The sequence below is a fragment of the Rhinatrema bivittatum genome, chromosome 2 (assembly GCF_901001135.1).
Source record: "Rhinatrema bivittatum chromosome 2, aRhiBiv1.1, whole genome shotgun sequence".
Taxonomy (NCBI): Eukaryota; Metazoa; Chordata; class Amphibia; order Gymnophiona; family Rhinatrematidae; genus Rhinatrema; species Rhinatrema bivittatum.
Window position 1 is genome coordinate 36,384,852 of NC_042616.1, and position 144,179 is coordinate 36,529,030.

The 144,179-nt window shown below is 46.3% G+C and overlaps 2 protein-coding genes and 1 long non-coding RNA gene across 5 annotated transcripts; 1 reads left to right on the top strand and 2 right to left on the bottom strand.

Annotated features, from left to right (window-relative positions):
• Positions 1-9,522: 9,522 nt before the first annotated feature.
• On the bottom strand, positions 9,523-113,153 carry LOC115083822 (zinc finger protein 271-like). 3 transcript variants are annotated; one of them, XM_029587846.1, is made up of 4 exons: positions 112,637-113,153; positions 37,763-37,889; positions 23,621-23,740; positions 9,523-14,794 (listed from the first exon to the last, which is right to left on the bottom strand). In XM_029587846.1, the coding sequence occupies exons 1-4, from the start codon at positions 112,658-112,660 to the stop codon at positions 12,270-12,272; spliced, it is 2,796 nt and encodes a 931-aa protein (XP_029443706.1). In that variant the 5' UTR covers positions 112,661-113,153; the 3' UTR covers positions 9,523-12,269. The 3 variants fall into 3 exon arrangements, with proteins under 3 accessions (XP_029443706.1, XP_029443707.1, XP_029443705.1); XM_029587847.1 differs by lacking the exon at positions 112,637-113,153 and adding an exon at positions 39,654-39,708; XM_029587845.1 differs by lacking the exon at positions 112,637-113,153 and adding an exon at positions 38,256-38,513.
• LOC115083830 (zinc finger protein OZF-like) lies at positions 59,472-67,994 on the bottom strand. Its single transcript, XM_029587855.1, has 3 exons — positions 67,743-67,994; positions 67,236-67,362; positions 59,472-62,189 (listed from the first exon to the last, which is right to left on the bottom strand). The coding sequence occupies exons 1-3, from the start codon at positions 67,764-67,766 to the stop codon at positions 60,745-60,747; spliced, it is 1,596 nt and encodes a 531-aa protein (XP_029443715.1). The 5' UTR covers positions 67,767-67,994; the 3' UTR covers positions 59,472-60,744.
• LOC115083837 lies at positions 68,158-73,717 on the top strand. Its single transcript, XR_003854412.1, has 3 exons — positions 68,158-68,433; positions 72,034-72,151; positions 73,107-73,717. It is a non-coding gene; the product is annotated as an uncharacterized LOC115083837 (long non-coding RNA).
• Positions 113,154-144,179: the final 31,026 nt, after the last annotated feature.

Here is a 144,179-nt window from a genome sequence, read left to right on the forward strand (position 1 = left end):
GCCGGCCTTTACAAATATAGGCTAAAACAATTGCCTCCTTCAACCAACAAGAAATCATACTCTTAGTTGCCTTACCACCCTTCCTTGGACAACTAAATAACACAAAAAGGTGTTCCGAGGTCTGAAATTCATTAGTCACCTTGAGATACCTTAGAAGAACCTGACGCACATCCAAAAGATGAAGCTTCCTCGCATGGGGAGAATCGGGCATCAAATGCGAAAACCCCAGCAACTCCATGGTCTGGCTAAGATGAAAGGCCGACACCACCTTGGGCAAAATGTAAGGAGCCGCCTGCAATGAGATTCCATCATCGGAAATCCGCAAAAAGGGCTCCCTGCACGATAAGGCTTGGAGCTCAGAAATCTGTCTCGTCAATCAAATTGCATAAAAGCTTGAAAGGAGGTCCACACAAGACTCGCAGAACCAAATTGAGATTCCAGGATGGACAAAGTCTTCGAACTGGAGGGCGCAAATGCTTTGCTCCTTTCAAAAAATGCATTACATCCGGATGCAAAGCTAAAAGTCTTCCCTGCAGCCTTCCGCTAAACCAACCTAAGGCTGGTCCATTACCTGCTATTAAGTTCACTTAGAGAATAGCCACTGCCATTAGCAATGGTTACATGGAATAGACTTAGTTTTTGGGTACTTGCCAGGTTCTTATGGCCTGGATTGGCCACTGTTGGAAACAGGATGCTGGGCTTGATGGACCCTTGGTCTGACCCAGTATGGCATTTTCTTATGTTCTTGCCAGGTTCTTATGGCCTGGATTGGCCACTGTTGGAAACAGGATGCTGGGCTTGATGGACCCTTGGTCTGACCCAGTATGGCATTTTCTTATGTTCTTGCCAGGTTCTTATGGCCTGGATTGGCCACTGTTGGAAACAGGATGCTGGGCTTGATGGACCCTTGGTCTGACCCAGTATGGCATTTTCTTATGTTCTTATGTTCTTATGCCACCTGGACTCTGAGAGAATTATAGGCCAAACCTTTCGACAGCCCCTCCTGCAAAAAGGCCGAAACCTGGGCCACATTGTCTGCAAAGGATCAGTATCGTGGGCCACACACCAGGCCTCAAACACTCTCCAAACTCAGAAATACGCCAAAGAAGTGGAGGATGTTCTAACCTGAAGCAGAGTAGTAATCACTGGCTTGGAATACCCCTTCAGATAGAAATGTTGCCTTTCAAATGCCAAGCCACTATTTATTTTTACTTATTTAACAGCTTTTTTATATTGACATTAGAGGGCACAACATATTGGTTTACATCTGAACAAAAAGGTGGAAAATACAAAACACAGGGAGGGGGGAAAGGGGAGCAACAAGAGTAACAATTTGCAACAGAGGTGCTGCAGCTAGGAGGCTCTATATGTGAGCCTGAAAAGTTGAAACTAAAGGGTTAAAGATATTTACATATTAACATAGTGCTTAGGGTGGTGAGGGTTAATTGCAAGGTGAGGAGGTGAGGGTGGCAGTGGTAAAGGGAACTAGTCAGGAAATGCCTGGTGGAAAAGCCAAGTTTTCAGCATTTTCCTGAATTTGTATGGGCAGGGCTCGAGGCGGAGGATTGTCGGTAGAGCATTCCAGTGAGTGGGGCCAGCCCTTGTTGATGTGAGGCAGGTTTTTTTGAGGGGTGGGATGTGTAGTGTACCTTTACGGTTTGTTCTGGTTGGGCGGGAGGAGTGTGTGAATCTGAAGGGTTCGCTGAGCTAGGAGGAGTTGCTTTTGTGTATGATTTGTGTATGATTTGTATATGGATTTGTGTACTAGACAGATTCAATCTGCCTGTTCTGAGAAGATGGGTCCCTGATGCAGCAGAGCCTTCAAATGGTTTAAGTGAACAGGCCCGTCCACTGCCAACTGCAACAGTTCCGCAAACCATGGACATCGCGGCCACTCCAGCGCTACCAGGATCACTCGTCCCTGATGCTGCTTGATGCGACGTAGCACCCAACCTACAAGCAGCCACGGAGGAAATACATACAGCAGTAGCCTCTCTGGCCACAGCTGAACCAAAGCGTCTATCCCTGCGGAGCCGAATTCTTTCCAGCTGCTGAAAAATGTGGTTGCCTTGGCATTCTTCCTTGTTGTTGTTCCTTGTTCTTCCTTGTTGTTCACCCCACCTGCGCCGAAGGAGCACAAAGGCCTCCACCAACAACTCCCATTCTCCTGGGTCTAGTTGTTGCCTGCTGAGATAGTCCGCCTGCACATTGTCTACGCCTGCTACGTAAGACGCTGCTAGAACCGCTAGATGAATCTCCACCCAGGCAGAGAGCTCGTGAACCTCCTGAGCCACCAATGACTCTTCGTTCCGCCCTGATGACTGATGTAGACCACCACTTGTATTGTCCGAGAACACATGTATTCCCTGGCCCTCATTCCGAGGGAGAAAGAACATCAGCACCCTCTGCACCGCCCTTGTTTCCAGATGGTTGATGGACCAGGAAGCTTCTACCAGGGACCACTGCCATTGGGCCACTGATCCTTGATACACCGCATACAAGGTCACTACCACCCACCCTAGATCCACTCCCTTCTCCAAATTGGACTGTGATAGCCACAAGAGACTGGACCTGGCCTCTTCCTGGAGCAGCAACGGCACTTGAAACTCCTCCAACATCAGATTTAAACGGGATAGGAGAGCTTTCTGTAAGGAACACATGTGCGCAAAAGGCCATGACACCAGATCTAGTGTAGAAGCCATGGACCCTAGTACTTTCAAATAATCCCAGACCTTGGGAACCAGCAGGTCCCTCAGATGAACCACTTGTGACTCCAACTTCAGAATCCTTTCCGGGGTGAAGAACACCCTGCCCACCAGGGTGTTGAATCTCACATCCAGATAGTCCAAGGTCTGAGACGAGACCAGCTGACTCTTTGCCCGGTTTATCACCCAGCCTAGGCACTCCAGGCACTCCATCACTCGTCGAATAGAGGCGAAGCACTCTGCTTCCAACTTCGCAAAATGAGCCAATCATTGAGATAAGGATGAACCAGAATCCCCTCTCTTCTGAGGGCCACTGCCACTACTACCATCATCTTTATGAACATTCTCGGCGCTATAGCCAATCCAAAGGGCAGGGCTCAAAACTGAAAATGCTCTTCTAGCTCAGTGAATCGCAGAAATCTCTGATGATCTGTCCTGATGGGACTATGGAGATATGCCTCTGTCAGATCGAGAGAGGTTAGGAACTCCCCTTTGCACACTGCCAAAATCACTGCTTGCAACATTTCTTTCTGAAAATGTGAGACCTGCAATGTCACATTGACCCTTTGCAGATCCAGAATTGGCCAACCATGTACTTCTTGGGAACCATGAAGTACATGGAATACCTTCCCTGACTGTGCTCCTTGAGCGGCATCAGGAGGATGGCTTCCAATCGCTGCAGGCGTAGCAGAGTGTCCCGCACCATTGCTCGCTAGGCAGGCAAAGCACAATGGGACACTATGAAGGCCTCCTTGAGGGGTCGAGAAAATTCTAACGCATAGCCATCTCTTATTACTTCCAGCACCCACTGATCCGAGGTAATTCTGGTCCATTCCTTGTAAAATCGGGACAACCTTCCTCTGACAACCACAAGGGAGCAGTGGACCAGCCTGCCTTCATTGGGCGGGCTTGGTACCTCTGGACCCATGTCTGGAACCCTCTCTGCCCGACTACTCCCGTCCTGAGCCCTGCTTCTGTGAAGAACTGGGCAAACTTCTGCTGGTACGAAATCTCATCTCACAGAAGCGAGAGTGAGACAGAAAGGTCTTTTTCATGCCCTTCTTAACCTCGGGTAACCTATTCCCCTTAAGAGTCTGCCAGATGCTTCATCAGCTTCTCCAGGTCCTCATCGAACAATAACTGTCTGTTAAAAGGGAGATTAGCAAGTTGTGCCTTTGACCAGACATCCACTGACCAATTGCGTAGCCACAGAAGCCTTCGCACGGCCACCACGGGCACCATGTTCCTAGCCGAAGTGCAAAGCAAATCATATATGGCACCTGCTTCCAGGCGAGCATCCTGGCCAGCAGCCCCAGGAGCCTTCTGCACCCAGCACAAACAAGCCCTCTATATAAGGCTGGCACAGATTGTAGCCATCAGGCTCAGAGCCGAGACCTCAAACAACCTCTTCAACAGGATCTCCAGCTTCCTATCCTGGATATCCTTCAAAGTCGCTGACCCTGCCACTGGAATGGTCATCTTCATTATCGCCAATACTGCCGCATCCAATCTTTGTCAGCTTCCATATCTCCAAGATTCTCTTGGGCAGGGGGGCACTACCTGGCTGTAGCCCTGGCCACCTTCAATCTGGCTTCTGGGGAATCCCACTCCCGGTCAATCAACTTCTTCACCTGCTTCAGCAAGGGGGATGTCCTCGATGGTCCATGCAGACCCTCCAACATCGGGTTTACCCCCTCTGTGTCTGAGTCCTCCTGTGTCACCTTAATCCCCAGTTCCTCCAGAACCTGAGGGATGAGTGGTCACGATACATCCTTGTGAAATAACCTAACATCCCTAGGATCATTCCCTTCTGTCAAAGGAACACATCCATATCTGGGTCTCCCAGTGACCCAGCCCCCGAATCCGTGCCCTGAACCTCTTGTGGCTCCTGCAGATAATCGCCCATTGGATCAACGCCCTTGGAATCCTCGGAGGAAGTATCATCACCAAGCGAATGTTCGAGATCCAACAGGTGCAAAATTCCCCCCTTCTGCAGAGGCGCCTCAGCCCGAGGCCTCTTAAGGCCAACCCAGATCGACTGAGAAGCTGCAAGATAGGCCTCCTGCATCAGCAAAACGAAATCTGCAGAAAAGCCACCGCAGGTTACCTGCTCTATGGACACTGATTTCTTTCCTGCATTTGCTGGCATCTTTCCACTCAAAACCGATCCCTGAACCACAGGAGAAAGCGGGGGAGGGGAATCCCTGCTCTCGTCATCCAAGGCAGAGCTCCTGCCACATGGAGCTAAAATGGATGCCATCTCTGTGCCCCCTCCCCCCCGGGCCTCCTGCACAGGGCCTGCAGTGCGTGTGCAGCATCTGCCCCTGGGAGTCTATGGGGGCTCCCTTGCCTCCAGAGACACAATTCGGGCAGAGAAGGGTTGCGTTGAGGCGAGAACGCCTTCTTCCCGCAGGCTTGACAAGATTTCCCGTGCTCAGCGGGAGTCAGCATGGCACGCGTTGCGTGGCTTGCAGCTAACAATAAACCGAGCAGGAGAGAAAATAAAGCTGCTGCAGCTGTGCCACTATCCAGGCTCTGGGTGCTGAATGGACAGCACCGATGTCCCTGAAAGGCTCCAGCCTCCCCAGCCCCTCAAGGAAAGAAAGAAAGGGGACATAAAAAGATACTCTCCTGTTTCTGGGGCTCTAGGATGCTTCCACAGAACCAGGATCCCTGGCTTTCTCTCCCCCTGGAACCAAGGGTTGAGCCTGGCCAGGGATATCCAACCCCTCCGCTCAACCTGCTCAACCAGAGGGATGGCCCACAAAGGTACCTAACACCTCTGGGAGCTCCGGATCTTCTTTTCCCTACTCTAAACTAACATTTTTTTTTCTTTTAACTAATAGACTGCATGTTTGCACCTCTACCATCTGCTGGAGACAAAGAACTACTGAGGGACTGCAGGTGGCATTCTCGGTTATGTAGCAGTGCCTCACAGTTTTCATTCTCTGCCTTCATCTGCTTGTAGGGATCCACAAACCCCACTCGTCTGGACTGATCTGGGTATGAACAGGACAGTCCGGTTAAAGCAGGTGGTTGTCTCATTAAAAGTAGCACATACCGGGAAAAAGGATGGAATTTTACAATTAAAATCTGCCCTATCAGCAAGGACAGCATAGCTCCCATCATGGAGAGGATATATTTCTAGAAAGGGAGAGTTAACAAGTTCTGATGTAATGGTGCACTTAGTATTCTTAATTTGATTTCCACACGCTGCAATTTCAGCTATGGTGTCTCACAGAATTAGATATTCTTGTAAAACACAATTTCCCACATTCAATAATGTGATTCATAGTCCTTCTGGCTAATGAACTGAAAAGGATTTTCTATGATTATTTTCAATAAAGTGTGCCAGATTGCTGCAAATGTCCTATATTATGAACTTTTCAATTATGATAATAAATTCGGACTGGAATTAAAAGTTCAAGTAGAATGCCAATCTCCCATATGCTTCTGCTACCTGGATAAAGGGTTTTTCTGACCCTATGCAGATTAGCATGTCAGTCTTCTCATCAATTTAAATTGTGCATCTGTAAAATTTAAATCAGTCTGTACGATAGACATTATCAAAATACATCCAATCCATCCTCTCATTAAGTAAATGGTGCTTCATGAAACTTAAGTTTATTTCTGACAACTGTAAAATAGAAAATTCATAAATACGCTCTACATCATGTAGGGTGGCTTCAAATACCTGAATGAGATGATCCTGAAGGATATACATGCCATGTGTTAATGAATTATCATTTAGATCAGAAGTTTTTGCAGTTCTCTGTAGAACTTCAACTGTTTTCTCAGTTATTTTTTTCTGAATGTTCCAATTATTTATATGTCCACTAACCTTTAATGTCCTTCCTTCCTGTGGTATCTGTAGGTCTTCTTTGTCAGAAGTAATTTCAGATCTCCTTTTTCTTGTTTTACTGATTGTGGCTGTTTTACCTTTAAAAGAGCAAATACTTTTTCCTGTTCCTAAGCTACATAGTTCGGTTTTAAATCTGAAATATTTAATTCTCATTTCTTGTAGATGGGTCTCAAAGGATTCAGTCAGGTTGGCATCCTTGCATTACTCATATTAAATTGCTTGATGCATACTGGACCAAGAAAATAATTGTGAAACCTTAAATAACCAAAGTCCGGATTTTCCTTACCCTTCATCCATTTAGCATTATTGTCTATGGACACATTTTCCTTCCAAAAGCGAGATACATATGGATGTAAAGGGAGAGATTTAATTGAGGTCTCACATCCTGACACCTTATTGTGAATCTGGTTGATAGACCGCAATCACCTTCATATAATGACCACGATAATCCTGCATTATTTGTCATCATTGTCCACTCAGGATAGGTGCAAAAAGTATCTGCAAATGTTTGCCTGAAGAGGCCTTGCCAATCTTTTATTTCTCCTTCATTATTATTCTTGTCACTTTTCAGTTTTTTTCAATTTCAATAAAAGTAAAGCTTTATTCTGAATGCTTCATCACGGTTCCACCAATCTCCATAAAGGAATGGTCACAAAATATTTACGCTAGGGACATTTCGTGTGCATTTGGGAATCTGATATTCACCTGGTCTATGTGTACCATTATGATTTTAAAAAAATTAGGAGGATTATATCTATAGTCCTGATTAGGAAATCATCTGTAGTTCAAAGGACTATTTTCCCCTAAGTAAGGATTTGAGATGGACAATAGGCTGCTATAATAGTGTTAGCTGGCCAATTTCTGGGATGATCAAATATCATAATGTAACAATGTGCAAACTCCTGATAACATGCCAATTCACGATATGTCACCTGATTATAAAAAGGGTCTAAGGGTATATCAAATTCCAGTAGTATTTGTTGTAAATCCCTTAACTCTTCATTCACTACTTGCTGTACGTGTCTGCATCCCTAAAGTATGTCCTGATGTTTCAGCATCTATTAGAATTATTGCTGATATGGCCAGAACCCTTTCTTTAACCACTATGTGATATGGATAAGGCTGAAAGATCAGTCCTTGTGAGATAGGTGAAAACTAAATATCTACAGCCACCTGATTCATATGTAATTCTCTTTTTCATCTGTGTGTGGGAATTAATGTATTGGTCTGATTTTTCAAAGACCAATGAAGTAACTGTCCCAGATGATCAATCACAACTTTCCATTGCAAACAAAAAATAACCCCTAGGACTATGCTGAAGATCATAATTAGGGCTAAACCTAAAGCAGTATTAATAATGTAATTCTTGGGATTGTTGCAGACAAGAAATAAAGTTTTAGATTTTACCCATTGAATTACAGTAAATTTGCTATTGAGGTTTCTGGAGGCATAAGAATCTCAACAGATATGGAACCAGGTTCTGTCAATGAAACTTCAGGAGTCACTAGCTCCATTTTCTCGTGTTCCTGCCTCTTTTGTCTGTTCTGCCACCACATCCAGTCTTGGATTGTCATTGCCATCCTGAACACCCTGCTGTTGAAATGGAGTAATTTTCCAACTGTCAGCTAATATAATCCATTCCTGTCCTTCCTTGTCCAAAATCTCTACCGTTCTGGGGTTTATAACTTTAAAAATAGGAACGGGTTTAAGCCAACGTGGGCGTGGAGGTCTAAGAGTAGATACCCTCTCGTGGACAAGAAGGCCAGGAACAATGTCACCATCAGTCAGGGAAGTCCACAACTCCTGCAAGAGAAACAGACGATCCTGAGGGTGGGATTGGGCAGGCAATAAATCCAACGAGATATCGGCATCAACACCAAACATTTTCTTATATGGTGTAACCCCCTCCAAGTCAGGTAAATTATTCAGATCAAATTGTATATAGGAATCAGTGGAAACCACTGCAAGTCGCGTCCATATAACGATTTAGTGAGCTCGTTTACATCAGAAATTTTCCTCTCCACCTTGCCACTGCTTTGGGGATGGTAGGGGGCACTGCATTCCACAGTGATGCCTAACACTTCGGCCCAGACCGAAATGTTTGTGAAGTAAAGCAGGTCCTTGGTCAGACTGCAGGATTTTTGGAACAGCGAGTGCAACCAATGAATTGAGAGCCTCACAGATTTGTTTAGCAGAGGTGGACTTAACAGGGTATAACCAACAGAACCCTGTACAATGGTCAACACATACCAATACGTGATGCTTACCATGAGATAGTGGCAATGGTCCTATATGATCAATATATATTCGATCTTAAGGATTATTAGCACACGGTGGGGAAAGGTAAGGCACTTTTGGTCATGTATTCGAATTTACCATTAAAGTTCACATTTAAGACTGAATTTTGGATGGCGTGTACGCGTAAAATCCAGGTGATGCACTTGTGGCCGGGCCATGTGTGTGCTGAGCGCATTTTTAGAAATGGCCTGGCCACGCGCGTATCTCCCGGTATGCGCAAAGGTGCCGGGCCAGCGAAAAGGGGCAGCTGGGGGGGAGGGGAGGGGTGGGGGCAGACCAGGACAATGGCCATTAGGCCCTGTCTCGGGGAAGTGCGTGCTGGTGGCTGGCTGGCGTGCAGAAGTAACTTCTGTTCTGAAAGAGTTAAAACAAAAAAAAAAAAGGAGAATAGCTAGGTATGGGTTAGGGGGAGAGGAGGAGAGGAGAGAGGAAAAGGTAGGAAGGGTAGTTAGGGGGATAGGGAAGTTCCCTCCCAGTCCACTCCTTAACTGGAACTCGCCACCCAGCAAGTTAAGGGTAGTAACCACCCCTCAGCAAGTTACCCCCATGTACTCATTTCTTCAATTCCATCCTCTAGACTTTATGGATCCACAGTGTTTGTCCCACGCCCCTTTGAAATCTTTCAGTTTTTGTTTTCACCACCTCCTCCGGAAGGGCATTCCAGGCATCCGTCACCCTCTCCATGAAGAAATACTTTCTTACATTGGTTCTGAGCCGTCCTCCCTGGAGTTTCATTACGTGACCCCTAGTTCTATTGATTTCTTTCCAACAAAGAAACATCTGGAACAAGTCTAATCAAATGTAAGACTTTGGAGAAACTCACTAAGATACGGCGCTCCATGTTTCCTGATTGAGACCTTGAAGTGGGCTATAGTTTCACTACTATTTCTTTGCTCTTTTTTCTTCAGCAATGATTGCTATATAATGCCCTAGTATTAATATTAATGTGATTAGCAATGGAAGGAGGGAGAGAAATGTGGGAAGAGGGTGCATTTAGTAACTAGTCTAATTATACTTTCTACATTGAATTTTGATATAGTATGTTGGTATTGTTTATGGTTGCCTGATGTACTATCATTGGTATGATTTTGTCCATAATAAAATCTTAAATGGAAAAAAAATTACAAATTGTTACGCTCCGTGGCCGCAGACGGCTGCATCCGCTATTGCTCACCTCCGTTTTTGCTGCTTTGGCTCCGCTGGATGAACTTGCAGCCTCCGCCAGCTACCACTGGCCCCTCCGGCCTTTGTTTCCGGGCCCACCTGCGCAGAATGGACGCTGCCAACCACCATCTTACCCATGGGGTTCCCTAGGCGCGCGTGCGCACTCCCCGACCAGCTTTAACCACGTCATGGCGGGAACCGAGGGGGCGTCCACACCTCATGACGTCACCCTGCTCCGCTATTTAAGCTCACCGGCCCAGACAGCTGACGACTTGGCAACGAGTTCATCCTGCTGATACTACCTATTCTCACTCAGCGTTTGTTTCGGTTCAGCTTCCGTGGTGTGAGACTATTGGGGACCCGCTCCTCGGGGGCCCCTCTTGTCTCTTGGCTATCCGCTTCTCAGAAGGTAGTCACCCAGACTCCTGCCTACCTCGTTCCCGAGGTTTCTTGGAACTTCTTCCTCTCTTCTGTTGCTGTGAGTACCACGCTGTGGACCTAGACTGGGAGATTCACGTTCAGGACCCCTCCGGTGTACCCCACTCTGCGGACCATTGCCATGAGGAGCCCTTCCGGATCCGCTCTACCCGATGGACCTGTGCTGTGATATTTTCAGAGGAACCCTCGCCGGTGCACCCCGCTCTGCGGACCACTGCCGTGACCTATCACCGAGGAACCCTCTCAAGTAACATCTCTTCAGACCCGGTGTGGTCTTCAGTGACTGTAACTTTCTCTCGGCACCTTCCGCTCCTCGGGAGTGCCATATTCCTTGTGTGTCTTCTGCCTTGAAGTTGTGCCATCACCAGCTTCTGAGCTAATCTTCCGTGACCCGCCTCCAGGGGTCACTCTCTCCTACAATCTCCATCTCTGCTGTAATCCATTCTGCAGCCGAGACTCCGCCTCCCAACGGCGAGGCTCATTGGGGCTCCTCCCCTGGGTAGTACCACCTCTCGCCTCAGCCTAAGGGTCCACATACTTACAAATCCTAACACAAGTTCTGCATGTCTTTCACCCCCCCAAAAAAAACCAGGGCAACAGGGGTACGCAAAGACCAGGAAATCAGCTCATTAATATACTAATCAATTGCCACAGCTTGCGGGCAAGCCATATTTAATCAAAAGTTAGCCACACCTCAAGGATAATACCTAACTTTCAACAAGAGTATTGGGATCCTGATGCATGTCCCAATGCTCCCGGTCTGCTTCCTTAAGTGGCTTTCCCACCTGACTCCCCCTCCTTTGATAGTATCCAAAGTTATAAAATAAAACATGTTTTAAGTTGCCAGCCCTAGGCCCAGCCCCATGCCAAACCTCACCTCCTTGGAATATAAAATATTACTCCAACCCCTGGACCACCTTCCTCCACTTCCACTGAACCAGTACCTTAAAGTCTAATGGAGCCAGAGTGCCCTCTAGGGCTCTGGGTCAGGCTGTTCCATGTCCAAAATGGAGAAGGGCAACCTCAAGAACACTTTTGTCCCTAACGTGATCATTTTTATATGGTATGATTAGAACCAGTACTCTAGGGGGTGCTCTGAATCCAACAGACACGAGGAACTTTAACATACTGGTTGGGGTCAGTGGGTAGGGGAAGGTCTGAGGGGTTGGGCCAGCCATCTCAGGGGCTGTAAGATGGGTTCTCATTAGATCCACAGGGGTTTGGACACTACAGTGAGGTAGGACAATCTGGGGGCCACATGGCCCCTTTAAATGATGTCAGCACTAGGATGTGGGGTTGCTATTGTGTGGGGCCACAGTGCTGCAGTATGTTTTCCCATGAGATTTATTAAGCTGTGGTACCAAGCATTAGAATTCAGGGAACTCTCTACAGGGAAAACACCACAGATTAGGAAATCCCCCTTAGATTGTAAACCCTGTGAGGAAGGGGCCTGCCTATTGCACCTGTGTTCTTCTCCTTCACCACAATATCTGGTTTTCGCCCCCTGTGTGGCTTCTCTTGTGTATCAGAAGATCTCTCCTCCTGTTAAAGCTTTTCTCACAGTCTGTGCATGGAAAAGGCCTCTCTCCTGTATGAGTTCTCTGATGTATCAGAAGACTCACTTTTTGACCAAAGCTTTTCCCACAGTCTCTCTCCAGTGTGAATTCTCAGGTTTCAAATAAGTGTTCCCTTCTTCCTGAAGCTTTTTCCACATTGAGTGTATGGACATGATCTCTCTCCAGTGTGAATTCCCAAGTGATTTGTAAGTCTTCCCTTCTGACTGAAACTTTTCTCACAGTGTATTAAGTTCTCTCTCCAGTGTGAAATCTCAGGTGTCGAGTAAGCCCTGCCTTGTCTCTGAAACTTTTCCCACATTCACTGCATGGAAAGGGTTTCTCTCCAGTGTGAATTTTCAGGTGGTATGTAAGTGCATCCTTCCTCTTAAAGCTTTTTCCACATTCAGTGCATGTAAATGATTTCTCTCCAGTGTGAATTCTCAGATGTTGTGTAAGCCCTGCCTTCTGATTGAAGCTTTTTCCACATTCATTGCATGGAAAGGGTCTCTCTCCAGTATGAATATTCAGGTGGTCTGTAAGTGCTCCCTTCTTCTTAAAGCTTTTCCCACATTCATTGCATGGAAAGGGTCTCTCTCCAGTGTGAATTTTCAGGTGGACTGTAAGTGCTCCCTTCATTTTAAAGCTTTTGCCACATTCAGTGCATGTAAAGGGTCTCTCTCCAGTGTGAATTTTCAGGTGTTGAATAAACCCTTCCTTCTGCGTGAAGCTTTTCCCACATTCAGTGCATGTAAAGGGTCTCTCTCTAGTGTGAATTCTCATGTGTTGTGTAAGTGCTGCCTTCTGCATGAAGGATTTCCCACATTCAGTGCACGTAAAAGGTCTCTCTTCAGCATAAATTCTCAGGTGTTGTAGAAACCCTTCCTTCTCCATGAAGCTTTTTCCACGTTCAGTGCATGTAAATGGTTTCTCTCCAGTGTGAATTCTCAGGTGTTGTGTAAGTGCTCCCTTCTGCATGAAGGTTTTCCCACATTCAGTGCATGTAAAGGGTCTCTCTCCAGTGTGAATTCCCAAGTGATTTGTAAGGCTTCCCTTCTGACTGAAACTTTTCCCACATTCAGTGCATGAAAATGGTCTCTCTCCAGTGTGAATTCTCAAGTGTTTTGTAAGCATTCCCTTCACTCTAAAGCTTTTCCCACATTCAGTACATCGAAAGGGACTCTCTCCAGTGTGAATTCTCAGGTGTAGTGTAAGCGCTCCCTTCTCCGTGAAGCTTTTCCCACATTCAGTACATGTAAAAGGTCTCTCTCCAGTGTGAATTCTCAAGTGTTTTCTAACACTTCCCTTCTGACTGAAACATTTCCCACATTCACTGCATGGAAAGGGTCTTTCCCCAGTATGTATTCGTAGGTGCTGAATAAGATCTCTTTCCTGACTGAAGGTTTTCCCACATTCAGTGCAAGGAAAGGGTCTTTCCCCAGTATGTATTCGTAGGTGCTGAATAAGAACACTTTTCTGACTGAATCTTTTCCTACATTCCTTGCATGAGAAGGGTTTCTCTCCTGTATGGATTCTCTGGTGCATCTGAAGATCTTCTTTTTTAATAAATCTTTTTCCACAGTCAGTGCAAGGAAATGGTCTCTCCCCTGTGTGGGTTCTTTGATGAATTATTAGGCTTTTCTTATGTATGAAGTTCTTCTCACACTGAGTACATGCAAAGGGTCTCTTGCCTTTATGGGTTCTCTGGTGTATTAGAAGATTTCCCTTCAAAGTAAAGCTTTTCCCACATTCAGTGCATGTAAATGGTCTCTCTCCAGTGTGAATTCCCAAGTGATTTGTAAGGCTTCCCTTCTGACTGAAACTTTTCCCACATTCAGTGCATGAAAATGGTCTCTCTCCAGTGTGAATTCCCAAGTGATTTGTAAGGCTTCCCTTCTGACTGAAACTTTTCCCACATTCAGTGCATGAAAATGGTCTCTCTCCAGTGTGAATTCTCAAGTGTTTTGTAAGACATCTCTTCCCCCTGAAGCTTTTCCCACATTCAGTACATGGAAATGGTCTCTCGCTAGTGTGAGTTCTCAGGTGTTCTGCAAGTGCTCCCTTTTTCCTGAAGCTTTTCCCACATTCAGTGCATGGAAATGGTCTCTCTCCTGTGTGGGTTCTCTGATGAATTATTAGGCTTTTCTTATGAATGAAGTTCTTCTCACACTGAGTACATGCAAATGGTTTCTCTCCCGAATGGATTCTCTGATGCATCAGAAGTCTCCCTTTCTGAATAAAGCTTTTCCCATATTCACGGCTTGGCAATTGCCTCTCTTCTGTGTGGCTTCCCTTAGACATTACTAGGTCTATATTGAGAAGGATGCATTGTCTATCTTCATTACAGAGAAATGGTCTATTGTAGTTAGTGTGGATTTTCTCATTTACTGGGATAGGGTCTTTCTGACTGAAGTTCTTGCCACAGTCTGTACATGTATGTGGTCTCTCTCCTCCATGAAATCCATCTTGTGAGTTTAGAGTTCCCTGATCCTTGTACAAGTTTCCACATTCATTACATATAGACTGTTGTTCTATTATCAGGTTTCTCTGATGCTCCATACTGTGGGTATCATTAGTACTTTGCTCACAGGGAGTCACACGCACAGCGGATTCTCCTGCGGGGTTTCTTAATCCTTCCTCTGGTTTATACAGAGTCCATTGGTTTTTCTCCCAGTCACAACATGGGCAAGTATCCCCTCCATCTGTCTCAGATACGGTTTTAATCACTTCCACAGGATGTACCTCCTCGTGTCTTCTCTTGGACTCCTTGATCTCTGGATACAAAAATAAAGGACAGATGTGAGGGAGATTCTCAATGGCAATGGTCAAGGGTTTCTCAGCATGCACATATCTCAAGGGCCAAAAGTACATCTGGTGCTCAGGAGCTCCGCAATATTCAGAAATATTTGCAAATATATGGCCTAAGAAGAAGCCTAATTTACATAGTTTGCTTACCATGAACATCACACCTATTTGCAGTTCTTAAGCAACCCCAGACTTAAAAGAACTTGGGGGTAATAACATTTGCATCCCCTCTTGTCTGCAGCATTTTGGTAATGACCCAATGTTTAGCACAGTGTTAAAGAGCACTTCCCCCTTTCATTCAGCACCTAGCATGGTGTTAGGGGCACTCTTCTCTCTGAGCCAATATTGACCTAATGTCCCAGCATGGTGTTAGGGGCACTATCTCCTACAAGCCAGTACTAACCCTCTGCTCCTTAAGGGAACTGCTCCCTCTGTGCCAGTACTGACCCACAGTGACTCAGCATAGTGTTAGTGGCACTCTTCCCCCTGACCCGGTACTGACCCAGTCCTAGTATGATGTTAGGGGCATCTGCACGTATCTGCATCTTAATTTTGCTGTATTAGTTAATTTAGGTTGCTAAGGCAGTAAGGATGCATAAACTAAAGTCCATTAGACATATGTGGTATGTTTCATATTAAGTTGGCAATTTTCTGAAAGGGAACAATAATTAATCTATTGATAAGGCCTGGATTACTTACGTGATTACTTTTGTCAGATAAATCCCTGATTGATTTCTGGTGTGAAAATCTCTCTTGTCCTCTTACATGGGATAAGAGTCTATATAAATCAAAGAATGTGCTTAGGGGTAGGTGGGAGCTGGGGTGGGAGGGCGGAAAAGAAGACACTAAAAATTTACCTTCCTTTGGTTGCTTTTTATCAGGCATGCACACACCAGATGTTACCTAACTTTCCTTTTTAATTAAGCATACAAATTGAAGATTAATTCACCCAGGGCTTAATTTGTAGGGGAACAGCCTGGAATGGAGTTCCACCACTTCCTTTCGGATTTAGGGGCCGATGCAAAAAAAAAAAAAAAAAAAAAGCACGGAAAGCAGGCGCTGAAAAGTCAGCGCCCAATTTCTTAACTTGTGCATGGCGCCTGCAAGGGGGGCGCCATGCTATAATATAATTAGGGTGTCGCGTTAGCAAGGAGGCGCTAGGGTCGCACAAGCACAGTTACTGAGCATATCGGCGTCGGTCTTCTTAATGCAGCTGGCTGTTTTGTTTTTTTTTTTAAACTTTGAAAAGAAAGAGAGAAAAGCAGTTTTTTCTTCTTTTCTGTACTTCTTTTCAATGCGCTCAGCTATTAACGCCTGCTCCAGGCAGGCATTAATAGCTGAGTGATAAATGTGCGTCTGAGACGCACACTTACCTTTTGGCACTTGGAGCGAATGAGTAACAGCCTTATTCACGTTCATTTGCATGTGATGAGCACTATCCCATTCACTCCGTGTCAGACGCGGGTTAAATAGGCGCTAAGCCCCTAATTGCATTAGGAGTGGATTAGCGCCTATTTAACCCGTGTCCAACTGCGGGTTATACAGTGCGCTCGGCTGAGTGCACCGTATTGCATCGGGCCCTTAAGAGGCAGAGCGGCAGGGGCGTCCTACTCCAGCCCCTCCCCTGCAGGTAGTCTGCAAAGAAGAGGGAGGTGAGCCTGGAGCAGACTGAACAAAGAACATCCACTCTCTCCATAATCCTGCCCTTCTCCTCCTGTTCTGCAGGATGTGGTCCTGAAGCAGACACTGCAGCATAAAGAACAGACACATGTTTAGAATGTAAGAAGTTTCCATACTGGGTCGGACCAAAGGTCCATCAAGCCCAGCATCCTGTTTCCAACAGTGGCCAATCCAGGATACAAGTACCTGGCAAGTACCCAAATATTAATAGATCCCATGCTACTGATGCCAGTAATAAGCAGTGGTTATTGCCTAAGTCAACTTTATTAATAGCAGTTTATGGACTTCTCCTTCAGGAACTTGTCCAAACTCCAAGACGAACAGCCCAAACCTCTTTACGCTTTCTTCATCTGGGAGCCGTCCTATCTCTTTATGTTAATTGCCCTTTTCTGTACCTTCTCCAGTGCAACAATTTTTTTATTTGAGATGCAGCGACCAGAATTGCATACAGTACTCGAGGTGCAATCTTACCATGGAGCATTATGATATTCTCCGTTTTATTCACCCTTCCCTTGCTAATAATTCCTAACATTCTGTTTGAATCCTATGAGCAGTAGTGCTGCTAATTGCCAAGGCTTTTAACCCTAGCTATTATGCTACTGCTCATAAGTTTCAAACTTGTGCTAATTCAATGTTTATTTGTTTATTTATTTATTTAAAATTCTTCTGTTCCACCAATATCACAATGTTAGACTAAGCGGATTACAAATTAAAATATCAAACAATATTAAACTCACAACACGAACGATACATAAAAATCACACTGAAACATAAGCTTCACAAAAAAGAGCTGCTTTTACATGTTTCCAGAACAATTTAAAATCTGCCAGTGCCACGAAGAACATCGGGTAAACCATTTCAGAGGGAAACGCCCCTAATTGAAAAAGCCCGAAGTCTACAGTCCTTATAATGTCCATCCTTTACAGGTTGTAGCGCTATAAGCTTCTTATTAACAGAGCACAACAATCGACGTGGAACATATTCTATAAAAAAAAAAGAAAGATATTTTTGTGCCTATTGATGGCCCACCTTAAACATTAGGGTCAACATAATGAAGTTGATTTGAAAATTAACTGGCAACCAATGGCGCAAAGCATTCAGGATTCTATTACCTAAGGCTAAATTTCTTAAGGAATAATCTAGAACAGTGTTCTGCTCCCGTTTTTTTCAGGACTTTCCTTGGCTTGTCTCCGCTAGTCTGCTGCCTGTCCCGACTTCAGGTCTGCCTCCTCGTCTTGCACCACTGCTGCCTGCCACGACCTTTGGATTGTCTCCGTCTCCTCTGCTCTTCTGCCTGCCTCGACTCGGACCACCCACCAGATTCCTCTTCGCCAGGAGACCTCCGCCTAAGTCCTGCTGGCCCCGGCACCCAGGGGCTCAACCTGCGGGGAACATGGGTTGGTATAGGTGAAGGTCCTGTCAGGTCTCCTGGTCCTGTTCCGCCTCCCGGCTACGAGTCCCGCTGCGGGCCTTCCTTCAGCGGATCCACTACACACTCTAGCTGGCTCAAGGGTCCATGTTAACAACACTGAGGACAGCAGGATTTTAGGCCTCATACAAGGGTGACATCATCGGATGAAGCCAGGCAAGGAACTTTGATCTCAAAGAATCTGGAACTTTCAAAATGCCCTACTGAGCATGTGCAGCTTTAGTCATCAGCCCCCTAGGCAGAGTCCCTCAGTCCATAATATGGCTAATACATGGAGAAACCAACTCCCAGGAGAAGCAGGTGGGTTTTTTGAGGACTAACTTCCTGCTGTCCTCGGAGAACACCTGTTACAGGTAAGCAAATCTGCTTTCTCTGAGGAGAAGCAAGATGGTAGTCTTTACACATTGGTGAATCCCAAGCTATAGGCTGTCCAAGCAGGACAACGTGGGAAACCACACCGTCCTGAAAGCACCACCTCTCTCCCTTTTGCCTGTGAGACAGCCAACCCACAAAGGGGTCTAGGCGGGAAAAGTGTTGTGTTGTACAAAGAGTAAACCATAGAAAAGACAGATACAAAACCCTGATGCGTAGCAGAGGCGCCTAAGGCAGGGGAGTGATGCAAGTGCCAACACAAAAACATACTACGCATCGCAGAAAACATTACAAGCAGGGTTTCGGTTCACTGACCACAACAGATCGTGAACCTCTTGGATAGAGGAAGAAGCCTAGAGATGCACACAAGAGAAGGACTCTTGGATGAAGATCGTACTGTTTTCTTCGGTGTTACAAGACAACCGAAAACCCAGCTAGGGCTTGAGAACTCCCCAGAAAGAAACTGCAGTCCACTGACATCTGAAGGACAGAAAGTCTCTGTAGAAGTGTGCCCATGTTTGGCTAATAGGCATAATGGGCAGTAAACCCAAGCAATGCTTGGAAGAATAATCAGCAACAACGGCAGGGTCTGTGACTGAACCTACGTGTCAATGCACCAGACATAGCTGACCAGCAGGACAGCATCAAGAGTTTCAGGGGATGAATGGCAATCCCTGAATGGGATCGCTAGCCCAATCCCCTGAGCAGGGAGATATGTTAGGCCTGAAGCTCACCAAAACTGCACCCTGTCAACGGCAGGGCTATCCATCCTGACTACAGGATAGTTCAGGTGAGCAGGAAGAAACTTTGGGCAACCTAGTGAAGTGAGAAGTATTGGCCAAAGCTTGGCAAAAATATAGGGAAAAAGTAACGTAACATTCCCTGCAGGTGTACACTAATATATACCACGAATTCCTTATCTTTTGCCCCTCTCCCCCCAAAATTCCAACTGGAAGTCGGAAAGAGCCAAAAACCCAAGGAGGCAGACCACTAGACTGCTGGGGTAAGCACAAGTCACTATGTTGTATAACTCAATCCCAAGCAAATAACTCACTGCCGATTCCAGTAGGGCATTACCCACCAAAATAGAGCCTCAGCCTGCTTGGAACAGCTGAAACTGAAAGCGAATTCCACAGGGAAGAAATCAAGACAGGAAGCCAGGGTGCTGCAAGTGCAAACCCCTGTCGAACAGGATTTCTTCACCAGCCTGAAAACTCTAAGGGTACCAGGGCAGGGCAAGGACAATCTCGGAACAGATTGCCCTGAACCTGGCTTAGAAATTAACACCTCAACCATGATAGCATATACTTCCCCGAAGGAAGCACGCGGTCCAGTAAATGGCACAATTGTTGCATGAACCAGGACTCCTGTCCGCAGACAGAGTTATCCCTAAAATGGGGAAGTATAGCTTGCAAGCCACTGCAACCAAAGAGCAGCACCTCTGTTGCAGGGTCCCTTGTCTCCCAGCTCCCTCAGCCATGGATATGGCGATAGGCTGAAAGACATACTTGTCAATTAGATAGATTAGAACCCTCCTCATTGAGGTAGGGTCCCACAGGTGAAAATGACTGGCAATAGTGGTACTTATCAAAAAATGCCCATTGAGCTCAGCAGGTATCAAAGGTGACTCCTTGACAGGAGAAACCCCTAATCTTCACTGGGGAACTACTCTGGAAAGCTCCCTTGTGAAATAGACTTACTGTGCCTTGGGATGATCTAAGGAGAGCGCTACTGCACAACTGGTTCTTGGATCCCATGAGGAACCGAGAGCGACTGCCAGTCAGAAGCAGTGACATGCCTTCTCTGGGAAATAGAGAATGAAGGACACCCCTTGCAGGGGTGGACAATCAGACTTTTAGAAGGAACCCATAAAAGTTGCCCTGGAACTCAGTCGAATCCCCCCCTTCCTGAAGGGACAGGAAAGCAATGGAAATCAGGGCCTCCCAATCCCAAAAAACCTGTCAACTCTCCAGTTGAGAACTGAGACACAATCACTAATCACTGAGGTTTAGAAGCGACAAATCTGCCACTGGCAGCCACCTTCAGATGGGGAAGACCACTACAGTAATTAACAAAGGGGCCCCAGCAAAATCGGTCAGATGACCGCTGCTGCTGTCACCCGGCCTACAAGGAGATGCATCGATTCAAAGAATCGAGGCTCTGGTTCAGCGATAAACCTGCCAGGGACAGAGCCCCTGGGGCTTCCTCACAAAGGGGATTTGTGACACAAAAGGGGTTGAAAGACCTATTCCTCTTCTGAGCAAGGAGAAGATGCCTGATACTACCCTCCCTAGTGTCTACTCCCCTTAGGGTTCAACCAGGAATTCAGTCCTAGGTCAGTCCTGTGGCTAAAGCGCACAACCCACTGTACTCACCACGAGGAAAACACACACACCCATACAGTAGAGGACAACTGGAGAATAGAGCCCTCTGCTGTGAAAACATGCTGACCAGTACTCATACATTGGTATCCCATCCTATAGATGGTGGCACACATATGACCGCATTCACCATGCTTGTGAGTTGAATCCCACAGCACAGCAAGGACAGAGAACCACTTGCTAGAGTCGGCTGCACACTGCCAAACGGCAAATCAGAGAGTGGGTGATGACGCCTTCTTCGCCAGTGCTCCTCAGTACTTTGTAATGCAGGACTGATGAGAAGACTGAGACCTTGACGTGACGATGTCAGAACCTTGGCATGGCTGAGAACTGCACAGACAGGGAGAATGCTGCCTGCCATCACCCAAGGCACTTGGAGTAGGTGTTTTGCCATACCCTACTGCCCATTCTGCGCTCCACTGTCACAGCAACTCCCAGTAGAGTGCATCAGAACGATGTGACAACGCTGTCCCCAGTACCACTGAGGCTCTGGGTATGGCATGGTAATGGGTGGCATTCTATGGCGTCATCCCATCCAGTACCTGATAACACTTCAAGAGGCTGGACACAACCCTTGAAACAGCGTCAGGAGTAGCTCACTGCTGTTTCTCTCATGGAACGAGAGTAGCAAAGTCTATGACAACAGATGGTGCTCCTGATGCTCTGCTATTGTGTCCTGTGGCATCTGACAGTGTCCACTGGTGCCCACAGTGGTGATGGCGCCCATAGGGCCCATAGTGCTTTCACACTCACCAACAATGGAACACATCAAGGGCACCAAACGATGCTGCACTCAGGACTTTGACAGCATTGGACCGAATCTTGATTGGTTTGACAGTATATAGCACCATCCCTGGTGCCACAAGTGCCTGCAGATCTCAACAGCCTGAAGATATCAATGGACCAGCGGTACCAAGGATGCCAGGGGGACCCGCAGGCAGAGGCTCTACAGTCTTGACCCAGCCCCGACATGCCTCATCAGTGCCCAGAAGAACCAATGACTGCCAGAGCTATCAACTGATCCCCTCAGCTCACCTATCTGTTGCAGGACATCAATGCCGTGAGCTCAATGGTGCCCCTCGCCAGCAGCTATAGCTGACAATAGCCTTGCTAGCGCTCATTAACACTGATGGTGCACGAATCCAGGCGGGGCCTCAATGCCCCGCCGATCCCAGCGGCTCCGGGCCCCCGAGATCATCGGCATCCATGGTGCCCTATAGTCATAGACCAGTGATGGGACAGCATAATGCCCCTCAGTGCTATGTTGGGACACCACAAAGGAGCCTCAAGGGCACCAGACTACTGCGCCTGGATGTCTCGGCATACCAAGATATCTTGAGTAAATGGCAACCCCGCGCTCGATCTGTTCAAGGCTGAAATCCTTGTTGCTTGAGGGCTTCAGTGGCACTCGAGGGCTCTCAAGAGCTCTGGCGGTCGATGGCCTCAGGGATGACCAAGGTGCTCAATGGCGATCCCAATGTCTCGTTGGTGGTGCTTGACCTTGTTGAGAGTGGCAATGAAAGGTATCAGTGGCCAACACACCCAATGACCTCCATGGTGACCCTGCACCTCGATGGCATCAAGGGCATCAATGGTATTGGGGCAGCTCCGCACTGCAATGGCATTGAGTCAACGCACTGCGATAGTCGAAAGTGTGGCCACAGCATCGAGACACACACCTCAACAGCATCGAGGGCGGCTGCAGCATCGAGGCCCTGTACCTCAATGGCATCGAGGGTGGCGACTTACGCATCTTGATGGAAACAAGGGCATTGATGGCAGCAAGGCATCAATGGCACCGATGGCATCGAGAGCTTCGACTTTGAGGGCAGCTCCAATGGCATTAAGGGGAACCATGGTGCTTGATAACAGACCTGGCTGGTCCCCAACACTAGAGGTCAGTGCCACAACTCCACCACAGAGGGCCAAGGCGCTTGATGACTCCGGTGCATTGAGACTACTCATCCACAGATGCCTACGGACCAGAAGGCACTTACGACATTGAGGGAGGACACGCACCCCGGTGGCACTGAGCGCCCTGGTACGTTGACAGAGTCAAAGGTGACCATGACGCTCAATGGCAGTCCTGTTACCCAATGCGGTCCTGACATCGATGCATCAGATCAATGGTCACTGGTCACAGATGAGCACAGGCAATTGTTAATGGGCATGGCATCGAAGATGCGGCAGCAAGGTCCTTGCCCAGGTTCCTGCTCACCCTCTCTCACAAGGAGACTGCACTGCCATCACTGTCAGGCAGGAAGGGAGGATATGTCATTCAGGGCTCTTGTCTGTGGAGACTAGGTCCTTTGAATGTGGAGAGGATGAGCTCTTCCCCTCACATCCTTCCTCCTCGATCTCTGCACGGTCTGAACCTCCATCGATGCCGATCGATCGATGAAATGACATGGAACTCCTGCCCGGTAGAACTCAGGTGAGTTCCTAGGCTCAGCAGCCTACATGATCACTCATGGACTGCATTCAGTCAGTTTTGCCAGCACCTGACAAAGGTGCAAAAACAGACAGAGCAAGGAGAGGACACAGATACTAAACTGCCAGTGAAGTTTTTTTGGGGTTTTTTTTTTTAAATAAGGGATAGAAATAGACTCTGCCAGACTGCACAGATACTAAGGCCCAACATGCAGTTGGCAGACAAAGGAAAGAAGAACAAAAAGGAAAGAAATAAAACTAACAAAAGGTAAAGGAAAGAAAACAGCTGCAAGTCTAGAAAAAAATTGCTTACAACATTTGTGAGGAGAAAGCAAAGCTGAATACCGTGAGAGACAAGAAAATCATCCTCCTATCAGATCCGTATCGACTTTGGTTAAGCCAAGACCTTGGACTTTGAGATGTGCAACTTGAATTCTGAAAATAGATTAAAATGATCAAAAACATCTCTTAAGCACAGCAATGAAGATTATTCCTGGACTCACCTGAGCAGCTGCTTTTCCCAGTTCCTCCTTCCTCTGATCCCGGCTCATCCTTGATGTACGGCTCTTCTCCTCGTTCAATGTAGGATATAATCTCAGGGGTGGTGATCGGGGAGCCTGTTCCTGGGGTAAGAAAGCTGCATTAGGTTTCCCAGCGTCACCAGTGCTTAGCACACAATGTTACTGGTTACTTTCTGGAGGAGACATAGATTGGGGAGGTGCTATGTTTTGTAAAAGGAAAGCAGAAAACACAAAAGTATCCTCTCTGGAGCTCTTCAATAACAATAAAAGCAGCTTCACAAGAATGACTCTTTCCATACTTTGTAACTTTATTGTATATTAACATACTTTTGGAAAGTAATCATAAGAAATTAAGATTTGCCATACTAGGTCAAAACAAAAGTTTCATCAAGCACTGTAACTGGTTTCCAACAGTGGCCAATGCAGATCACAAACACCTGGCAGAATCCCAAAGGGGAGATAGATTCCACGCTGCTGAGGAGGAAGTGACATCATGAGGATGAATGGTTGCTTGAAGACTGTGCTGCCAACCCTGATAAATTGAATCCCTCCCTCAGCGTTGCAATGGGGACATTTTGGAAAGTTGGAGCTTACTTATCTGACTTCAGAATCACGGAGGGTGTGGGTGTGGAAAAAAATCAGTTAATTTAAAGCAATTCTCTTTTGATGCGACCACAGCGAAAAAATCTGTGGGCCTAGTGGAGGAGGAAGAAGGAAAAACTGGCGGCGGTGTGTCATGTCATCAATTGGGTGCGGGGTGCCCAGCACTGCCTTACAACAGCCTGAACCTCCTCTATCCCAGGAAGATTTTCAACACTGGTTCACTGAACTGAGTGAAGATATGGGCTCGCTAAAAGAGGAGATTAAATCCATTGTTGGTGACCTGAGACGTGAGTGTGCGGAACTAGGCGATCAGGTGGATGCTGCTGAGCACAGATTGGATGAGCAGGACAGTGCATGTGACAGTACTCAGCAAGAAGTGGAACAACTACAGGATGATAATGTTATGCTTAAAGACTGAGTTGAAGACCTGGAAAATAGATCCAGAAGAGGGAATCTGTGGTTCAGATGTGTTCCTGAGGAAGCTGCTTGTTCTGTCTGTGCACAGGTGGTCTCTGACATATGTGCTCTAATTTTGAATAAAGTTGAGGGAGTAGAGACACTTAAAATAAAGTTGGACAGAGCACATAGGTCGCTGGTTCACCCAAGGGGAAATGTACCCAGAGATATCATGGTATGTTTTCATGAATATGCTGTAAAAGAGAAGATGATCCAGGTGAGGAAATTAAAAGATGTTCAGTGACAAGGTCATAAAGAGGAAGTTTTCCCAAGATCTTTCGCCGATCACAATCAAGAAAAGATGTGACTTCAGAGAAGGGCTTCAAGTGCTAAGGAACGGTAACCATCGTTATAAATGGCTATTCCCTTTTGGATTACAATTTACCATGAATGGGGTGACATCTCAGGTCAAATCGGTGGAGGAGTCTATGAAGATGCTTCAAGCCGCTGGATTAGTGAAGAACATGGTCCCCCATCGTGAGATCTTCCTCCGCTATATCAAGCGGAGAGAATAATTCCAGATGGCAGAGAGTGCAATCTGGTGGGAAGTGCCTGAGGAGGCATTTGGCAGGATCTTCATCTTCCAGGGATGCTATGACCTGAGTGATGATCTGGAACAGTGTGGTTTTTGCAGGTTCTGTGAGAATTAGTGTTTCGAGCCATTTTGATCTTTATGGACTTTCTAGGTCTGATCATCTTCAGAGGATTCATACTTGGCAATTGTATCAGGTTGTTATTGGAAGGTTTTTTCCTAAGTGGAGGGTAACTGTTTAGAAGAGGGTCAGTGGGGGTAGGGGGGTTCAAGAGCAGCCAGGATGTGAAAAGTGTTGTCATTCCTCAAGGAGGTGGTAGGAGTGATTTGGGAGGGGACGGGGGGAGGGGAGGAGGATTGGGAAGAGTGACTGGGGGGTGGGGGTGGGAGGTAAGGGAGCATGAGGTTCTGGGATGAATGCCAATGGGGTAGGGCAGTTGGGCTAGTGAAAAGAATGCTGTATTTGTGGGGAAGGGGTAGAGGTTATAATTTTTCTGAAGTTTGGTAGATGGTAAGGAGAGTTATGTATGATCCTGAGCAATGGGGACGTTAAAGATTATGTCCTGGAATGTTACAGGGCTAAATATATACATTAAGAGGAAACGGTTGTTACAAGATGCTATCAACATGAGGGTGGACATTCTGTTATGCCAGGAAAACCATTTGAGAAAGAAATATGAACGGTTGATGGGTATCTAATTATTATCTGCAACAATCCTTTGCATCAGTGATGGCAACCAACAAATATAGTGGGGTGGGCATTCTTTTTTCAAAGAATGCGGTGATGGATGTGCTCTCTATTATGAAGGGTTTGGAGGGAAGGTACATCACAGTAAGACTTAAGATGGGTAATGTTGGCGGGTCACGTGATGCGATGTAGCTAGGCGGACGTTTCTGCTTTAGCTCCGTGCCTTCCCCCCTCTACAATCCAGAATCATCTCCTCAAAACCTCCGGCAAACCCGAGTTTTTTTGCATCGGACACCAACACTTCATGTCTATTGATAGATTTATGCTGAAAAGTGCGAGTAGCATGCCCTTAAAGGGAAGCAGGAAGGAGAAAGAAAAATCAGGCCCAGCAACGCTCAAGATGGCGGACGCCCCGAGCAAATCGACACCTCCTACTTCCCCGGCTTCTACGTCCACTCAGCCGGACCTTACCCTCATGGTCACAAATGCCGTAGTAGAGGCTTTAGACGGGCGGTTCACTAACCTTTCTACTCAAATAAAAGAATTGAAGGACTCCTTCGCGGAACTGCCACCGCGGTTGGCAGAAATCGAAACCAGGGTCTCAGACCTTGAGGACACCTCCCTGACTACGCAAAGCCGGATACAAGTATTGGAATCGACGGTGGCAGCTCAGACCGAGAAGATTGATGATTTAGAGAACCGGGCAAGGAGAAACAACATTCGCATTTCAGGTCTCCCAGAATCGGAGGGGGACAACGACTTAGAGTCACTTTTGGCAAGATGGCTGCCCGAAGCTCTGGATCTTCCTGAGCTGGGCCGAAATTTCCATATCGAGCGAGCACACAGGCTTGGACGACGGAGAGATGGTGACCCTCGCCCTCGAATGGTGATAGCCAAGTTATTAAATTGGTCCCAGAAACAGAAAATATTTCATGCGTACAGAGCAAAAAGGGTCTTGAAATATAAAGAGGCAGAAGTACGGCTGTACCAAGATTTCTCTGTTTCCGTGTCTCAAAAACGTAAGTTATTCAGCCCCATATGTACGGATCTTTTTAATAAGAACATCCGTTTTCAACTTGCGTTTCCTGCCACTCTGAAATTTAAACACGGAGGTAAAGAACATGTTTTTACAAATGTAGAACAAGCCAAAGAATACATGATATCTTTGTAAGCCAAACAGGTGTTTTGTTTTTCTGTGCGGTTTGCATGTTTTCATAGTGGATTGATCGAGTTTAAAGAGCCTGAGAGACGTTACCCGAGGCTTATACGCACCATGCCTGCTAGATAATTTCAAGGTCCTAGGTTATTGTATTTCTATACCGGTGGGGACTAGAGTGCGAGATTGAGCAAGGCCGCACCTCGTGGTCAGTCTGTGTTTCTGCCTATCATGGACTTATCATCCGGCAAGGCGCCGGTATTGAGTGGACGCACCACAAAGAGGGATCTGCCAGATGGCTGACTGTTTTTTTTTAGAAGTACTATTACTGGCTTTTTGGCGGTTTTTTTCTTCTTCCTTTTTTTTTCTTCTTTGTTTGGACTTTAGTCGTGGAAAGGTGAAGCCTATGTTTTCACTACAGTTAAAGGACAGAGCATGTATCTCCGGCCAACTGCAGACTCAGCAGGATTCATGTTCTGCGCCCAGATAGAGACCTGCATGCCTTTATGGGAAAGATGTGAGAGGGGCCTCTCCGGAGTTGATACACCGTCATAGTCCACGCTGCACTAACCTGAGCAACTAACTGCAACGCCAGCAGCGCAAAAACAATTTTGAGTTTCTTCATTTCTCCCTCGCTCATTCTCTTGGGACAAGGCCAACATGGCGATTTCACCACGCTTCACGCCCGGTATGGGATGCGGTAAACAGAGACTACAGGACCTTGAGATCACTGGTTGCCCTTAAGGGTACATGGCACGTTTACCTTCTGGCACTTATAGCTCTGGGTGACATGTTCAGCTTGTTTCTTTTGTTTCTTATGGTTTGCATGGAATTGGTTCTACTGTTCTGCGGAATGTAGGGAATTGTGGAGGGGGGAGGGTCACGACACATCTGTAGTACACCCCCAGAAGTTCCTCTATTGAGGGGCTGTACTGTGATTCTGATGTACCTCGGAAGTGAGGAGGGGAAGATAGGGTGGGAAGGGGGGGATGGAGGGATTGGGGAGGGGGGAAGGAAGGGTTCATGCAGCTCTGGGTACTGGTACTTTTTCTTTTTAAATAAAAGTCTTCAGAGGTTACAGAGAGGGTTACGATCTGACACACTGGCACTTTTCTCCATACTGAGGCTATCTAGGTGGATGAGGGGCTTTGGCTGGGGAGCTCCTCCCACATATCTTAGGTTCTTTGCACTGTGGACTCCCCTATTCCAAAGTTCTGGGTAAGAACTATATAAAACTTGCTAGCCTCAATGTAAATGGCCTAGGCCACCCGATTAAGAGAACAAAAGTTTTACAATTTTTAAAACGGTCTAAGGTCCAAATAGCATGTCTACAAGAAACGCATTTGACTGCGCTAGAATCAAAAAAGCTTAGGCGAGACTGGGTAGGCCAGTGTTATTTCTCTGCTGCTGTGGGAAAGAAGGCAGGGGTAGCAATTTTGCTACACAAAAATCTCTCTTTCCAAGTATCACAAGAGTTGACTGACCCTGAGGGAAGGTTTATTTTGATAGCTGGAAAGTTGAACGGTAAGGATATTACTATTGGGAACATTTATGGCCCCAATTCCCCTTCGCCAGTTTTTTTCAGTAAAATCACGAATCTGTTTCATTCTCATGGTACTGGACGCAGATTTCTGGTCGGGGATTTTAACAGTATTCTAGACCCTCTTTTGGATAGACTCCCTAGTGCACGACTTTCAAAAAACCCCACTTTAATTTCCCAAATCTGCAAGGACTTAAATTTTATGGATTACTGGCGGGTGCTCCATATTGAAGAAAAGGATTATACCCATGTGTCTAAAGCACATGGATCACTCTCTAGGATTGATTATATTTTGGGAGATGTCTCTCTTTTCCCAATCATTGCAGCTACTGGGATAGGTACCCAGGCGGTGTCTGATCACGCTTTAATATGGGCTGATTTGAACTGGGAGGACATATTACCTAAAAGCCACAGCTGGAAATTCCCCACATATATTAAAGATGATAAACGTTTTAGAGATTTCTTACTAGAAAAATGGGCACAATTTCTGGAACATAACAAACAGCACGAAGATAATCCGGAATTACTGTGGCAAACGGGTAAGGCAGTGATGAGGGGGGAGATTATTTCTTTCTTGAGACATAGAAATAAGGTACTTACTGCCAACATAATGGATCTGACGCAGCGCTTGCAAACTGATAAGCGGGCAATGATTCATGACCCCTCTCCAAGTAATTGGGCACAATACCATACAACATTGGGTGTGCTGCAGGCCCACCTACAACAGAGGGCGATGAAGGCTTTTCAATTTAAGGAACACAATTTTTTTCATTTTGGTAATAAAACGGGGAGGGTATTAGCAAATCTGGTGCGCTCTCGGTTTAGTAAATCATATATTGAAAGGCTTAAGTCCAATAATGAAAAATGGGCAACCAAAGGAGAGGAGATTTGTGAGGTCTTGCGATCATTTTATGAGCAGCTTTATACTGAGGATCGGTTAGGGGATTCTGGGGAAGAAGGAAAATTTTTTGAAAATTTGAAACTGCCATCCCTGACAGAGACCCAACAGACCAGATTAAACGCTCCCCTAACACCGGCAGAAATTCTGGCAGCTATTAAAAAGAGCAAATCTGGGAAGGCACCAGGACCTGATAGGTTCACGTACGATTATTATAAAATCCTGGGGGAAGGGGTTGCTGATATTTTGCAGTCTTTCTATAGTCAGGCACTGATCTCACGCCGATTTCCACCAGATTTCAATAAAGCATATATCACAGTTCTTCCTAAACCTGGCAAAGATCCGAGCCTACCGGCTTCTTATAGACCTATATCTTTGCTGAACTGTGATTTAAAGCTGCTAGCTAATGTTCTGGCAGCTAGACTGAGCTTGGTTTTACCACATTTGATATCTCATTCCCAAGTGGGCTTTGTTAAGGGGCGTTCTTCCAGCTCTCACATAGTAAAACTGTTGACAGCTATGTTTTATTGTCAGTCCAATGCTATACCATCCATGGCTGTCAGCTTTGATTCTGAGAAAGCTTTCGATCGGGTTTCTTGGAATTACTTATTCTCAGTTTTATCGCGTTTTGGGCTGACAGGGGATATTTTAACTTATATATCTCTCCTATATACCGAACCGACCTCACACATTTTTGCAAATGGTATGCTCTCGCAAGCTTTTATACCACGGAGGGGGATAAGACAGGGATGCCCCCTCTCACCTTTATTATATATTTTAGCTATTGATCCTCTACTCCGATCATTGAATGAAGACCTGATGATCACAGGCTTACATATCCATGGCGAAACGTTCAAAACAGCTGCATTTGCTGATGACATTTTAGTGTTTCTGACCAACCCACAATCTGCCTTGCCTAGAGTGCTGTCCTTGCAGCTAAGGTATGGCAGATTTTCTGGCCTCAAAATAAATACTGATAAATCAGAGGCGCTTGATGTCATGGGTAACCTTAAGAGCACCTGGGGTTCTGCCTTTCCATTAAAGTGGGCACATGACTCCATAAAATATCTTGGTATCCAGATTCCTATAGCCTTCAGTTCCATCTATAAGGCAAATGTGGGACCTGTGCTAGCCAAAATGAAAGGTCGTCTTCTTCAGTGGCAATCTCTTCCATTTTCACTGACGGGGAGAATCCATTTATTAAAAATGGTGGAAATTCCCAAATGGTTGTACCTGTTACAGATGCTTCCAATTTGGCTAACCAATGGGGACATAACCTTGACCAACAAAGCGATCCGCAATTTTATATGCAGAGGCCGCAGAGCCAGACTGGCCTATAGGTACCTCTCTTGTACAACAGAGGAGGGAGGTTTAGCAGGTACAATCTCATTTGTATGATGCGTCATACCCGGGATTGGATATTGGGTACTGAGTATTTTTCACCCACGACCTTTTTACAAGCTAGTTTCCATGGGACCTCTCCAGCGGTCTTATTGCAGCTAGCTACTGTACAGCTCCCAGGAGACTCTAAACATTTTCTCTTGGTGCGCTCGGGACGTCAAGCATGGGTACACCTATGTAAACGGCTAGGACTTTCTTCTACACATACAGCTTACGTTCCCATATGTCATAACCTCACTTCCTACCAGGGAGAGGACACACAGTTTTTCAGCAATGGGCATCTAGGGGCCTAACCCACATTGTACAATTGTTGCAACCTCATTCTGAGTCTGTACATAGTTTTCAGGAGCTCCAAACGCTTTTTGGCCTCCCACAGCATGATTTTTTCGCTTTTTTGCAACTTCGACACTATATCTTAACAGCTGGTTTGCATAGGCAGGCTCACAATCTGCGGTCCCAATTGGGTTGTTTATTGGGTTTCCACTTAACAATGAAAATGTCGTGTACACTGTTTTCAAAAGTGATGAAACAAATGTTCGATGCTAATACTTTACATGAGATCTGTGACCGCTGGCAAGGCGTCGAAGAGATTCAGCTTTCGCCAGAAATTGTCAAAGGGTATCTGAGGAATATACGTATAGTTACGGAGAACGTAATCCTCAGGGAATTACAATTTAAATTTATCTGGCAATTATATGTCACGAATGAGCAAGCTTATAAGTTTGGACTAAGTGACTCCCCCAATTGTATGAAGTGTGGGATGAGCAAGGGAGACTATATACATAACTTTTGGACCTGTACTAAGATCAATGCTTTTTGGGCTTCCATTACAGATTTTTGCAACTTAGTTTGGGGTGGTAACATCCAACTTGTTCCACAGATATGGCTGATTGGTGATGATCTACCCGCTATCACTGAACCCACATCCCCACTAACACTAATTGTGCATAAGGCAGGAATAGTAGCGAAACAGGTGATTTTGGCCAACTGGATATCCTGTGATGTTCCCCAATTTCAACATTGGTTGAACAAAATGGTAAAGTTGGCAACCTTTGAACAAATGACATCCAGCTTGCAATCTCCAAAAAAGAAAACGGAATATGTTCGGATCAGGGGACCCTTCAATAAACATATGCATCCCGGAAAGACTGGGTGAGATAGATTTCGAGGGGATCACACTTGTCTTGCTTCAAGTCCGGTATCGCTTCGGTTGCCTACCTAGTAACTAGTAACTTCTGTATTAGTAATGTCTGGTAATTTCTACACTACATTTTTCTTTTTTTCATTCTTTAGGTATCTTACCCATGGGCTGCGGGGGGAGGGAGGGTGGTAGAGGGGGGGGAAAAAAAGGAAACATGGGTTTGCTAATTATGGATTTGTTATATTTGGTATAACTGTATAAGAGGTCTAATGTTTCTAATCATCTCTGTCATGGTATATTGTGATCGTTGACCACTGTGCAAAGTTCTGTCATACCTGTTACATGCCCATTTGGGCTTACTGTTTCTTTACAAATTTACAAATTTCCTCGGTTGATTGGTTGTATATTTGAATGTGAATCCAATAAAAAAGATTTAAAATAAAAAAGATGGGTAATGTTATTTATATGATAGTGAATCTTTACAGCCCTAACACTGGACAAGGGAAGTTTTTGGAACATAAGAACATGCCATACTGGGTCAGACCAAGGGTCCATCAAGTCCAGCATCCTGTTTCCAACAGTGGCCAATCCAGGCCATAAGAACCTGGCAAGTACCCAAAAACTAAGTCTATTCCATGTTACTGTTGTTAGTAATAGCGGTGGTTATTATCTAAGTCAACTTAATTAATAGCAGGTAATGGACTTCTCCTCCAAGAACTTATCCAATCCTTTTTTAAACACAGCTATACTAACTGCACTAACCATATCTTCTGGCAACAAATTCCAGAGTTTAATTATGAGTTGAGTGAAAAAGAACTTTCTCCGATTAGTTTTAAATGTGCCACATGCTAACTTCATGGAGTGCCCCCAAGTTTTTCTATTATCCCCGTGGGCCACGCAGGGAGACCTGCCGCAGAGCTGGGACATCCACGGAGGAGTTGGGAGCACTGGGAGCAGCACAAGCACGGAGGCGGCTGCCCACAGCCACAAGAGAGGCGGAACCAGGTGCTGGAGGAGGCAAACGGGGGTAAGTGGGCCAGATTGCAGGCCTGCCATGGCCGGCACACGCAACAGTTAAATTAGCCACCCTCCAGTCTTCAGGTACGATGGATGATTTTAATGATAGGTTACAAATTTTTACTAATAGATCTGAAATTTCATTTTTTAGTTCCTTCAGAATCCTGGGATGTATACCATCTGGTCCAGGTGATTTACTACTCTTCAGTTTGTCAATCAGGCCTACCACATCTTCTAGGTTTACCGTGATTTGGTTCAGTCCATCTGAATCATTACCCACGAAAACCTTGTCCGGTACGAGTATCTCCCCAACATCCTCTTCAGTAAACACCGAAGCAAAGAAATAATTTAATCTTTCCGCGATGACCTTATCTTCTCTAAGTGCCCCTTTAACTCCTCGATCATCTAACGGTCCAACTGACTCCCTCACAGGCTTTCTGCTTCGGATATATTTTAAAAAGTTTTTACTGTGAGTTTTTGCTTCTACAGCCATCTTCTTTTCAAATTCTCTCTTAGCCACACATTAAGGGGTAGATTTTCAAATAGCGCGAATTGGCCTACTTTTGCTGGCGCATCAGGCGCAAGCAAAAGTAAGCTGGATTTTAGTAGATACGCGTGGAGCCGCGCGTATCTGCTAAAAACCTGGATCGGCGCGCGCAAGGCTATTGATTTTGTATAGCTGGCGCGCGCCGAGCCGCGCAGCCTACCCCCGTTCCCTCCAAGGCCGCTCCGAAATCGAAGCGGCCTCGGAGGGAACTTCCTTTTGCCCTCCCCTCACCTTCCCCTCCCTTCCCCTACCTAACCCACCCACCCGGCCCTGTCTAAGCCCCCCCCTTACCTTTGTCGGGGGATTTACGCCTCCCAGAGGGAGGCGTAAATCCCCACGCGCCAGCGGGCCTCTTGCGCGCCAGGACGCGACCTGGGGGCGGGTACGGAGGGCGCGGCCACGCCCCCGGACCGCCCGGGCCGTAGCCACGCCCCCGTACCCGCCCCCAAAACGCTGCCGACATGCCCCCTAAACGCCGCGACGACCGGGCCCGCCCCCAACACGCCCCCCTCGGAGAACCCCGGGACTTACGCGAGTCCCGGGGCTCTGCGCGCACCGGTAGGCCTATGTAAAATAGGCTCACCGGCGCGCAGGGCCCTGCTCGCCTAAATCCGCCCGGATTTGGGCGGATTTAGGCGAGCAGGGCTCTGAAAATCTGCCCCAAAGAAAGGTGGAAAGAAGGCAAAATGATTACCGGCATGGTTAAAAGGGGAGGTGAAAGAAGCTATTTTAGCCAAAAGATCTTCATTCAAAAATTGGAAGAAGGATCCAACAGAAGAAAATAGGATAAAGCATAAGCGTTGGCAAGTTAAATGTAATCCTATTTTCTTCTTTTTGATCCTTCTTCCAATTTTTGAATGAAGATCTTTTGGCTAAAATAGCTTCTTTCACCTCCCCTTTTAACCATGCCGGTAATCGTTTTGCCTTCCTTCCACCTTTCTTAATGCGTGGAATACATCTGGACTGTGCTTCTAGGATGGTATTTTTTAACAATGTCCACACCCCTTGCACACTTTTTACCTTTGTAGCTGCTCCTTTCAGGTTTTTTCTAACAATTTTTCTCATTTTATCAAAGTTTCCCTTTTGAAAGTTTAGCATGGTATTTCCTCAGACACTGTGATGTGGTTGCCAGACAAGGCCTGGTCCCATCTCTCCAACCATAGCTCTTACTTTAAAAGTTTGGGATGGGTGTTAGAATTGTTTGGTGGGAGATAGGAAATATTTGATTAGATCCCCTATCTTTCTAAATAAGGAATTTATTCCAGGACGCTCCATAATGTTAGCGAGAAGGGATGTTGTAGGCTGGAACAAATCTGGAATGGTAAGCGGCCGAAAGATTTCCAGGAGGCAATGCATACCTTTAACCTGGTGCCCTCAGATTATTATTTCAATCTGCAAGTGAGTCATTTTCTCGCAGAGGGAAGTAATAGAGGCTCTCGGTCATGGGAACTCTCTTTTTGAAGGATTTTGTGATAAAGGCACACTGGGTGACAAGGGGGGGATCTATAGTCTATTAAACAGGGATCTTAAATTGCCCCCTTCGCACACTGTGGGCTGGGAGAAGGATTTTGCGATGTGTATTGGGAGAAAAGAGGTGGGGTTTATGTTTTGCTCACACTAAAAAGGAGTTCAGTTTCAGCCTTGATATTTGAAAATGGCTATAAAATGCTATGTCGTTGGTATCTTTCTCCAGCCAGGTTGCATACGCTATATCCAAGCTTGGGAGACTTGCTGGTGGGAATGCGGCACGACAGGCACCTTTATACATACCTGGTGGGACTGCCCAAAGATTGCTCTTTTTATGGGATACAGTAGTCCAGCTGATGTTCGATATTGCTTTGGGAGCGGATCTCCAAGGAGCCGTTGTTTTTTCTTTTAAATATTCCTCTCTCAGAACCTGTCACCGCTGCAGTATTCCTATCTCAACAAATAATATTAGCAGCAAGGAGGGGGAGAGCATACTTTTGGAGGAAGAGATCCACACCGCCCCTACAAAGAGTAATTCAAAGGTTGGCTGGGGTTTATTATTTGAATAAGTTGACTGCGGTTAAGCGGAAACACTTGGGTAAATTTGAGAAACTGCTGGAGGGAGCGGGAGACTATTCGGTGTTCCGAGGAACCAGGTGATTCGCTGCTCTTTAATCTCGCAATTTGCCCTATTACATCTTCCAAGTGCACTAAGATCTGTTTCAGTTCCTTGGATTCACCATCTCTGAATTTCATTTCTGGCAAGGGCATCTCTCTTACATCTTCCTCAGTGAAGACCAAAGCAAAGAATTCATTTAGTCTCGCTGCTATGGCCTTGTCATACCCAAGGGGCCCTTTTACCCTTTATTCATCTAATGGTCCATCTGACTTCCTCACAGGCTTTTTACTTTGAATGTACCCGAAAAAGGTTTTTATTATGAGTTTTTGCTTCCACAGCAAGCTTCTTTTCAAATTCTCTCTTCCTTCCTTATCAATGTTTGCATCTAACTTGACAGTGCTTGTGCAGTTTCCTGTTTTTGTTTTTTTTCACTCAGATCCCTTTTCCATTTCTTGAAGGATGTTCTTTTAGCTATTACAGCCTCTCTCACCTCACCTTTTAACCATGCTGGAAGTCGATTAGCCTTCCTTCCGCCTTTTCTAACGTGTGGAATACATCTGGAATGGGCTTACAAGATGGTATTTTTAAACAAACATATACATAACAAAATGTAGTGATGATGGCAGAAAAAAAGAGCAGATGGTCCATCCAGTCTGCCTAACAAGCTTATTCTAGCTGCCACTCCATGCAGGATACCCCCATGTTTCTCTTAAGCGCAGAAAAGGTCCATGACTGATGTAAACTCTTAACCTTTGCAGCTGCTCCTTTCAATTTATTCCTAACCATTTTCCTCATTTTATCATATTCACCCTTTTGAAAGTTAAATGCTGTCGTAGTAGATTTCTTTAGTGACCTCCCTCCAGTTATTAAGGCAGATTTGATCATGTTGTGATCATTAAAGCCAAGTGGCTTTTGGGAAGTAATCAATAAACTCTTCATCATAGACTCTAACTCCATACGCAATATCCTTTCTAGCGCTCACAGCCACAATATGTTTCTACTCACTCTGAGAATTCATCAGGGTAAAAGGGTTCAAATGTTCAGCATATTGTTAAAAATGTGACTGGAAAGATCCCAAGCACTTGATCATCTGTGCATCTACTTATAAGATCCAGGGCACAGGTCCATAAGCCCCTCTTCCCTTCCCCCAAAGTTTTCATAATTAAATATCTCAATCATGATCAGCAGGTTGCCCCCTCCCTCAGGAACAATCAAACAAGGTGAGAGAAGATGGGGAGAGCAAGGAGTGACAGCAGTGCAGCTGGTGGGCCACACTGAAACCATCTTCAGGCTGGATCATGACTTAAGGACCGTATGTCTGACAAGCCTGCTCTCTTCCTTTCCGTCATCCATTTTATTTTTACTGTTTTTTCTCTCATATCTTTTGCTCCATCTTTATTTTCTTTTCTCCTTTCCCCTATAGTTAAGTCTGTCCTATGTCCCACCCATTCCCCCAACATCCTCTTATATTTCTCCCTTTTCTCTCAGCTTTCTCTTTTCCCATTGTTTTCTCTCCTTCCCCACTAAATTGTTCCTGTTTCTCCTTTTTCTCTCCTCCATCCCTTTACTGTTTCTCATGTCCTCTATCAAACCCCTCCTTTTCCCTTCCATCCTCTCACATTCCCTTCATTCTCTCCTCCCTACCTCTGCATTTCTTCCATCTTTCTCCTATTCATTCACTCTTCTCCTCTACCATAGTCCTGTCCTTCTCACCCATCTTTCTCTCCCTCTTCCTTCAGCCCCGTCACTATCCTCCTCCACATCTCCTCCCTCCACATCTTTCTAGCCCTTTCTACCTTTCTCTTGTGAGTTTATCATTTCCAGTTTAAGCCTCTTCTTTCTGCCCCACCCTCTTAGTCTCTCTCTTTTTGGCCAGGGTGCCATTCATTCCTCTCTCTTTCTCAAGCTTTTGTGTTGGAAAATATCACAGAAAATATCTGGATAACAGTGAACTGCAATAACAGAGGTTTTCACTCAATTGATAATCAAATAATATTCTGTTCCTCCCCCTTCCAAAAATGTTTTTCTGAAAAAAAGAAGAGGAAATGTCCCTTTTTACCTAGTGAGCTGAGCATCTGATAATTCTCCTTCATCACATCCTTGTAAAGCTCCTTTTCCCATTCTTTTAAATCCTCCCACTCCTCCTGGGAGAAATAGACAGCAATTTCCTCAAAGGTTACTGGGTCCTGAAACATAAACCAGAAACTCACTCATATCACATCTATCAAGAGACTTCCCAGTGCACAACAGGGGGGGGGGGGGGAGGGGGGAATTTTCTGGGTGTATATAATTCACAATCACATAACAAGAGACCCGGAGCAAGATTATATAAACTGGAAACCAGTTACATACAGAACCTGGGACACAAAGTCTCAGTTTGTGGGAGTTCTGATATCTCCTTACACTCAGGAGTGTCCCAAAGTGTCTTTTCTGTGTGTCCCAGGTCTGCTCGGGTTCCTATTAATGCCAGGGCTGACTCTGCAGTGTCCCAGGTTAGAAAGCTGCAATAGGGTTTATATAGAGAGGGCAGGAAGTTGGGGGCAATCTCCTACCTGAGCAGAAGCTCCTGCAGGCATTTTCCTCTCTGCTTTTGCTGCTTTCAGTTTTAGAAATAAATTGGGGGCTCTGTCTTAGGCTGGGGAAGAGCTGAATGTTTGTTCTTGCACTACAGCTCCGGAGCAAGGAGAGGGGAAAAGGCTGAGATTTGGGGGCTGAAAATTTCAGGTTTCCAGATGCAAATCTGCAAATGAAAGGTTGAAAGAAGAAAAGACTCTTATCTGTCTGTGTCTCCTGCACAGGACCAGCTACGCTTCCTGCTGGCACAGACTGATGACATCACAAGAGGGAGGATGGATTTTACAAAATCCCTGGACTGTATTCGAAAAACGAGTTTCCCTTTAAGAAGACTTAATAGAGAAGGGCACGGAGCATGCTCAGTTGAATGCTGTTGCTGTCCAGCAGCCATGCTTGAGGGCAAGTCATACGCTCTGTAGCTGAAGCAACTTCTCCTGGAATAGCATCACATAGCCAGCAAGAGGTCAGGGACAGGGAAAGAGTTTTCCTCAGTTCTGCACAGGCCCTGGAGGAGATCAGCAGACCTGTGGACCAGAGGCCAGTAAAAATCTGAGTGGACTATGGGTCTCCTAAATGCAGCAAAGCCAGAAGAATATTTCAGGAACCGGATCCCTGTTATTCCTGTTGCAAAAATTAGAAAGATAGATTACAGAAAAACTTTTAATTTGCTTTCACTCTGGGGTCAATTCTCAAACATATGCACAGGGTTCAAGCACGTAAAATGAGCAGACACATGCATAAGTAGCCAGCACAAAGTACACACTGTTCAAAAAGGCGGGAGTGTGTGCTTTCATGCCGAAAGCTACACCTGAACACCTGAACAAAAAAGGCATATCGAGGGCACTCTGGGGTGTGACCCATAAGTATTTGCACATTTCAGTATTTTGGAAACAGATGATAGCTCCTCATTGAATACTGTATGTACAGCCTCTTGGTAAACACAAAGGAATAGATGCCTCGATCTTTTTCAAATATTTATTAAAGTAGAGATGTATTCATAAAACCGCCCGACTCAGGCCGAGTTTCGCAGCTCAGCAGCTGCTGCGTCAGGGGCTTAGACAATCCAAGATCTTGAATGAAATACAATGGTGTAGTATCATCAAGCAACAAGTAAGTGCATGTCAGCAATGCAAAGCAACTTACGATTCATTCAGAATACAGTCTCTGCTAGTATCTCTTGTGCACCTGCTATTACTGGTGGAGGTGAGAACGGTAGCAGTGACTGCCATACTTACATGGATCAGGTGATATCAGCATCAGTGCAGGGAGAGACCACAGAGGAGACGGTACCCCATAGTACAGTAATATAGTAAATAATGGCAGATAAAAACCCAAATTGTTGCGGTCCCGGGCCATGCCCCGGGACCTTCACTTACCTCTGCCCCGGCCCGGGCCGCTGGCGCCTCGTTCGGGCCTGCTCAGGCCTCCGACGTGGCGCTCTCCCCTCGAGGGAGACGCCGGCGTCCTGCCACGGCTGGCCCCGCCCCCTACGTGCACGCACCGGAGCTCCAAATTTAAAGGGACCAGCGTGGGAAACTCCAGCACCGCCCTCAAGCTGACGTCAGACGTTGCAGGGTATTTAAACCCTGCGGCCACACTCCTACCTCGCCTTGCAACGAGGTTGACGCTTCAGAGTAGCTAGTTGTGCTTCCTGCTTCTTCCTGATGTCTGATTCCTGGCTCCTGACCTTGCTTTGTACTCCGGCTTCTGCTTCCGTCCCTGGTTTTGGCATCCGACATTTGACTTCTGGCTCCTGACCTTGGCTTGTTCCTGGACTTCGGCTTCGTCTCTTCCCACTGCTGCAGGTACTTGTTCATCACCCACCCGGAAGTTTCTCCTAAACCCCAGTGGCTCGGGTCCTCACGGGTTCCTCCTGGGGGGATCGCGGGCTTCCAAAGGTGAAGTCTCTCCTGACCTCCTGGGCCCCATCTCAGCATTGGATTACCTTGGCAGCATAGGATCCACCTAAGACCAAGAGGCCCAGGTCCCTATGGGCTCCTCCTGGGGGGACCTCGGGCTTCCAGTGGTGAAGCCGTCTTCGAAGCCTTTCCTCAGAGCCGCCTGCCGGCTGCAACACCCAGCACAACACCTGCAGTCTCAGCCGGCCCAAGGGTCTACGATCTTAACACAAATGGTCCATTCAGGCTGCTCTGCAAGGTGTTTAGTTTGTAACTACTGCTCTGTGCAGGTTACCACAATGCAGAAATGTTACATCAAAATTTCAACCCGTTATCTCAGTTCTTTATTTCCTTCCTCCAGCCACTAGGAATCCTCTTTGTTTGTCGCCTGCACATTTGAATTCATTTACCATTCTTGTCTTCACCTCCTCTTCCAGGAGGGTATGCCATGCATCCACTATCCTGTGATGAAATATATCCTGATGTTGCTCCTCTGTTTGCCCCCTCAAAGTCTCATGTCATGATCCCTACTTCTACCGGTTTTTAAAATTGGAAATGGCTTGGTTCTTCTGCATTATTAATGTAGCACCCCCTTGACTGCTTTCCTCGCTGGGCATTCCTGGGTCCGGGACTGACCTGGTGGGAGCCCTAGGGCAGATTCAGTCGGTCCTCATGTTCTTGGTGCCTAGTGCATCGACCTGGGGATGAAGGTGTTAGTGAGTGGGATTTCCCTCTCTTCACCCCAGGAAACAAATGGGACTGTGAACAAGGCTGGTAGTATGTACAAATATATACAGGTTTATTAGACTATATAAGCATTTACATTTCTACATGACTATGTTCATTGCTAATAGGATATCAAACAGCACACTAATCTACTCATATTAGTAGGCCACACTAATCTTTTACAAGATAGCAAGAACTTTTAATATTTGGCAATTTGTTGTTAGCCCTCACAGTATACCACCCTATAGAGTAGAAGAGACCTCTTGTGTTCCCACTTACTCAAGCATTATTATTATCCTCCCCCTGTTTTTTCCAAGTCTCACCAATGTGAACAGATGCAACTGGGCTGGTGGGCAGTATTGGCCTGGGAGGAGTCCGCTGCATCTAAACCATCTCCTTCTGCTCCATTGAAATATCCATGCCAACGCTGGGGTCCATGTCCTCCTGGGGGAACTGACTCCACCTCCTGGTCTGCTGCTGGGGTCCACACCCTCCAGGTGGACCCAACTCTGCCTCTGCCACTGGGGTCCACACCCTCCAGGTGGACCCAACTCTGCCTCTCTGCTGCTGGGATCTATACCCTCCTGGGAGACCCGACTCCACCTCCTGGACTGCTGCTGGGGTCCCCTTGCTCAAGGGGGACCACTCTATCTCTGGATCTGCCAGTGGGGTCCACACCCTCCTGGGGGACCTGACTCTGCTTCCTGGTCTGTTGTTGTGGTCCCCTAGCTCAAGGGGAAAGGACCACTCCAACTCCAGGCCTGTTGCTGTCCTTCAGTTCTCCCTCGATAGGAAGGTTTTCCCTTGCTTGGGTTTATAGGTCCACTAGGCTCATGGCTGTTTTAGCATTCAGTGGTTCTGGCCCTCTGCAGTCTCAGCTTTCAGTAATTTTTAGCTCTGCTAAGTTCATGGCCAATCATGTGCTGTTATCCAGCCTGGAAAAGTCACCTTCTCTCAGCCTGGCTTTTGCTTTATCTGTTGTCTGACCCTGTATAGGTGATGCCTCAGCCAGAAGGCTAAGACCCAGGCAGGACCATATGGAGGGACCCTGTGCACGCCCCTCTATCCTACCTGGCCATCCTCCTGTTGTCTGGGAAAGGAAAATTAGTTCTTACCTGCTGATTTTTGGATCAGTCCAAACTCCTGGGATGTACCAAAGCTCCCTACTTAGGGTGGGACATGGAGAGTCCCCCTCGCAAGACACTCTCACCAAAAGACCAAGACTTCGGATCCCCTACATCTAGACAGTAGAGCCTTGCTAAAGTATGCAGCGACTTCCAAGTTGCTACCCTACAAACTTCCTGTGATGAAACCAACTGCTTGGTTCACGAGGCTGCCTAAGATCAAGTAGTATGAGCCCTCAAATCTTCAGGCACCTGACAGCCTTTGAGAATGTATGCAAACCCAATAGCCTCCTTAAGCCACCTCGCAATGGTAGCCTTGGAAGCCTGGGTACCTTTCTTCGAACCACTCCATGAAATGAAAAGGCGATCAGATCTCCTAAAATCATTCATTACCTTGAGATACCTCAGCAAAGCCCTATGGCTGTCCATCAGCCTAAGCTCCCGAACATGAGATGCAGAAGCATCCAATTCTGGAAAAGCCGGAAGCTCCACCATCTGATTAACGTGAAAAGCCGATACCACCTTGGGAAGAAATGAGGGGACCGTCCGCAAGGAGATTCCTGAGTCTGAGATCTGAAGGAATGGATTGCGGCAAGATAAAGCCTGTAACTCAGAGATTCTCCTTGCAGAGCAAATGGCTTCCAGGAAAATTACCTTCAAGATCAAATCCTTAAGTGTTGCTCTGTGGAGAGGTTCAAAAGGTAGTTCACATAAACCTTGGAGAATGAGATTAAGATTCCAGAATGGACAAACTCACCTCATCAGAGGGTGCAAATTCTTAACCCCCCTGAAGAAACCTAACCACATTGGGATAAGAGGACAACATGCAACCCTCAACTGTACCACATAAACAAGCTACCTGTACTCTGAGGGAGTTGAAAGCTAGGCCTTTGATCAAACCTTCTTGAAAGAAAGATAACCTTCCAGACTCGGACATACGACAACGAAGTAGACATCCATCTAGCTTGCAGAAGAGTAGTAATGACCGCCTCTAGGTACCCTTTTCATCTCAAACACCACCTCTCAAAAGCCAGGCCGCTAGACAAAAGCCTGGTCTAAAAATATGGGGCCCTGCCGAAGAAGATGAGGAAGATGACTGAAGCGTAACAGACCGTCCGCTGCCATGTTGACCAGATCTGTGAGCTACAGCCGACGAGGCCACTCCAGGGTTACCAACACCACTTATTCCGAGTGTCTTGCTATCCAGCGCAACACCTTGCCCATCAGGGGCCAAGGGGAAAAATGTACAGTAGAACCCCCGAGGCAGGGTATTACCAGCGCGTCCACTCTTTCGGCCCTGAATTCCTGCCTTCGACTGAAAAAGCGAGATGCCTTTGCATTGAGACGCATTGTCATTAGATCCACATGGGGACAGCCTCACTTCTCTCGATGAGCTGCATCGCTGACTCGCACAACTCCCACTCCCCTGGATCTAGCGTTCTACAACTTAGAAAATCCGCTTGGACATTTTCAACCCCTACGATATGAGATGCCACTATCTTAATCAAATGCTGTTCTGCCCAAAGAATTAACTCCTGAGCCTCCTGGACCACTTCACGACTCTTGGTTTCTCCCTGTTGATTGATATATGCTACAGTCGTCGCAATGTCTGACAAGACCCTTACCGAGCGGCCTTGAACCACTGCTCTGGTCTCTAAGCGACTGATAGACCAAGAAGCTTCTTCTACCGACCAAACGACCTGGGCCGGTTGTCGTTGGCATACTGCCCCCCAACCAGAAATACTGGCATCGATAGTAAGAATTATCCAATCCGGGACCTCCAGATCGACCCCACGAACTAGACTGTATGTTTGTAGCCACCAAGACAGACTGTCCCATGCATGACAATCGAACGAGACAGGTATATGAAATTCTTCCGACAATGGATTCCACTTTGTCAACATAGCTCTCTGTAGTGGTTTCATATGCGCAAAGGCCCACGGTACCAACTCCAGCATTGAGGCCAGCAAGCTGAGAACCTGCAAAAAATCACAAGCTCTGGGAACCTGCAAAGCCAACAGATGCCGGTCTTGCGTCTGTAACTTGCAGACACTCTCCTCTGAGAGGAACACCTTTGCCTTCAGTGTGTTGAACCAAACCCCCAAATAGTCTAGGGTCTGAGACAGGATCAGCTGGCTCTTCGCCAAATTCACCACCCAGCCTAGAGATTCCAGGATGGTGATTACCCTCTGCACAACAAGCAACTTCCGACTTTGCTCTGATGAGCCAATCATCTAGATAAGAGTACACCAGGACTCCCTTGCGCTGCAACACCACTGCCACCACCACCATTACCTTGGTGAATGTGTGGGGCACCGTGGCCAACCCAAAGGGGAGAACCTGAAACTGGAAATGAACCTCAGAAATCGCTGGTGAACCAGGCAAATGGGGATATGTAGGTAGGTCTCAGTCAGATCCAAAGAAGCCAGGAACTTGTCCTTGTGCACCTCTGCGATTACCGACCACAGAGTTTCCATCCGAAACCTCAGGACCTTCAGCACCACATTTACCCATTTTAAATAGGGCAAAAAGAGCCTTCTTTCTTTGGAACTACAAAGTAGATGGAATACCAACCTTTGCTTCGTTCGCTGTACAGAACCGGAACCACCACTCCTAAGGCCCATAAGCTGTCTAACATCCCCCGGACCGCCCAACGCTTTTCCAACGACCTGCAGGGGGAAACTAGAAACAAGTTGTGAAGGGGCCAAGCAAATTCTAATTCTCTTATTACGCTGAGGTCCCACTGATCCTGAGTGATCTTGGTCCACTCCCTATAAAATCTTGCTAGACCACCCCCTATAAAAGGAATGGTGGAGTAGATTGGCCTCGCCTCATAATGAGGATTTGGCTCCAACGGCCCCACTATTGTAGGAAGCTCTGAATGGTCATCAACTGCCTCAAAAGGACTGCCCCCAGGACTGACCTTGAGAAGAGAACTGCTTTTGCGAGGCTGGGGCTCTTGCCTGATGCAACCTCCTAATATCCTGAAAATGCAACTGAGACTGAAAAGGCTGCTAGCCCTTAGGCTTATCCTCCAGGCAACTTATGCACCTTATTCTCACCCAGGTCTTTCATCAAGTGCTCCAGATCCTCACCAAACAAGAGGCGTCCCTTAAAAGGCAGAGATCCCAAACAAGACTTAGATGAAACATTTGTCAACCAGTTTTGTAACCACAATAACCGCTTGGTTGACACTGCGGAACCCATAATACAGGAAGAAGTTCTGACCAAGTCATACAAAGCGTCCGCCACATAAGCAACTGACCTCTCCAAGCGCTCTGCTTTATCTGCTTCGATTCCCGAATTTGCCTGCCCGTTCTGAAGCTGTTGAACCCAGCGCAGCAAGCCCTTTGCATAAAGCTGGAGCAGATAGCCACCTACAGACGTAGGGCTGATACCTCAAAAATCCTTTTGAGTTTAATTTCCATCTTCTGGTCTTGAACATCCTTCAAAGCCACAGAACCCACAACAGGGATAGTTGTCTTCTTTGTGACCACTGAAATTGCAGTGTCCACCTTTGGAAGGAAAAAGAGCTCCAACGTCTGTTCAGGCAAGGGATAAAGCTTAGCCATCGCCATTCCCACTCTCAAGCTAGAGTCAGGCGCTCCCCATTCTCAGTCCACCATCTTTTTCACCGACTTATGATAGGGAAAAGCTCGCAGGGGAGCCCAAAGCCCATCCAGAATCGGATCCGCACCTTCCATATCTAAGTCTTCCTGTGAGACTTTCAGCCCCAGCTCCTTCTTCCGGAACAAGCAGAGCACTTTAAAGTCATCACCCTCCGAGACTGGAAGAAGATCTAGATCATCTCCCTGAGAGAAGCTGACGTCATCTGAATCAATACCCTGATCCCACGACAAGGTCTCCTGCATCCTGGGGTCCCCCTGAGACCAAACGGAGTCATCCGAGTCTGCATCAGCAAACCCAGAATGCCACAAACACTATTCCAGCAGAGAGTACCAACATCAGAACTGCTCAGGCCCCGGAGCACCTCTCTGACCCCCTAAAGGGTAAGATTGTTTACTCAAACTTGCCTGCTGAGCTAAATATGTCTCATGCAGCAGGAGAACATAATCAGCAGAGAAGGCTGAGGAGCCTGCGAGAGCTGTGAGAGCGCAGTCTCTGCAGATGCAGGCGCTGGCAAATCTAAGTGCACTGCCCCTTTCCCCCCCCCCCCCCCCCCCCCCCGAGCCCCTCTACCGTGTTCGGGTGGGCCAGAGAAAGATGTGAAGGCAAATCTCCCCCATCTTCCTTGTGAATGGACTGAACTGCTGGGGCAGCCAAAATGGCCATCGTTCCCGCATAGGAGGAAATGGAGGTTTTCCGCGGTCGGCACATCGGCGCTTCAAAGAAACCCTCGGGGAAGAGCCCAATCGATATTTCCTGCCTCTTGCGGTCACCAGAGCCTCTGAAGGTCCCTCTCCCCCCAAAACGCAGGCTGCACATAAACTAAAATGGCTGAGCCGTGCCGATCCTGCATCACACGTGCAGCAGAGCCATGAGTCATGCTGACACCGGCGGGAAAACTACCCTGCCGAGCCCTATCAAATGCGCGAATGGGAGCAAGAAATGGAGCCTGCACACCCGCAACAAACAGGGACTGCCCGCGAGACAGCCTTACCTTTTTTTTTTTTTTTTTTTTTTTTAAACAATTTTAAAACTCTGGTCAGCCTCTCCTCTGCAGAGAACATGGAGCTGTCCAGCTCAGGTTCAGCAAAAAGAAATAAGGAGAGACTGAAACCAGAAATTTAAAGAAAGAGAGGCAAGCTGATGAAAGAAAAAAGGACACCAGCCACCCGAGCAGCCTCGTGAAGGGGAGGGATCTGGACCACCAGATTTACACCCCATGGACTAACGGAGCGAGCATAAATTCTATCCAAGAAAAGGCAGAAGGATCCATGCCAAAAACCAGAAGGCACCTGTGCTGCACCCACTGAGCTACCTTCCCCCGCTGATGAACCAGTTAAGGGAGTTCCAAGGGCAGGTGTCCCTCCTGACATGTCCTTAACCAAGCCATCATCAGGCTGGGAAGAACCAGGCTTAGTAAAATCAAAGGAAGATGATTCTCCCTGAGCCTCTAAGCAGCACTGGCACAAGTTAGAGGGCACGCCAGGCTGAGATGCCCAATATGTCAGGCAGCACAGAGAGAAAGGCGCTTAGGTTTCTTAGCCACAGGTGCCATCAGTCTGTTAGTATGCTTAACAGGCAACTGAAGGGGTGCGTCCAGCTGAATTCACGCTGTAAAATATATGTGTCCAAAATTTAGGCATCCCAAGGCTAGGTGGAGCAAAACCAGTCGCACTTACACCCCTTCAAACTTAAGTGCACAAACAACGTGCCCCAATGCGCGCAGGCAAGCATGCGCTTCACCTGGACACCCAAGCAGGCATCCGATTAAGCATTCAAAAATTGGGCACACGACTTGGATGCACAACCGGATGCACTTGCATGCACCGATGGTCCCAAAGAGGGCAGCCTAACGTGCAGAAAAATGCATGCAAAATCGCCACTACGGCCTACCACGCGGCACATAGAGGAAAGCCTAACAGCGGGGCCTAGCCCACACAGGCTGCTCAACACGCCAGGCTGCCCATGACCCTTAACCTCCATTGGGAGTGAAACAAATGTAGGAATGGTGCACCAAGCACGGAGACCAGAGGAAGGGGGAAGCCTTACAACCAACCCTTCTACTCTGTCTCTGTCTTTTTTTTTTTTTTTTTTTTAAACCTTACCTGAGCTCAGCCTTACCCAACTGAGTACAGAGACGATCTCTGGCTGCGGGGAGGGAGGGCATATACCGTCACCGCCGCGCTCGGCTTCCTGCACCCGCTGCCTTTCAGCTGTTTTAACAGCTAATTCCACATTGGATGAGAAAACCAGCTGCCAGCCCAAGGCACTCATCTGAGAGACCACGGAAATCACCTCAGGAATTCTCAACTGGGAGCGGAACCCTTTGGCATCACCGAAGGAGAGCGGGGCAAACTAATTCTCCTTTTATTTCTCTTTCTAAAACTTGAAGCAATCCCCAGTAGGGAAATGCATGTCCACCATCTGCTGGAGACTGAGAATATTGGCAGGCTGATGTCCCTGCCAGTAGGCTACTCATGGGCATGTTCCCCTTAACCCTACTCTTCCCATAAGCATTCCCCCTCCCCACCCCCCTCCCCCGCAATCCAAGTAGTTCTACTTTTTAAAAAATGTTCTTTTATAATCTTTCTTATGTGTATTTTATTATGTGTATTATATCCTGTAAACCGTTTTGATGAACTAATTGTTTTAAAAACGGTATATAAACTTTTTAAAATAAATAAATAAACATTCTGTGATGTCAGCTTTGCTCTGTCTCCATCTGCTGGTAGATGTGCATAAACCACTGGTTCTGGATTCATCTGACTAGACGCTAAGAAGGAGGAGAAGTCCATTAACTGCTATTAATCTAAGTTTACTTAGGGAATAGCCACTGCTATTAATTGCATCAATAGCATGGGATCTTCTTGGTATTTGGGAACTTGCCAGGTTCTTGTGGCCTGGTTTGGTCTCTGTTGGAAACAGGATGTTGGGCTTGTTGGACCCTTGGTCTGACCCAGCATGGCAATTTCTTATGTTCTTAAAAAGCCCCAGTCCTTTAATCACACATCAGAAGTGATAGATACATTTTCTGTAATTTGTCTCATACCAGGCCCCCACTACATCTCAGGCCCCATTATTTGCAAAAGTTAGTGAATAATATATTTTACCCTGACATTCTTTATTAAAAGGGATTAGACCATTTTAACCATTTTATTTCTCAAGTTGTTTTTCTGTAATTCACAGTCAGATTAGGCTTATAGGAGGGCAGACACATTACTAATGTTGCAAGTTGCTATTATCCAGGTTTTTGCCCACACAAGTGTATGTACTGGAGCCTTACAATGTGGTCTGAGGTGCATCTGGATCTAAGTGTAAGTCCTGGGGCTTGAAAAAGGGGCGGTCTGGGGGCAGGGCTAGAGGCACTCGCCAGCAGGATGCTGGCGCGCACAACTTGCTCCTGCTCTGAGGCAGGAGCAAAAGGTGAGATATAAAAAATTGGGCTAGTTAGGATAGGGATAGGGGGAGGGCAAGATAGGAAGTGGAAAGGAGGTTAGGCTAGGGGATTGGGAAGTTCCCTCCCAGTCCGCTCCTTAATTGGACTGGGAGGTAACTAGAAAAAGGCCCTATGCGTCGCCATGCGTAATTGCTTAACTCTACCCCCCTTGCGCACGCTGACCCAGCAGTGCGAGTATGTTATAAAATCATGTGTCCATGTGCGCGCATACGTAAGTTCTGAAAATCTACCCCTATATTTATAAATGATCTGGAAAGGAATATGACAGGTGAGGTAATCAAATTTGCAGATAATACAAAATTATTCAGAGTAGTTAAATCACAAGAGATTGTGGAGCACTGAGAGGAGAGGATTACCTTACTGGTGGCTGGAAAGAATCAGTAAGTACTGCTTGGAGACATTTTTAAAACTTAATAGATAATCAGAAAGTCAGGCAACTAACAGAAGTTTGTGTGTTTCATTATAAATAGTGTTTACTCTAAAGAAAGTACAGCTGCAATAGGTAACTTGAGACATAGTCAGAAAGTCAGGCAACTAACAGAAGTTTGTGTGTTTTATTTTAAACAGGTAGTCGGAAAGCCAGGCAACTAACAGAACTTTGTGTGTTTAATTTTAAATAGGTAGTCGGAAAGTTGGGCAACTAACAGAACCTTGTGTGTTTCATTTTAAATAGGTAGTCGGAAAGTCAGGCAACTAACAACTTTGTGTGTTTCATTTTAAATAGATAATCAGAAAGTCAGGCAACTAACAGAACTTTGTGTGTTTCATTTTAAATAGGTAGTCGGAAAGTCAGGCAACTAACAGAACTTTGTGGGGCGGATTTTAAGAGCCCTGCTCGCGTAAATCCGCCCGGATTTACGCGAGCAGGGCCTTGCGCGCCGGTGCGCCTATTTTACATAGGCCTGCCGGCGCGCGCAGAGCCCCGGGACTCGCGTAAGTCCCGGGGTTTGTCGAGGGGGGCGTGTCGGGGGCGGGGCCGATCGGCGCGGCATTTTAGGGGCGTGTCGGTGGTGGGCCCGGGGGCGTGGTTTCGGCCCAGGGCGGTCCGGGGGCGTGGCCGCACCCTCCGGAACCGCCCCCGGGTTTGCGTCTAGGCGCGCCAGCGGCCCACTGGCGCGCAGGGATTTACTTCTCCCTCTGGGAGGCGTAAATCCCCCAACAAAGGTGGGGGGGGGTTTAGACAGGGCCGGGGGTGGGTGGGTTAGGTAGAGGAAGGGAGGGGAAGGTGAGGGGAGGGCGATAGCGAATTCCCTCCGAGGCCGCTCCGATTTCGGAGCGGCCTCGGAGGGAACGGAGGTAGGCTGCGCGGCTCGGCGCGCGCCGGCTACACGAAATCGGTAGCCTTGCGCGCACCGATCCAGGATTTTAGCAGATACGCGCGTATCTGCTAAAATCCAGCGTACTTTTGTTTGCGCCTGATGCGCCTACAAAAGTACGCGAGGGCGCCCTGTTTGAAAATCTACCCCTGTGTGTTTCATTTTAAATAGGTAGTCAGAAAGTCAGGCAACTAACAGAACTTTGTGTGTTTGTATTTTCCAACCCTCTCAACCTAGCTCATCCTTTAATTTATAGACAGATGCCACTTTCACACTTAAAATAAAATTTTTAAAAATCATCCTTTTAACTTAAACTTAGAAATTCCCCATACCTTATCCAAAGTTTGATCATTTCCTTTTAGGTTACTACCAGGTTACTAATACATTTAAAGGGGCCTAACTGTATGCAGTCCTACACCCTTAGCAACCTAAAACTTAACTAGGAACTGAACAAATTTAAGATGAAGGCAGCAGTCCAGCAGCAAGAGGGGGGACTCCCAATCTTTTGCATTGAGTGTCACATGTATGATTTTTTACCTGCCGGTGAGAAGTTGTATGTGCGCATGTGATACAATGAGCTCCTGTCTCTCAGAGAACAAGTCTGATCTCTGAAGGCTAGAGTGGCAGACCTGGAGGAGCTGAGATAGTCAGAGAGATTTATAGATGAGACCTTCATGGATATAGTGGCCAAGTCCCAACTCCAGTCTGGCATCCCTGGTGCTGCCTTGGAGGAGGAAAGTCTCATGATCAAAGAGCATCAACCTGGTGCAGCAGGAAATGATCCTGTAGCAAGGACCTGCTTTCCAGGTGGTACATTGTCCTCTCGCATCGAAGATGTGTTTCCCAGGGCTACTGCCAAGGAGGGAAGGATCAGGTCGACGGTCAGAGTTGGTGATTCGATTATTAGGAATGTAGATAGCTGGGTGGTCGGTGGACATGAGGATCACCTGGTAAAATACGTACCTGGTGCGAAGGTGGCGGACCTCATGCGTCACCTAGATAGGATTTTAGACAGTGCTGGGGAGGAGCTGACTGTCATGATACATGTGGGCACCAATGATATAGGAAAATGTGGGAGGGAGATTCTGGAAGCCAAATTTAGGCTCTTAGGTAGAAAGCTGAAATCCAGAACCTCCAGGGTAGCATTCTCTGAAATGTTCCCTGTTCCATGCGCAGGTCCCCAGACCCAGGCAGAGCTCCGGAGTCTCAATGCGTGGATGAGATGTTGGTGCAAGGAAGAGGGATTCAGTTTTGTAAGGAACTGGGGAAACTTTTGGGGAAAGGGGAGTCTTTTCCAAAGAGATGGGCTCCACCTTAACCAGGGTGGAACCAAGCTGCTAGCGCTAACCTTTAAAAAGGAGAGATAGAGCAGCTTTTAAACTAGAACAAAGGGGAAAGCAGACAGTCGCTCAGCAGTGCATGGTTCGGAGGGAGATATCTTCAAAAGATACTAATGAAGCATTAGAGTTAGGGGATCTCAACAGAGAGGTTCCACTAATAACAAAAGTAGTCCAAGTGCCTGTAGTTAAAAACTCACGTGAGTTAAAAGATTCCAATTTATCCCTGACAACTAAAAAGCAGAATGTTAATACAAACAAAAAACACACTTTGAAATGTTTGTATGCTAATGCCAGAAGTCTAAGAAGTAAGATGAGAGAATTAGAATGTATAGCAGTGAATGATGATATAAGACTTAATTGGCATCTCAGAGACATGGTGGAAAGAGGATAACCAATGGGATAGTGCTATACCAGGGTACAAATCATATCGCAATGATAGAGTGGAGCATTTTGGTGGCGCTTTATGTGAGGATGGCATAGAGTCCAACAGGATAAAGGTCCTGCATGAGACTATATGTACAATCAAATCTTTATGGGTAGAAATCCATTGTTGGGGAAGAGAATAGTGATAGGAGTATACTACCGTCCACCTGGCCAAAATGGTGAGATGGACAGTGAAATGCTAAGAGAAATTAGGAAGCTAACCAAACTGGTAGTGCAGTAATAATGGGAGATTTCAATTACCAAATAGGACAATAGAAGCAGAACCTTGCACTGAGCAAGTATCAAGAGACAATGTGCAAGGAAAAAATTTCAAGTTCCACCAAACCGTCAAGTGTATAATTTCTGAATTTTATTCTCACAGTCAGTAAGATACGGCAACTCCACATATGTTTTGAAATAAACAGGTATCAGTCCCCCGACACGGTCCCGTGTTTCGCTGGTGGCTGCATCGGGAGGGACCACAATATCTATAACATCTGCAATATAAATACATACAATCCTGGTGAAACACAACTAGTTGGGCTACTAAGATGTCACAATCAAAATGTAAACACATACCTTTTAAAGGGGCCATGGAGCGCAAACGCCCTCACCCTGTCAACCAATTTAAAGGGGAAGAAGCCTTGGCGCCAAAACAGATGCCATCGCGAGACCTTCGAAAATCGTCCCGCCCCCTTTTAACCAAATAAGTGCCATTCAATATCTTTGTTAAGACCACAGGGATGAATGGTATTCAATGTAAAAATCCACCTTTGCTCCCTTCTACCTAACTGCTCCGCATAGTCTCCACCTCTCATAGAGGGGGGCACGATCTCTAATACTTGGTAGGTTAGCTCAGAAATAGAATGGCCCAAATGAGTCCAATGAGAAACTAACGGTTCATCAATTCTAAGGAGTCTGATATTGGAACAATGCTCGATGATACGAGTTTTCACCATCCTCGTAGTTTTACCCACATATAACCGGGGGCAGGGGCACTGTACCACGTATATTACCCCCTTAGTTGTACAGTCGGACATCCCTCGTAGTGGAAACATTTGACCAGAGTCAGGATGTGTGAAAGAGGAAGTTACTAGAGTGTGATTGCACATAGTGCACCGACCACAGGGACTGTGGCATCCAGTCCCCCTGGTAGCTACCTCATTCCTACAATACATCATGTGTACCAGCTTATCTCGGAGGTTACTGTCTCTCCGGAATGAAAACCGTAAATTACCCTGAAGCAAAGATGATAAAGCTAAATTGTGCCAGTGTCTGCGGATCATCGAGGCTATGGATTTGCTCACAACTGAGAACGGTAAAATACAATTATGGGACATGTCATCATCCTCCACGGAGGGAAGAAATAACCAATCCCGATTAGTGTATAATGCCCATGTAGCTGCTCTCGTCTCAGAGTAAGCAGCTCTAACACTCTCTGTTCTGCTTTCTCTGGGGATGGGGGGGAACCAGAAATGATCCTGCCACCACTGGCTCTGCTCCATTTCTGCAGGGAACTGAAACAAGTTTATACAGTGGGGGAAGTAAATAATGTACATTCCCTGTACGTACCCAGATCAATCCAGACAGTGGGTTGAGCCTCCTGTCCAGCAGATGGAGACAGAGAAAAACTGAAAGGGTATCCTATATCAGGACAGAGCCCACCCTGCATCCCTTCAGTATTTCTCTGTCTCCAGCAGATGCAGGCAGCTGAACCTGCCGTTCCCTTTCTTTCTCAATTTGTTTCTCCCTGGGAGGTTTTCTTCTCATATTTTTACAGGATCAAGCAAGTATTACCTATAATTCTATAACTTAAAAAAAAAAAATAATTACACAATGTTTCTTTGTCAGAATTCAAAACTTCTGCTCTAAGGGAGACTGCACGGTCTCCTCGCTCTTATGGGATCCTACGGGGGCTTGCCCCTTGATTATTCAGCCTAGGATTCCCTTCCTGGTGACCTGCTTGTCTGTTTGAGGTGATACTGGTGGTCCAGTCACTGCCCCTCTTTGGCTGCTCTGTACCTCAGGTCTAGCTTAATTCCCCTGCAATTGTTAAAAAAAACAAAACAAAAAACAAATCCGAAGAAAAGACAAGCTTAATTTATCCCTGCTCTGAGTACAGGGGAGGCAGCATTGCAGGGTTCATTCGCCTGCTCCCGCTTGCTTTTGCAGCCCAGCTCAGCTGATTCCCTTCTCCACGGCGGCTCGTACCTTTGATCATGCCGCATTCTGCTTGCTGCCTAGCCTGTGGAGAGCCTGCTTTGCGGCTCTCCCGCGATGGGCTGGGCTCCGAGTGCTTGCCGGGCGGGGAGAGTCCCTCTGCGGCGGTGGCGAGGTCGGCGGCCTGGGGTCGGGCTTTTAAGCGCTTGGCTAGGCCATTCCCTTCACGAAAAACCGCGGACATTTTGGGGGCAGCTTTAACATCAGATTCGGGGCTGAGGGACGGAGGAGAGCCTGATTTAACCATTTCACCTCCGGATTTAAGCCCCGTAAACTCCCCAGAGGGGGTCCTTGACCCTAACTCTTTAACCCCCCTTACCCGGGAAATCCAGCCTCGTTTTTCGACTGAATTTCTGCTTTTAATGCACAAATCCTATCTGGCCAGCCTGCAGGAAGATGATCCCTCTCCAGGCCCTCCTCCAGCAAAAATCCCTCGGGTGCCTGCTCCGCAGCCTCCTACTGCTCCGGATGGGCAGGGCTCCATCAGGGTCGTACCGGGGGGGCCGACCCCTCTGGAACCCCCCCCCCCAGCCATCCTCTGTCCCTGATCCGGACTCGGACTTGTTGCTCCCAAGTCCTCCACTCGACGGTGACGATCCGTAGGTGCTCCGATTGTTCCAAAGGGAAGAGCTGGAGCCACTCATTCCCTTTATCTTAGACGATGGGAATTGAAGTTCCACCTGAGGATTCCGCTAGTGCCTCTATGCCAGCCAACGTGGACCCGGTCCTGGCGGGACTTAGGGCTCCTCCATGTATGTTCCCATTCCATCCCATGCTTATGCTACAGGTCCTCCGGGAATGGGAGTCTACTGAAGTGGGTCTCCGAGTGGGTAGGGTGATGGACAAGCTATATCCACTCCCTGATCTATGCCTAGAGATGCTTAAAATTCCCAAGGTGAACGCTTCCGTCTCTGCAGTCACCAAACACATCACCATCCCGGTGGTGGGGGCCACGGCGTTGAAAGATATTCAAGACCACAAACTGGAGCTGTATCTCAAGCGCATCTTTGAAGTGTTGGCCTTAGGAGTCCTGGCGACAGCCTGCAGCAGTCTCATGCAGCAAGCAAGTCTCAGGTGGATTCAACAATTGCTCAGCATCCAGGACCTCCCATCTGCAGAGGCAGAGCAGGCAGAACAGCTGGAGGTGGCTGTGGCGTATGGGACTGATGTCCTCTACAATTTGCTCCAGGTGCAGGCCAGGGCTATGGTTTCAGCGGTGTCGGCCAGATGTCTTCTCTGGTTGCATAATTGGTTGGCAGATCCCTCCTCCAAGTCGCAGTTGGGCATGCTTCCCTTCAAGGGTAACTTGCTTTTTGGTTAGGACCTTGAACAGCTTATTAAATACCTGGGAGAGAACAAGATTCATAAGCTGCCGGAGGACCGCCCGAAGCAGTCTAAGTCCTTTTTTCCTTCACGTTCTCATTTTAGAGGTCAGTGCCTGTATAACAACAGAGCGCAGGGATCCTTCCAAAGAGGTACCTCCTCCAGATCCCAGTCCTGGTCTCATTCTTTTCGTGGCCGACGTCCCTTCTGGGATGGTAACCCGCAACACTCGGCTGCAAAGTCCTCTTCCCAATGAAATACAGCCAGCCCATTCCTCCTTTCCCAACTTAGGTGAACGTCTGTCCCTGTTTCTCGAAGAATGGGTCAAAATCACGTCTGATCAGTGGGTCCTCGAGGTGATAGAGAAAGGTTACACATTAGAATTTACTCGGGACCTTCCAGACCTCTACATAATCTCTCCCTGTGGAAGTCAGAAGCATCCAGCAATCTGCTAGACTCTTGTCAGGTTGCAGGAGCTCGGAGCTATAGTCCCGGTCCCTGTGGAGGAAGAAGGATCCAGCCCGTATTCCATCTACTTCATCATCCCCAAAAAGGACGGCTCCTTCCATCCAATTTTGGATCTCAAGAGAGTCAACTGGGCCCTCAGGGTTCCCCATTTCCGAATGGAGACCCTGAGGGCAGTCGGCGGTTCGCTCAGGTGAATATCTGGCCTTTCTTGACTTAACTGAGGCTTACCTGCACATCCCGATACTTCTGATGGTCATGGTGTATCTCCGGTTCAACATTATGAGGCAACACTTCCAGTTTTGGGCACTCCCATTCAGTCTCGCCACCACATCACGCACTTTTACCAAGGTCATGTGGTGGTGGCAGCTGCTTTCCACTGGGACGGAGTCCTTGTCCATCCTTACCTGGACGATTGGTTCATTCGAGCCAAGTCGGAGACTCTCTGCAGGTCAGCGGTCGACAGTTTTGGCTTTCCTCACCTCCCTCGGGTGGATACTCAACTTCTCCAAGAGCAATCTCCAGCCCTCCCAGGTCCTGGAATTCCTGGGAGTGCGCTTCGACACCCAGGTTGGCAAGGTATTGCTGCCTGACACTCGGGCACTCAAACTCATGGATCAAGTGTGTAATTTTCTCTCCCTCTCGCTACCCACAGCCTGGGACTACCTTCAGGTCCTGGGTTCTACGGCTTCCACTATCGATCTGGTTCCTTGGGCTTTTGCGCATATGTGTCCATTACAGAAAGCTTTTCTGTCCCACTGGAAGCTGGTGTTGGAGCAGTTTCGGACGCCCCTACCACTCTCCGACTCTACTATCGCCAGCATGCAATGGTGGCTCTCGCTTGCTCACCTCCTGAAGGGTATGCCCCTACAGACTCCTCAGTGGATCATAGTTTCGCCTGGAGGTCTGAGCAGTCCAGCTGGCACTCAAGGTTTTTCTACCCCTGATCCATCGCAAGGCAGTGCGGGTTCTCTTGGACAATGCCACCACAGAAGCCTATATCAGTCGGCAGGGGGGCACCAGAAGTCACCTGGTGGATTTAGAAGCCAGCAAGCTGTTCGCCTGGGCGGAGTGTCACCTGGATCGATTGGCAGCTTCCCACATTGCGGGGAAGGAGAATGTTCAAGCCGATTTCCTCAGTTGTCAGCGTCTAGACCCTGGAAAGTGGGAGTTGTCTGATGGAGCAATGGATCTGATCATCCGCAGGTGGGGACCTCCCCACTTAGACCTGATAGCTACTCTGAACAATGCAAAAACTCCCAGATTCCTCAGCCGCAGAAGGGAGCACTGCTCGGAAGGGGTGGATGCCCTGGTTCTTCCCTGGCCTCATGATGTTCTCCTGTATGTGTTCCCCCCCATGGCCTCTGGTGGGAAAAGTACTCAAAAGAATAGAACTTCATCAGGGGTCCGTCATTCTCGTAGCACCAGAGTGGCCCCGAAGACCGTGGTACACGGATCTGGTGAACCTTGCAACGAACAGTCCTCTTCGCCTGGGTCATGTTCCACACCTGCTTCGTCAGGGTCCAGTATATTTCGATCAGGCGGATCACTTTTGTCTAGTGGCCTGGCTTTTGAGCAGCGGCAACTAAGAAAGAAGGGATATAAGGAAGAAGTTATATCCACTCTGTTGCGGGCCCGTAAACCTTTTACCTCTCTTGCTTACGTCCGGGTTTGGAGAGTTTTTGAGAATGTGTGTGCTGAGTCCGGAGTGCCGGTGCGCAAGGCTCTGGTATCCCAGATCCTCTCCTTTCTCCAGAATGGCCTTTCCAAAGGTTTGTCTTTCAACTCCTTGCTAGTACAGGTTTCCGCTCTCGGGTCCCTCTTAGGCAGTATCGCGGTGGCGGCTCATCCGAATGTCGTTAGATTCCTCAAGGGGGCCAAGCATTTGAATCCACCTGTCTGGGCTACTTGCCCCTCATGGAGCCTTAACTTGGTGCTTCGGGTTCTTTGCAAAGCGCCCTTCGAACCCCTCCGGCGGGCTACTCTCAAGGATCTGACTCTTAAGACCGTTTTCCTCGTCTCTATTTGTTTCGCCAGGAGGGTGTCGGAGCTCCAAGCGTTGTCTTGTAGGGAACCCTTCCTCAGTTTTTCTGATTCAGGGGTCTCCCTTAAGATGGTACCTTCCTTCTTGCCGAAGGTTGTGACTTCCTTTCACGAAAATCAGTCGGTGGAACTCCTGGCCTTTTCTTCAGAGGACATTGCAAACACGCCTGGTGGTGACCTGCGTCGTCTGGATGTAAAACAAGTACCACTGCAATATTTACAGGTTACAAACGAGTTTCGAGTCTCTGATCATCTCTTTGTCTTATGGAGTGGCCCAAATAAGGGAAACAAGGCTTCTAAGGCTATGATTGCTCGCTGGCTAAAGGAGGCGATTGCGTCGGTGTATATCTGTCGGGGTCGGACGGTTCCGGAGGGCTTAAAGGCCCACTCTTTGCGTTCACAAGCTACTTCTTGGGCGGAGAATCAGTCAGTCTCTCCACAGGACATCTGCAGAGCAGCTACTTGGAAGTCTCTGCATGCCTTTGCTCGTCATTATCGCCTCGATGTGCAGGCGCCAGTTTTTGGCTCCTTCATACAGCAGGTGCTTCGAATGGGACTGTCTCCCTATTTAGGGAAGCTACCCTATTTAGGGAAGCTTTGGTACATCCCACTGCCTGGACTGATCCGGGTAGCTTTGGTACATCCCACTGTCTGGACTGATCCGGGTACATACAGGGAAAGGAAAATTGGTTCTTACCTGCTAATTTTCGTTCCTGTTTTACCATGGATCAGTCCAGACTCCCACCCGTATACTTTTTGATATGTCCCTCGAAGTTTTCCTTTTGTTTCTTTACAGCATTTTGGATCTATCTGCTTCCTTACAGAACTTTAAGGCACCAGAAGTATCTACTAGATGGATACAAGTCCCATTCCAAATTTATAACTCCTCCAGACCAACTAGAGATGCACTCAGAGGATCTCTTCAAGTACCCCCAGCCAAAACTACCAGACACATTACCTTAAGAGATTGGGCCTTCTCAACAGCTGGCCCCCTTTTGTGGAACTCCATCCCTCCTGACCTTAGACAAGAACCCAGCCTCCCAACCTTCAGGAAAAGACTTAAGACCTGGCTGTTTAAAAAAGCGTTCCCGGTCACCAACTAATTCGATCCAGCCAGTTCTACCACTTCCCCATGTAAAAATGTTATAGCAAATGTATATATCTATATCTAATGTTATCCTCTCCCTTCTTCTCTTCTCCCAGTTCTATTACCTTGTTATTTGTAACTGCTTCCTTCCACACTATTAGGTTATTCAATTGTTCATTGTACACCCCTGTTATATGTAAACCGGCATGATGTGATTGTATCATGAATGCCGGTATATAAAAATTTTAAATAAATAAATAAATATGTAAGAGCAGTTATTTACAGTGTTTTGAATTGTTCAAAGTACCAGTTACTTGTAGCTTGCTTGATCTTATGCTAGTTATCTTTATTTTTCTCTGCTTTGATAGCGTTTATACTGAAGGGATGCAGGGTGGGCTCTGTCCTGATATAGGATACACTTTCAGTTTTTCTTTGACTCCATCTGCTGGACAGGAGGCTCAACCCACTGTCTGGACTGATCCGTGGTACTATAGGAACGAAAATTAGCAGGTAAGAACCAATTTTCCTATATGGTAGTGATAATTAATAAAAATTGCTTACAAACTATTTACATGCAATTTTTATTAATTATCACTACCATATTGTACGTTGTTTACTTTCCCTTTCTTTGATGTTCTTGACCTGTATGTTTGAGGGAAGTTTAATTTTATCCTTCATTTTTTGGATACTTATACAGTGGGGGAGCCACAATTGATTTCCATCACTAGCTCTACTCTGTTTTCTTAGGCTCTGGAAAACAGCTGGCAGAATACCATTCTGGGTTATTCAGCCAGAAATTAAGTCCTGGCTAACAGACACAAAAAAAGGTTGAATTATCACAAGTTTGAAACTTCTGAACTCCGGTGCTTAAGAAGGCCAGGAATGAAGCCTTGATGATTGGCACTATTCCTCATAAGTTTCAAATGGGTGCTAGTTCAACCTCTTTTTGTATCTATGTTTTGCTTTGCAGCATCTGCTTCAGTACTACTCCATATCCTTGTGTTTCCTGTAGAAAGGGAACAACAGAAGGTAAGTGGCTGGACTGGGGAGCAGAGTGGCTGTTTCCCGCTCTGTCTGTTCCAGATTCAGCCTCTTTTTCACCTCTTCATACAGACTGCCTGAATAAGATGGGCTGGAGCAGAACACCTCTGCTGCTCCATCTCTTGTCTAAAATGAAGTGACAGAACTGCCTTCCACACCATTCCCCCACAAAATAAGCCCTGATCAGAAGATCTCACTTATTGATAAAGTATTTCTCACAGTCCATGCATGGAAAGGACTTCTCCCCTTTATGGGTTCTTTGGTGTCTCAGAAGATTCCCCTGATGAATAAAGCTTTTGCCAAATTCAGCAGTATCTCCAATGTGACTTCGCAGGTACTGTGTAAGCCCTGCCTTATCCCAAAAGCTTTTCCTATATTCAGGGCATGAAAAACAGTCTCTCTCCAGTGTGAATTCTCAGGTGTCGTGTAAGCACTACCTTCACTCTGAAACTTTTCCCACATTCAGTGCATGGAAAAGGTCTCTCTCCAGTGTGAATTTTCAGGTGTCGTGTAAGCACTACCTTCTCTCTGAAACTTTTCCCACATTCAGTGCATGGAAAGGGTCTCTCTCCAGTGTGAATTCTCAGGTGTTGTGTAAGCACTACCTTCTGTCTGAAACTTTTCCCACATTCAGTGCATGTAAAGGGTCTCTCTCCAGTGTGAGTTCTCAGGTGTTGTGTAAGTGCTCCCTTTTTCCTGAAGCTTTTCCCACATTCAGCGCATGTAAAGGGTCTCTCTCCAGCATGAAATCTCAGGTGTTGTGTTAGCCCTCCCTTCTGCGTGAAACTTTTCCCACATTCAGTGCATGGAAAAGGTCTCTCTCCAGTGTGAATTCTCAGGTGTTGTGTAAGCACTCCCTTCTTCCTGAAGCTTTTCCCACATTCAGTGCATAGAAAGGGTCTCTCTCCAGTATGAATTCTCAGATGTTGTGTAAGCGCTCCCTTCTGATTGAAGCTTTTCCTACATTCAGTGTATGGAAAGGGTTTTTCCCCAGTTTGTATTCGTAAGTGCTGAATAAGATCGCTTTTCTGAATGAAACGTTTCCTCCATTCCATGCATGAGAAGGGTTTCTCTCCTGTATGGATTCTCTGGTGCATCTGAAGATCTTCTTTTTTAATAAATCTTTTTCCACATTCAGTGCAAGGAAATGGTCTCTCCCCTGTGTGAGTTCTCTGATGAATTATTAAGTTTTTCTTATGAATGAAATTCTTCTCACACTGAGTGCATGCAAAGGGTCTGTCTCCTTTATGAGTTTTCTGGTGTATCAGAAGATTGCCCTTCAACGTAAAGCTTTTCCCACATTCAGTACATGAAAAGGGTCTCTCTCCAGTGTGGCTTTTCTTAGTCATTACCAGGTCTCGTTTGTGAAGGAAGCATTTCCCATCTTCATTACATAGAAATGGTTTCTCATGGTTAGTGTGCATTTTCTTATTTACTGGGACAGGGTCCTTCAGACTGAAGTTCTTGCCACAACCTGTACATGTATGTGGTCTCTCCCGTCCATGAAATCCATCTTGTGACTTCAGAGTTCCCTGATCCATGTAGAAATTTCCACATTCATTGCATACAGACTGTTGTTCTATCGTCTGTTTTCTCTGATGCTCCATACTGTGGGTATCTTTTGTACTTTGCTCACAGGGAGTCAAATTCTCAGTGGAGTGTCCTGGTGGGTTTCTTGGCCTCTCCTCTAGTTTATAGTGAGTCCAGCAGTTTTTAACCCAGTCACAACAAAGACAGGTATCCCCTCCATCTCTCTCTGGTACAGTTTTAATCACTTCCTCAGGATGTGCCTCCTCTTGTCTTCTCTCACACACATTGATCTCTGGATAAGAAAATGAAGAACAGACATTACCTGATGAGAGGGAGTCTAACAGTGAGAATGTTTTTTTTTAGCATGGAAATGTTTCAGAGCAGCTATTCTCAAGGACTGCAAACAGATCCGATTGGGGACATAACCCACTGTCTGGACTGATCCAGGTACATACAGGGAATGACCCAATATTTAGCATGGTATTAAAGAACACTTCTCCCTTTCATTCAGCACTGACCCAGCGTCCCAGCATGGTGTTAGGGGCACTCTTCCCTCTGAGCCAGCACTGACTCAGTGTCCCAGCATGGTGTTAGGGGCACTCTTCCCTCTGATCCAGCACTGACCCAGTGTCCCAGCACGGTGTTAGGGGCACTCTTCCCTCTAAGCCAGTACTGACCCAGTGTCCCAGCATGGTGTTAGGGGCACTCTTCCCTCTAAGCCAGTACTGACCCAGTGTCCCAGCATGGTGTTAGGGGCACTCTTCTCTCTGATCCAGCAGTGATCCAGTGTCCCAGCATGGTGTTAGGGACATCTGCATCTGTATGCATTTTAATATTTTTGTTTAATTAGTTAATTTAGGTTGCTAAGGGAGCAAGGATGCATAAACTAAAGTCCATTAAATTTAGTTGGTATATTGTTAAAATTTGGCAATTTTCTGCAAGGCGACAGGGACAATACTTTATATAGAAACATAGAAATGACGGCAGAAGAAGACCAAACGGCCCATCCAGTTTGCCCAGCAAGCTTTTGCACTTTTTTTTTTCTCTCACATACTTATCTGTTTCTCTTGGCTCTTAGTAACCTTTTTTATTATATTTCCCTTCCACCTCTGCCATTAATGTAGAAAGCAGTGTTGGATCTGCATCTAAAGTGAAATAGCTTAATTAGTTAGGGGTATTAACCACCGCAATAAGCAAGCTACACCCATGCTTATCTGTTTATTCAGACAGTGTAATTCAGTCCTTGTTGATTGTTGCCTGAATATAGATCCACCTTTCTTCATTCTCCCCTGTCGTTGAAGCAGAGAGCCATGCTGGCTATACATTGAAAATGAAGTATCAGTCTTGCTCCCCTGCCGTTGAAGCAAGAGCTATGCTGGCTTTGCATTGAAAGTGAAGTATCAGTCTTGCTCCCCTGCCGTTGAAGCAGAGATCTATGCAGGATATGCATTGAAAGTGAAGTATCAGCTTATTTGGTTTGGGGTAGCAACCGCTGTAACAAGCAAGCTACTCCCCGCTTTTTTGTGAATGCAAATCCTTTTTTCCACATTTCCTCATTGCTGCTGAAGCTTAGAGCAATGTTGGAGTTGCATTAATCGTGTGTATGTTTATTGAATAAGGGTATTATCACCAAGTAATAGCCATCATTCCTGTGAGCCACCCACTCTTCATTCACATCCTCTAGACTTTATGGATCCACAGAGTTTATCCCACGCCCCTTGAAGTCCTTTACAATTTTTTATTAGAACTGGATTACTCCCTTTTTTAGGGAAATCCCTGATTGATTTCTGGTGTGAAAATAACTTTGTCCTGTTACATGGGATAAGAGTCTATAAATGAAAGAATGTGCTTAGGGGTAGGTGGAAGCTGGGATGGGAGGGTGTGAAACAAAGACACAATTTACCTTCCTTTGCTTGCTTTATCAGGCAGGCACACACTAAATATTGCAAAGCTTCCTTTTTAATTTAGCACAGAAACTAAAGATTAATTCACCCAGGGCTTAATTTGTAGTGGAACAGCCTGGAATGGAGCTCCACCACTTCTTTTCAGACTTAAGAGGCAGAGCGGCAGAAGAGTCCTACCCCAGCCCCTCCCTTCCAGGTAACCTGCAAGGAAGAGAGAGGTGAGCCCGGAGCAGACTGAGCAAAGAACATCCACTCAGCCCCATCATCCTGCCCTTCTCCTCTCCATGCTAGTCCTCTCATGATTTTATAAACCTCTATCATATCCCCCCTCAGCCGTCTCTTCTCCAAGCTGAACAGCCCTAACCTCTTCATCCTTTCCTCATAGGGGAGCTGTTCCATCCCCTTTATCATTTTGGTCGCCCTTCTCTGTACCTTCTCTATCGCAATTATATCTTTTTTGAGATGTGGTGACCAGAATTGTACACAGTATTCAAGGTGCGGTCTCACCATGGAGCGATATAGAGGCATTATGACATTTTCCGTTTTATTCACCATTCCCTGAGACATGGGCACATGAACCACAGTCCTTAGTCTGACGAGCCTTTGAAGCATGAACTCCACTGCCTGCTTCTTCTGCAAGGAGTGGCAAGGAGACTCCATGAACAGGTCCCAAGGAATACTGCGAAATTCCTTCCCGTATCACCTCTAGGACCTACTGGTCTGATGTGATCTCGACCCACCTCTAATAAGAGAGAGAGAGAGACACATCCCCCTATCTCTTGTTTCCGAAGGTGGGTCGGCAAGCCTTCATCGGGAAGCTTGGGAAGGTCCGCCACCTGAGCCCGCTCCCCTCTTGGGCTGCCTAGGATGAAAGGACAGAGACCTATCAAACGGCTGAGTCCTCTGAAAGGTCAACCTTCTGTAGGGACAAAACCACTTGGAACCCCGGAGACGACCCCTCATACCAAAGGGGTGCTGAAACGGCTTCATATCCTCCAGCAACAGAAGAATCGGAGATTCGCCCCACTTACTGGCCAGTTGCTCCAACTTGCTCCCAAATAACAGCAAGCCTTTAAGGACATCTTTGAAAGATTAGCTTTGGAGGCTGTGTCTGCTGATCCATTTCGCAACCAGAGTTCACGCCTGGCCACTATCACTGAAGCCACTCCTCTGGCTGAGGTACGGACCAAATCGCAGCCTACCTCTGCTAGAAATGCGGCAGTGGGCCCATAACTGCTCTGGAATTCCCTCCAGAATCATCAACCTCTTGCGAGAGAAGCAGACAAGATTGTGCCACTAGAGTGCAACAGGAAACAATTTGCAAAGGCATTGCCACTGCCTCAATGGCTTGCTTAAGAATAGCCTCAAGCCTCCTATCATGCACATCCTTCAAGGCCACCCTTCCCTTTATAGGGATAGTCGTCCCCTTAAAGACGGCACATACCAGTGCATCCACTTAGGGAAAACGCAAATGCTGTATCACAGCCGGATCCAAGGGGTACAGGCCTTCCAATGTCTGACCCCCGTTAAAATTTGCCTCTGGGGCGTCCCATTCAAGATCAATCATTTCCTGAATGGCGTCCATCACAGGCAAACAACAATAAGCTTTACACAAGGAAACCAAAATGGGATTCTTCTTCGGCTCCAACATGGCATCCACACCACTTTACTGACACAGTTTCGTTGAATGGCACAATTAGATATGGCATATCACACATCACAGTCTCTGCTGTACTCTTTCCAAATGCAGCTCCTTTCTCCTCTATTTGTGCATTAGTCTTTATTAAACCAAGGATCCATCCACACTTCTGGATTAGATTGTGCAGTGGTCCCCCTGGGCATGGCCCTCCCTTGGTTGGACGAGAAATCTCCCTTGATGGCACAAAAATCTATCTTGGCACAGAATTCAGTGTCTCTATCCCTGAGGGCCCTGGTAGATGCCGGATGGGTGTCCTCTCTTGAATGTGGATCTTTTACTCACAGTTAGTAGATTCATCTTCTGGTGGGACCCCAGGGGGGAGGAATCCTTGGTGGACTGCAGGATTTGCCCGTCCCTTTGATGGGCAGGAAGAGGGGCAGAAAACCACTTCCTCCCAGATGTTGAAAGCAAAATCATAAGAAAATGCCCTACTGGGTCAGACCAAGGGTCCATCAAGCCCAGCATCCTGTTTCCAACAGTGGCCAATCCAGGTCATAAGAACCTGGCAAGTACCCAAAAACTAAGTCTATTCCATGTTATCGTTGCTAATAATAGCAGAGGCTATTTTCTAAGTCAACCTAATTAATAGCAGGTAATGGACTTCTCCTCCAAGAACGTATCCAATTCTTTTTTAAACACAGCTACACTAACTGCACTAACCACATCCCCCTGGCAACAAATTCCAGAGTTTAATTGTGCGTTGAGTGAAAAAGAACTTTCTCCAATTAGTTTTAAATGTGCTACATGCTAACTTCTTGGAGTGCCCCCTAGTCTATTATCCAAAAGAGTAAATAACCGATTCACATCTACCCATTCTAGACCTCTCATGATTTTAAACACCTCTATCATATCCCCCCTCAGCCGTCTCTTCTCCAAGCTGAAAAGTCCTAACCTCTTTAGTCTTTCCTCATAGGAAATCCTTTGCAGCGGGTCCACACCCCCTTCCTCACCTAGGCTCAAACGGAGGGCAGATCTTCCCTAAACAATGGCAGGGGAGAAGAAAAACAACCGATAAGGGCTGTATAACATAGTCTGGGTAAAACAAATAAGCATGGGTGTAGCTTGCTTATTGCGGCGGCTACTACCCCTAACTAATCAAGCTAGATATTTCACTTGGATGCAGCTCCATCACTGCTCTCTACATTAAAGGTGGGGGTGGAAGGGAAATAGAACCAAGAGCTAAGAGAAACAGATAAGTATGAGAGAAAAAATGTGTGAAGCTTGCTGGGCAGACTGGATGGGCCATTTGGTCTTCTTCTGCCGTCATTTCTATGTTTCTATGTCTTCAGCTCAGGGTTCCCCAGTCCCTGGCCTCAGAAAGACCCAGGCCTCCCGCAGGGCTCTTCTAAATAAATGTTCAAAATCCCAACATAGTCCCAGAGCAGCCACTCTGCACCTCGTGAGGAGAGTACAGCAGCAGAGCCCTTTGGCCTGTCCTGGAGGGGTCTCAGAGGGTTTCTGAGGCTCCAAGAAGGCCCAAATCCAACTTAGGAAAAATACAACCTCTCTCTCTGACTTCCAAATAATACTGCCCCAGAGCCTATGTCAGAGCTCTGCTATAAAACCTCAGGATCATTACAGCTCTGCCAGTGGGATGCCTGTCCATGAATGGATACTCCCCTAATTATCTCTCTAACTTCATTAGGCTGTTACAAGACCTTATTAGTAACCGAAAAAGTGGTCTGGGTTACACTGAAAAAAAAAAAGAAAAAAAAGATAAAATATCACTACTTACCTAGTGAGCTGAGCAGCTGATAATTCTCCTTCATCACATCCTTGTAAAGCTCCTTTTCCCATTCCTTTAAATCCTCCCACTCCTCCTGGGAGAAACTGACAGCGATGTCCTCAAAGGTTACTGGGACCTGAAACACAAACCAGAAACACACTCAGCACCTTGTGCATGTCATCCATCAGGAGACCTCCCAGTGCTGGGGTTTAGCAGGGCAGGAGGAGAGGTTTCTGGCTGTAAAAAAAATTCACAATCACATAGCACATCCCAGAGCAAGATAATAAAATAATACCAAATAGAAACCAGTTACACACAGACCTGGGATACAAATTCTGGCTTTGTAGAACTCCTGATCTCTCTCCTTACACTCAGGAGGGTCCCAAAGAGTCTTTTCTGCACCCCAGGTCTGCTCAGGGTCATATTAAAGCCAGGGCTGACTCTGCAGGGTCCCAGGTTAGAAAGCTGCAGCAGGGCTTGTACAGAGAAGGCAGGAAGTCGGGGGCAATCTCCTACCTGAGCAGAAGCTCCTGCAGGCATTTTCCTCTCTGCTTTTGCTGCTGTCAGGATTAGAAATGAGGAGGGGGCTCTTTCCTAGGCTGGGGAAGAGCTGAGGGTTTGTCTTCAACAAATGCAGCTCCGGAACAGGAAAAAGCAGAAGGTGAGATTTGGGAGCTGAAGATTTCTAGTTTCCAGATGTAAATCTGTAAATGAAAGGATGAAACAAGTCTCTATATTTGTGTCTCCAACATATGTGCAGCTCCTCTTCCTGCTGGGTGCAGACTGATGACATCACATGAGGGGCGGAGGGACTTTACATAATCCCCAGACTGCATTCGAAAAGTGGGTTTCGCTTTACGAAGATTTAATCGAGAAGGGCACGGAGCATGCTCAGTTGGATGCTGTTGCTGTCCAGCAGCCATGCTTGAGGGCAAGTCATATGCTCGGAAGGAACTGCCCCTGGAATAGAGGAGCACGTAGACAGCAGATCAGGAACCGGGAAAAGGTTTTCCTTTGTTATGCATAGGCCTTGGAGGAGATCAGCAGATGTGTGAGCCAGAGGCCAGTGAAAATTTGCGCAGATCGCAGAGGTTGAGCTCTGGAAACTTTCATTTCAAATAGAGTAATGGACTCCTAAATGCCGTGATGCCAGAATACTTCAGGAACTAGATACTTGTTGTTCTTTTCTGTTGCAAAAATCAGAAAGGTAAATTACAAGAAAACTCTTGCATGCAAGATTCTGCCCAAGTGTGGGTGCTTAGTGCCAGTCTTACAGGCAAGGCCATTTTGGTCACACCCCTTTCAACTTGGAGCACTTACCTGCTTATTCATGTGTTTGTTAACTCCTTGGCCTGAGGTGGAGTAACTTTAACTCAGATTTCTGGAGGCCATGATATTCTATTCCTGTGCCTATGTGTTCTATTGCCTGCACATGTGTGGTAGTGTCTAGTTCAGTGATGGCTAACCTATGACACGCGTGTCAGAGGTGACATGCCTAGACTTTTTGCTGACACGCGCAGCGTTTTGTGGATTATCAGAATTTTTTTTCTTTTAATCGGTTGCGCCGACCCTTTAAAACTAGTTTTTTATTATCCACCCAATGCCCCCGGGCGCAGCGACAGGCAGATCGGCAAGGCCAAGAAAAAGATCGCGTTTAAACGCGCTGATGCTCCTCCTCCTTCCTGCCTGTGCGTCCCCGGAAGTAAACGTTGCCGCAGCCGCGTGGGCAGGAAGGAGGGGAAGCATCAGCGCGTGCAGAAGTGGAGCAGCACTTGCGTTTATGGGCCGCCATGAATCTCAAGTCGCAGCGGCCCGAGAAGAAGAAGAGACCCAGTAGCAGGGCCACCGCAGAGCCCATCCTGCAGCGACCCGCAAAGAGGAGGCCTAGAGGTGAGAGAGATGCTGAGGGTCTGTAGGGGGGGGGGGGGTGTGCGCGCGCGTGTATGAGATGAGTTGAGAGATTGTGTGTGAGGACCTGAATGTTTGCAGAGACTGCATGTGAGAGCCTCTGTGTGTGTGAGAGAGACAGCATGTGACAGTGAGAGCCTGTGCTTGAGCAAGACAGCATGTGGGAGTGAGAGACTGAGTGTATGAATGATTGTATGAGACATAGCATGTGACAGTGAGAGCCTGTGTGTGTGTGTGTGTGTGTGTGTGTGTGTGAGAGAGAGAGAAATGCATGTGAGAATGAGAACCTGTGTGTTTGAGGGAAGAAGATGGAGAGAAAAGAAACAGAAAAAAAGACAATATAAAAGGAATTGGGAAAAAAATAAGAAAGGGAAGGTGGGGAAAAAAGCCTGTGACCAACCAATTAGAAAACGAAGATCAGACAGCAAAGGTAAAAAACAAAATAAATTACTTTTTAGTGATTGGCACATGTAATCTTTGGGAATGTGCAGGAGTAGCACTTTCTCTATGCGGATCTCACAATGTACGAGATCAACATCGAGAAAGTGGAAGCCCACGGGGCCTGCACAGAGGAGGCAGCAGAATGGGCTTCAGTGTCAATAGCAGCAATCGGCACCTCCCCAATAGCCATGCGGCAGCAGAGGAATAAGAGAGGTTCTGAGGTTGCTGGCAAAAGAGAGGGGGGTCTGCCTTTAGTGTGTGCATGTGAATGAATGGGACTCTGCATGGGGGTGTATGTGTGTGAATGCATGGGTGCCTGTGTGTGTGTGTGTGTGTGTGTGTGTGTGAGAATGAATTGGTTCCTGCCTGGAGGATGGAGCGGGAGTGGTGTGAGAATGACTGGGAGCCTGCCTGGGTGTGTATGTGAGGGAGCCAGTGAGTGTGAGAGCATGAGTGTGTATGAGAAAATCCAGGGGAGTAAGAGTTTGTGTGTGGGGGGTGGGGGTGGAGGGGGAGAGAGTGTTTTAATTGAAGATTTAGCCAATGAAATTCAGCAACAAAAAAGTCACTAAGCAGGTAAGGTAAAAAATTATTTGTTTTTGCTTTATTAATAAATACAGAACCTATATTAAAATTATAACTTTTTGTTATTAATATTAGAGCTACAAATATCACAAAATTATGGATTTTTCTAGAAGTGACACACCACCCGAGTTATGCTCGGTTTTTTTTATGAATTTTGACACACTGAGCGCAAAAGGTTGGCCATCACTGGTCTAGTTGTTTCTATCACACTGGGAACAGCAGTAGAATAAATTTGTCCGCCAGAAATGCAAGTTTACTCCACCTCAGACCAAAAAGGAGTTGCATTTCCAGCGTAAGCCCTCTGGGGTTTGCATCTACAGCTGTACAAAACATAAACTCACTGGGGAAGGCACCTTCAGTTGAATAGTATGCACTTTGGTGCTGAGCATCTGACTTGGGTGCCCTGTACATTTGGAGGTGTCCCCCTATACAGCATTCTACGCTTTGAATTTATTTGCCATTCTTCAAAAATGGGTTTGGATGCATTGTGCCGGTTTAATGTTTGGCTATAAGTGCCTGCCACGAGACCTTACTGGAAACTAAACTCCTGGGTCTGATGTGGAGTAAACTCACCTGTCTTGCGGCCAAAGTTATTCTATCGCTGTGCCCAGGATGGCAGAAGCAGGTAGACACTACCACACTGGGCACAGCAATAGTATAACATGGCCACCACAAATGTGAGTTAAGTTTTACTCCTGTTCTGCGCTAGGTCTTAAATTTCCAGTGTTCAGAAAACGTTATCTTAAGCCGACTGCCCTTTAACGCACTTCCCTACATTCCTGGGGAACAGCGAATATCTGCTTTTACTTGGGATTTGCGTGCACCCATGCTAAGTATACAACGGGTTTCTTCAGTGCTAAAACCCATCTTACATACCTGAGTAAGGTTAGCGCTGAGAAACCCACGCTAAAACATGAGTAAATACCTGTGGCAGGCTTAATGCGGCTTATTTCATCGGCGGCTTATTTCAGTCGGCCTTCAAGTGAGACTTCCGCATCGGAAGTAGCCTATGGTGCTAAATTTTGAAGGCACCATTAGGCTTGCTACTAGTGCCAACGCAGCCCTGAAGGTAGCACATTGGTGAAGATACAGGTGGTGCCTCATTCTAGGCTGCAACAGAAAGAAAGTCAGCTGTGGGGGGAGGAAAAGGGCTCTGAGTAACATTTTTTCACTTCAGTGGGGGGCCAGTAGAAGTTTGTTCCCTACAGTAACTATCCCTGGCACTTTGGGCAGGTTAGCGTGGGGAAAAATTGTGATGGTTACTAGACTAATACATTGAAATGCCCAACAGCGTTAACATGGCTGTGCTATATTTGACATGGCCCTGTTGATGCTGCCAAATTATGCTTCCTCTTGCACTCAGGCAAGCCAAGCTAAATGAGTGGGTTATTCACCTCTACCAGTAGATGGAGATGGAGTAAAGCTGACATCATGGACACATATCTCCCCCAACATCAGCCCACCAGTATTCTCTGTCTCTAACAGATGGTGGACGTGCAACTCCCTACTAGGTATTAGGGATGTGAATCATTTTTCAACGATTAAAATTATCGTCAAATAACTTTAATATCGTCTTAAATCGTTAAAGACCTCAATACAATAGGCATTCTAACGATTTATCGTTAAAAAATCGTAAATCGGGTTAGTGCGCACTAACAGAAAATGATACAAATTGACACTTTTCAGGTCAGTTAGGAATGAATATGTATTCCTATTGGCTGGCTGCCCTCTTATTTATTGATGTTACCAAGGTTCCCACTGAGGTGATGGTTGGGGGGATGGGAAATGGAAACAGTTGGTAGCTTGACAAAAAAAAGTTATGTGATGATCATCACTCATGTGACTAGAACTTGTTTATTATTTTTGTTACCAGGCAGGCACTGGCAGGTGAAATGCTAGTGCATGTTGAATTTGCCAACTCCTGTGCATTGTAGAAAGGTGGTCCTGGAACTATTATACACACTTCAAATATATCTATATGGTAATTGTTGGTAAGTGTATTTTTGAAGTGGCCACACTGGCCAGTATGTTTACTTTCCCTCCTACTTTACTCACTAGCTAAGCTTTATAAGAAGGGCTTCTCTGCTTGTGTGTTGCTTTTGTTTGGTGTGAGGAGAGGAGAAACATCAGATCTTTATTCAATCTACTACATCTATTATATTAACCTACTCAATTTTTTTAAATGATTTATTATATCAGTGAATTAATAATTAATTACTAGGTGGTGGTGAATGTCTGACTAGGCTACTAGTCTAGTGTCACTGGCGAGGCTAGTGGCATTTTAGCAGAATTATAATTTATTAGTACTGCAGCATTAATATATTCAAGCCTAGGTAGGCAGGCAGTGCACCACTCCAGCAGTCACATCATTGCTTCCTGTGCATTGCATTATATAATATATATAATATTATCAGTCAATCAGTGTACTATTAGCTGCAGCTGGTGATTGATTAATACTGCAATATCAGTCTAACTACTAAACTAGTGTGTCATCTTACAGTGCCAGTGTGTTGGTGCTGGACTTGCACGTGAGCCTTAAATTAATAAATCAATTGTTTGTGTTAGTAGTGCTAGTATAAGTATAATATTATTTATTATGGGGTAGCCTAGTGTCATTGGCTAGTGGCTGGCTACTAGCCTGTCAGTGAGCCACTAGTCAGATTACTAGTCACACAGTGACCTGTCACTTGACTATATCCTTCCTATGCTCTGTCCAGACAGACTCAGCCTGGTCCAGCGCTTACTTTGTTGGCGCTGGACTTGAGTCTGCCTGGCTGGTGGCGGTTAGTGGTTACAATTTATAAATCTCTCAGTATCAGGGGTAGTGGCTGGCTACTAGCCACGCCAGTGAGCCACTAGTCAGATTAATAGTCACTCAGTGACGTGTCACTGACTGACGAAGTCACTCACTAACTATCTAACCCTTCTTTATATCTTATCTATTAGGTGCTGCTATCAGTACACTGCTGTGCCAGCTTACTTATTGGTACTGGACTGGACTTGCAGCCATAAAGTTTTAAAATGTTTGCTGGTAAGAAGAAGAGTGCTACTGGAAAGAGAATTCCAGTCACTAGAAAAAAACTGCGACTTGATAATGATACCCCTTCTAATGCAGCTAATGTAAAAGAGCAAGGTAACTTGCAGGACAAGGAAGGAGCAAAATCAGGAAAGGTGAAAGTCAAATCTGTGCAGCAGCAGCAAAGTTTATTGATAGATGAAGTGCTACAGAAAATGTTGAATAAAGAATCAGAGGACTCTGAGGAGGAGGATGACCATGTTGATGATGATCAGGATGAGGAGAAGAACACCACCAATGACAATGGTAGTAATGAATCAGATGATGGTAGTCCGATTGCAAAAACCACTGTCGGTGCCAGTATCCTCTCTATTCCTAAACCAGTTGAAAATTGGCAGGTTAATACAACAGCAACTTCTTCTGCTACTTCTACTACTAGTACTACTACTATGACAAGAAATGTCCAGCCTAGAGTAAGGGACAGTAGAAAAACATCTAAGGTTTGGAATCATTTTAATGTTACGGATGATTGGAGATGTGCTGAATGTATCCATTGTAAAAGGATGGTGAGCCGTGGAAGAAGTATTGGACATCTTACTACCACCAACATGAAATATCACCTTGAAAGAGAACATAGAGCACTGTTGCTTGCAGAAGAAGCTGCAGGGAAGCCACAGAAGGAAATTACTTCAGAAGATTGTGTGTATGTGAAGCAGAAGCAGTCTTCTCCTTCTCCTCTTCCCCGGCAGCAGCGGCAAGCTACTATTGAGCAGATGGGGTGGTGTCCTTCTTCAGTTTCACAGACTAGGAAGCAAGTAGTATCCAAAGTGGTGACACGACAAATTGCTGTAATGATTGCTGAGGATGATCAGCCACTGCAGATTGTAGAGAATGATGGATTTAAGCAGCTGATCCATCTTTTAGCCCCTGACTACAAAATTCCTTCAAGAACTACATTTACCCGTCAGGTGATTCCTTCCCTGTACTCACAATGTCGTGCTGAAATGCAGATTGTGATGGCAAGGGCAAAGGGAAGGAGCATACATCTCACCACTGATCTTTGGACTACTAAGAATGCAATGCACGCATATTTGACTCTAATAGCACATTGGTGGCAGCTGGATGAGGCATTAACTGACAGCACAAGAAGCAGTGGCTGCAGTAGCACCAGCAGCTCCAAAAAGCTTTCTCCAGGATACCGTTGGGCTTTACTGCATGCTCAAGTGGTAGACAAGAGACATACTTCTGTAAATATCTTACAGACAATTCAGGGGATGATGGAAGGATGGAAAGGGCTACTTAGAAGCAGTGATATGGAATGTTTAAATGGATATATCATTACTGACAATGCTGCCAATATGATTAAGGCTCTGGAGGATGGTGGATTCAAAGGCATCCAATGCTTTGCACATACACTGCACCTGGTAGTGAGTGATGCGTTGGGGCTAAGTGGCAAGGAAGTGCAAGGTGCTGGTACTAGTCAAGCCCTGAAGCAGTTGATTGAAAAGTGTCACAAAATAGCTGGGCATTTCAATCGCAGTGTGAAAAGTGGGAAGAAACTCAGAAAAAAACAAATAGCAGTTAGGGCACCATTGCATAACCTTGTTCAAAATGTGCCTACCAGATGGTATTCCACTTATCTTATGTTGGAGAGGTTGTCTGAACAACAACAGACACCTCTGCATGATTTGGCAATGGAATCTGGAATTGGATTGGAAAATCCACTTGGATGTCAGGACTGGACAAACATTGCACAGATGGTGTATGTCCTCAAGCCTTTCAAAGAATATACTGATGAACTGAGTGCAGCTACGGCCAGTTTAGGTGATATCATCCCTGTAATATATGATCTGGAGCAGGTATTAGAGGAATTTCTGCATAAGACAGATTTGTCGAAGGAAGTGTTGCAGCTTGTGAAATGCTTAAAAGAGCAAGTACAGAAAAGGTTGAAACCTCTAATGGAAAAGGATTGCTATATGTTAGCTGCTATGTGTGACCCACGTGTGAAAGGCAATTTTGCTTTCGAGTGTAATACTCTTGCATACTGGAAAAATAAGTTGATTAAAATGGTTGAAAAGATTTCAACTCCTCCCACTCCATCCTGCTCAACTGCTTCCAGTTCCACCATCTGCTCCCCTCTCATGATGACACCCCATTCTCCTCCCAAATTTCATCAAACTGGTGCTATTTCAAAAGCAAGAGCAAGACTTGCCATATTTGAGACTGGTGGTGCTGCTAACCAGCAGCAATACCTGCAAGAGAAGGTTGCAGAAATTCATGTGAAGAATTTTCTCTCTGAGCCAGTTCAGAGCATGGAGTCAGATCCCCTAAGATATTGGGCAGAAAAAGCTTCAATGTGGCCTTATCTTACCATAGTAGCACAACACTTTCTTTCCTGCCCACCCACCAGTGTGCAAAGTGAAAGAGTATTTTCATTGACAGGGAACATTGTGAGTCCACACCGTGCACGTTTGAATCCAGACTTAGTAGAGGAATTGCTTTTCATCAAAATGAACCTTCCGCTGCTTGAGAATGTGAAAACTCGCTGTGACTGGGAGGAGGAGTGAGTCTCTTGTCTAGGATGGGGATGCAAGGTCGTTTGGGGATGCAGCAAGATGGAGCATTCAGCAGCAGCACTGCCTCATGATAGAACTGCCCCTGCCTCTTCACCTCAGGTGTCTGCTGTGCTGTTATTATCTATCTTGTCAGCTTGATGAATAAGGACTTTGTATGTGCAAGAAAGAAACCTAAGTTTGTGTCTATCAACTGTGTGCGCTTATTTAGCAGTTGTTAGAAAACAGGCAGTTAAAGTACTTTTGAGTTTTGACCATAGTCTCTCTAAGCAGTTAATGTGGTGTATGTATCATACTGTGATAGGGGCATGATTTATTTTTCAGGCTGAGACAGTTTATAGCTCAGCTTACCAAACCGGTCCTGGGGATTCCACAGCCAGTTGGATTTTTAGAATATCCACAAAGAATATGCATGAGATACATTTGCATATCATGGGGACTCAGTATATGCAAATTTACATCATGCATAAAATCCGGCTGAGTGGTTATTTGGGAAACCCTGGTTTATAGGGACCAATTTGTTTCACTCTCTAGAAATAAAGCCTGACCACCTAAGTTAGTGCCTAAATCAAAACCATCTCCACTATGTGTCATGAGTTACTTTACCTCCCTGTGGTCAGTATTCAAATGCTTTCTCTGGCCGAGATTTAAATATTTCTCCCTGCTGAGCAGATACATGTTAAGCTGAATTTTCAAGTTGCATTAATAAAAAACAGCATTTACGTGTTTAAATTGCATATACTTGTTTATATACTAGTACAACATGAGTAAATCTACACGTGTGAAAAAAAGGGATGGTCCAGCTGTTCCCAAGTGGAGACCAACATTTATGTATGTCAGTCGCTATTTTATAAGAGATTTACTGTATGTGAGATTTGGCAGCTTTATATTTACTCTCGCTCTTTATCTGGAGTAAGTGATTGTATAAGTCTTAACAGTGAAATACTGACTAGGTCGGGGTCTGGGAGAAATGGGGGAAGCTGATTCTGATCTTGATGAGTTGCAGATGGACTGGAAACTGAAAGACTAATTGATGACACTGGTAATTTTATTGTTGTGTGCATGTTAGAAAATCTCTTGACAAGCACACACAAATCCCAATGTATAATAATTTTAATAATTGAGTCCACTAATATTTCTCAAATTAAAAACATTTTATTAACTACAAAAATATAACAAAAATAAATAATACTGTTATAAAAATATAACTTTAAAATGACAAAATAATAAAATAAAAAAAAAAAAGATGTGTTGTTTAGCACCCCACTCAGGGCTAATTTTGATACTCATTAGTACTCAAAGATGTGGAGAGGAGGATGGCAACCCGGGAGGAGGATCCTGCTCTGGAGCAGAGGGCACTGGCATCTCCTCCTCACGAGGCATCTCATGAGGAGGAGATACCTCTGCCCTCAGCTCCTGAATGGCCTCCTCCATGGCTGACAGCCTCCTCTCCACATCCTTGGAATGTGGAACAAAATCAGCCCTGAGGCTGTTTACTCCCTGCAGGATCTCCTTCAGCATGCCAAACTGCGCATGTGCAGTGCATACGCAGCTTGGAGGAGATCCTGCAGGGAGTAAAGCAGCAGTGGTGCTGCTGGTGCTGCTGCTGGTCCCGGCTGTGGCTGCCTCCATTCTTTCTTCTTCACCACTGGTGGTTGTGGCTGCCTCTTTTTGCCCTGTAAAGAAATGTAAAAAAATTCAACATAAGATATAGAACAGGCGTGGGCAGTTCCGGTCCTCGAGGGTCACAAACCAGTCTGGTTTTCAGGATATCCCTAATGAATATGCATGAGAGAGATTTGCATGCACGCTGCCTCAGTTGTATGCAAATTTATGTCATGAATATTCATTAGGATATCCTAAAACCTCGACAGGTTTGTGGCCCTCGAGGACTGGAATTGCCCACCCCTGATATAGAACAATATATATCAACCTAATAAATGAAGCTTGACCGACGTGCCGCAAATGCGCGGTAGAGAGCAGCTCTACTGCGCATGTGCGGGTGAGCAGGTCAGTCAGCAGAGCGTACCTGAAAAAAAATGGCGCTGGGAGGAGCAGCGGCGGCGAAGAGCAGCAACGGTGGAGGCGCGCACGAGGGAGGGGACCCCCCCTCCGGAGATCTTCAGTCTGGGAGGTGCAGAAGCGGTGGCGAAGAGGAGGAGTAGCGGTGGCGACGCGTGCGAGGGACGGGACCCCCCGGAGATCTTCCGTCTGCGCCATCCGAGGGAAGGGGTTGAGAGAGGAGGAGTGACTGGGGAGAAGGAGTGAGGAGAAAGTGAGGGGAGGGGGGAGTGGAGTGACTGGGGGGAGGGGAGTGACTGAGGGGGGAGGGAGGAGAGAGTGGGGGGAGAGAAGTGACTGAGGGGAGGAGGGGAGGGGGAGGGAGGTGAGAGCGAGTGGGAGGGAGAATAGAGGGGGAGAGAGGAGGGAGGGGAGGGGGAGGGGGAGGGAGGTGAGAGCGAGTGGGAGGGAGAATAGAGGGGGAGTAAGGGGGGAGAGAGGGGGGAGGAGGGAGAATAGAGGGGGAGTAAAGAGGGAGAATGGGGAGGGGAGGTGGGAGGGAGAATGAGTGGGAAGGAAATGGACCAACAAATTTTTTTAAATGTAGCTCGTTATTACGGGCTTAAAGGCTAGTATGTGAAATAAATAAGCAAATATTGTATGCACCAGCAAGTTTATAATATTAAAATACATTCAACCCCTTAGTTTACTAAATTACAGGGTTTTAGAAAAATGAGTTTATATTCTACAACATCAGAGAGGGAGAGTGGAGGGATATCATTCTAGATAATTAGAGATAATATTATATAAATATATAACATAACATACATCTATCCCACCTTATATAACTGACTGATCACAAACAATAATTTTGTTTTTCAGCCTCAGACAGATACTAGACAAACTACTTTACTAGTACTATATACGTACTGGCCCTGTGGCCCAAAATACAAGCCATTAAGCCTGTAAAAACGTGCTACATTAAAAAAAAATGTTTTTCGGTTCATTTTTGAACATGGCACTCTTCTACAGTTCTTCTTCCTCACTCATCCTCTTTCTCCCACTGCCTCCCTCCCCTCTCACTGACTAATACCCCCTTCCCTCAGTCTCACATCCCCCCTCCCATTCACGTTTGCAGCATGTTGGTCAATGGTCAGGGCTCAATTATCTAATAATATAATACCTGGCCCACCAGTGACGGTTCCCTCCGTCCTCCTCTGCTGACAGCTACTGGGCTCAGGAAGCCCCGCCTCGTCCCTGCTGGTGTGTGGTTCAGTACGAAGACACAGATCAAATTTCAGAGAACAACAGTTAAAATTAAAAAAAAAGGAATCAGATCTGACACAAACATTATTAAACACAAATTCCATTACAATTAATTGAATAATATTTGTGTACTTGTTCTCAAAACAACCTACCAGGCAAAGGACGCGCTAAAGTCATGCGGACCTCCTCAAGCCAATCACCCGCGTGAAGTCTCAGATGCCGACCTGAGAATTAGAGGTAGAAAGGAAATAGAATAACATTAATTGATTAATAAATTAATTACAAACACAACATGCCCTACTAGGTTATTTTTTTATGCAATATCTAAAATTCAGTAATAAAAAAATACTTAGCTATCTTTCAATGTGGCATTCCAAATTCCCAAATACAAATCCCACCATTTCAAAATGATAAATAAATATAAATAATATACCACTAGTTAACATTATCTCTCACCTTTCTTCTTGAGATCTTCGATCTCACGCGGGTAAGAGGCTGTCCGGCAGAACTCCTCCTGGAGAGCCACCCAGGCAGCAGACTCCCTTTGAAGGTTAGGCCTGCTGCCTGAGGGGGTGTAGAGATTCTCCTCATCCAGGAGGAGTAGCCGGGCTAGGAGGTCCACATCTGCCTGTGTGAACCAGGGCTTCCTGGACCTAGTATCATCGGCTGCCTTTGAGGAGGACGGTTGGGCTGACTCCCTATCTCGATCCATCTACAATGAGAAAATAAAAAAGAAGATGAAAAAAAGTAAGTTCAGAAGCTCAGAATGCAAAGGGCTGAAGTATCCCACCCTTCACATCCCTCCCCCCCCCCCCCCCCCCCCCCCCCACTGCTGGTATATGGGAGAGAGAAGGGGAGGGGGAGGTGAAGGTGCAAGCAGCCCCACTCCCTGGTCTCTGAAGGACAGATCTCTTCAGAAAATCAGAGCTGAACGCAGTGGCTGTCTCCCCCTTCACCTCCCCCTTCACCCCCCCCCCCCCCCACACACACACACACACATACACATATACACACATTCACTGTGCTCAAGTTTGCAGTTCCTGTGTTAAACTAAACTTTTTTTTCACTAGAGTAGCATAAAATAAAATGAAGTACTTTGTGTATTAAACTAAGGAAACTTTACATAAAATGAAATTAAGTACTTCTCTATTTAATATGCTACTTTAGTGAAACATAACATTTAATAAAGAAACTTGCAACCTGAGCTTCAAAACATTAACATACTATAAGAAAAACTAAACAAAAAAGTTTATTATTAATTTATTATACTTACAGTGGTTAAATTTACAGAGCAGGCTGTTACACTGTTCTACTACAGTACTGACTGAGTGCTTGCACTACTTCCTGGCACCTGCTGCTAGCACTTTCTCTTGTGGCAGTGGCTAATGGCTCTCTAGTGGCTACTGCGTGCTTATCTGGTATCAAAATGGCGACGGGGAACAGCACCGAGCATGCGCGAGTTAGTGCGCACTAACCGGAAAAAACGATTTTTAAACTAAAAAATCGTGCCAAACACGATTTTCTTCTCCTGCCAGCCGATTTCGATCGTTAAAACGATTGGGCACACGATTCACATCGCTACTAGGTATTGCTTGTGGAAAAAAAAAGAGAGAAAAAATAAGAAGAAAGAGAATTTAAGCACCATTTGAGATGCCACCAGTGGGTCCATCCCTCATTTGAGTGCCTGGAGTCCGGTAGTCTAGTCAGGCGTGGACTCGGGGAAAAAAAAGCAGTTGAAGGATGAGTGAGGCTTGGCGGTGAAGGCTTTCGCCCTCCCCCTCCCGTAGCCGAAGACCCATGAATACTCTCAGCCAGGGAGGGTTTAGCTGAAGTAAAGGAAAGCTTTTCTTATTAAAAAACAAAAAAACAACTCCCTTCTACTCGGAGCACCTAAAGGTCTTATAAAAAAAAAAAACTACAAGTACTACAAAATGCTGCAGCAAGACTCCTGTCTCAAAATCACTGATAGCTCTGCACTGGCTACTGATACATTCCCGAATCCATTATAAAGTCTTTTAGATTAATACATTCCTCCCTCTGTTCTGACATCGCTGGCTTGGTAGGGGTGGCACTTTAACCGTACATGCCACAGAGATCACTAAGATCTCAAAATAAAGGACGACTTGCAGAATACACACCTAACAAAGATAAGAGACCGTATGTCCTCCGTTGTAGGCCCTACACTTTGGAATTCTCTTCCTGAGACTCTACGCCTAACTACTGAAACAAAAAAAATTCAGTCGTGACCTCAAAACATGGTTATTTCAAAATGCCTACAATCTCACTTAACCTTTCTGAAATCACCACTTGCTCCTACACCGACAAACTCTTGATGAACCTACCCTCGGGACCCCTCATCACTTTCTTTCCAACCCAAACCCAAATAAATGTATCTGCAACACCCTCGCTCAACCCCCTCCTTTACTTCCCTACAGCACCTATTGTTAAAAATGCTACCTCTTCCCTACAACCTCATCCCTATATTTTTCCCTTCCACTGTCCGCCTAAGTCAATGTACGTCTTTCGCTTTAATTTATGATATATGAACAAACCATGTGATTGTAATTGGCTACCAATAATACTTATGTCATGATGATCTTCTCTTGGAACGATGGTATATACAATGGCTAAATAAATAAATAAATAATAAAAGACAATGTAGGGAAGTTTTGTTTCCCCTATTTCTTCCTTACCGGGACTTCTTCCATTAGTGTTGGTGATCGGCGTCTTACTCTGTCACTCTCTGGGGAGTTTAGTGAGGTGAAGAAGCCTTTGGCTAGGCCTTGCTTCTAGGTCTGGTTCTCTTGGTTGTATGGTAGGCTGCAGCAGCGATTTTTTCCCCACGTGCTTATGTATCCTCATTTTAACCGTGAGGTGGTGTGGTGACATTGGTGTACATGTGCGCACCTGATTGTGTGCATAGGGCCAGGGACTATATTTGTGCTTGTATTTACGTGCCGGGTTTCTTGTGTGCGTACTTGAGCTCGTACTTCAGTGCGCGCCTTATTTTGAGCACCAAGAAACTGCATACAGGAAGTATGGCGCAAGTGGCAAAGAAACCTAAGTGCTTAGCAATCTGTGCTGCTTGCCATATAAGGGCAAGAGAGCCTGGGCTTTCTGTGAGTCTTTGTCAGCGCTGGCTAGATGCTTGAAGTGATTTGCCTCTTACTGATTTTGACAATACTGGTCCATCCCCTTGGAGATAGGAGAGTGGGACTGAAGGCGACACAACTGGCATGTCCCCTTCTTGTTCTTGTTTGCCCGATAACAGAGACATCTTCAGGGGTTGTCCTGTCAGAGAGCATCTAATTTGAGCATGTGGGACCTGGTATGGATTTATCCTCCTTTTTCAGGGTGGAATTTTTCCAGCGACCACAGACTTTTCTGCAGGGTCGCCCTATGGAGTCAGCGATACCTTCTAATATGGGTTTGTGTACTTGGGATTCCCATTTATCCACTGCTGCATGCAACTGCTGCCGTGAAGTGATTCCCGATGATGTTCAGGAGAATTTGGATAAGAGTGTATCGGATGACTTTGATGGGGATTTGGGCTCCCCCCCCCCCCCCCCCTCTGGAACAGAGGGAAATTCCCCTGGATCTAGAGCCACATAAAATTCTACTCCGTTTCTTTCACAGAGATGAGTTGCCGAGTCTATTATCTGAGACACTGATGACATTTAATGTGACTGGGGGTGACTCTACGGGAGCTAGAGGCCTTGCTAGAGATTACAGGCCTTTTAGACTTTAACAGGAGCAACTAATCAGAGGCATTGATCCTTTGGTAGATCTTTTCGGCCCAGAAAGCCTCATAAGGTTGTAGACTCTGGAAGCAGAGCACCCCGATCTTTACAATGAAGGTTTGCGTCTATCCCACTTTTATCAGAGGTGGGTCCAGATCATGGCGGACCAATGGGACCTGGAAGTGATAAGGGATGGCTATGCTCTAGAGTTTCTTCGCATTCCTCCAGATGCCTTTGTGGTTTCTCCCTCCAACTCCCTACAAAAAATGGTGGCAGTGGAGACTATCTTAAGAAAGCTGTTGGATTTGAAGGCCATAATCCTTGTTCCTGATTCACTAGAAAGTAGGGCCATTATTCCATTTATTTGGTTGTATCCAAAAATGAAAATCCTTTTAGCCCATCCTGGATCTCAAAGGAGTCAATCGCCATTTGCGGGTAATTCATTTTCAAATGGAAACTCTGTGCTCCTTATTAATGGCAGTGCAAGCAGGGGAATTTCTTACATCTCTGGATCTGAAGGAGGCATATCTACATAGTCCCATTTGCCAGGAACATTAATGGTTCCTGCGGTTTGCCATTCTGGGATGTCATCATCAGTTTCAGGCCTTGCTCTTTGGGCTGGCTACTGCACCCAGAACTTTCTCCAAGATTGTGGTGGTGGTAAAGGCGTCATTAAACAAGGGCGGCTTCCTAGTTCATCTGTATCTGGATTGATTCAGGTCAAGAGCATGGAAGAGAGACACCTGGCTTCTCGCTGAGTGATCTCCTTACTGCAAGAACTAGACTGTGGTGAACTTGGCCAAAAGGAGCTTACAGCCGTTTCAGATGCTGGAGTATCTTGGCATTCATTTTAATACAAAGCATGGCAGAGTGTTTCTACCAGAAAGTCACATTCAAAGTTTGATTACTCAAGTTCAAATCCTGAAAAGGACTATTCACACAACAGTGGGGTCTTATCTATAGGTCCTGGCGTTGATGGCAGCAACGTTGAAGGTTGTCCCCTGGACAAGGGTACATATGCGACCACTTCAGCACATGTTGCTATCCCAGTGGAGTCCACAGTCACAGGACTATACAGTGAGGCTTCACTTGCCATTGGAGGTGACTGTCTGTTTGCAGTGGTGGTTACTAGTGGATCGTCTCAGGAAGGGAATTTTCTTTGGGGTTGGAAGGCTCACTGTCAGGAGTTGGTGGTACAAGGTCACTGAATTGCCAAAGAGAGTCAATGGAACATCAATCGATTGGAAGTGTGTGCAGTTCGGTTGGTGTGCTTGAGGTTCGGCAAGCATCTAGAGGCTCAAGCGGTCAAGATAATGTCGGACAATTGGACAACAGTGACTTACTTTAATCATCAGTGTGGAACCAGAAGCCAACAGGTATTGAAGGAGATAGAAGCACTCATGGTATGGACAGAGCAACATCTTCAAGACATATCCGATTCCCACATTGCCGGGAAGGATAATGTAAGGGCCAACTTTCTCAGCAAGCAGAATTTGGACAGAGGAGAATGGGAATTAGTGGATGCAGTCTTTCAACTCATAGTGACACGCTGGGGTCGCTCGTGCCTGGTTTGCTGGCGTACCCCAGCAATGCGAGGGTTCCACAGTTTTCAGTTGCACATGGGATCTGAGAAAACTGGGTATTGATGCTCTTGTTCGACTGTGGTCATGGGGCAGGGTGTTATCTGCCTTCCCAACATGGCCACTGATAGGCAGTACCATTCGAAAGATTGCAAACCAGATCAAAATAGTACTTCTGATGACTCCGGATTGGCCCCAGAGACCGTGCTATGCCAATCTACAGAGACTGCAGGTGAGCAGTCCTCTCAGATTGCTGCTCAGGAAGTAACTATTGCATCAGGGGCCAATTCTACACGATGATCCAGGTCAATTTTGTCTTACAGTTTGGCCCTTGAGAGGACTCGTTTGTTGAAGCATGGTTATTTTTCTGCAGTTATTTCCACATTGCTCCAGACCAGAAGAATTCTATATCTCTGGCTTGTGTTAGAGTTTGGAGAGTTTTCGAGGCCTGGTGTGAAGAGCGAGATTTTCAGCCTCTTAAAATGGGAATTCCATTGATTTGGCATTTCTGCAGGAAGGACTACTTAAAGGCTTGGCCCTTAACACTCTGAAGGTTCAAGTAGCAGCTCTCGCTTGTTATAAGGGGCAAGTCAATAGTGGGCCATTGTCTTCTCATCCAGATGTGTCCCAGTTCTTGAAGGGAGTTAAGTATCTTTGTTCTCCCTTGGGGCTACCACTGCCTCTGAGAGAACTTAATCTGGTCTTGAATTTCTTGGTGGCTCCTGCCTTCAACCACTATGTGGTCTCTGGTTGCTACTACTTTCCTTGAAGGCAGATTTATTTATTTATTTATTTATTTAAACATTTTTTTATACCAACATTCGTTGTGGACATCATGTCGGTTTACAATAAACAGGTTAAGTTTGGAAAATTACATTGTAACAGGGAAGTCAAACTTGGGGGGGGTGCAGTTTTGCTCATGGCAAGCTCTCTCTTGCCAGGAGCTGTTTCTACACGAGATGCTGGGGGCAGTACAGCTTAGGACTATACCTTCCTTTTTCCCAAAAGTGGTTTCGGAGTTTCATTTGAATCAGTTTGTTTCCCTGCCCATTCTAACGGCATCTGCTGTGGTACTTGAAGTTTACTAAACCTATCAGGAAGTCTGATAGGCTGTTTATGCTCCATGGTGGAGGTTAAAAAGGTGATGCGGCAACTATAGTCCCTTGTGTAAAGGAAGTCATCTCCACTGCCTATGTGGATGATGAGATTCCTTTGCTTAAGCAAATTAGAATGCATTGCACTAGGGCTCAGGTGAGTATCATGGGCAAAGATTTGATTGTTGTTTCCTATCAAGATTTGCCGAGCAGGGATACAGTCCTCCTTACAATCCTTTTCCAAGTCTTGGACGTTCGGACTCAGGACAACACAGCCTTCACATGTGCACTTTGACTGGACTGGGGGGAGCCTCCAACGTTGTTCAGCAGTAGTTCTGGTCCATCACACTCATGTGGATTGGCCTGCCTGAGTGCAGAGTAAGGAAAAATTACTACTTACCTGATAATTTCTGTTCTTTTAAAGAAGGCAGCCCAATCCACAACCCACCCTTGGCTGCCGACTTGCCTTTAGTTTGTCCTTTATATGTGTACGATGCATATAAAGGACTGATAAGTGTCATAACCAGCCCCTAAGTTTACAGAATGGTAATTTATTTGCCTGAGCTCAGTATTCCCAATTGGTTGGAAGCATGAGTGGTTGACCTTTAGTAGTCATGTTCAAGTATAATCAGATTGTCCACAGTTTGGCTTTTCCAAAGAATACTGGCAGGCTGTCAGGGCAGAGCTATATGTCTGTGACGTTAGCTTTACTCCGTCTCCATCTGCTGGTAGAGGTGCATAACCCATTCATGTGGTTTGGCCTGCCTTCCTTAGATGAAAAGAAATTATCAGGTAAGTAGTAATTTCTACATTTCCTCTTAGCATATCAGGGTTTAAAGCCAAATTTACTGACCACATTAGAGCCAGCAGACAATGCGTGATAACTTGAGGATTATAATACAAGATATTACATAGAGCCATAAGAGATTATGAAGGGATGAAAGAAACACAGATAAAATGTAAGGAATAGAAGTTGATTTTAGGTAGCAGATAGGATAGAGAGGGGAAGTGACAGTTAATAGTTAAACAAGAAGAAAGACAAGAGTTTGAAGGAAAAAAAAGATTGAATGAAAAGAAAGGTAAGATGGATAAAGAGGAGACAGAAATGATGGAGAGAAAAATATCACCAGGCCCAGAATGGTTGCAAAATGTTTTATCTAATCAGTCTCTTTCAGTTTGCCACACAAAGTATTTTGCAGTATTGAAGGAAATACAACTAGAAAATATTCTGTCTGAGAAGTGAAGGAGAGAACACATCTTCATGTTGCAGCCCAGAATGTGATCTGGGCTGGCTATGGCTCCGAATTCATGAGTTGGGCCTTGTACTCCATAAGGCTGCTGCAATAGATCTTTGTGTTTATCTCTGTACTTGTGGTCTATCCATTTGTTTTTCTGTAATTCATAGTCAGATGAGGCTTATAGGAGGGCAGACTCATGACTAAGATAAGCAACATTTCATTGCAGAAACAGTGGTGGATGTATGAAATCACCTTCTAGGGGAGGTGGTGAGAGGCTAAAAGAGTTTCCAAATTCAAGAACTTCTGGGATAGGCACAGAGGATCCCTAGATGTGACAGTAAAACCTGAAACTGGGCAGGCTTCATGCTAAGAGAAATGAGCAGATTAGATCTGGTTCATGGTCCTTATCTCCCATCAGTGACTACATTTCAATGTACGTGTAAATCCTTTTTCTTCGGATGGCATATATCCAAATGGAAATCAGATGCAATAAACTTGCTCACAATACTCGCACCAAAAAAAAAAAAAGAAAGACAAGTGTGTACTAAAGAAGTTGCAAGTGAAACTTAAAACTAAAGAACCATCTAGATGTAGTATAAAAGGGTTTCAGCAAGCCGGAAATACACCTGGCCAATTGTAGAAGACAGTGCCGATCTTCTTAATCATAAACCCCATTGAAAGAAATTTTTACCATAGATGTTTTGGCTTTTTTTAAATGCTAGTGGAAAACATGCTGCCTCATTGCAAACGTGACAATCCCCAAACTGATGGTTTAAAATTCTGTGATCCAAATATCGTTAAAAGAAATTCCATAGAAATAGCAGACTTGAATATGAGGAGGTGTCGAGAGATATAAGTACCTGGAAGGTTCCCAAAGGGTAGATAGATTCCCAGCTGTTCCATCCCCTCTATCATCTTGGTCGCACTTCTCTTTACCTTTTCTAATTCCTCTATATTTGTTTGAGATGTGGTGACCAGAACATAAGGTGTGAGAGTAATGAAAGTGGTGGGTGGAGGGATTCAGAAAGGGAGGGGGTATTGTAAAGTTCATTTAGCACTAGCACTGGAGAAGTGTTTGTAATGCTACTTTGAATTTGTGAATAACTATTGGACTACTCTGTCTAGATCTTTCTGTTAATATGAAAAATGATAATTAAAATAATTTAAAAAAACAAAGCAAACATTCATTTACTAAGCCTTGATAAATGCGTTACCGCAAAGAATGCACAGAATTACATATTTTGCATGTTATTCACAACCCCAAAAATCCCAGTGCAACACAGGTATTTAAATGAGCCGATTTGCATGCAAATATAAGGAAATAAGATCATTAATATGCTAATCAAATGCCGCAGCTTGCTGTGAAGCTGGCAAGTCATGATATTTAATCAAAGGTTAGCTGCACTTCAAGGGATGTCCCTAACTTTCCTCGGGAGTATTGGGACGCCAGTGTATTTCCAGATGCTCCTGGTCTGCTTCCTTAAATGCCCTTTCCATCTGCTGACTCCAACCCCCCCACCCTCTTTGGTAGTATCCAAAAAGTTATAAAATTAAAACCCCACCCCTTGAAATAGAAAATGTTACTCTCAGTTCCAGGCCCACTTTTTCCCAGGCCTCCGCTGAACCAGTACCTTAAAGTCCTTGGTATCTAATGGAGCCCAGAGTCTCCTCTAGGTCTCCAGGTCCAGCCGCTCCATGTCCAAAATCGAGAGGGGCAGTCTCTCAAGAACACTTTAGTCCCTCTCATGTGATCATTTTTCCATGGTGTGGCCAGAGCCAGTACCCTCGGGGGTACTGGCTCTGGCCACACAGACAGCAGGGACTTTAACATACCAGTTAGGTGCAGGGGACAGGTTTTGTCAGGAGGGACAGGGCTGGCCATCTCAGGGGCTGGAAAATGGATTCTCATTGTGTGGGGCCCCTGAGCTGCAGTATGTTTTCCTTTGGGATTTACTAAGCTGCAGTAACAAGCATTCGAGTTCAGTGAATTCCTCCCCCCCCCCCCCCCCCCCCCCCCGGGAATATACCAAAGATTAGTAAATGCCCCTTAGATTGTAAGCAATCTGGAGAAGGGGCCTCCCTACTGCACCTGAATTACAGGCCGATACGGTACACTGTGTTCCGGTGGAGCGCACTGTTAACCCGCGATCAGATGCGCGTTTTGGACACGCTAGCTTTACCCCCTTATTCCAAAACGCGCGTCCAACCCCCTCGAACCTAATAGCGCCCGCAACATGCAAATGCATGTTGATGGTCCTATTAGGTATTCCCACGCGATACAGAAAGTAAAATGTGCAGCCAAGTCGCACATTTTACTTTCAGAAATTAGGGCCTACCCAAAGGTAGGCCCTAATTTCTCTGGGCACCGGGAAAGTGCACAGAAAAGCAGTAAAAACTGCTTTTCTGTGCACCCTCCGACTTAATATCATGGCGGTATTAAGTCAGAGGTCCCGAAAGTTAAAAAAAAAGTAAAAAAAATAGAAAAAAAAATTTGAAATAGGCCCGCAGGTCAAAAACCGGACGCTCAGTTTTGCCAGCGTCTGGTTTCTGAACCCGTGGCTGTCAGCGGGCTCGTGAACCGACGCCGTCAAAATTGAGTGTCGGCTGTCAAACCCACTGACAGCCGCCGCTCCTGTCAAAAAAGAGGCGCTAGGGACGCGCTAGTGTCCCTAGCGCCTCTTTTTACTGCCGGCCCTAATTTTAATAAATTAAAATACTGTATCGCAAGCACAGGAGAGCGGGCGCTCGCCCAGTCTCCCGCGCTTTTACTGTATCGGCCTGTTAGTAATTTGCATTGAGCTCGGATTTGGAAAGGCAAAAATCACTCTCACCCCATTTTTGATGTGCTACATTTAAATTCAGGGTATATTGCAGAAAAATAGGAGTACATTATCTCCTTTTTATCTCTAGGGGGTCCATGTAACTGTGTTCAGTCCTATTAAATTTTTCATCAGTTTCTGTGGTGTGTTTCCTGTGGTGGGTCCATGAACAGGTTCTCCAGGGCCTAGGTAAGAGTGGGCACCATTTTATTCAGGGGCGATGTGTAGCCAGTATGGATTTGTCTTTTCACTTCTTTTCATATTTAAATAATAGCAGTCACCCTGCTGACATCTGATGAAGATGTTATACAATGAGGACACCTTCACAAGAATGAACCTTGCTCATAAGCCATGGAATGATTGAGATGATCTCAATCTCTCAAATTTACTATTAATGGCCTTCTTAGTACTCACATTCAGGTCGATACAGTAACGTTCAGTTAAAGATTCCCCGTCTGTAACGTGCTGGGAGCGCACAATACAGACGAGTAAGGCGGTCCAGCAATACAGTCTCCAGTTTCACGCGTCCTTAGCGCTTCCTAAAATAAACACATAACCCTTTCCGCACCCAGCATGTAAATGAACGAAAAAGCTGTATAATGAAGGAATTAGCTATTCCCCTCCGATACTGTAACGGGCGCTGATACTATCTCCTCAGTAACCCGCTGTTCTGCCGCGGCCTTAACGTGCTAGTTTACCGCCTCCCCCTAGTAGGTGTTAGTGTAGTGTAGTGTAGTGTAAAAAATTGCTTACCTGCCCTGGTCCCCGGTCCAGCCGTCCGGTGTAGGCCCAGTCCGGTCTCCTGCAGCCCCGTCCGGTCCCCTCCTCCCGAAGCAAAAAAAAAAAAAAAAACCGAAAAAGTAGCAAGGCTCGGGCCTGCTACGGTAGTCCCTTCTCCCTTCCTCCCGATTTTGCGGGTAAGCGGCAGCGGCAGCGGGGGGGGGGCAGCGGGATCCGGGGGCGGGATCCGGGGGGGCAGCGGGATCCGGGGGCAGCAGCGGCAGCGGGGGGGGGGGGGGGGGGAGGGCAGCAAAGAAGCAAAAAAAGCGGCATCCGGGATCTGGGGGCAGCAGCGGAATTGATGCCCGTGCGATTTTGGCGCTCATGGCATGAGCGCCAAAATCGCACGGCCATTCATCCAGGCAGAGGGAACCGGTGGCGAAAACGGCCCACGGTTCCCTCTGCCTGGATGAATGCACGGCCCCTGCCGGAATGGATGCCCGTGCGATTTTGGCGCTCATGCCATGAGCGCCAAAATCGCACGGGCATTCATCCAGCCGGACACGCGCCCACCCATCCAGGCAGCGGTGGGAGCCGGACACGCGCCCACCCGCCCCCCGGGATCTGAAGCCATCAGCAGGATCGTAGCTCCCCCCGACGAAGACGAAGATGGCCGCCTGCACGGGGGAAAGTGTGCAATTGGCCGCTGAAGACGTGACGTCACATCCCGTGACGCCAAACGTCATGACGTCACGTCTTCAGCGGCCAATTGCACGCTTTCCCGTGCAGGCGGCCATCTTCGTCTTCGTCGGGAGGAGCTATGATCTTGTTCCTGATGGCTTCAGAAAAGTAAGTTACTTTTGCGACTTACTTTTGGGATCTTGACAGATCCCAAAAGTAAGTCGCTTTTGGAAAAAACCAAAATTGTCGCTTTTTGAAAAAAAAAAAATTGCTTTTGGTTTTTTTTTTCTTCTCTGCCGCCGCTGCTGCCGCCTACCCGCCCGATCGAACACGCACCCACCCGCCTGATCGAACACGCGCCTTTGATTTTTTTTTTTGCTTCGCCGCTGTGTCCCACCTCCTCCCGGAGCAAGGCTGCTTTCGCGCCCTGCTCCGGGAGGAGGAGAGACACAGCAAGAAGTAAGTCGCTTCGCCGCTTCCCTCCTCCCGGTGCCTGTCATTCCAAATGTCATTTGAAATGACATTTGAAATGACAGGTACCAGCGCACCCAGGTTACTGTATAGGTGCTGTATTAAGCGCCTATACAGTAAAATGGGTTGCGCGGGCATAACCCTTCCCTATCGCTTCACAGCCGCGGCATGCATTTGCATGCAATTAGAAGAGAGTATCGGGGACTTAGTGAAGAGAACTGTGCGTGCGGGGAGGAAGGGTGCGCCTGACACTGCCGCACTGTTTCTACCGCGGCCTTACTGTATCGACCTGATTATACCAAAGAGAGGCCCCCCCCCCCCCCCTTCTGAAGTTCATAAAGTGTAACCGTAACAGGCAACATATAAAGATGCACTTTAAAATTCTTCTTCATCAGACCGGGAACACCCAATATAATTGGGTCTATTTCGGTATCTTTCTGCCACATTTTCTTCATCTCTAACTACATCTCTTGGTATTTAAGGATCTTTTCTTTCTCCATACGATCCTTAGAATAATTACTGGGTACTGATAATTCAATCAACAATGCTGTTCTTGTGTTCTTCTCCTTCACCACAATATCTGGTTTTCACCCCCATGTGTGGCTTCTCTGATGTATCAGAAGATCTCTCCTCGCGTTATTTATTTATTTATTTAATACCTTTTATATACCGGCATTAGTAGGAAACATCATGCCGGTTCACATGACAACAAAAGGTTGGAAAATACATTATAACAGGGCGGTGGGGGAGGAGTAACAGAAACGAAGGAAGGCAAGAAAATAAAGATTGTTAAAGCTTTTCTCACAGTCTGTGCATGGAAATGGCCTCTATCATGTATGGGTTCTCTGGTATATCAGAAGACTTCCTTTTTGAACAAAGCTTTTCCCTCAGTCACTGCAAGTAAAGGGTCTCTCTCCTGTATGAATTCTCAGGTATCGAGTAAGCGTCCCTTCTTCCTGAAGCTTTTTCCGCATTCGTAGCATGGAAAATTACTTTTCCCAGTGTATATTCATAGCTGCTTAAAAAGATCTCTTTTCATTCAGAAACTTTTCCTACATTGCTTGAATGAGAAGGGTTTCTCTCCTGTATGGATTTTCTGGTGCATCAGAAGGCTTTGCTTCCGGATAAAGCTTTTCCCACATTCAGTGCAAGGAAATGGTCTCTCCCCTGTATGAATTCTCAAGTGTTGTGTAAGCCCTCTTTTGTCCCTGAACCTTTTCCCACATTCAGTGCATGGAAACGGCCTGTCCCCGGTATGTATTCGTAGATGCTGAATAAGATCTCTATTCTGTTTGAAACTTTTCCTACATTCCTTGCATGAGAAGGGTTTCTCTCCTGTATGAATTCTCTGGTGCATCAGAAGGCTTTGCTTCCGAATAAAGCTTTTCCCACATTCAGTACATGGAAAGGGTCTCTCTCCAGTGTGAATTCTCAGGTGTTGTGTAAGACTTCCCTTCTGACTAAAGCTTTTTCCACATTCATTGCATGGAAAGGGTCTTTCCCCTGTATGTATTCGTAAGTGCTGAATAAGATCACTTTTCTGACTGAAACTTTTCCTACATTCCTTGCATGAGAAGGGTTTCTCTCCTGTATGGTTTCTCTGGTGCTTCTGAAGATATTCTTTTTTAGTAAAGCATTTTCCACAGTCAGTACAAAGAAATGGTCTCTCTCCTGTGTGGGTTCTTTGATGCATTATTAAGTTTCTCTTCCGAATGAAGTTCTTCTCACACTGAGTACATGCAAATGGTCTCTCTCCTTTATGGATTCTCTGGTGTTTCAAAAGATTTCCCTTCTGAATAAAGCTTTTTCCACATTCAGTGCAAGGAAAGGGTCTCTCTCCAGTGTGAATTCTCAGATGTTGGGTAAGACTTCCCTTCTGCCTGAAGCGTTTCCCACATTCAGTGCATGGAAAGGGTCTTTCCCCAGTATGTATGCGTAGGTGCTTAATAAGATCTCTTTTCTTTCTGAAACTTTTCCTACATTCTTTGCAGGAGAAGGGTTTCTCTACTGTATGAATTCTCTGATGCATCAGAAGTCTCCCCTTCCAAATAAAGTTTTTCCCACATTCACTGCAATGAAATTGTCTTTCCCCTGTGTGGGTTCTCTGATGAATTATTAAGTTTTTCTTCTGAATGAAGTTCTTCTCACACTTAGTACATGCAAAGGGTCTCTCTCCTTTATGGATTCTCTGGTGTATCAAAAGATTCCCCTTCTGAATAAAGCTTTTCCCACATTGAGTGCATGGAAAGGGTCTCTCTCCAGTGTGAATTCTCAAGTGCTGTGTAAGGCTTCCCTTCTGCCTGAAGCTTTTCCCACATTCAGTGCATGGATATGGCCTTTCTTCTGTGTGGCTTCTTTTAGATATTACCAGGTCTGGTTTGTCAAGATCACATTTCCCATATTCACTACAGAGAAATGATCTATTGTTGTTAGTGTGCATCTTCTCATTTACTGGGCCAGGGTCCTTCTGACTGAAGTTCTTGCCACAGTCTGTACATGTATGTGGTCTCTCTCCTCTATGAAATCCATCTTGTGGCTTTAGAGTTCCCTGATCCATGTACAAGTTTCCACATTCATTACATAAAGACTGTTGCTCTATTGTCTGGTTTCTCTGATGTTCCATACTGTGGGAATCATTGGTACTTTGCGCACAGTGAGTCACACTCTCAGTGCAGTCTCCTGCTGGGTTTCTTAGTCCTTCCTCTAGTTTATAACGAGTCCAGCAGTTTTTCTCCCAGTCACAACATGGGCAGGTGTCCCCTCCATCTTTCTCAGAAATAGTTTTAGTCACCTCCTCAGGATGTATTTCCTCATGTCTTCTCTCAGACTCATTGATCTCTGGATAAGAAAATAAAGGACAGACATTAACTGATGTGAGTGAGAAACACAGTGACAATGGTCAAGGTTTTCAAGCATGGACATGTTTCAGGGGACATAAGTAGATCTGGTGTTCAGGACATCCTTAATATTCATATATATTTGCACAAATATGGCCTAAGAAGAAGCCTAATTTGCATGGCTTGCTTACCATGAACATCAGATCTGTATGTAGTCCTTAAATAACCGAAGACTTAAAAGAACTTGGGAGTTGCTTAAGCAGTTGCATCCCCTCTTGTCTGCAGCATTTTGTAATGACTCACAGTTTAGCACAGTGTTAAAGAGCACTTCCCCCTTTCATTCAGAAGTGACCCAGTGTCCCAGCATGGTGTCGGGGTCACTCATCCCTCAGTGCCAGTACTGACCCAGTGTCTCAGCATGGTGTTAGGGGCATTCTTCCCTCTGATCCAGTACTGACCCAGTGTCCCAGCATGGTGTTAGGGGCACTCTTCTCTCTGATCCAGTACTGACCCGGTGACCCAGCATGGTGTTAGGGATACTCTTCCCTCTGACCCAGCACTGATCTACTGTCCCAGCATGGTGTTAGGGGCACTCTTCCCTCTGAGCCAGCACTGACCCAGCGTCCCAGCATGGTGTTAGGGGCACTCTTCCTTCTGTGCCAGAACTGACCCAGTGTCCCAGCATGGTGTTAGGGGCACTCTTCCCTCTGATCCAGCATTGACCCAGTGTCCCAGCATGGTGTTAGGGGCACACTTCCCTCTGATCCAGCACTGACCCAGTGTCCCAGCATGGTGTTAGGGGCACTCTTCCCTCTGATCCAGCACTGACCAAGTATCCCAGCATGGTGTTAGGGGCACTCTTCCCTCTGATCCAGCACTGACCCAGTGTCCCAGCATGGTGTTAGGGGCACTCTTCCCTCTGATCCAGCACTGACCCAGTGTCCCAGCATGGTGTTAGGAGCACTTTTCCCTCTGATCCAGCACTGACCCAATGTCTCAGCATGGTGTTAGGATCAATCTTCCCTCTGATCCAGCACTGACCCAGTGTCCCAGCCTGGTGTTAGGGGCACTCTTCCCTCTCATCCAGTACTGACCCAGTGTCCCCATATCGTGTTAGGGACTTCTGCACAACTGTCTGCATTTTAATGTTGTTATGTCCTTAATTAATTAAGATTGCTAACGGAGTAGGGATGCTTAAACAAAAGTCCTTTAAATTAATGTGGTACAGCTAAAGTTAATTTGGCTGGATTATTTACTAGATTACTTTTATAGATCAATCCCTGATTGATTTCTGGTGTGACAATGTCTGTTGTCCTTTTACATGGGATAAGAGTCTATAAATCAGTGAATGTGCTTAGGGATAGGTGGGAGGGAGGGTAAAGATACTAAAAATTTACCTTCCCTTGGTTGCTTTTTATCAGGCACATACAAACACACTACATATGACTTAACTTTCCTTTTTAATTAAGCACACAAACTAAAGAGTAATTCACCCAGGGCTTAATTTTTAGGGGAACAGCCTGGAATGGAGCTTCACCAGACTTAAGAGGCAGAGTGGCAGAAGCGTCCTACCCCAGCCCCTCCCCTCCAGGTAACCTGCAAGGAAGAGGGAGGTGAGCCTGGAGCAGACTGAACAAAGAACATCCACTCTCTCCATAATCTTGCCCTTCTCCTCCTGCTCTGCAGGGAATAGGAGGAGAGGATGTGATCCTGAAGCAGACACTGCAGCATAAAGAACAGACACACGTTTAGAACGTAAGAAGTAGCCATACTGGGTCAGACCAAGTGTCCATCAAGCCCAGCATCCTGTTTCCAAAAGTGGCCAATCCAGGTTACAAGTACCTGGCCAATACCAAAACATTAAATAGAGCCCATGCAACTGATGCCGGTAATAAGCATTGGGTAATGTCTAAGTCAACTTTATTACTAGCAGTTTATGGATTTCTCCTCCAGAAACTTGTCCAAACCTTTTTTAAACCCAACTATACTAATTACCTTACCACATCCTCTGGCAATGAATTCTAGAGCTTAATAGTGCATTGAGTAAAAAAAAGAATTTTCTCCAATATGTTTTAAGTGAGTTACTTGCTAACTTCATGGAGTGTCCCCCCTAGCACTTGTATTATCTGACAGAGTAAATAACTGCTTCATATGTACCTGTTTTAGTCGTCTCATGATTATCTAGACCTCTATCAAATCCTCCCTCGTCCATTTCTTCTCCAAGCTGAACAGCCCTAACCTCTTCAGCCTTTCCTCATACAGGAGCCATTCCATCTCCTTTTATCATTTTGGTCGCCCTTCTCTGTATCTTCTCCAGTGCAACTATATATTTTTTTTTTTAGAGGCAGTGACCAAAATTGCACACAGTACTCAAAGTATGTTCTCACCATGGAGCGATACAGAGGCATTATGACATTTTCTGTTTTATTCACCATTCCCTTCCTAATAATTCCTAACATTCTGTTTGAAGCCTGTGAGCAATAGTGCTGCTAATTGCCAAGTCTTTAACCTTAGCTATTACGCTACTGCTCATATGTTTCAAACTTGTGCTAATTCAATGTCTTTTTGTTTCTATTACCCAAGGCTTAATTTTTGAAGAAACAATCTAGAACAGTGTTCTGCTACTTTTTTTTTTTTTTTGGATAGGAGGAGATGCAGCAGAGCTGATTGTGTTCTGGGGGTTGAGCACTGGTGGAGACTGGTGATGGACAATAGAATAGGATTTCTTATTGTAAGTCTGACAAGCTTGGCTAAGGTAACTGTAAAACAAGTATGGGAAAGGAGGAGGTAAACAACAAATCTGTGGTGAGGGACTTAAAGTCACAACAGAAAGCAAGCTGTTTCCCACTCTAAGCTATGTTTTTCTTTCAGCTTCTTTTTTAAACTATAACAGATTACAAAAACAATTTTAGTAAGTTGTAATACAGTATTCAGATATAGTCAGTCACATAAACATGAAATTCCTTTTTTCTTTTGTGTTTCTTCCCTTCTTTCCCTCCCCTATCCCTCCTTACCCTCTATCAGCACTATCAGCTTGCAACCCCTCTCACGATAACCAAATCGATAATCAGATATTCATAGATGGCATTTGTTCCTTATGCCTCCATTACTATAATGACGCTGTTCCATCCCTTCCCTACAACCCATCCCACCTCCACCCCCACCCATATATTAAGAGGTACATCAACATCTTAATGACTCAACAATTAATATACTATAGAAGCTCAAACATTTAATACACAGATTTAGCATGGGGTGAGAGACCCTGAATATGTTTTTGGAATTGGAATGTCCACCCCAAGCAAGACAGGAAGTGAGAAGAGAAAATAACATCAATCAGTTCAAAAAAACATAAAAGGTGACTAGGAAGAGCAGCTGGAAAGGTATGACCACAAATGCTCGTAGTTTGAGCAATAAAATCCCAGACCTGCAGGCCCTAATGGTAGAGGCAGAATTGGACTTTGCTGCTGTTGCAGAGACATGGTTCATTGAGTCTCATGTTTAGGATATGGCCATCCCGGGCTATAAATTGTTACGGAAGGATAGAGAGGACAGAAAAGGGGGAGGAGTAGCTCTTTATGTCAAAAATAATATCCAAGCAACTGAATTGCAAGGGACGTGGGGTAAAGAAGAAGCAATATGGACCATCCTAAAGATGATGCTTCCATTTTTACTGGTGTGATCTACAGGCCTCCAACCCAAATGAATGAACTGGACAAAGATCTGATCGAGGACATCTAAAAGGTGGGAAAGAAGGGAGAAATGTTGTTCATTGGAGATTTTAATCTGCTGGATGTGGATTGGAGCATCCCTTCTGCGGAATCTACAAAAAGTAGCGAGATAGTGGATGCCTTTCTAGGCACTCTGCTCAAACAAATGGTAATGGAACCCACAAGGGAGGGTGTGATTCTTGATCTAGTGATCACTAATGGGGCTAATGTCTCTGATGTTCGGGTAGGACTCACCTGAGTACTAGTGATCATCAGATGGTATGGTTCGATATCATGATAGGATATAGAGAAGTCATACAAACAGCACAGTTTTGAATTTTACAAATATGGACTTTGTCAAAATGCGGATGTACCTAGAGGAAGAACTGAAAGAAAATGGGTGAGATAGAATAACAGTGGGAGAAATTAAAAGGAGCTATTGCAAAGGCAACAAATCTATATGTTAGGAAAGTAAAGAAGAGTAAGAGGAAAAAGAAACCAATCTGGTTCTCAAAGGAGGTGGCTGAAAAAATTAAGGTAAAAAGAAAAGCATTCGAGAAGTATAAAGGATCCTGAGAAAAGGAACCCAAGGAAGAATATCTGTTAAAATTGAGGGAGACGAAGAAAGAAATCAGGAAAGCAGGTCAAGAGGAAGAAAGAAGACTTCCGGTGATGTGCTTATAAACAAAAGGACGAGCCATCCTTGCATTCCCAGGCCTCTGATCTAAATCCTTCATCATCCTTGATCTAATCACAACCTTTCTCACCTCAACCATGGCTAAAGAACCCATTTCAAAATCCCTGCCGGCCATGTGGGCTGATCAACCCATCAAAATGCTCCGAACCGGTAAAAAGGCTCAGGCTAGTAAGGGGGACAAGGTGGAGGAACGAACCACAGAAGAGGAACGGTGGCCTATGCTTGCAACTCCGCTGGATGCCAACTCACGGTTAAAACAGCTTTTTGAAACCTCTACAAACTCACCTCCGAGAGTCAACAGCGAATTCGCTGTGGTCGTTGAAAAGATATCCAACCTTGTCTCCTCGGTGCAGGACAACACGGCCAAAATTGAGTCAATGGAGACAAAAATGGGGGAGCTAGAAATGGCTGCCACAGAGAACAGCAGAAAAACTGATAAGCTGGAGCAATAACTTTCTGCAGTGATCGAAAAACTGGAAGACCTAGAAAACTGAGGCCGCCGGCATAACATCAGACCTGTTGGTTTCCCGGAAGGAGACAAGGGAACGGACCAGGTAGCCTTTTTTGAGCATTGGCTGCCTGCTACCCCTGGCCTCACTGCAAAGGAAGGACACATTAAAATCGAGCGGGCACATAGAGCACTAATTCCGCCTGCAGGGCTGGGTGGCCACCCGCACACCATTATTACGCAGCTGCACCGCTTCCAGGACAGAGTTCGAATCCTGGACAAGGCTCGGAAGGCAGGCGAGGTCTTGCACCATGGCAAGAAGATTATGTTTTTTCAAGACTTTGCTGTGGCTACACAAAAAAAAAAAGCGGGCCGAATACGGGCCTCTTAAGAAGGATCTGCAAAAATGTGGCCTCGCATATGCACTTCTCTATCTGGCATGCCTCAAAATAACTCTCAAGAACAACGAAACCTGGATTTTTGACTCACCAGCGGAGGTACGGCATTTCCTGGAACAACTGGAAGCGCTTCGGCCAGCAAGGAGACAACGAGTCGCTTCTTCACATCGCAAGACCTGACTGCATATTTTAATTATCTTCTCCCCTTGGCTAAGGATGGCCTCATTACTCTTATTCACATTGTTTGTCACCTTTTGCTATGTTTTTCCCTTTTATCCGAGATCTGCTTATAATCATCAGTCTGGTGTGTGTGTGTGGGGGGGGTAAGGGTGGGAAAGAGTTTAATCCCTGATGTGTTTCCTGGTGGTTGGGGCGGTCTCTTAGTAGTTTGCGGGGGGGTTTCTAACTTTCTTATTTCTCCTTTTTATCTCCTTTCACATGATGTGTGCATTGCCTTTAACATCTCCCCTATACTTGGTGGCTCTGGTGTGTGGCCTTTGGCGGCGGTGCCCAACAGCTGATGTGCCGCCTGCCATGCAAATTAACCCGGATGATCGGCGGTGCCCAGCACAGGCCAGAGGCTGCACACCATTAATGGCATTGAAAACACGCCCAGAGATTACCTATACAGAATGGCATGGGATCGTCCGGCTTCAACGACCCCCATGAAATATCGGATACAAAAGTTCTCCATTTGTTTATTATAGGCCACGTGGTCAAGATCGTTTTCCTTTTCCTTACACTCTTATGGGGACAGTAGCTCACGCGCAGTGTCGCTCCTTAAAATGTTACTTTCTTCTATCGCCTCACGACTGCCTCTTCTGTCAGGCAGCCGGGCAGGGCTAAGGCAGTGTTGCACTGCAGCTCCCCGGGGGGGGGGGGTTGTTCTTATCTTTACTTTCCTATTCACTAGTGGGGATAACACTATCGCTGTTCTATGGGTTTAAACAATCCTTCCTGCACATTTTTCTTCCATCTTTTCGATCTCATGATGCTCTCCTCCTCAAAGAGGGGAGATCAGGGAAGTTGCACGACCGCAAGGGGTTTCACGAACGGCTCCCACACCGTAGGGTCCTCTTCATACGCTGGAGGGGAGTGGTTTTGGACTGGGCGGGGGTGGGAGGGTTAGCCAGGGTTTTTGTTTTCCTCTAGAGAGGGTGGGGGGGGGGCTCACCTCTCGGATCTCAATTTATTTCCTATCCGAGAGGCAATGAGCCTACAAAGAAAGGATATGGGGTTGAATCTTATTGGTGGGTTAAATTACCAATTTGCGGGTATGGGTTGTTTGGAATTGGGGGGCCTTATTTAACTTACCAAGGGTGTTGGATTTAGGTTGGTGGTTTAAATCAAGGCATTTTCATCTCTACACTCACTGGCTAATTCCTTCACTCAACGACTTGCTGGAGGTCTCTAGGTTCAAGTTTGCACGCTACAGTACTCTGGTCGTCTATATTATAACTACTCTGTGGTACGGGGCCATGTGAATTTTTTCCCTCTTTGCTGACTCTCAGTTCTCCTCTCTTCTCTTTAGAAATCACCTAACACTTCACTATGACTGAGCACATTAACTATATCTCTTTGAATGTTAGGAGGATCTCTTTCCCAATTAAAAGGAAAAGGATTTTGCAAATTGCATGAAGGAACAAGGCCCAAATTCTCCTTTTGCAAAAGATGCATTTGACGTCGCAAGAAATTATAGATGGGTCGCGTGGGAGTAGTTTATTATTCCTCTTATACCTCATGTAGCAGGGGAGTTTGTGTTTTAATAGACAAAACTCTACCCCTAAAGGTTAAAAGATCATATGCTGAACCTGCTGGTCGATATGTTATCCTAGAATGTACTATTAACTCCACGACCTTCACACTTGTAAATGTTTACGGGCCAAATGTCGATCAGCAGGAATTCTATCAGCACCTAACTGACAAAACAGCTTCCTTCGGTTTTGAAGTCTTGGTCGTTGGAGGTGACTGGAATATGCCCAAACCCAGAAATAGACAAAACCTCTAAAATCGGGCTGGGTTCCACTAGCTTCACTAATGACATTGATATTATTACCACCTTCCGTCTGGTAGATATTTAGAGGCAGCACCACCCCTGGAAGTGAGACTATACTTTTTCTCACCACGACACGCCATGTATAGCAGAATTGATTGACTATTTTATGTGCACACCCCGTATTTATCCCAAGATGTCAAATAGTACAGTTCTCTCAAGCATGGTTTCTGATCACCACCCGATATTAATTCAGCTTTGACTTAACTCTGCAAGTCCTAAAGCTTTCAACTGGCGCTTAAATACCTCTTTCCTTGGCGATAAAAACTTTTCAGACTTGGTTAAAAAGACAGTCCTGGAATTAGTGAATTTAACCCGGTTGCTGACTATAAACCTGGGCTTTGGTGGGCGGCCTTCAAGGCTTTCCTACACAGCAGGATTATAGCATATGCAAGTTACTTACAAAAAATATGTAGGCAAAAAGCCCTTGTTTAAATTGCAAAATTAGAAACAAAACAGAAAAATGACTGCTCTCCACACTAAAGTCTCGAGATGGATAAGATTGGGAGTGCTTTAAAATACTCCAAGCTAAAGTTTTCTAAGCACAGGGACAAGCCCGGTACGATGCTGGCCAGATGGTGAAAAGAATGGTGGGCGTCACATATCCTTAGCATTTGGGACTCATAGGGTAAACTAACTTCTGATCCAAGGGAGACTGAACAGGTTTTTGTACAGTAGTTCTCTAATCTTTATGCTATGTCTGAAACCCCACAGAAAGAGGGTGTCTCCCGATTTCTGGAGGGTATTCGCCTACCCTCGGCTGTCTGATGAACAGGGTGAAAAACCCGCGGCTCCTATCTTGTTGATGGAAATACAAAACGTTGTGGTGGCATTACTAAAGGGGAAATGCCTGGGACCGGATATTTTCCAGATTGAGTTCTACAAGAAATACTTCATGGATGTCGCTCACTTCCTTTTTCCATTATTTCAAAATGCAGATGAATCACCCTCAGCACTGAGCGACATGACCAACGCCACTATTACTCTTATCCCAAAGAAGGGCAAAGACAGTTCAGATTGCAGCTCCTATCGCCCCATATCATTACTAAACTCCAACTTAAAAATTCTAGTGAAAGTACTGCAGTTGCACCTGGAGGTTGTTTTACTGAGTCTGATCCACCAGGACCAGACCGGTTTCGTCCGGGGCAGGATCTCTACTGCTAATACTAGATGTCTGTTTAATGTCTTACACATGGCCAAGCGGGGAGGAAGGCTGGCGCTTATCATATCTCTGGACGCCAAGCCTTTGATAGGGTGGATTGGCCTTTCTTGTTTCATACTCTCGAGCATGGTTTGGCCTCTGTTGGAAACAGGATGCTGGGCTTGATGGACCTCTTGGTCTGACCCAACATGGCAATTTCTTATGTTCTTATGATAGAAGACAGCGTCAAGTGGAGAGAGAACAGTGTTAAGCGGAGTGCCACAAGAATTGGTGTTCGGACCAGTTCTGGTTAATATCTTCGTGAGCAACATTGCAGAAGGGATAGAATGTAAAGTTTGTCTATTTGCGGATAATACTAAGATCTGCAACACAGTGGACACTCCGAAAAGAGCAGAGAGAATGAAATGTGATTTAAGGAAGCTTTAACAGGGATGAAGATATGGCAGGTGGATTCAATGCCAAGAAGTGCAGAGTCATTCATCTAGGGTGCAGTAGTCCAAGAGAGCTGTATGTGATGGGGAGTGAAAGGCTGTTATGCACGGACCAAGAGGGGGACCTTGGGGTGATAGTAGGTCATTCAGTCCCAATTTCCCTGCTCATGATAGGTCAATATACTCTTCACTAACCTTACAGATCACAGTGATAGTGTCTAGTGATCCAAAAATGGTGAGACAACGTGAGAAGGCGATAGCTAAACACAGAAGAATGCTGGGCTGCATATAGAGAGGAATAGCCAGAAAGAAAAAGGAGGTGATAATACCCTTGTACAGGTCTTTGGTGAGGCCTCACCTGGAGTATTGTCTTCAGTTCTGGAGACCGTATCTCAAAAGGGACAGAGACAGGATGAAGGCGGTCCAGAGAAAGGCGACCAAAATGGTGGGGGGTCTCCATCAAATTACTTATGAGGAAAGGATCTAAACATGTATACCCTGGAGGAGAGGAGGTGCAGGGGGGGGGGGGTATGATACAGACCTTTAGATGCCTGAAAGGTTTTACTGATGCACAATTGACAAACCTTTTCCGGTGAAAGGAAATCAGTAGAACTAGGAGTCATGAAATGAAACTCCAGGGAGGAAGACTCAGAACCAACATCAGGAAATATTTCTTCACGGAGAGGGTGGATACCTGGAATGCCCTTCTGGAAGAGGTGGTAAAGACAAAAACAGTGAAAGAATTGAAAAGGGCATTGGATAAACACTGTGAATCCCTAAAGGCTGGAGGATGGAAATGATGACAAGAGTGCATGGGGGTAACTTGCTGGGGTGGCAGTTACTTCCTTTAACAAATAAGCCTTCATACTGTCAATTGAACTCCATCATTGCTCTCTGTTTCAGTGGAAGAGGGAACAGGGAATTAGATTCAGACAGCAACCAACAAGAGCCCTGACCTTTATGGTCTGGGAAACTGATAAGAATGGAAATAACCTGCACGACGCACAGATACTACCATAAGTTTGCTGGGCAGTCTGGATGGACCATTTGGTCCTTTTCTGCTGACATTTCTATTTTCTATGTTCCCATGTTAGCTGTTAAGAGGAGTAATGTAAGCCCTATGCAAGAATTAAAAAATCTCTCTCTGAGGTATTCATTCCCTGTGAGGCCTCTTATCTTTTAAAACAACCTAATAAGGTGTTCGCCGACAGTATAAATGATAAAGCCAAGTCACTACAAGAATTGGACATGTCTGCTGTTTGAAAAACCGTTCGAAGTTTTGAAACGGAAACCGTTTCCACTTCTTACACCAACTATAAGTGTTCTATTTTACAGAACAGATCAGAATCAAATTGAGTGCATTTTATAACTCCTTTATAGTGTCTCAGTTATAAATAAGCAAAGTGGACAGCATGATTATAGGCATAACAATCCTTCAATTGTTGAACATCAATATCCCGCCATTGGGTTCTAACAGGTGTTTTATTTGTGTAATCCCCAATTTCGCCCAACTAAAGAAATTCTTCATCTGTTCTCCTGCCAGGAAAAAATTGTTGCCCTGAATGAATAAGAAGGGCAAGACTTCTGGATTTCCTCCAAATTTCTTAAAAATATTTTTCCACAAATTATTAGGAGAACGTTTGTTTTCATTTCTTTGACCAGTTTGCTGTTATGGAAGTGGACCCTTGTTTCGAGGTAGAGGACTACCGTCGAAGGGCGAGGCCTCTTGGACTGTAGAGACTTGCTAGAAGTCTTCACCCTGGAAGCACGCGACCCCCCCAGGAGGAGCCCATAGGGGTCCGGCCGCTGGGACTTAGGCGACTCCTCTGAAGACTGTAGAAAGTCTGGATGCAGGCGCCTCCTGCAGGTCGTGGGTTCCAGACGGCTGGCGCCTCCAGCAGGTCGAGACAGTCTGAAGACGGAGACGAGGAAGAGTCCAAACCGGTCCGAGAATCAAAACACCAGCGGGGTCCGAGTCCAGACCTTCTGGCGAGTAAATACCCAAATATTTGAACGCATCAGAAGCCCATTTGACAAGAAAATCATCCTCCTATCAGATCCGTATCGACTTTGGTTAAACCAGGAGCTCGGACTTTTGAGATGTTCAACTTGAATTCTGAAAATTGACTAAAATGATCAAAAACATCTCATAAGCAGCACAATGAAGATTATTCCTGCACTCACCTGAGCAGCTGCTTTTTCCAGTTTTTCTTTCCTTTGATCCCGGCTCATCCCTGATGTACGGCTCTTCCCCTCGTTCAATGTGGGATATAATCTCAGGGGTGACGGATGGAGAGCCTGTTCCTGGGGTAAGAACATTGCATTGGGTTTCACAGAGTAACCAGTGCTTAGCACACAATATCACTGGTTACTTTCTGGAGCTCCATAATAAACAATAAAAGCAGCTACGCAAGAATGACTTTTCCATAGTTTGTAACCTTATTGCATATCAACATGCTTTTGGAAAGTAATCATAAGAACATGAGATTTGCCATACTGGGTCAGACCAAAGGTCCATCAAACCCAATAACCTGTTTCCAACAGTGGAAAATCCAAGTCACAAGCACCTATAAGGATCCCAAGAAGTAGAGACATTCCATGTTGCTAGTTCTGGGGATAAGCAGTGGATTTCTGCAATTGCATCTTTTTTTTTCCCAGTCACATTTATTGAATTTTGAAGCATTAAAAAAACAGAAAAGAAACAAGCAATAAGAAACACCAAATATACACTTGGAAATCGCTTACAACAGCAGTGAAGTCTCTTAGAACATAAACATAGCTTCTATAAACTCCCTGTTTTCCCCCTCCCCCCTGCATACAATTATAGAAAAGAAATGAATGAAAATGGAGACAATAAGAAGAAGAAGAAAGAGAGACTGATATGGAGCAAGTAATATAACGAAAGAGAAGATTGTAAATAATAACTAGCTCCAATATATATTGAGTGATTCATTGGGGAACATATAGTATTCCAAACCGCTGGAGAGAGATAAGCAAGACAGTTGTCCCAAACACTCAGCATAGTATTAAACCACTTCTGGGAACAAAATTTAGCTGTGAGATATTCAAAGGTCAGAGGTTTCACCATTCTATGAAACCTACAATCCAGGTGGGGATGTTGGCTGCTGACCCATGCAGAGAGCATTTACCTTTTTACCAATCAACCCGGCCTTTTCCAAAAATAAATCGATGTTGAACCCCATAAATTGATGGGGTGAGATCAAAATTGCCAAATGCAGCTGCATCTTGATAATGGTTTTACAGACTTTTCTTCCAGGAACTTGTCTAAACCTTTTTTTAAATGCAGCTACACTAACATCTTTCACGCCATCCTCTGGAAAAGAATTCTAGAGCTTATGTTCTTAATTATGCATTGAGCAAAAAAATATTCTCTCTTGTTAGTTTTAAATCTCCATCTTAGTAACCTCATTGTGTGTCCCCCATCCTTTGTACTTTTTGAAAGAGTAAACAACTGATTCATTTTTACTCGTTTCACTCCACTCAATATTTGATAGACCTCTATCATATCTCCTATCAGCTCTCTTCTAGCTGAAGAGTCCTAACCTCTTTAGCCTTTCCTCAGAGAGGAATCATTCCCATCTCTTTTATCATTTTGGTTGTCCTTCTCTGTAACTTTTCTAATTTTGTTATGTCTTTTTTGCAGAGCCGAAGCGCGGCTATGGCCAATATGGTCACGGCCACAGGCGCCGTACCAAAAGGTACCATAGCGCCGCTGTCATGTGGGGTCTCAGTAAATGGAAAAGCAACGCGGCCCGCCAGTCTCGCTGAGGATTCTGGCGGAGCCGCGCTGCTTTTCCACTCATAGGCGTCGGAACAGGAAGACGCCTACAATGGGAGAAGCCTCATTGGTGGCAGTGGGACTGCGCATGATTTCGAGAACGCTACTGCGATCCCCTCACTCACCCTCCCTGCTCCTGAAGAACCGAAGGATCAGGCCTTGCAGTGCGGGCTGCTTCTTCTTCCTCAGCTGTCGGCATCTGATGACTCGGGCACCGGCAGCTGGAAGGGAGGAAGCAGCCCGCGCTGCCAGGCCCGATCCTTCCGTTCTTCAGGAGCAGGGAGGGTGAGTGAGGGGATTGCTGTAGCACCGTGGGGGCGAGCAGCGTTAAGGAAATCATGCACTAGCACCTGCGGTGAGTGAGGGGATTGTGAGTGAGAAGGTGTGGGAGGGGAAAAAAGGCTGGGGAGCAAGACTGCTGGGAAGTGGAGGTCTGGAAGAGGAGGGCCTGTTCAGTAAGACTGCTGGGGAGTGGGGGATCTGGAAGGGGAGAGGGGGTTGGGACCAAGATTGTTGAGAAGTGGGGGGAAGGGGAGCAAGACTGTGTGGGAGAGAGAGAGAGCTTGCATGTCTGTATGTGTGTAGGAGAGAGAGAGCGAGCATATGCCAGTGCTTGTGCAGTTTCCTATTTTTTGGGGTTTTTTTCATTCAAATCCTTTTTCCATTTCTTGAAAGAAGTTCTTTTAGCTATTACAGCCTCTCTCACCTCACCTTTTAACCATGCTGGAAGTCGATTAGCCTTCCTTCTGCTGTTTCTAATGCTTGAAATACATCTGATCTGGGCTTCCAAGATGGTATTTTTAAACAAGCATACATAACATAACTCAGTAATTATGGCAGAAAAGGACCACATGGTCCATCCAGTCTGCCCAGCAAGCTTCTTATTGTAGTATCTACCACTCTATGCATGATACTTCCATGATTCTCTTAAGGCACCAACGACATAGGAAAATGTGGGAGGGAGGTTCTGGAAGCCAAATTTAGGCTCTTAGGTAGAAAGCTTAAATCCAGAACCTCCAGGGTAGCATTCTCTGAAATGCTCCCTGTTACACGCGCAGGTCACCAGAGGCATGCAGAGCTCCGGAGTCTCAATGCGTGGTGAGACGATGATGCAGGGAGGAGGGATTCAGTTTTGTTAGGAACTGGGGAACTTTTTGGGGAAGGGGGATTCTCTTCCGAAGGGATGGGCTCCACCTTAATCAGGGTGGAACCAGACTGCTGGTGCTAACCTTTAAAAAGGAAATAGAGCAGCTTTTAAACTAGAACAAAGGGGAAAGCTGACAGTCACTCAGCAGCGCACGGCTCGGAGGGAGGTATCTTCAAAGGATACTAATGATGCATTAGAATTAGGGCATCCCGACAGTGAGGTTCCAATAAGAAGAAAAGTAGTCCAAGTGCCTGTAACTAAAAACTCACCTGAGCTAAAATATTTCAATTTATCCCTATCAATTAAAAATCAGAATGAAAATACCAACAAAATACAAACTTTTAAATTTTGTATGCTAATGCCAGAAGTCTAAGAAGTAAGATGGGAGAATTAGATTGTATAGCAGTGAATGATGACATAGACTTAATTGGCATCTCAGAGACATGGTGGAAGGAGGATAACCAATGGGACAGTGCTATAAGGGGGTACAAATTATATCGCAATGACAGAGAGGAGCATCCGGGAGGCAGGGTGGTGCTTTATGTCCAGGATGGCATAGAGCCCAATAGGATAAACATCCTGCATGAGACTAAATGCACAATCGAATCTTTATGGGTAGAAATCCCTTGTGTGTTGGGGAAGAGTAAAGTGATAGGAGTATACTACCATCCACCTGGTCAAGATGGTGAGACGGACAGTGAAATGCTAAGAGAAATTAGGGAAGCTAACCAAATTGGTAGTGCATTAATTTATTTTATTTATTTATTTAACAGATTTTTATATACCGGGGCACGTACGTAACATCACCTCGGTTTACATTCAAACATTAAATCAGCATAGCGCTTTACAATATAACATCATAACTGAAAGAATACAATACCATGTATAACTTTGTATTAAGAGAATAAAAATCAATATATGAGTGTCTGTGGAAATAAACTAGGATGAATAGAAGAAGACTCAGTTCATTAATAGTAGGCTTTTTTAAATAACCAGGTTTTTAAGTTTTGTTTAAATTTTTTGTGGCAGAGTTCCTGGCATAATTCAGAGGGCATGGTGTTCCATATTGTGGATCCAGCAATGATGAATGAACGTTCTTTCGTAGAAGAAAGATTGGTCAGATTAGGCACGGGGATCTTCAGTTTAGCTAAATGCTGGAATCTAGTTGGGCGGATTGATGTTTTGAATTGTAGATGATCGGTGAACCAGAGCATATCTCTGTTGTGAATGGCTTTATGTATAAGCGTCATGGATTTATATATTATCCTGGAAGCCACGGGTAGCCAGTGCAAAGACTGAAGTGCTGGAGTGATGTGCTCATGGCGGCTTGTGTCGGTGATGATGCGGGCAGCTGCATTTTGTAACATTTGCAAAGGTTGAATTGTAGTTTTAGGTAAACCTAGTAGCAGTGCATTGCAGTAATCAATCTTTGATAAAATAGTTGCTTGTAAGACTGTGCGGAAGTCAAATTGGTATAATTAATATAAATATTAATATAATTAATAATGGGAGATTTCAATTACCCCAATATTGACTGGGTAAATGTATCATCAGTACATGCTAGGGAGATAAAGTTCCTGGATGGAATAAATGACAGTTTTATGGAGCAATTGGTTCAGGAACCGACAAGAGAGGGAGCAATTTTAGATCTAATTCTCAGTGGAGCACAGGATTTGGTGAGAGAGGTAACTATGGTGGGGCCGCTTGGCAATAGTGATCATAATATGATCAAATTTGAATTAATGACTGGAAGGGGGACAGTATGCAAATCCACAGCTCTTGTGCTAAACTTTCAAAAGGGAAACTTTGATAAAATGAGTAAAATAGAAAAAGACTGAAAGGAGCAGCTACAAAGGTAAAAAGTGTGCAAGAGGCGTGTTCATTGTTAAAAAATACCATCCTAGAAGCACAATCCAGATGTATACCACACATTAAGAAAAGTGGAAGGAAGGCAAAACGATTACCGGCATGGTTAAAAGGGGAGGTGAAAGAAGCTATTTTAGCCAAAAGATCTTCATTAAAAAATTGGAAGAAGGATCCATCAGAAGAAAATAGGATAAAGCCTATATTGTCTCTGTATCACTCCATGGTGAGATACTGTGTACAATTCTGGTCGCCGCATCTCAAAAAAGATATAGTTGTGATGGAGAAGGGCGACCAAAATGATAAAGGGGATGGACCAGCTCCCCTATGAGGAAAGACTTAAGAGGTTAGGATTGTTCAGCTTGGAGAAGAGACGGCTGAGGGAGGATATGATAGAGGTGTTTAAAATCATGAGTGGTCTAGAATGGGTAAATGTGAATCGGTTATTTATTCTTTTGGATAATAGAAGGACTAGGGGGCACTCCATGAAGTTAGCATGTAGCAGATTTAAAACTAATCGGAGAAAGTTCTTTTTCACTCAACGCACAATTAAACTCTGGAATTTGTTGCCAGAGGATGTGGTTAGTGCAGTTAGTGTAGCTGGGTTTAAAAAAGGTTTGTATAAGTTCTTGGAGGAGAAGTCCATTACCTGCTATTAATCAAGTTGACTTAGGGAATAGCCACTGCTATTATTGGCAGTAGCATAGGATAGACTTAGTTTTTGGGTACTTGCCAGGTACTTGTGGCTTGGATTGGCCACAGTTGGAAACAGGATTCTGGGCTTGATGGACCCTTGGTCTGACCCAGTATGGCATGTTCTTATGTTCTAAGGGTAGTAACATCCATGACCGATGTAATGTCTTAACCTTTTGGCTGCTTCTTTCAGTTTTTTCCTCTTTTTATCATAGTCACCCTTTTGAAAATTAAATGCTGTTGAAGTATTTTTCTTTAGTGACCTCCCTCTAGTTATAAGTCAAATTTGATCATGTTATGATCACTATTCCCAAGTGGCTTTTGGGAAGTAATCAATAAACAGTTCATCATAGACTCTAACTCAATATGATTTCTAGCGCTCACAGCCACAGTATGTTTTTACTCACTCTGAGACTTCATCAGGGTAAAAGGGTTCATATGTTCAGCATAACATAAGAACATAAGAATTGCCATACTGAGTCAGACCAAGGGTCCATCAAGCACAGTATTCTGTTTCCAACAGTGGCCAATCCAAGTCACAAGTACCTGGCAAGTACCCAAACACTAAACAGATCCCAAGCTGCTAATGCCGGCAACGAGCAGTGGCTATTAAGCATATTGTTAAAAATGTGACTTGGAAAGATCCCAAGCACTTGATCATCTGTGCATCTACTTATAATATCCAGGGCACAGGTCCATAAGCCCCTCTTCCCTTCCCCTGAAGTTTTCATAATTAAACATCTCAGTCAGGATCAGCAGCTTCCCCTCCCTCAGGAACAATCAAACAAGATAAGAGAAGATGGGGAGAGCGAGAAGTGACAGCAGTGCAGCTGGTGGGCCACACTGAAACCATCTTCAGGCTGGATTGTGACACGAGGACCTTGTGTCTGTTAAGTCTGCTCTCTTCCTCTCTCCCTCATCCATTTTATGCTTACTCTGTTTTTTCTCCCTTACCTTTCCTTCATTCTTTATATTTCCTGCTCCTTTCCCCTGTTCTTATGACTGTCCCCTGTCCCACCCATTCCCCCAACATCCTCCTATATTTCTCCTTTTATCCTCAACTTTCTCTCTTCCCATTTTCTCTTTCCTTCACAGCTAAATTGTTCCTGAATTTTTTTCTGTCCTTCATCCCTTTACCCTTTCTACTGCCCTCTATCACACGCTCTCACATTCCCTTCATTCTCTCCCATCCCTCTCCTATATATTCATTGTTCTCCTCTACCGTGGTCCTGTTCCTCTCACCCATCTTTCTCTCCCTCTTCCTTCAGCCCCGTCACTATCCTCCTCCACATATTTTAGCCCTTTCTACCTTTCTCTTGTGACTTTATCATTTCCAGTTTAAGCCTCTTCTTTCTTTCTTTGTTTCTGCCCCACCCTCTTAGTCTCTCTCTTTCTGGTCAGGATGTCATTCATATTGGAAAATATCACAGAAAAGACCTGGATTATAGTCAACTGCAATAACAGAGGCTTTTCACTCAATTTATAATCAAATAATATTCTGTTCCTCCCCCTCCCACAAATATTTTTCTGAAAAAAAAAAGAAAAGATAAAATATCCCTTCTTACCTAATGAGCTGAGCATCTGATAATTCTCCTTCATCACCTCCTTGTAAAGCTCCTTCTGCCTGTTATCTAAATCCTCCCACTCCTCCTGGGAGAAATAGACAGCGATGTCCTCAAAGGTTACTGGGACCTGAAACACAAACCGGAAACATTTTCAGCACCTTCTGCTTCACATCCATCAGGAGAGCTCCCAGTGCTGAGGCTCAGCAGGGCAGGGGGAGAGGTTTCTGGGTGTAAATAATTCTCAGTCACATAACAAGTGTACCAGAGCAAGATTATATGAACTGGCAACCAGTTACACACAGAATCTGGGATAGAAAGTCTTGCTTTTTGGGGATTCCTGATCTCCCTCCTTACTCTCGAGAAGGTCCCAAAGTCTCTTTTCTGCTCAGGGTCCTATAAACTGCAATGTCCCAGGCTAGAGAGCTGCAGCAGGGTTTGTACAGAGAGGGAAGGAAGTCGGGGGCAATCTCCTACCTGAGCAGAAGCTCCTGCAGGCATTTTCCTCTCTGCTTTTGCTGCTTTCAGTTTAACAAATGAGTTGGGGGCTCTTTCTCAGGCTGGGGAAGAGTTGAGTGTTTGCCTCTTGCAGGGCAGCTCCGGGGCAGGGAGAGGGCAGAAACTGAGATTTGGGGGCTGAAGATTTCAGGTTTCCAACTTTAAATCTGCAAATGAAAAGGATGAAAGAAGAAAAGACTCTTTGTGTCTCTCTCTCTCTATGCCTCCAGCACATGGGCAGCTCCTCTTCCTGCTGGCGGACGCACTTTACATAACCCCTGGACTGCATTCGAAAAGTGAGTTTCCCTTTAAGAAGATTGAAGAGAGAAGGGCACGGAGCATGCTCAGTTGGATGCTGTTGCTGACCAGCAGCCATGCTTGAGGGCAAGTCATATGCTCGGAAGGAACTGCCCTTGGAAGAGCATCACATAGCCAGCAAGAGATCTGGGACAGGGAAAGGGTTTTCCTCAGTTCTGCACAGGCCCCGGAGGAGATCAGCAGACCGTGTTGGCCGGAGGCCAGTAAAAATCTGAGTGGACTATGGGATTCCTGAATGCAAAAGAGTCAGAAGAGTACTTTATTAACCGGATCCCTGTTGTTCTTTCCTGTTCCGAAAATCAGAAAGATAAATTGCAGAAAAATCCTCCTTTGTTTTCATTTTGGGGTCAATCCTCAAAGATATGCGCTGGGTTCGGGCACGTAAAATAAGTGGACATACGCATAAGTAGCCAGCACGAAGGCAGGGGCGTGTGCTGTCGTGCAGAAAGCTACACCCGAACAAAAAAGGCACATTGAGGGCACTCCGGGGTGGGACCCACAAATACTGGTACATTTCAGTATTTTGGAAACACAGATGACGTCTCCTCATCTATGTATATGTCTATGTATAGACACTTATGTAGCGACCAAAAAAAAAACTGGAGAACAGGATCGGTGTATGTAAAAGAGCCTTTATTCTGACAAAATGCAAGCCCGACTCTGGCCGAGTTTCACTCTTTATGGAGAGCTGCCTCAGGGGCTACTAAAATTAAAATAAATATTGAAATTAAAACATACATATAGAAAACAATATAACACATGTATGTATGTTTAAAGATTACATGTAACAGAAAACATAAAAGGTATACATCAACACATAAATGTGTATTCATAAAAATAAGAATAAACCTATGTGTGTGTGCATCATAATGGAAACAGAAGAAGCACCAAAAGAACAGAATGAATTGCGCACACGTAGATATGGGTAGGGTGTTGTAATTTGGTGGCAAATGAGGTGGTATTTGATACTCGTCAAACAAAACAAATCTTAGTGTGACTTAAAAGGAAAAACTTTAAAGAAGTGACTTTAATTGGAAACTAGGCCAGAGCTGGGCTTGCATTTTGTCAGAATAAAGGCTCTTTTACATACACCGATCCTGTTCTGTTTTTTTTTTGGTCGCTGCACAGCCATCTTGGATCTGCTTCCAGTCTGTTTTTTGGGTCCATCCCTGTACAGACACTTGTGCCCTGCTAATACTGGAGGAGGTGAGAACTGTAGCAGTGACTGCCATACTTACATGGATCAGGTGATAGCAGCATCAGTGGAGGGAGAGACCTCAGAGAGACGGTACCCCATAGTACAGTAATATAATAAATTATGGCAGATAAAGACCCAAATGGTCCATTCAGGCTGCTCAGCAAGGTGTTTAGTTTGTAACTGCTGCTTTGTGCAGGTTACCACCATTCAGAAATGTTACATCAACATTTCAACCCCTTATCTTCCTTCCTCCAGCCACTAGGAAACCTCTGTTTGTCCCCTGCACTTTTGAATTCCTTTACCATTCTTGTTTTTAGCACCTCTTCCAGGAGGTTATGCCATGCATCCACCACCTTTCTGTGATGAAATACTTCCTGATGTTGCTCCTCTGTCTGCCCCCTCGGAGTCTCATGTCATGACCCCTACTTCTACAGTTTTTTTTAAAATTGGAAATGGTTTGATTCTTGTGCATTATTAATATCTTTCAGATATTTAAAAGTCCCTATCATATTTCCCCTATCTCTCCTTAGTGTATATAAACATTGTTCAGGTCCTTCAGTCTGGTGCAAACCACACGCCATTTTGGTTGCCTTTCTGTGGACCTCTGCCATCCTGTCTCTCTCCTTTTTGGGATGCAATCTCCAGCCCTGAACACAGCACTCCAGGTCAGGCCTCACCGATGACCTGTACAGGGGCATTCACCTCCTATTTCCTGCTGGTTATCCCCCCTGGCCTTAGCCACCCCCTTGTCACATTGCTTCACCACCTTCAGATCTTCAGTCACTGTCACCCCAAAGTCTCTCTCCCAGTTCGAGCACATCAGTCGCTCACTCCCCAATCATGTACATCAGCTCCTTTGAATTTCTGCATCCCAAATGCAGGACTCTGCACTTCTTTGCACTGAATCCCAGCTGCCAAATGTTTGACCACATACACCTTGTTCTCTCTACTCCATCAGGTGTATACAGTCTGATGCAGAACTTAGTGTCAGCCATAAAAAGATAAAATTTTCTTTCTAACACCTCTGCAATATCACTAACAAAAATATTGAACAGAACCGAGCCCTGAGGCACTCCACTTATCACTCTTCCCGCCTCAGAGTAGGTTTAAATGACCACTACTCACTGTCATCTGTGAGGTCAACCAATTTGTAATCCATTCCACCAACTTGTGACCCACTCCCAGGCTTTTCATTTTATTCAACCAACAAGAGCCCTGATCTTGGCGGTCTGAGAAACTGTGATGTTATGCATCACTTTCTACAAGTTTGTCCAGAAGAGGTTTATACATTTTAAATTACACTGTCTTGCCTCCTTCTACATTCTTCACTCACTTTCTTGCCTCATCCCCACCTGTCTTTCCTTTCCCTCCCTTAGATTACTCTTCTCTCCCTACACACACACACATCCTCTCACTCTTGCCCCTTCCTTCTCCCCCAGTATGATCACCTGGGAAGCCAGGTTAATAAACGGCAGCAGGGCCACTAAATCAACACTCCAGCAGTGGCAGCAGCAGTGAGAGATTCTTAAATAATTGGGTAACAAGTAAACCACCCTGCAGAGTAAGTCTGCATGATGGATTTTGGCCCTCCTGTCCTGTATAAAGGTCCAAAAGGTTTTGAATTTGCTCTTCACCATAAAAGTTAATGGGAACTCATCATACCACGATTAAAAGAAATTTCAGAGGATTTACAAAAAAAGATGCTCATCTGTCTGGATCTGGTTAGAAGACCCTGGGGCTCCATCCATCCACTCTCTGACAGGTAAATCTACAAACGGAAACGCTGAAGCTACAGTGACTCTCCTAAATTATTTATTTCTTTGTGGTTATCCTGCCAAGAGCAAATCAAAAAAATCATCTACAAAGTCCCGGAGAACCCCAGACTAACATCTAAAGATCTGCAGGTCTCTTTCTCTGTAGCTAATGTGAGGGTTCATGCATCCACCATCAGGAACAAACTGAATGGGAAGGGTGTTCATTGGGGGAAGAAACCACTGCTCTGTAAAAAGAACATTGCTGTCCATCTCAAGTGAGATCAACTTGTGAAAAAACAGGACATAAAATTTACCATGGAAATAACCTATAATTCATAATAGGAGTGAGTAAAAATCATTATTGTACAAAGACTGAGTAGCGCCGTCACAAGAATTATTTAGAAATATATAACTACATTCAAGATATCATTTTGAGATATTTAACAATTTTATTAAAATTAAAAATGAGAGTATAAGACCAGTGATTGCAACAATTGGCCCATAAGAAGTTTCTGAAAATTCAGAACTCTTGCCAATACTGAGGTCTTCTCTCTAGCACCAAAAAAATTCTCGTTGTTACAAATACATAAAAGTTTAAAGATCAATAAAGAAAATTTATTTTAACAGCTACATTTTTTCCATATTAAAACTTCCAGGTACGCTCTGATTTTTTTTCAGTTCTTTCGAATCATCACAATGAAATAAAACTTCTTGCATGGGTATCTCCCCATCATCCACCTCAGGAAGTACTGAAGCAAAGAATAATTTTATCCTTTCCACTATGGCCTTATCTTCCCTAAGTACCTCTTATACCACTCAGTCATCTAACTTTCCAACTGACTCCCTCATAGGCTTCCTGTTTCAGATGTATTTAGAAAGCTATTATTACAGAGCGCATATTCAGTAAGCCGGCAAGTGGAACATAATCCAGCTAAAGTTAGCTGACAAATCGGAGATCCCACAATGTGGTGTAACGATAGCTGACTCGGTTAGTCGTTGTAGGGAAGAGGAAAAGAAGCTGGTTAAATTGGAGGAGAGACGAGGACTATTGACCAGAGTTAGAGTCCTAGACAGGGCCAGATACAATGACCCTGAAGCCCTGGGAACTGTTGGACCTATATCAAAGAAGAGAAATATGCGGTACTTTTACCATCCTGGGAGGCTCCAGCTTTCCTTGTATGGTTGCACCATGATAGCTTCTGCAGAATGTATAGAATGTCATACATTACAGATCCCCCAGCCAATGGCCTTGTAGGTTGCCGATGTCTGTCGGCAATGTTCCTGGAGGCAGAAGATAGTGCAGAGGGACCGAGATATAGAGGTCACAAATGTGAGTTTTCTGACCTATGGACCTGGACTATTAGTTATTGAGGAGCCCAAGCATACCTCCAATGACACTGGGAAGAAAGATGAGGGTTGAGAAATATAACCCCTTGTTAATGAGGCCCAGGGTGGAGTGGAGGAGATGGAGATGCTTAAAGATACTTAAAGAATCCTGCTGGGAAAAGCCTGTGGTTGTAGTGCGGTAATAGAAACTGCACCAGAGCCAGCAGTAGTAGTGGTAGAGGTGCTCAAAAGGATTACATTGACCTGGTGGCTCTTACCTTGCTTCATGTCTTGTGGCCTCCGAGCCTTCTTGTTTCTTGCTGCTTACCTTGCTGTTGGATCTCTGGGTCTTCTGACTACTTGGACCTTGCCCTGTGGGCTACTCAGGCCTTACCTTGCTTAGTGGCTTATGGGCCTTCTGTATTGCTGCCTTTGGACCTCACTGTTTTTTGATCTGTGTTGTCTTTTATCAGTCTTGTCCTGATCTGACTTATTTAGTCCTGCCCTTGTTTGTTCTTGTCCTGCTCTGCCCTGTCCAGTTCTTAGAATCCATTCCCTACCTTGTTATTGTCTTGTCTTGACGCAGTCTGTTTCCAGCCCAAGTCCCTGCTCAGTATCCCATCCAACCAGTATATGTATTCTGTCCCAGTCCTAGTTAAGTGTTCTGTTTAAATCTGTTTTGGTATCCAGTCCTAGCCTCTGTTTAATATCCTGTCCCACTTTGTCCAGCATGTTCCAGTATCCAGTCCTCAGCCCCATGTCTGTTCCAAAACCCAGACCTCTGCGTTCAGCCTACCCAAGCCTTGCCTCACCCATCCTCCAGCCATGTTGTACTGCCACCGCAGAGAAGCCCTACTTTATCCCAGAACCCAAGAGCTTAACCTGTGGGGGAGGGGCCTGGCTAGGTGGAAGATTGACCTTGTTCCAGCCTTGCACTCCTGTACCACATCTGTGGGTGTGTATCCTGAGTCCAGCCATAAACTCTCCACAGGAGTGGAGGCAAGGCTCCTTGCCAAGTTATAGAAACAGGTACAGAGTCTCATTATTTTTCTAACGACATTCCCTGTGGTGTCTCTGCCTTTGTGTCCCAAGGGACTCCTGACCCTACATGACTCTTTGTCTGTACCGCATGCCAGATCCTGAACCCATCGCACTATTTAGAGTGTATTGTATGTCACTTTCCCAATTTTAAATTATGGGACTGTTCTAAGATCCGTAGCAGCTGGGCTACAGTCCAACCTGATCCTAAACTGAGAATACCAGTACCTGATGATACAATTCCTCTTCAGACCTCAGCCCATTGGGAATACAGCAAATGCCTGGCAAAAAATGCTCTGCTATTTCCTGACTATTTGGGGTATGGCTCAAGTAATCCAAACAGGTGTAAGTATCAATGGAGTTCAAGCATTGTCAGGCATCTAGCAAGCCAAGGTAAGAATCAGAGATCCATCCGAGGGCAGGTGGGACAGATAGGCAAGCAGGAAGACAAGGAACAGCACAGGCAGGCAGTGAAGACATTGAAGAATTGAAGACGAACCACAAGATGAAGATGAAGACCAAGAACTCAGGAACAAAGACCAAGAAAACCAGAATGAAGACCAGGAATACACTGAGGCAACTTGTTCTACTATGTGGTATAGACCTATTGCCAAAGCAAGGAGGAGCTGCTGGGATGGCATTTTATAGACCCATGCTGGTGATATCATCGGGCGCTGCTGGTCTTTTCCCGCTATGGGCCCTTTAAGAGGAGTGAGTTTGGGCATATGTGCACCTTAAGAGGGTCTGGGGAGGCAGCGGCTTTGGAGGCTAACAGTATGAGACCAGAGGAATAGCGGCATCAGAGGCAGGCTGAGGGCATTCAGACTGTCCATTTACCTGTAGGTGGTATGCTGTTTTGAAGTCTAGGTTAATATTGAATTTTTTACAAAATGAATGCCAGCACTTCTTCGTGAACTGTACTTGCTGGTCTGACAAGATGTTCTTGAGTAGTCAGTGTAAACGGAAGACATAGTAAAAATGCATGCTAGCTTTGAGGCTTAAGGGAGACCCGGGAGTGGGACAGAATGAGCCATCTTTGAGATGTGGTCAATAACCACTCAGATTATGGTGGCGCCATTTGAGAAGGGGGGATCCATCATAAAATCAGTGGACAAGTGGATCCAGAGTTCCCTGGGTGCTGGCAATGGCTGTAATAATCCCCAAAGTATTGTTGGAGGAGTTCAGGAGTTCGGGCCCATCCAGGGTGACCTGCAACATGGGAATCATGGGACCATTTCAGGACCTTTTCACGGAGTTGAGGGGGAACTACCATTCTCCCTGGAGGGACAGTTGTGGAGGCCAGGGTCAGTTATGTGTCTGGTGGGCTCTGGAGTGTGCTCTACCAGAAAGGGATGTGAGAGAGCATCTGCTCGGAGATCTTTGAGAGCTGGAAGATACCTCAGTTCAAAATCAAAATGTGTGAAGAACAGAGACCAATGAGCCTGTCCTGCGTTCAATCGTTCAGCATGATGAAGATGTTCCAGATTTTTGTGATCTGTATATATAGTGATATGGTGCTGAGCACCTCTAAGCCATTGGCACCCCTCTTCTAGTGGTAGCTTGATTGCCAGGAATTCTCTATCACCGATACCTTAGTTATGTTCTGTGGGCAAAAACGTCTTTGAGAAGAACAAGCAGGATGGAGGACCCTCTTAGTTGAATACTGGCTTAGTATGGCCCCTATGCCAAGAGTGGAGGTGTCCACTTCCAGGCTGAATGGGCGCATAAGGTCCAGCTGGTGAAGGCAGGATTTCTTCAAGAAGGCATATTTTAGTTCTTGAAAGGCTGCCACAGCTCTGTGAGGCCACTCCTTCGTGTTAGCTCCCTTACAAGTGAGGGCAGCGAGTGATGCCACAATGGCCAAGTAATATGCAGTGAAGTGGCAGTAATAGTTGACAAAGCCCAGAACCTTTGTAAGGCTCACAGTCCTACTGGACAGAGCTAGTCTTTGTTGTGTCGGAGGTGGACCCTTGGGCGGAGGTGGGGTTGACACAACCCATAGGTAGGGACTTATGGGTCCCCACCATCGGCAGGTGGAGTGGGCTGAAATTAGAGGTCGCTGGAGCTTTACCTATACCAGCCCTCGTTCCCCTCGGGTTGAGCCTTTGAGTGCCGGGCCCAGCAGGACTTAGGTGGGCCTTGAGGTTAGTTAGTAAAGAGAAGTGGTTCAGCCCAGAGACAGCAGCCAATAGGTGGCGTAGTCTTACTCTGGACTGGGTTCGGTACAGGAACTCAGGTGCCAAAGGAACAGAAGGTAACTGGAGGTGCTCAATCAAAGAAAGGCCGGAGCCTTGTAAGTCCAAGTCCAGGGGATAGGCGAGAGGAGGCATCACTGACAGGCTAGGATCAGAGCCGGCGACAGGCGGAGGTCTTGGCAAGCGATGTAGAACTCTGGACACGGAGAGGTCTATAGTGTAGTCAATCAAGGCAAGGGTCAGGGCACGGAGAAGGCAGGCATAGTCGGGCGCAGCAGAGGTCCGGGGCTGGAGATAGGTTGAAGAGTAGTCAAACAAAGCAGAGTCAAAATCCAAACAGTCCAACACATAGACGAGACAGGAAAGAAGAAAACAGGAACCGGGAACCACAGGAATCAGGAACACAATGTAACCCCAATATTTAAAAAAGGCTCCAGGGACGATCCGGGTAACTATAGACCAGTGAGCCTGACTTCAGTGCTGGGAAGAATAGTGGAAACTATTCTCAAGATCAAAATCGTAGAGCATATAGAAAGACATGATTTAATGGGACAAAGTCAACATGGATTTACCCAAGGGAAGTCTTGCCTAACAAATCTGCTTCATTTTTTTGAAGGGGTTAATAAACATGTGGATAAAGGTGAACTGGTAGATGTAGTGTATTTGGATTTTCAGAAGGCGTTTGACAAAGTCCCTCATGAGAGGCTTCTACGAAAACTAAAAAGTCATGGGATAGGAGGCGATATCCTTTCGAGAATTACAAACTGGTTAAAAGACAGGAAACAGAGAGTAGGATTAAATGGTCTATTTTCTCAGTGGAAAAGGGTAAACAGTGGAGTGCCTCAGGGATCTGTACTTGGACCGGTGCTTTTCAATATATATATAAATGATCTGGAAAGGAATACGACGAGTGAGGTTATCAAATTTGCGGATGATACAAAATTATTCAGAGTAGTTAAATCACAAGCAGACTGTGATACATTACAGGAGGACCTTGCAAGACTGGAAGATTGGGCATCCAAATGGCAGATGAAATTTAATGTGGACAAGTGCAAGGTGTTGCATATAGGGAAAAATAACCCTCGCTGTAGTTACACGATGTTAGGTTCCATATTGGGAGCTACCACCCAGGAAAAAGATCTAGGCATCATAATTGAAAATACTTTAAAATCGTCAACTCAGTGTGCTACAGCAGTCAAAAAAGCAAATAGAATGTTAAGAATTATTAGGAAGGGAATGGTTAATAGAGCAGAAAATGTCATAATGCCTCTGTATCGCTCCATGGTGAGACCGCACCTTGAATACTGTGTACAATTCTGGTCGCCACATCTCAAAAAAGATATAGTTGCGATGGAGAAGGTACAGAGAAGGGCAACCAAAATGATAAAGGGGATGGAACAGCTCCCCTATGAGGAAAGGCTGAAGAGGTTAGGGCTGTTCAGCTTGGAGAAGAGACGGCTGAGGGGGGATATGATAGAGGTCTTTAAGATCATGAGAGGTCTTGAACGAGTAGATGTGACTGTTATGTATCGGTGGTTTTCGTGTGCCCATGGGCCTCAGCCCGACCCCGTCCATCCAGGGCCGAACCAAGAGTTGACGGTGGCCCCGCATGGCTGACGGTCTACCCTCTGCCAGGCCGGCAAGCTCCCATGGCCAAACATCTGAGGATGTTGGAAGGTGAATGGTCCTCCGACCATTCCGGGCCCTTTCGGACCTGCTGCGAGCAGCATGGAGCAGCAGGCCTGGCCTGAGGTTGAGGGCAGACGGGCCTTGACATGGAAACACTGGAGTTGATGTAACGGCATCACATGACACGAAGACACTTGGCATATGACGTGACACCAGGGCTGTGGATACAAGACACCAGGATCGATGCGGACGGCATCGCAGACGAGACACTTGACAAGGTTGATGCAGACGGCATCCAAGACGAGGATTCATGGCTGGGATGATGCGGACGGCATCCGAGGCAAGACACATGGCTGGATAAGGCAGACAAAGACACATGGCATCAAGGCAAGACACAAGGCATGGACATTGGCACTGTCTCTCAGGGCGCCCTACTCAGGCCACCCGCGGGACTGAGTTGCGGACCACCCTGTCCGTTACGCGCCCTACACAGCCCTAAGGCTGGTCGCGGACCACGACAGGAGCGGGACAGCGCAGAAAGACACAGCAGGCTTCACGGCTCAGGAGCACAGGACAACCGTCCACCGGTAGCCTAGTCCACCCAGGAATACTGCATCTGAGGGACCCCCGGCCTACCGGACCAGAAGGTTCCAGAGCGAGGTCAAGACGGAGTGAAGGGAAGAACATCGAGGAAGGCAGGAACACAGGACGAAGGCTGAAGAAACCTGGACATGGACCTCAGGCGAAGACATGGAACAAGGAACAAGACATCAAGGAGCGGAGCTCCGAGAAGAAGCCCTTACAAGGGCCCTGGCAGGCAAGCACCTCCAGGGTGAAGACCAACGACAATGCAAGGCCAGGAACAATGAGCGAAGCAGCCCTATATAGGGCTCAGGCAGGAAATAGTCATTAAAGTGGGGCCCAGAAACTTCCTGTGTCTGGCCCTTTAAATATAGAAGAGAGACGCGGCCACGCGCCTAAGGAGCAGGAGCAGGGCTGTGCAGAACCCTGGACAGCGGCCTGCACAGCGTCTGCACGCCGGCAGCATCAGACGCTGAGAGGAGGCAGGGGAGAGCCTGGACGCAGGCTCCAGCGTCGGCAGCGGCTTCAGCCACTGCGGGAGGCCCCGGGGGCGGCTCCTGCCGCTAATCGAGCCCGGGGCTGCGGCCTGGACGCCGCGAAGATGGCGATCGCGTCGGGGGCGTCCCTGCCCCGTGGGAGGCTGCGGCTCCGACCGCGGAGCGAAGAAGCAAGCAGGGCGGCCTCCTGGCCATGTGGGCGGGCTGAGGGCGGCGTCCTGCCGCCTCGGCGAAGATTTCAGTGTGTTAAGTCCATGCCTGCTCGCGGGGGGACCCGCGGGCAGAGCAATTCATAACAGTGACTCGGCTATTTACACTTTCGAATAATAGAAGGACTAGGGGGCATTCCATGAAGTTAGCAAGTAGCACATTTAAGACTAATCAGAGAAAATTCTTTTTCACTCAACGCTCAATAAAGCTCTGGAATTTGTTGCCAGAGGATGTGGTTAGTGCAGTTAGTGTAGCTGGGTTCAAAAAAGGTTTGGATAAGTTCTTGGAGGAGAAGTCCATTAATGGCTATTAATCAATTAGGGAATAGCCACTGCTATTAATTGCATCAGTAGCATGGGTTCTTCTTGGTGTTTGGGTAATTGCCAGGTTCTTGTGGCCTGGTTTTGGCCTCTGTTGGAAACAGGATGCTGGGCTCGATGGACCCTGGTCTGACCTAGCATGGCAATTTCTTATGTTCTTATGTTCACAACGTAGACAGGATTCTCTATCAGCAACGAGTACTCAAAGTATGAGGAGACCCGTTGCAAAGGCAACACTATGGAGCAAGGCCTGAGCTTATATATGTTGAAGAGTTTGACGTCAGCATCTAGGGCCGCGGCCAGGTTCCCGTCGCTAGCCCTTTAAAAGAACTAGCGATGCGTGCGCGCCTAGGTAGGGGCGCTGCACCGATGGCGGTGTCTCTCTGCGGGCCACGTGGAGAGGCCCAACGAGCAGGGACATCATGGCTGGCAACACTGGGGACCATGATAGAGCCAGAGGCACCAGAGGCGACCCGAGGTCGGAGCTGGCGTCCCACCGCCGCCAGTGAAGAGGAACCAGGAGCTGGCACGCGTAACAGTCTTGGATGCTCTTAACTTTCACGGGCTCCGTATGGAATCCCTCTCTAGATATGATATACCTCAGAAAGAGTAGACTATCTTTTTCAAACAGGCATTTCTCAAGTTTAGCATATGGGTTGTTTTCCCGCAGTTGCTGTAGAACTAGACGTATGTTCCAGCGATGAGAGCTGCAGTCCTTGAAAAATATAAGACTGTCGTTGAGGTATATGATGACGCAGACAGAGTAGATCCTGAAAGATTTCGTTCATCATTTTTTGGAAGATGGCTGTGGCATTACAGAGCTTGTAGGGCATCACAAATATTTGTAATGTCCATCAAGTGTATTGAATGTTGTCTTCCATTCATCATCAGGTCTAAATTATAGGCTCTTCAAAGGTCTAATTTTATAAAGATCCTAGCTCCTTAGAGCCAGTCAAAGAGTTCGGAGATTAATGGTAAAGTTTACTGACTTTTCTTAGTGATGGCATTTAATCCATGGAAGTCAATACAGGGCCTGTGTGATGCATCCCTTTTGGCCACAAAGAAGAAGTAGGATCCTGCTGGGGATGAAGATGGTGAGATGAAACCGAGCTCTAAATTCTTCCGGATGTAATCCGACATTGCTCGGGTCTCAGGGAGAGACAAGGGATAGACTCTGCCCTGTGGGGATTCGGTGCCGGGCAGCAGTTCAGTTCCACAGTCATAGGACCGATGGGGAGGCAGAGTCTTGGCCTTCTATTTGAAAAAACATCTGCATAATCGCTGTACTGATAAGGAAGGCCTAAGAGTGTGGTGGCCAGAACTAGATGGAGAGGAGGTTCCACATGTTCTAGGCATGAGTTATGGCATTGCATGCCCCAGTGAGTGAGCTGCAGTGTGACCCAGACAAACTGTGAGGAATGTTTCTGGAGCTAGGGAAATCCCAGCACAATTGGGTGGACATATTGGGCAATGGCTTGGAATGTAATCTGTTCCTTATGGAGCATGCCAGTGTATAAGGTCAATGGTGCTATGGCAAGGGTGATCTGGCCAGGCAAAGGATCCCCGTAGATAGAGGAGATAATTAGGGGAGACTTCCTTCGAACAGTGGGAATGAGTAGATGGTCTACCAATTCCTTAATCAAGAAGTTTCCCCCAGCACCGGAATCTACCAGTGCTAGGGTGGAGAAATGCTGAATGTCAATGGTGATTTCACCGGAAGAGTCAATTGGGGAGCAGGTGTTGTAAAGCTTAGGATCATCTCTCACCAGATCCTAAGCTCAGAAGTTTCCTGGCTTGACTGGACATGGGGCAAGCAGGTGACCTGTGCCTGTACAGTACAGGCACTGGCCTAGCTGGTGACGGAGTCTCTCCTAGGGTGTAAGGCAGCCATAGTCAAGCTGCATGAGTTCGTCTCAGCACACAGAGGAAGGCAGAGCAGAGGCTGGTGGCAACAGCAGCTGCTGGTGGCAACAGCAGCTGCTGGAAATGAGATGCCAGCATGATGGCTCAATGAGGAGGGTGAACCTCCCTGGCCCAGGGTGGAGCTGGAATATGCAGAATGGGGTGACTCACTGCAATAGAAACATAGAAAATGATGGCAGAAAAGTTTGCTCAGCAAGCTTATTTGTTATTTTTTTATATACTGACATTTGATCTCAATTGAAATATCACACTGGTTTACATTCAGGTACTGTAGGTATTTCTCTATCCCCAGAGGGCTTACAATCTAAGTTTTTGTACCTGAGGCAATGGAGGACTTGAACCCTGGTCTCCTTGTTCACAGTCCACTGCTCTAACCACTAGGCTATTTCTCCTCCCCTCCATTAGGCAGTAGCATCTTACTTAGTTTCCCAAACCGTCAAAGTCAGGGCCCTTGGTTGCTGAGACCAACTCCCTGTTACCTCTTGCCGTGGAAGCAGAGAGCAATGTTGGAGTTGCATCCAAATTATCAGGCATGTTGGTTAAGGGTAGTAACTGCCACACCAGCAAGTTACCCCCATGTTTATTTGTTTTCCCAGACCGTAAAATCCAATGTCCTTGTTGGTTGCTGTCTGAATCTAAATTCCCATTTTCCTCTTTTCCCCCTGCCATAAAAACAGAGAACAATAATGGAGTTGCATCAACGGCATAAAGGCTTATTGGTTAAGGTTAGTAACTGCCACACCAGCAAGTTACCCCCATGCACTCTTTTTTTCATTTTCATCCTTTAGCCTTCAGGGATCCACAGTGTTTATCCCATGCCCGTTTGAAATCTTTCACCATTTTTGTCTTCACCACCTCTTCTGGAAGGGCATTCCAAGCATCCACCACCCTCTCCGTGAAGAAATACTTGATGTTGGTTCTGAGTTGGACTCCCTGGAGTTTCATTAAGTGACCCCTAGTTCTTCTGATTTCGTTCCAAATGGAAAAGCTTTATCGATTGTGCATCATTAAAACCTTTCAGGTATCTGAAGGTCTGTATCATATCTCCCCTGCACCTCCTCTCCTCCAGGGGTATACATATTTTGGTCCTTCAACCTCTCCTCATAAGTCTTTTGATGGAGACCTCCCACCATTTTTGTTGCCCTTCTCTGGACTGCCTCCATCTGTCTCTGTCCCTTTTGAGATACGGTCTCCAGAACTGAACACAATACTTGTGTTCAGTTCTGGAGGTCCCCTTGCACAAAGTTCTTGTGCAAGGGGACTATCATTTCCTTTTTCTTACTGGTTATTCCTCTCTCTGGGCAGCCCAGCATTCTTCTGGCTTTAGCTATCGCCTTATCACGTTGCTTCACCATCTTCACATTGCTAGACACTATCACCCCAAGGTCCTTCTCTTGCTCCGTGCACAACAGCCCTTCACCCCTCAAGACATACAGCTCTTTTGGATTTTCACACCCCAGATGCATGACTCTGCACTTCTTTGCATTGAATCCCAACTGCTATATCTTCGACCACCATTCAAGTTTCCTTAAATCAAGTCTCATTTTCTCTATGCCTTCCGTTGTGTCCACTCTGCTGCATATCTTAGTATAATTCACAAATAGACAAACTTTACCTTCTATCCCGTCCACAATGTCACTCACAAAGATATTGAACAGTGCCGGTCCCAACACCGATCCTTGCGGCACACTGCTTAACACCTCTCTCTCTTCAAAGTAGGTTCCATTTACCATCACACATTGTCTTCTGTCCGATAACCAGTTTGTAAACCAGGCTACTACCTCGGTGTTTTCTCCCAAGCTTCTCATTTATTCACAAGCCTCCTATGCAGGACCGTATCAAAAGCTTTGTTGAAATCCAAATAGATGACATCGAGCACTCTATCTCAATCCATTTCCTTAGTCGCCCAATCAAAAAAGTCAATCAGATTTGTCTGACATGACCTTCTTCTGGTGAATCCATATTGCCTTGGGTCCAGCAATACTCCTGACTGTAGATAGTTCAAGATCCTTTCCTTCAGCAGAGTCTCCATTAATTTTCCCACCACTGAGGTGAGGCTAACTGACCTGTAGTTTCCAGCCTCCTCTCTGCTCCCACTCTTGTGAAGCAGGACCACCACCGCTCTTCTCCAATCACTCAGCACCACGCCTGTTTCCAGGGATCTATTGAACAGGTCATGCAGTGGACCCACCAGCACATCTCTGAGCTCCCTCAGTATCCTGGGATGAACCTCATTAGGCCCCATGGCTTTGTCCACTTTCAGTTTTCCTAGTTCTTCCCATACATTCTCTTCTGTAAACGGAATTTCATCTTCTCTACCCTCCTCCATTTTCTTGTTAACTAGCGACGGTTCTTCTCCAGGGTCTTCTTTAGTGAACACCAAACTGAAGTATTTGTTTAATATTTCTACTATTTCTTTGACTCTCTCCACACATTGATCTTTTTCATCTTTCAATTTCACTATACTAATTTGGATTTTTTTCCTTTCTCTGATGTATCTGAAAAATGTTTTGTCACCTCGCTTTACCTCTTTGGCAATCCTTTCTTCCGCTTGACTTTTTGCTTTCTTGATTAATTGGTCTCCCTCAGTTGTACCAGATATTTTTCCTTGTGTTCCTCCCTTTGGGATCCTTTATATTTCTTAAATGCTGTTCTTTTTGCTTTTATTTTATCAGCTACCTCCTTTGAGAACCGGATAGGTTTCTTATTTCTCCTTCTTTTGTTTACTTTTCTAACATATAGATTAGTTGCCTTTGTAATTGCTCCTTTTAGTTTGGCTCACTGTTGTTCCACCTCTCTCATTTTCTCCCAGCCTTCTAGTTCTCCCTCCAGGTACTTCCTCATTTCAATAAAGTCCATATTTTTGAAATGCAAAATTTGGGTCTTTGTGTGACTTCTCCGTATCCTATTTGCAATATCAAACCATACCATCACTGGTGCTGAGGTGGGCACCCACCTGGACATTAGAAAAGTTATCCCTGTTAGTGAGCACTAAATCGAGTATAGCTCCCTCCCTCCTGGGTTCCATTACTATTTGTTTGAACAGAGTCCATTGCAGGGCATCCACTATCTCTCTACTTTTGTTAGATTCTGCAATAGATGCGGGTGGTGCAACTGATGACTGTACAGATGCAGCTGAAGCTGAGATTGTGTCCAGTCGGGTGGTGACTCACTCCATGGAAGCTCCCAGGGAGATCCAGAAACTGCTGCTGTTCTTTGAGCCTGTGCACAAGACCCAGAATGGCCTGAAGAGCAGTGGCATCCACCAAATCCATAGTCTCAGCAAGCTGTTATGGGCGTGGACCCTTGGATCGAGGTGGAGTTGGTGCAACCTGCAAGGAGGAGCCTTGCAGGTCCCCACCGTAGTCTGGTGGAGCTGGCTGTGGCAGATGCCCATTTGGATCTTAAATTATACCAGCCCTCGTTCCCCTTAGGTTGAGCTCTCGGGTGCCAGGGCTGGCAGGTCTTAGATGGGGGCCTTTGCAGATGAGCTGAATATCTGTGGAGTAGGTTGGGTTGCAATCCAGGGTCAGTGGTAGGCAGAGTGCAGGTAGAGTCGGAGACAGGAAGAGATCAGGGCAGGTGGTGTTCAGACATGGTCAGGAGTCAGGCAGTGGTCAGTAGCAGGCGGAATTCAGGCACAGTCGTTTGTCAAGCAAACTGAGATCAGAACCAGAGATCCATCCAAGGGCAGGTGGGATGGATAGACAGGCAGGGAAATGAGGAACAGTACTAGGCAGGCAGCAAAGACACAGAAGACTCTGAAGTCTGACCACAAGACAAAGATGAAGACCAGGAACAAAGATCAGAAATAAGCTGAGGCAACTTTCTCTACTATGCAGTACTCAACCTATTGCCAAGGCAAGGAAGAGCTGCTGGGATGGCCTTTTATAGGCCCGTGTTTATGATATCATCAGGAGCTGCTGGTCTTTTCCTGCAACGGGCCCTTTAAGAACATAAGAAATTGCCATGCTGGGTCAGACCAAGGGTCCATCAAGCTCAGCATCCTGTTTCCAACAGAAGCCAAACCAGGCCAGAAGAACCTGGCAATTACCCAAACACTAAGAAGATCCCATGCTACTGATGCAATTAATAGCAGTGGCTATTCCCTAAGTAAACTTGATTAATAGCCGTTAATGGACTCCTCCAAGAACTTATCCAAACCTTTTTTGAACCCAGCTACACTAACTGCACTAACTACATCCTCTGGCAACAAATTCCAGAGCTTTATTGTGCGTTGAGTGAAAAAGAATTTTCTCCGATTAGTCTTAAATGTGCTACTTGCTAACTTCATGGAATTCCTTCTAGTCCTTCTATTATTCGAAAGTGTAAATAACCGATTTACATCTACTCGTTCAAGACCTCTCATGATCTTAAAGACCTCTACAACATCCCTCCTCAGCCATCTCTTCTCCAAGAGGAACAAGGTTGGGTGCACACGTACCTTAAGAGGGGGACCCAGGGAGGCCGCATCGGAAGCAGCTAAGCACGACATCAGATGAATTAGTGGCATCAGAGGCAGACTGAGTGCGGCTGGCCTGCCACGTATCCATTCAGAGGTCTTCCCTGGTGTAGGAGAGTGTCGAGTCAGGCTCAGTGCTGGACGTATAGCAATATAGCAAAAACCTAAACATGTCTCTGGAGAGGCAAAGCCAATTCCCAGAGCCAGCCCAGGTTTTCTGAAACCCATACTTGCTAACCCAGTGCCTACCATACAAATTCTAAATTCTGTTCACACAGGCGCTGTCCTTCCAAAATTATCCAGCATGATCTCCCTGGAAGGGACAACCAAATCCATTACAGCCACGGACCTTCCAGATCCAAGTAAGTCTAAGTATCAAGAACTAACACCAGCACCTGTACAGATCACTTCTATTTTAACATCTTGAACAGCTTCCTGAGAAACACAGAGAATTCAAACATAATCTGCCAGGTGAATTTAAAATGCTTACCAGTCTCTAGCTGCAGTGCGTCAATGGTTTCCCTGCTCCAGTCTCAAGTGACAGATTCTCAGAAGCAGAAAGGACTGATTGACTCAGCCAGTAATCAATAGGTGCCTCTAAACACCTGCTAATAAGACCTGCTTGAAACCTTGCCTTGTCCAGCCTCCAGCCATGTTGTACTGCCGCTGCAGCCAAGCTCTCCTTGCCCTCAGAACCCAAGGGCTCAACCTGCAGCAGAGGGGGCTGGCTAAGCAGAAGACCGGTCTTGCTCCAGCCTTGCAGGCCTGCATCACACCTATGGGGGCATATCCTGAATCCAATGTTCCATGATCCTGATTGCCCCCTCTGGCCCTGTTAGGACTGGTTTTTGACCATATGGGTCCTGGTCTTGCGCTCTCCGATACGATTGGTAATGGCTCCAGATCTAATCACCCAGGACCAGGGCAGGCTCCGCAACCCTAACCTACAAGCCCTGGCTCTCACGACTTCGATGTTGACCGGGTGACTATGCAGGCCCTTGCCTTTCGGAGGGGGTGTCGCATGTTATTCTGGAGTCCAGAAAACCATCCACTGGAAAATCTTACAATCTAAAGTGGAAAAGGTTTTCATCTTGGTGTAACAGATGTGGTCTGGACCCTTTTCGTGCTCCCTGCCCTCACTCTTGGACTACCTGTTGTCCATCTCCGAGTCTGGTCTGCATACCAACTCAGTGAGGGTTCACCTCAGTGCCATCGGAGCATACCATCGGGGCGCAGTTGGTACTGCGATTTCTTCCCATCCACTCGTGGGTCGAGTCATGCGGAGCTTATTACAGTTAAAGCCTCCTACTCGCCCTCCAGCGGTTTCCTGGGATCATAGCATGGTCCTTTCCCAATTCATGAAAGCTCTGTTTTAACTATTGCGATCTGAAATACTTTTCCTGGAAGGTTGTATTCTTGGCCGCAGTTACATCGGCTCACAGGATCGGTGAACTGCAAGCTCTAGTGTTGTACCCACCTTATACAAAGTTTTATCACAACAAGATGATCTTGCGAATACAGCAGAAGTTCCTTCCCAAGGTAGTTTCAGATTTCCATCTCAACCAGTCTATTGTGTTGCCTTTTTTACCAACGCCTCATGCTCACCAGGGGGAGCGTGCTCTACACACACTGGATTGTAAGAGGGCGCTTGTCTTGTACTTGGAACGGACAACACCTCACCAGGTCTCCACTCAACTTTTTGTCTCCTTCGACAAAACCAGATTGGGAGTCATGGTCTCCAAACAGACCCTACGCTCAGGTGGGATTACGGCTTGATGGTCATGTCAAAGCCCACTCCCTGAGGGCCATGTCTGTCTCAGTGGCTCACTTGCGTGCAGTTCCCATCCACGAGATTTGCATAGCGGCGACTTGGAGTTCCCGCCACACATTTGCCGTACATTATTGCCTGGACAAGGATGGCAGGTAGGACTGTTGATTTGGACAATCCGTCCTCCATAATCTCTTTCAGCCATAGAACCTCCCTCTTCCTCCATGGGCCCTATTCTAGGGTGCAGGCCTGCTCCTGTGATTGCTGCCACACCAGTTGTTGTGCACGTTGGCACCAGTTCTCTGCGGCACATGTTAGGAGCGGCCTAAACTTACTTAATCACCTATGTCTGTGGACTAGCATCCTGTTTTTCCTTGGAGTAAACAGAGTTGCTTACCTGTAACAGGTGTTCTCCAAGGACAGCAGGATGTTAAACCTGCCTGCCACCCCGCAGAGTTGGGTTAATCAAAAAATCCAAGAGAAACCCCGCAGAGTTGGGTTTCTCTCGGATTTTGATTTCTGTTTTCACAAACTCTGTTATAAGTCTGAAGAGGGACCCCGCGTGGACGCATGGTTAGCAGCATGCTGGGCATGCTCAGTGTGCCAGGAAGAACAGAACCAAAAGGTTTCTAGAAACTTTAACAAAAATTTTCCGTGCCGGGCTCCATCTGATGATGTCACCCATGTGTAAGGACTACCATCCATGTGAGAGGACTAACATCCTGCTGTCCTTAGAGAACACCTGTTACAGGTAAGCAACTCTGCTTTGTCCCTGATCAAGGAAAATAAAACTGAATTCAGAGCTGCACTATCTTCTGAATCTACCTTGGGGTCTCTGATTAAATGCAAAACAGTCAATATACATTGCCACTAGGACAAGGCCTTCAGCACCAACAGAAGAGGTAACAGGTGAAGAAGACCTGCCACCCTTCCCTAATTTCCCCCCCCCCCCTTTTTATACCCTCTGAAGTAACTTTTCCCAGTTTTCTACCGCCTTCTTCAACATTCGACGCCTCGTAATTCTACGTAGTTAAATGACACCTGTACAGCTCTCCTGTACATAGTCTCCCCCTACTCTTTTGTATTCTCCCCTTACCTCCTTCTATCTACGCGTTCCCCTTCCCCTCCTACCCCCTTGCCCACCCTCCCTCCACCCGCCCTACTCCTAACCTACCCTCCCCCTCCTCTCCCCCCTTTTCCCCCCTTCAATTCGGCTCCCATGGTTACATTTTGTACTATTTTATTTGTTCACTTTGTTATAATGTTTCATTGTTATATTATATTGTTATATTGTTTCACTGTATCTCCCACCTGAGTTCTTTGTAAACCGGCATGATGTGCTTCACGAATGTCGGTAAATAAAAGTTAATAAATAAATAAATAAAATAAAATAAGATACAGCCACAATCTCAACCTGTGTCACAATGGACCAGTTATATGTAAAGACAGGTTCAATAAGTACTTTCTTCATGTTTGAAATGCTATTATATTAGTACAGATGTAAGCTACATTAAAGAAAATTGTAAAAATGAAGAAAGAACGCCTGTTTGTTGGGGGTGGGAAGAGAGAAAGTGTGTTGTGTCGCTGTGCCTGTCTCCTCCCATCCCCTGCTCGTCTTGAGAAATCTCAGGGCGAGCAGAACTGAAAAGTTCCCAGGTATGGCGTGGATTTTAAAATCTGGCGCGCATGTGTGGGCAGCCCACGACTCGTGCGCGCGTGCGGGGGGGGGGGGGGGGGTGTTTTACAAAGCAACTCGCGGCGACGCAACCGGGCCTCCCCCAATTCCCTCCCAGTCCGCTCCAATTAAGCAGCGGACTGGGAGGGAACTTTCCTACGCCTAACTCTATCCTTCCTCCCTCTTCCCCGCCCCCTAAACCTACCCTAACTATCCCGAAATATTTTATTTTCATACTTGCTGCTCCTTCGGAGCAGAAGTAATCTGTGTGGATGCCGGCTGGCTGCCAGCGCGTGCTGTCCCGGGCCCGCCCCTTTCCCCTCTGCCGGCACTTCTGCGCGTGGCCGGTCCCGTTGTAAAACGCGCAAGGCCCGGCCACGCGCGTTAAGTCCCGAAATTTGTGCACGTAGCCCTTTTAAAATCCGGGCTTAAGTGTATTCTCCAGTACTGTAAGCGCTGTGGCCCTCTTTGTACCAGAGGAAGCCAAAAGCACTTCTGATTTAATTTTAGAAAAGCAAACAATAATAATGACATACAGAGTCATAGGTATATACTGTGTACAGTGATTGGGTAATCACTCACTTTATTTACATCTTACATATGCCAAATTTCCAATCACCTCTTACATCTCTCTCGATGGCTGATAAACTGTCTGTATCAGAGTGAAAGCTTAATTTAACATTAACAGTTAGCTGCCTGTCCAGGACCTTAGCTGGAGTTTCACCTTGTTTTAAAACAAATATCACCCAAAAACAAATCACACGTACATCAGTCCTTTGTGTACTGGAGGTGCGTGCCTTGCTCTCTGTGCTTTCTATGACTATGCCGACACTTTTTCAGCAGGCTCAGGTAGAGCTGAGGAAACAAGGGTCCTCCTGGCTCAGTGGCTGTCTCCTGCCGTTCGGAGCAGGGCTGCCAGGTTTTCATGAAAGAACACGCGCTATTTAAAAAAAAAAACAAAAAAACACAAGCCCAAAACACATGAGAGTAAAACTACTTTTATTAGAAGGTATTTATACACAGAAAACAATTAAAAAATACTTTTGTGAGTGTAATGGAGGAAACACAGTGGCTTGCAATAGTATTTAACCCCCTAAAATGTCCATCAGATTTTTGTGGATTACATGACGTTACACAGATTGTTCCAGACAGTGTGCGCTAAAAGTACAATTTTAAACTCACCATTCATTATTGAGTAATGGCTTCTTTCTGGCCACCTTCCCATGCAGGCCAGTTGTATGGCTGACTGGTACACCCCTACTCCAGGCTCAGCCACTGAGCTCTGCAGCTCCTTCAAAGTGAAAAATAAAAACAACCAGCCCCTCACTCATTCCCCCCTCCCTCCCAAGCACGGGTCCGGCCCCCACACACTCATTCCCTCCCTCGCACGGGTCCGGCCCTCACACCCTCATTCCCTCCCTCGCACGGGTCCAGCCCTCACACCCTCATTCCCTCCCCCCCCTTCCAAGCATGGGTTCGGCCCCCACACCCTCATTCCCTCCCCCCCCTCCAAGCACGGGTCTGGCCCCCACACACTCATTCCCCCCCCTCCCAAGCATGGGTCTGGCCCCCACACACTCATTCCCCCCCTCCCAAGCACGGGTCCAGCCCCCACACACTCATTTCCCCCCCCCTCCAAGCACGGGTCCGGCCCCCACACACTCATTTCCCCCCCCCCCTCCCAAGCACGGGTCCGGCCCCCACACACTCATTCCCCCTCCCTCCCAAGCACGGGTCCGGCCCCCACACACTCATTTTCCCCCCCCCCTCCCAAGCACGGGTCCGGCCCCCACACACTCCTTCCCCCCCCCCCCCAAGCACGAGTCCGGCCCCCACACACTCCTTCCCCCTCCTCCCTCCCAAGCACGGGTCCGGCCCCCACACACTCATTTCCCCCCCCTCCCAAGCACGGGTCCGGCCCCCACACATTCATTCTCCCCCCTTCTCCCTCCCACCCAAGCACGGGTCCGGCCCCCACACACTCATTCCCCCCCCCCCCCAAGCATGGGTCCAGCCCCCACACATTCATTCTCCCCCCTCCTCCCTCCCACCCAAGCACGGGTCCGGCTCCCACACACTCATTCCCCCCTCCCCCCAAGCACGGGTCCGGCCCCCACACACTCCTTCCCCCCCCCTCCCTCCCAAGCACGGGTCCGGCCCCCATACACTCATTTCCCCCCCCCTCCCAAGCACGGGTCCGGCCCCCACACATTCATTCTCCCCCCTCCCAAGCACGGGTCCGGCCCCCACACACTCATTCTCCCTCCCACCCAAGCACGGGTCCAGCCCCCACACACTCATTCCCCCCCCCTCCCAAGCTCGGGTCCGGCCCCCACACACTCATTCCCCCCCCTCCCAAGCACGGGTCTGGCCCCCACACACTCATTCCCCCCCCTCCCAAGCACGGGTCCGGCCCCCACACATTCATTCTCCCCCCTCCCTCCCTCCCACCCAAGCACGGGTCCAGCCCCCACACCCTCATTCCTTCCCCCCCCCTCCCAAGCACGCGTCCGGCCCCCACACCCTCATTCCTTCCCCCCTCCCTCCAAGCACGGGTCCAGCCCCCACACCCTCATTCCTTCCCCCCCCTCCCAAGCACGGGTCCGGCCCCCACACCTTCATTCCTTCCCCCCTCCCTCCCAAGCACGGGTCCGGCTCCCACACCTTCATTCCTTCCCCCCTCCCTCCCAAGCACGGGTCCAGCCCCACACCCTCATTCCTTCCCCCCTCCCTCCCAAGCACGGGTCCGGCTCCCACACCTTCATTCCTTCCCCCCTCCCTCCCAAGCACGGGTCCAGCCCCCACACCCTCATTCCTTCCCCCCTCCCTCCCAAGCACGGGTCCGGCTCCCACACCTTCATTCCTTCCCCCCTCCCTCCCAAGCACGGGTCCGGCTCCCACACCTTCATTCCTTCCCCCCTCCCTCCCAAGCACGGGTCCGGCTCCCACACACTAATTCCCCCCCAAGCACATCTCTGGCCCCCTCAAACTCATTCCCCCCCTCCAGGTACCTCCTCTTTTTTGAGTGTTGCCAGTGAACTGCTTCATTCCCTTCAACATTCAAGCCTGCTGTGCTGCATAAAACCTTCCTCAGTCCCCAGACCCTGTTGCTTGCCGTCAGTGCCTCTCTGCCCACGTGCTCCACCGAGGGTGGACGGGCCGCATCTGCAGCAGCAGCCAAGCACAGGGACAGCTGGGCCCAAGTCCTACCCACCAAGCCCAAAAAAAACATGATTGACAGAAAAAAAAACACCCAATAGTAAGCAACCTGCGAATTGGGGGGAAAAAAAAAAAGCCAATTGCTACAAAAAGAAACCCAAACTTGCGGGAAATAAGCCAGGCTGGCAACACTGGTTAGCGGGAAACACTTGGGTTACCATGGATACGGTACCCTGAGTTTCCAGCAGCTCCTAGGTTCCAGCGTGGGCTATGACAGCTCCAGTCCGCTGCCGCTCCTCAGCAGCACTTACCAGGACCCAAGTTAGTTTAAAAAAAAAAAAATTATATCCCCCCCCCATTCTATTTTTTTTAACCCCAATGTGAAGGGGTGAACCAGGGTAATATAACGCATGGGAATAACCAGTTGAGTGAATAAAAGGAAGGAGTTACATATTCATGACTTAAATTAAGTGTGATGTTATATCAGTAACGTTTATTATATGTTTGAACTATTGGAACTGAAATATTTGCACCATCATCCTGGGACAATCCTTTTTCTTTTCTTTTTTTTGTAGCTAGGGGGCCGGGTGACGGGGGGGGGGGGCTTACCCATCACTAATGGCATAGCTTAGAGGTTAGTGCGGCAGGTTATGAAGCAGGAGACCACTGTTGCCCCTTGTGAACTTGTGTAAATCACTTTACCCTCTATTGTCTCAGGTACAAACTTAGGCCAGGATTCATCATTCTTCGCAGAATGATGAATCCTACGAAAACGGGGGGGGGGGGGGGGCGGGCCTGCGAAAGCCCGCAGCCTTCGCACCACGGTGGTACGATTTCGGGGGCCGCAGTGCGTCGGCTGCCGGCTTTCGCACCGAATAGCGCCACCGTGAAAGGTGGCGCTATTCAGTGCGCTACTGGCGACAATAATGTTTGTAACATTATCGCCGGCAGCGAAGACACCACCGACTCCGCCCCTCCCTGCCACGACGCCTCCCCTCCCCCAAATTTGCATGATATCGCATGCGAAAATGCCCTTTTTGCATGCGATAAGCCTTTAGAAAATAACCCCATTAGATTGTAAGCCCTCTAGGGATAGGAAAATACCGTATTTTCCGGCGTATAAGACGACTTTTTAACCCAAGAAAATCTTCTCAAAAGTCGGGGGTCGTCTTATACGCCGGGTATCGTCATATAGGGCACACCTGCTCTCTGACCAGTTTCTCTCAATCACACACACATGCTCTCAATCAAATGCATTCTCTCACTTACACACAGGCTGGCTGCTTCTCTCTCTCTCTCTCTCTCTCTCATTCACTCACTCACTTCCACTCCCCCCCCGAGCACAAATAGTAGCTGCAGCAGCTTCCTCCTCCAGCCCCCGCAGGCCATGAAAGAAGAAACCCATCGGCCGCGGGAGGCTCATGCTGCTGTCTCCTTTCCCGATTACCAGCTCCTTCGACTGCTCGGGGCCGATGCTGCTATCTTTTCATGCACGGCACGGCTTTCTCCTTCCCGCGCACCGCACTGCCGTTGCCGCTGGGCTATCAGCATGTTCAAGCCCAGTGGGAACGGCAGCGGTGCAAAAAAAAAAAAGCTGTAGCATCCGCGGCTGCCCTTTTCTTCTTCCCGCCCCCCCCCCCCCCCTTTGAACCGGAACAGGAAGTGATGCGCGGGAAGAAAGAGCCGTGCCGCGTGAAAAAATAGCAGCGGCGACAGCAGCATCGGCCCCGAGCAGTCGAAGGAACTGGTAATCGGGAAAGGAGACAGCAGCATGAGCCTCCCGCGGCCGATGGGTTTCTTCTTTCTTGGCCTGTGGGGGCTGGAGGAGGAAGCTGCTGCAGCTACTATTTGTGCTCAGGGGGTGGGGGTGGAAGTGAGTGAGTGAGAGAGAGAGAGAGAGAAGCAGCCAGCCCGTGTGTAATTGAGAGAATGCATTTGAGAGCATGTGTGTGATTGAGAGAAACTGGTCAGCGAGCTCATGTGTGTGTATATGTGAGAGACAATGAAAGTGACTGCTCAGAGAGATGACTGATGTGTATGTGAGTGTGAGAGAGAGAAAAAGCATGGAAGTGAGAAATCTGGGTATGTGAGAAAGCATGGGAGTAAGAAGCCTGATTATGTGAGAGAGAGCATGGGAGCGGGAGGGGCTGGCTGTGTGTGTGTGTGTGTGTGTGTGTGCGTGCATGAGAGAGAGACTGGTTGATAAGGTGACGGTGTGTGTGAGAGAAAGAGACTGGTGTGTGTGAATGTGAGAGAAAGAATGTGATTCAGGGAATGAGAAGCCTGTGCACGTGGAGAGTGAGCACGGAAATGAGAGAGAGACTGGTGTGTGTGTGTGAGACAGAGAAAGTGATTATGAGAGTGAGAAGCCCGTATACGTACGGTAAGCAGAACACGGGAGTGGGAAGCCTGTGTGTGTGTATGGCATGAGAGAAACTGTTCAGGAAGGTGTCTGGTGTGTGTGTCAAAGACTGTTTGGGAAATGATTGGTGTGTGAGAGACAGAAACTGGTCATGGGGGCATGACTGGTATGGTGTGTGTGTGAGAGACATGGGCCCTAAGGAAGAGGAAGAGGAATAGGAGAGCTGCTGGAGGGGGTAAGGAAAGGTGGCTTTTTAAGTTTATTTTTCTTGATTGACTGCCATTTTAATTATTTAATATTATGTGATGTGTCTGCTTTTTTGAAATATTTTATTGGTGTTTGGAGAATGTTTAATAGTTTTTATGAGTTTTTAATTGTTGGATGTTATTCTGTTCATAGCTGTTTTGAAACATTTATTCTGCTTATTAGTATAGTTTTACAATTATTTCTGTGTGGGGATCTATAGCTGCTTGCTAGTTCTGTTTTCCTAATAAGAGGTGTATTGGTTTTTAGGGCCTGATATACGGTATTTGTAGTGTTGCCTTTTCATAGATAGGGTTGCTCCTGTTTGAGTGTAAAATTATTTTTTTTCTTAAAAATATGTATAAAAAAGGGGGGGTCGTCTTATATGCCCAGTTGTCTTATACGCCAGAAAATACGGTACCTACAGTACCTGACTGTAATCTGGTTTGAAGTGCTGTGAAAAGTGGAATATAAAACTCTAAATAAATAATGTTTTTTTTCCCTAAGCTAAAAATGCCTACTGTACCTGATCCCATTCATTCACATGCACACACTGAAGGCAGGCCCCCTCTCTTTCTTTTGCCAGCAACCTCAGAGCCTCTCTCATTCCTCTGCTACTGCTATCACTGTTGCCGCGTAGCTATTGGGGAGGTGCTGATTGCTGCTACTGGCACTGAAGCCCGTTCTGCTCCTTCCTCTGTGCAGGCCCCACAGTATTAAATATTTGTGGGCTTCCACTTCCTCCATGCTGATCTCGTACATTGTGAGATCGGCATAGAGAAAGTGCTACTCTTGCACATTCCCAAAGATTACATGTGCCAATCACTAAAAAGTAATTTTTTTTACCTTTGCTGTCTGATCTTAGTTTTCTAATATGTTGGTCACAGGCTTTTTTCCCCACCTTCCCTTTCTTGTTATTTTGCCAATTCCTTTTACAGGATCTTTTTTTTTTTTTTTCTATTTCTTTTCTCTCCATCTGTCTTCTTCCCACAAACACCCAATCAGGTTCTCATTCTCACAGCGACACTGCTACCGGGTTTCCTCCTCTTCTCGGGCCACCGCGACGTGGGATATGCAGCGGCCCCTTAACGCTGCTCTTCTTCTGTGGGCGGCAGATGTTCCTCCTCCTTCCTGCCCGCGCGGCTCCGGTAACGTCTTTCTTCCGGGGGGCTGCGCGGGCAGGAAGGAGGAGGAGTGAACGTGACCCTTTCCTTCGGGCTGGGGTGAGGTAAGCTCCACCACGGCCCCGCCGATCTTCCGGCTGTAGTTCCCTGCGTCCGTCGGCCCTGCGGCCCTGTGGACCCGGGCGACTCACCTCCACACTGCGGGCGACACACTGGCGTGTCGCGACACACGGTTTGGAAAGCTCTGCCTTTAGAGTATAAAGTGGTAATTGAGATAGTGATCCACAATGCCAGGGAGCCCCAGAAGAGAAGTCCCCGAACACATAGCACCCCTAGTTGCAGATAATGGAACAAAATGATGGACCTCCTACACAGATGAAAGTGAATCCACGATTAAAAGAGTGATGGATCGTTCTCTCTCACGCTTGGACAGTTCTTTGTCTCTTCTATTAGTTCCTCTTCAGGCCAGGAGCAGGTTTGCACAGCTGGCAGCTAGGTGATAATGCATCTGATCTCAAAAAAGATATAATTGTGATGGAGAAGGTACAGAGAAGGGCTACCAAAATGATAAGGGGAATGGAACAACTCCCCTATGAGGAAAGACTAAAGAGGTTAGGACTTTTCAGCTTGGAGAAGAGACGACTGAGGGGGGATATGATAGAGGTGTTTCAAATCATGAGAGGTCTAGAACAGGTAAATGTGAATCGGTTATTTACTCTTTCAGATAATAGAAAGACTAGGGGACACTCCATGAAGTTAGCATGGGGCACATTTAAAACTAATCGGAGAAAGTTCTTTTTTACTCAACGCACAATTAAGCTCTGGAATTTGTTGCCAGAGGATGTGGTTAGTGCAGTTAGTATAGCTGTGTTTAAAAAAGGATTGGATAAGTTCTTGGAGGAGAAGTCCATTACCTGCTATTAAGTTCACTTAGAGAATAGCCACTGCCATTAGCAATGGTTACATGGAATAGACTTAGTTTTTGGGTACTTGCTGGGTTCTTTTGGCCTGGATTGGCCACTGTTGGAAACAGGATGCTGGGCTTGATGGACCCTTGGTCTGACCCAGTATGGCATGTTCTTATGTTCTTATGATGTGGATTGAGTGCTTGACCCGGGGAGCCATAAACCCCAGGGGCCCAGGGTGTCTGTTTTACACACACACACACACACACACACGCACACACACACACAACATGCATTGACCTTGTTTTCTCTGTTTCTACAGAGAATATCTCTGTTATTTGCAGGGCTCTGCAAATCAGATAAGCCGGTAACATACCTTGGTGTTAGGGGTTCAGACCGCAGCACACTGTTATCCTGCCCAGGGGCTCTGACCTGGGGGGGGAGGTGGGGGCTAATCTCATATAAACACACAATTACTGGGATTACTCCTGGGGGCTTGAACCCAGGGGCTTATCTCCCACACAAAGAGCCACACACTAAGGGGCAGATTTTCAAAGGGATACGCGCGTAAGATACGCGCATACCCCCCGAAAACCTGCCCCAAGCTCCCCCTGCATGCGCCGAGCCTATGTTGAATAGGCTCGGCGGCGCGCACAAGCCCCGGGATGCATGTAAGTCCTGAGGCTTTCCTGGGGGGGGGGCATGTTGGGGGCGTGTAGCAGTGGCGTGTCATCCGGGGGCGGGGCCGCGGGCGTGCTTCTGGCCCGGGGGCATGGCCGAGGCCTCAGAAACTGCTCCCGGGCCAGGGAATCGGGCGCTGGCGGCCGGCCAGGCAGGCGTAACTTTGCCAAGAAAGGTAGGGTGGGGTTTAGATAGGGCTGGGAGGGGGTGGGTTAGGTAGGGGAAGGGAGGGGAAGGTGCGGGGAAGGTGCGGGGGGGGGGGTGAAAGGAAAGTTCTCTCCGAGGCCGCTCCGACTTCGGAGCGGCCTCGGAGGCAGGCTGCGCGGCTCAGCGCACGCAGAATGCCGATTTTGCGCAGCCTTGCGCGCGCCGACCCCGGATTTTAAAAGATACGCGCGTATCTATTAAAATCCGGTGTACTTTTGTTTGCGCCAGTCGCGCGAACAAAAGTACGCGCAGGCGCAGTTTTTTTTAAATCTACCCCCAAACTTTGATTCTGTACTTCACGGTTCCAGGTAAGAAAGAAAGTTTATTTGAGCAGTAGGAGAATAGATTAAATAAAACCAGATCAAATAGAAGAAGCAATGGTAGATAATAACAATTGCTACATAGATATAAAAAGCTTACATTTCCAAAGGATCAGCCCTACCACCACGTCCAGGGCTCTCTCTCTCTCCCCTTATACAAAGCTTTCCCTCCCTCCCAGTTCTTATCAGTTTCCAGAAACAGCTGTGTGGCCTTCATTCTCTCTCTCAGGCTTTAGTATAAGTTAATTGCTTGCTTTCTCATCATAGACTTAGTGGAATAACTAAATAAACACTCTTGCCTGTTCCTAAACATTTCACAGTGCAAGACAGTAAACAGGAGTTCACTCAGAGGTTGGCCTGTGTCTGGGTGAGAACTCTGAATCCATACGGCTTAACCTCTATATGCATCCTCAGCAAAAAGTAACAAAAAATGACTCCAACAGCTGCCTGATCAGAAATGTCTCTACTTCTGGCTGCAGAGAGAGAAATACAGTACAAGTGTCCATTGTGCTGATGTCAGATAATCCATCTTGGCTGCATGTACAGTTAGCAAGAATTTGGGGTTCATCCCTATATGCCTAAATCTTTCTATTATAATAGAAAAATTCAATTACAATGAGAATTAAAAAACATTCATTTACTAGGCCTTGATAAATGCGTTACCACCGAGAATGCACAGGATTACAAGTTCTGCATGGTTTTCACTCCCCCCAAAAAAACAGGAGAGGAAATCAGCTCATTAATATTCTAATCAAATGCTGCAGTTTGCTGTGAAACTGGCAAGCCATGATATTTAACCAAACGTTAGCTACACCTCAAGGGATGTTCCTAATTTTCCTCGGGTGTATCGGGACGCCAATGCATGTCCCAATGGTCCGGGTTTGCATCCTTAGATGGCCTTCCCACTTGTGAAATTCCCCTCCCCCTCCCTTTGGTAGTGTCCAAAGTTATAAAATAAAAAAAGTTTTAAGTTACCAGCCCTGGCCCCACCTTGAGTGCCAAGCCCCACCCCCTTGGAGTATAAAATGTTACTCACAACCCCTGGACAACCTCCCCCCACTTTTGCTGAACCAGTACCTTAAAGTCCTTGGTGTCTAATGAAGCTTAGAGTGCCCACTAATGCTCCAGGTCTGGCTACTTGATGTCCAAAATGGCAAGGGGCAGACTCAAGAACACTTTTGTCACTATAATGTAATCATTTTTACATGGTGTTGTTGTGCTTGGCAACTCTTGGCCTCTCATAAGCTGCCACTCTCACCTCCTGGCCAGGTTGGGCCCCGACGCTTCCCAACACTGAGGCAGCGTGACTCTGCTTCCTGTTCCTCTGTCGACGCTGGCTCAGCTCTTCTCCCTGCCGTGTGGTGGCCCGCCATGCGCGGTCTCCTTCCGAGGCCACTGCTCAGCGGGCTTCCTTCTTAGGGCATGTGTGGGCTGACTCTATGCTGCTAGCAGCAGGAATCCACCAGAGGCACCTCCTGATGACCTCACAGCCTCCTCCTTATATAAGAACTTCTTGGACACCCTTCCAGTGCCTCGGCAATAGGTCCACTACCGCCTGGTAGAGAGTTGCCACTGCTGTGTTCCTGTTCCTGATTCCTGTCTGTGCTCCTGTCTTGTCTTCGTCTT

Excerpts from the sequence above, each read along its gene's own strand:
- LOC115083830 (XM_029587855.1), bottom strand. The coding sequence starts at position 67,766 with ATGCCTGCAGGAGCTTCTGCTCAG. Across the intron at positions 67,363-67,742 it reads CTGCAGGAGCTTCTGCTCAG|GTCCCAGTAACCTTTGAGGA; the intron begins GTAGGAGATTGC and ends TTTGTGTTTCAG. Across the intron at positions 62,190-67,235 it reads TCAGCTGCTCAGCTCACTAG|AGATCAATGTGTGTGAGAGA; the intron begins GTAAGTAGTGAT and ends TTTCTTATCCAG.
- LOC115083822 (XM_029587846.1), bottom strand. The coding sequence starts at position 112,660 with ATGCCTGCAGGAGCTTCTGCTCAG. Across the intron at positions 23,741-37,762 it reads TCAGATGCTCAGCTCACTAG|GAACAGGCTCCCCGATCACC; the intron begins GTAAAAAGGGAC and ends TTCTTACCCCAG. Across the intron at positions 14,795-23,620 it reads TGGGAAAAGCAGCTGCTCAG|AGATCAAGGAGTCCAAGAGA; the intron begins GTGAGTCCAGGA and ends TTTTGTATCCAG.